Genomic DNA, 144,179 nt, shown 5'->3' with positions numbered 1-144,179 from the left:
CATCATCTGAATGGACCGACTGTGATTTCGGTCTGGTAGTTTACTGGCCGACACAGTCGTGGAGGGAAGAGTCCAGACAGGTGTCATCCGCTAGTCCAAGGGCTACAGGGTCCTTGATGACCCTCAGTCAGTTATAAACAAGGAGAAGAAGTGGTTGAGCAATCACACATGGGCGTACATCTTTCCCTCTGCCCTTGATCTAAAAAGGCCTTCACTGTTGGACCTAGATGTTAAATGCGTAGAGTAGTATATAATAGGGGCGACTGGCACTGGCGCTGGCGCGTGGATTGTGATTGTCGGTCCGCCATCTTGGATTGTGACGTCACGGCGGCCATCTTGGATGGATGTGACCTTGACCTTTGACCTTGAACTTTAATTTGACCTTCAAAAATCGCCAAAATCCTCCAAAATTGGGCAAAATTTGCCCAAAATTCCTCAAAATTTCCATTTCTGTGGAAAAAAGTTCCGCCAAAAATTCGCAAAAAATTCCTCAATTCGAAAATCAGGATTTAGAAAATCCTCAAAAGTCGTTTTGCCCTAGAAAGAACCCTAATTCCTAAAACTGGCTTAAAACTCCTAAGAGATAGCCGCTTATAAGCCATTTCTAGGAATAAGGATACCATGATCGCCATCTTGGATTATGTCGTCACCGATGCATTTTTCGTTACGGCCGCCATCTTTAACTTTTTTATTTATTATCCGATTTAAACGAATTTTTTTTTTAAATTTATAAAAAAATTCAAATAATAAAATTTTAATAAAATATTTATAAAAATCATACATTAACGACACGGAGTTCGGAGTCCTCGGTTCGAACCCGGTGAGGGCAAAAAAAAATAAAAATGGCGACAGGCTCCTTCCTTAATGGTGGCTGCAGGCAGACTGACTCCCACCACTTTTCTTAAAGCAGATATATCGTCACCTAGTATGACGTCATGTCCGCCATCTTGTCTTCGTTGCTGGAGACCACCATCTTGTTTTCGTCGGCGAGAGTGCGCTGACGCCATGTTAGTTTAGTTCTTATCCGCTAGAGTGCAGTAATCATTTATTACTAAGGTGCCCGCCATCTTGAAATTTGGACACCATATTGAAAATCCGTAATTATTTAGCTAGAAATTCGGGAAAAATTTCTAAATTCGTTAAATAAATCACTCATTAATTTACTTATTGATTCGATCCGCTCCTGTCCTTGGTTCGATACTTGATCGATGCAATAATGTTTAATTTTATGTAAAAAATAATAATTTCAATAAACCATGTTCAACATTCGTAAAGAGACTCTAAATCCTCTACGACCACCATCCTATCAGACATCAAGACCACCATATTGGAAATGCGTAATTTTAATGCTAGAGATCCGGGAAAAAGTTCAGAAATCATTAAATAAATTTCCGATCAATAAACTGATTAATTAGATCGACTAAGGTCCTTGGTACGATCCCAGGCCGATACAAAACAACTTTAATATTTTAAAAAAGCACCACTAAAGTGTAAGGTTCGAGGAATTAAACACCGCAAGTTCTTTTACAAACATAATATTTATTACATAATTTCTATTCTACTACAGGATCACTTACGAAAGCCAGCAATTTTATAATCATTTAGTTCCGCAGCGGTGTGAAATGACTAATTCTTAGCTCCAATCGGTTTATACTAGACAGAGTCCAGCCAGAACCTTTACAGACATAGTCCACCTCTTCTTGACAGAGTTTCTGGATACCGTTTTTAACAGTTTGCTTCACATCGTTAGAACTGTAAATTACTGCAGCCGATGTCTTGAATGCACACTTCTTCACTTTGTCATCGAACGGACATGGCTTTCCATATATACAGTCCAACCACAAGTTATATTTCAAAGGTCCGTTTGTTGCTACATCATCAGTAAGCTGATTGATTATCTTCTGTCTGATATCGTCAAGAAAATTACAAATGTCCTTCGACTCACCGAACGTATTTAGATAATAGTAGTCTTTCAAAGTTCCACGAAATGCAGACTGCGCCAAGTAGAAGCCATTATCGTTCACTTGTAATGCTCCGAACACAGTCTTAGGTTTAGTTCCATGTTCAGACGTCATAACAATCGGTTGCTGGGCATCTGTTTTTTTGGTTGTACGCTTTCGTGTCTCCAATCTAAAGCGAGGAGCCGAAATGTCGGCAGGTAGTTCAGCAGTAGGAGCACAGACTCCACCTTTACATTTTTTCGCATGATGTCGCAAACTGTCAATTCGAGTAAACCATTTAAGGCACTCATCACATCGAAACTTCATGCGAGAAGGATTCTTCGTGCATTTGCTCCGCTCATGTCTTCGTGCATCATGGGAAAATGCGAACGACGTATCACAGTAGCTGCAAGGATACCGTGGTGATGAAGACGATCCTTTCAGACCCGATCCAGATACAGACATTGCAACAGTAGTACCATTTCCAGGCATTCTCTTATGCACATCGATGCATCGTTGTTGCGCCGAAACCTTTACTTTCTGCCGCACAGCAGGACCTTTGCATGCCTTCATGTGCGTTTTCATATTATCTTTTCTGGCAAACTGCTTATGACATTTCTCACAAACAAACATTTTACGATATAGGTTCTTGGCACATTCGCTCCTCTCGTGTCGCCGGGCATTGCTGTTGTTTGAGAAAATCTTGTCGCAGTAACAGCACCGATGTTCGCTAGTTGTCAAATCAGCATCCATTGAAGTCTCCATCGAGGTCGTATCGTCGATCGTCGTGGTTTCCTGCACATCCAGCTCAGTAGTCATTAAGCTATCTTCTGCTGGTGGTATCACATCTGTTGAAATCTCCTCCAATGTCGACGTCGTCGTCGTTGCCAACGGGATCTGCTCCACCATTGTCGTCGCTGACGTCAAGGTTCCCGTAGACGATGGTACAACGTCCATCGAGTTCGGCGTTAAAGTCGGTAAAGATGCCATCGAGTTCTCAAGAACAGGTAATTACACGACTTATGCACCAGATGAAATAATCTAGGTGATCCTTACAACGTCGACGACAGTAACAAACTGAGCGACCTGCTGTCTAGGACTCGCTTATATACATGCACCGGATGGAATAATACGCAAGTCAAATCAAGAACCATTTACTATAATACTAGAGTCAAAACAACATTAAAAATAGAAGGACCATCAACGAAAAGGCAGCACATTTGGAAGCACCGACAACGAAAAGGCAGCACATTTGGAAGCACCGACTACGAAAAGGCAGCACATTTGGAAGCACCGACTACGAAAAGGCAGCACATTTGGAAGCACCGACTACGAAAAGGCAGCACATTTGGAAGCACCGACAACGAAAAGGCAGCACATTTGGAAGCACCGACAACGAAAAGGCAGCACATTTGGAAGCACCGACAACGAAAAGGCAGCACATTTGGAAGCACCGACAACGAAAAGGCAACACATTTGGAAGCACCGACAATGAAAAGGCAGCACATTTGGAAGCTCCATCAACAACAAAAAAAAAGGCAAAAAGGAAGCACAAGTTACGAGATCTATGTCTTAGTTAGAAATCAGAATACAAGAAATAAAAACATTAAATTCTTATAATTTAAATTATTTATTTTATTGCTTTACACTATACAAATGCAAGTAAAACAAGCCATTATTGTATGTAGCCAGCATTCCTCAGTTCCTTGAGTATGAAGAATATTTCTTTGATGCACGAATAGTTTCCTGCATGCATAAACAGTTTCTGCTAGCTTGTAAACTTATCATTGTTGAGCAAAGATAGAGTTCTTGTACAAGCCAGAAATTTATGTATTTTTTTATTAATTTATTTTTATTTTTAAATATTTTTTCCTGTAATTTTATGATATCAAAGAAAAGATGTGGTGGTTTTCTCCGAGTACTTCTGATTAATCTGGTCAATATTATGATGGTTTTCTCCGTGTGCTCCTGATTATTCTTGTTAATATTATGATGGTTTTCTCCGTGTGCTCCTGATTATTCTTGTCAGTATTTTGATGGTTTTTCCCGTGTGCTCCTGATTATTCTTGTCAGTATTTTGATGGTTTTTCCGTGTTCTTGCAATCATTCCTGTGGTTTCTTCAAGTGTTTCTGACTATTCTGAGAAACCGCTGTCTGCATGGATTTTTTTTTTGACTAATGAGACATGTCATTTTATTTGGAGTTACATTTAATTCGATAATTTCTGCTACTAAATCAAAACTTGCAATATTTTTATCAGGTGGAATTAAAAAATATCATTACTCAGTCAAATTAATATTACGCCATGAGACATCTGTGGAGCACCAACATGCAAGACGAACTTCCTTTTCCTTGGAGTCTAGCGAAGCCATCCTTCTTTTGCGATCGTTAGTGAGCATCCCGCATCCCGCATAAAAGAACTAAATATTATTTACCTGCAAGCAACATGTGGCGACATCTGTTGTTGAAAAGCAGAACTACATGCATAAAGTACTTTTGCATGAGATATATTAATTCTCGCTGATGAAATATGAAAATATTTCTATTTAAGTATTGGATCTAATTTAAAACACTCAATTGGTATCGGACGTTAGTTTCAGTAACTAATATGAATTCCGATTTGGGATCTGACGCTGTATCGAAAGAACATAGGTCTAAGTTTTGCAGTAAAGAGTTTATCTTGAGAAAGAATAAAAGACAACACGAGAAGAATGACTGTGTTAAAAATCCACTGCGCAATATGATAAGTTGTGTTAGATGTAGCAAGTCGTTTACGCGGAGAGAGAGCCTAAAAAAACATGGCAGAACTTGTAGCGCCAAGCCTGCGTACAGGCTAGAGGACAACGATGAATCTACTAGCCTAAGGAAGAGTGATCTGCATTACGCCAATAATTTTCTTGGCTCTTCCGATCTCGACAACGAACTTAAATTGAAGGAGGTTGATGATTTACGGAAGAATGAAGACAATGGAAGAATCCTTAACGTGAAAAGTGAGAATATATTCCAGCCGAATTCAAGTAGATCTTTCCTACTTTGTAAAAATGATGGACTTCTAAAAAGGAAGCATGAAGACGATGAAGACACTTCAACATCATCAACATCGAATTATTACGGTAAATTGGGTGAAGACGATTCCTTCTACGGTGATTGTTACAGTGACTCTGAGGCTGTTTACAAAGACATAGACTATGATGAAGCACCTAAAGCTGCCAAGATTGAAGAATGTGGCGGTGTCCTGAGACCGAAACGATGGAAACGACGTGATATATTAAATAAATCTGATCAAGCTTGTGATGATCACCGTCTCAAACATGAAAGTTACCCTGAGGTTGGTGGTAAAACGGAAGACACCAGAGATCATAATAATTATAAAGGTGCAAGGAAGATGGTGGTAGAAGAGAATGATTACACATCATGGAAAGATCCAAACATATTGGTTGACCGGCTAAGACTTCTACATGGTTCGCTTTGTGCAGGAAACTATTCGTGCATCAAAGAAATATCCTTCATACTCAAGGAACTGAGGAATGCTGGCTACATACAATAATGGCTTGTTTTACTTGCATTTGTATAGTGTAAAGCAATAAAATAAATAATTTAAATTATAAGAATTTAATGTTTTTATTTCTTGTATTCTGATTTCTAACTAAGACATAGATCTCGTAACTTGTGCTTCCTTTTTGCCTTTTTTTTTGTTGTTGATGGAGCTTCCAAATGTGCTGCCTTTTCGTTGTCGGTGCTTCCAAATGTGCTGCCTTTTCGTTGTCGGTGCTTCCAAATGTGCTGCCTTTTCGTTGTCGGTGCTTCCAAATGTGCTGCCTTTTCGTTGTCGGTGCTTCCAAATGTGCTGCCTTTTCGTAGTCGGTGCTTCCAAATGTGCTGCCTTTTCGTAGTCGGTGCTTCCAAATGTGCTGCCTTTTCGTAGTCGGTGCTTCCAAATGTGCTGCCTTTTCGTTGTCGGTGCTTCCAAATGTGCTGCCTTTTCGTTGATGGTCCTTCTATTTTTAATGTTGTTTTGACTCTAGTATTATAGTAAATGGTTCTTGATTTGACTTGCGTATTATTCCATCCGGTGCATGTATATAAGCGAGTCCTAGACAGCAGGTCGCTCAGTTTGTTACTGTCGTCGACGTTGTAAGGATCACCTAGATTATTTCATCTGGTGCATAAGTCGTGTAATTACCTGTTCTTGAGAACTCGATGGCATCTTTACCGACTTTAACGCCGAACTCGATGGACGTTGTACCATCGTCTACGGGAACCTTGACGTCAGCGACGACAATGGTGGAGCAGATCCCGTTGGCAACGACGACGACGTCGACATTGGAGGAGATTTCAACAGATGTGATACCACCAGCAGAAGATAGCTTAATGACTACTGAGCTGGATGTGCAGGAAACCACGACGATCGACGATACGACCTCGATGGAGACTTCAATGGATGCTGATTTGACAACTAGCGAACATCGGTGCTGTTACTGCGACAAGATTTTCTCAAACAACAGCAATGCCCGGCGACACGAAAGGAGCGAATGTGCCAAGAACCTATATCGTAAAATGTTTGTTTGTGAGAAATGTCATAAGCAGTTTGCCAGAAAAGATAATATGAAAACGCACATGAAGGCATGCAAAGGTCCTGCTGTGCGGCAGAAAGTAAAGGTTTCGGCGCAACAACGATGCATCGATGTGCATAAGAGAATGCCTGGAAATGGTACTACTGTTGCAATGTCTGTATCTGGATCGGGTCTGAAAGGATCGTCTTCATCACCACGGTATCCTTGCAGCTACTGTGATACGTCGTTCGCATTTTCCCATGATGCACGAAGACATAAGCGGAGCAAATGCACGAAGAATCCTTCTCGCATGAAGTTTCGATGTGATGAGTGCCTTAAATGGTTTACTCGAATTGACAGTTTGCGACATCATGCGAAAAAATGTAAAGGTGGAGTCTGTGCTCCTACTGCTGAACTACCTGCCGACATTTCGGCTCCTCGCTTTAGATTGGAGACACGAAAGCGTACAACCAAAAAAACAGATGCCCAGCAACCGATTGTTATGACGTCTGAACATGGAACTAAACCTAAGACTGTGTTCGGAGCATTACAAGTGAACGATAATGGCTTCTACTTGGCGCAGTCTGCATTTCGTGGAACTTTGAAAGACTACTATTATCTAAATACGTTCGGTGAGTCGAAGGACATTTGTAATTTTCTTGACGATATCAGACAGAAGATAATCAATCAGCTTACTGATGATGTAGCAACAAACGGACCTTTGAAATATAACTTGTGGTTGGACTGTATATATGGAAAGCCATGTCCGTTCGATGACAAAGTGAAGAAGTGTGCATTCAAGACATCGGCTGCAGTAATTTACAGTTCTAACGATGTGAAGCAAACTGTTAAAAACGGTATCCAGAAACTCTGTCAAGAAGAGGTGGACTATGTCTGTAAAGGTTCTGGCTGGACTCTGTCTAGTATAAACCGATTGGAGCTAAGAATTAGTCATTTCACACCGCTGCGGAACTAAATGATTATAAAATTGCTGGCTTTCGTAAGTGATCCTGTAGTAGAATAGAAATTATGTAATAAATATTATGTTTGTAAAAGAACTTGCGGTGTTTAATTCCTCGAACCTTACACTTTAGTGGTGCTTTTTTAAAATATTAAAGTTGTTTTGTATCGGCCTGGGATCGTACCAAGGACCTTAGTCGATCTAATTAATCAGTTTATTGATCGGAAATTTATTTAATGATTTCTGAACTTTTTCCCGGATCTCTAGCATTAAAATTACGCATTTCCAATATGGTGGTCTTGATGTCTGATAGGATGGTGGCCGTAGAGGATTTAGAGTCTCTTTACGAATGTTGAACATGGTTTATTGAAATTATTATTTTTTACATAAAATTAAACATTATTGCATCGATCAAGTATCGAACCAAGGACAGGAGCGGATCGAATCAATAAGTAAATTAATGAGTGATTTATTTAACGAATTTAGAAATTTTTCCCGAATTTCTAGCTAAATAATTACGGATTTTCAATATGGCGTCCAAATTTCAAGATGGCGGGCACCTTAGTAATAAATGATTACTGCACTCTAGCGGATAAGAACTAAACTAACATGGCGTCAGCGCACTCTCGCCGACGAAAACAAGATGGTGGTCTCCAGCAACGAAGACAAGATGGCGGACATGACGTCATACTAGGTGACGATATATCTGCTTTAAGAAAAGTGGTGGGAGTCAGTCTGCCTGCAGCCACCATTAAGGAAGGAGCCTGTCGCCATTTTTAATTTTTTTTGCCCTCACCGGGTTCGAACCGAGGACTCCGAACTCCGTGTCGTTAATGTATGATTTTTATAAATATTTTATTAAAATTTTATTATTTGAATTTTTTTATAAATTTAAAAAAAAAATTCGTTTAAATCGGATAATAAATAAAAAAGTTAAAGATGGCGGCCGTAACGAAAAATGCATCGGTGACGACATAATCCAAGATGGCGATCATGGTATCCTTATTCCTAGAAATGGCTTATAAGCGGCTATCTCTTAGGAGTTTTAAGCCAGTTTTAGGAATTAGGGTTCTTTCTAGGGCAAAACGACTTTTGAGGATTTTCTAAATCCTGATTTTCGAATTGAGGAATTTTTTGCGAATTTTTGGCGGAACTTTTTTCCACAGAAATGGAAATTTTGAGGAATTTTGGGCAAATTTTGCCCAATTTTGGAGGATTTTGGCGATTTTTGAAGGTCAAATTAAAGGTCAAGGTCACATCCATCCAAGATGGCCGCCGTGACGTCACAATCCAAGATGGCGGACCGACAATCACAATCCACGCGCCAGCGCCAGTGCCAGTCGCCCCTATTATATACTACTGCGTAGGGACCGGAAAAATTCACGGGTTCAATGCCCTGTAGGATGAACTCCATAGTTATACGTACACTCGGTCAAATGTCACCCACTCATTGGCTGCTGTCTTGTGAGACGTCCCAACGTAGCAGCCTGTGATTCGATAAAGCTTTGGTTTGGTGTTTCTAATTGGCCCAGAGTCATCCAGGTGAGTTGCGAGCCAATAGCAGAGGCAGCACTGAGGTATAACTATTTGTATTTTAGCCTATCGCAAAATGAATTCGTGAATTTTTCCGATCTCTATAAATGCGATAATGACGCCAAACCTATGTTTCATGGTAATCGTTTTAAATATTACAGACAGGCTAGTGAGTTGACTTGTGTCTATTTCCCCCAAGCAGGTACGTGTCAAGGAGGAAGGGGAAGGGCATGCGCGACTGCGTATCACCACAGAACGGAGAAGAGGAAAGAAGGGAAGGTATGCAAGATAACCAAACTAAATATCGAGATACATATCTAGTTAAAAGCAGGGACCGGAAAAATTTGCGGGTTCAATGACCTCCAGGATGAACTCCATAGTTCTGCGTACACTCGGTCAAATATCACCCACTCATTAGCTGCTGTCTTTTGAGACGTCCCAACGTAGCAGCCTGTGATTCGATAAAGCTTTGGTTGGGTGTTTCTTATTGGCCCAGAGTCGTCCAGGTGAGTTATGAGCGAATAGCAGAGGCAGCATTGAGGTATAACTATTTGAATTTTAGCCTGTCGCTAAATGAATTCGCGAATTTTTCCGGTCTCTAGTTCTAAGGAAATCCAATTAGGTTAGAAAATTGTGATAATATGTGATCAATAAGTTGTTTGTATTGTGCGAATGACCTCACAGAGTTTGCAGGAAAATTAAAGGATTCAGAAGAAATAATCGTCACAGTTAAGGCTGTACAAGGAGTATGCATTCTAACTGCTGACCAAATCATGCAACGAAATTTATCTCTTTATAAAATTGCGTATTCTGAAACGGCTTGATATATATGCACTGTATTTTTTTTAATGGAACAGAAATATTGATGTAAATTTACAGTTATTTGTAATTTTGTACATTTATATGCAAACAACCGTATCACTAAAAAATAGTGTTCGCAGTAGTACTGGGTTCAGATTCTAACCTGTGTATTTGTGCTTTGTGTTTTCCCAGTACCTCCAATATTTAAAGTTATTTGCAAACCGTTCTCTGACTAGTTTTCCAGTATTAGTTGTGCACATTAATAAGCATAAATAAACAAAATAAATTCATACTATTGAATATCAGATTAGGTATATTTACATTATATGAAAAAAATGCTTGAATGAAACACCAATTAAAATATAAAATAATGCCCCAGTGTTCGCAAGAAGTACTCAATATTTCATATGTGAAAAAATAACAATAGCAATGTGTTGCAGGAAGTTACAATATATTTCTTGTAGTCTTACAAACTATTTATTGGCAACTGGTTTCCCAGGGAATCTTTTCTTAATAGTACAGATGTTTAAAATACAATACAATAAATGTGAATTAATATTTTTTTTGGTTCTTTGAAATTTAAAATTTAAACTAGGATTAGATACCCTATTATTAGAGACCTGCAAAATTCGCGGATTCATTTCGCGATAGGATAGAGTCCAAATACTTTTGACATTATTTTGATCAGTGATTGGGCCACAGTTTATCTGAAGGACACTGGGCCAATGAAAAATCTTTAACAGAAGAATTAGCGCATCACGATCATTCCAGTCAACAGATTTTACGAGTCGGTAACCAATCAGCAGATGTAATTTGCACGAGTGCGTAGAGGATCATGGAGTCTATCCTTTAGGGATTTGAAATCGCGAATTTTACAGGTCTCTACCTATTATTTCATGTCTTAAATTTGACTAGGGTAGTAATATACAAACTATTACAAATGTACATGTTCTTTAAACCTAAAAAAGTTGGCGATGTTTTAGTCTATTTAGTCCACGTTTTATCTCACCTGATTTAGTCTAAAATCAGTATGTATACCGCCGTCATAATTTAATTTTTTAAATAATTTAATTAACTCAATATTTAATTTAATTATTATTCAGGTCAAGGTGCAGCTTATAATTAAGAAGTGATGAGTTACAATATTGTTTGAGTATGTGGATTTGAATATTAATATTTTCAATGAAGCGGGTGGGTCGCGCCTCGCCTGGGGGGGGGGGGGGGGGTTGTCCCACCAAAACAGCGTCGTGACCGGGGCGGGCGAACCCGGGGGAAGGCTGGTCATGGCCTGGGGTGCGGGGCGCTGGGTTTACAACCCTTTTCCCCTTTTCTCCCATTTCCTACTCTTTTCCCCTTTCCAACCCCTTTTCCCCTATCCCCTATCCACCCTATCCCCCTTAACGCCCTTTGGACCCTTTCCCTCTTTCCCCCTTTTCCCCTTTCCTCCTTTCCAACCCTTTTCCCCTTTCCACCTTTCCAACCCTTTTCCCCTATCCCCCTTTCCCCCTATCACCCTTTCCACCTATCCCCCTTTCCCCCTATAACCCTTTCCACCTATCCCCCTTTTTCCCCTTTTAACCCTTTCCCCCTTCCCCCCTTTTCCAACCCTTTTCCCCTTTCCACCTTTCCAACCCTTTCCCCCTTCCCCCCTTTCCAACCCTTTTCCCCTTTCCACCTTTCCAACCCTTTTCCCCTATCCCCCTGTCCCCCTAAAAACCCTTTCCACCTATCCCCCTTTCCCCCTATCCCCCTTTCCACTTATCACCCTTTCTCCCCTTTTAACCCTTTCCCCTTTCCCCCCTTTCCAACCCTTTTCCCCTATCCACTTTTCCTCTTTTATCTCTATTCCCCTTTCCCCTTTCCCCCCTTTCCCAACTTTCCTTCACACGACCCGAGCCCTCCCTGTGCCGGTGTTCTCGCGGCGGGATTCCTCCCTCGCGCCGTGTTTCCAAGATCGGGATCGTCGGTGGAAAGTATACGCTGTAAAAAAATTAAATAAAAAATTAATCTTCACCAAGGAAGTAGCGAAACTCAGATAGGTACTTTCTGACACGACTAGTTAAATTGAATTAATTATTGACATGGAATATGGTAATAAAATGTTCGGTCGCATTGTATCTCTAGGCGTAGTTCAAAAAATACTCAAATTTATCAACAACTAAATCATACTTTTGACACTGAATAAGTGTCAGTATTAAACAAAAAGATTTATATGCTTTACAACAAGGTCATTTTAGTTGTTTTATTATTTTTTTATTTTTTGTTCAAATAGCATGTTTTGAAACACAGACTTCCCTTTTTAACAATAAATTATAACTTACACTAATTGCTGTACTATTTCAATGAGAATGCAATATTCCATTTACTTCCCGTAATTTAAAAATTAAGATATTAAACATAAACATAGTTTTGCTGTGGTCTATATTCAACCTATTAAATTTTTTCTACAGAAAGAAAGCTTTCGTTCTTCTTTGTAGCGAAGAAGCATTTCCACAAGGACACTTAATGAATACATTTGGGACACTGGAAAGTTCCCATTTCGGAAACAGTTTTTAACAACCGTATTACACGGCAGTGATTGTTTAACGACAGTAATTCTAAATTATGCGTGTTAACCAGAGACCGGAAAAATTCGCGGGTTCATTGATCTTCAGAATAGACTCCAATATCCTCTGCACACTCGGGCAAATGCCAACTGTTCATTGGCTGCTGACTTCTGAGTCGCCTCGACTGGGTGGCCTGTGATTCGACACTTCTATGAGTGAGGGTCTCTAATTGGCCCCTCAGTCCTCCAGATTAACAGTGAACCAATGGCAGAAGCAGCACTTAGGTAAAATGATTTGAGTTTTAGCATAACACGAAATGAATCCGCGAATTTTTCAGGTCTCTAGTGTCAACCATCATACGGCGTGTCGCCGTGTGGCGACTGCAAGGCTGGAAGCGAGTTCAACCACGGCACAGCTTCAGCTCCGTGGTTTTTATGGTGTACAGGTCTGCGGAGGAGGTGGGAGGTAGTAAGGGGAAGCGTGTGCTTGATGGATGGGGATGGAAAAAAGAAAAGGAGGAGGAGGAAGGTTAGGGATGCCGATTACACGTTTAGTGGAGGAGCAACGGCAGTTTTCCGTGCGACCCCGACGCGTGATCGGCCGGGATTTATTCCTTATTCCACTCGCTCGTGTGTGTCAGTCACAGACCCGCAATATAGCTCTGGCTGACCTCTCCGCCGGTGCCTCGCTGCTTGTCGGAGGTCAAGGGCGTGCGTGTGCACACCCGGAAGAAACCCCCTCCAGACTTTGGTAACCCCCCTGCACGCGCACAATCGTAACTGTGTAAGGTAACGTTCATTACCTTAATGGTGTATGACCTGTTCCCGGTCATTACTTTATTTTTTTTTTTTTAGTTTAACAACGGTTTATCTTGTAGACTTTTTCAGTGACCGAACTTCAACAAAATTAAATACTTATATCTATAGTGCATACATAATACGTTTTGCACGTTGAATTTTTTGAAATTTTTTTTCGTAGTATGGATATTGATATCCAAATGTAATAAATAACTGAAACCATTATTTGTATGAAAGCAATGCTAGTGGCTACTGGGTGGTATGGTTTAAAATGATTTCAAAACTATTTATTTAAGTTTATTTAGCCTTTTAAAATCATAACAATTCTGATGATTTTAAATTAATCAATATCACATTTCGGCCAGTAAAATTTAATTTAAAACATAACAGTTCCAGTTATACATTAAATTTAATTCTCTTTATCCAACCTGCACAAAAACGTTAAAAATGCAACTTTGCCAGCTAATTATGCAAAAACTATGAGATGTAGGTATATATATCATTTTGTGAATCTTCAGCCACACAAAAAGTCGGCAAGTTAAATCGTGTGAAAGTTATTATGACCTGGAACAGGACATTTACCCTTAAATTGCGTGATTACGTGCACTCTTACTATAAAACACTAGGATGTCTTAAAATACATCAAAAAACCATCACTAAATGCTCTACTTATGCTACATAAAATACTTATAGCAGATACTCCTCAATATTTACCCGACAATTGACGTTTTCAGCTCGCGTCACAGCCTTGGAACCCGTTCAAAATCAAACATTTTCAATCAATCTTAAACTTTTAAAAGTACATAATAGCCGGTCCGGCACCTGGAGTCGTAGTAAGGATTGGGATTGTCAACCGCCATTTTGAGTAGTGACGTCCTGGTGGCCATCTTGGGTGACCATGACTTAACCTTGACCTTTAACCTTGACTCGGGCCGCCATTTTAGATTCCGCCATATTGGACTCTAGAACATTGCGCTTTTCATTACGCCCGCCATCTTGGTTGTGTATTACGTCATAGTTGCATTTTTCGTTAAGGTCGCCATCTCTTATTCTAGAATGCTGCAAATTTTGTTATGAAGTCATCTTTAATTTTGACTTCAAGTCCGCCATCTTTAATTCTGATGTCACATCCGCCATCTTTTATCTGATGTCACAACTACATTTTTCGATTCTGACATCATGTCCACCATCTTGCCTTTATCGCCGGAGGCCACCAACTTTGTTTTTATCTTTTGCTGCTTTTCGGTAGCAGACCCCACTCGGATATTTTGAGTAGTTTTTGAAATCGCGTTGTTTTTCCTGCAGCTCTGCACACTGTATGTGTGCCCGGGTAGGCGGAGCCCTTAACTGACGGCGAATCACAGAACGAGTTGAATTTTAGCATGTAGCGAAATGATAGCTCAAAACATCTCGCAATCTGGTCACAACAACATGCAGTGTAGGGGTGAATTTCTCCAAGTCAGGCCCCAGGAGATGTCTCCCTGCCTTCTGCGGGCGTGACGAGTGACCTCCCGGGTTTGACCTCCGACCCGGGCTCCCACGCTACGTCCGTGCTTTACGACGCCCCGCGCGGCAAGGGTCTAATGGAAGCACCAGCTCAGGGGCGGTGCCGACCCAAGCGTTCACCAGCCTTCTTTACTCAACAGCCCTCTTCGTCTTCCGTCTTGAAGATATTCATTTATTTTTAATGGCTACACTAGAATTTTTTGACGTGACAACATCTAATAAATCGATGAACGCCGGCTGCAGGCACGAAAGGTGTCCCGTTACGCACATCGTCCCGTTACGCACATTTTCCCGTTATGCATATTGTCCCGTTATGCACATTGTCCCGTTACGCATATTGTCCCGTTACGCATATTGTCCCGTTACGCATATTGTACGCTTGCGCCGCATCTATCTCTCTTCCACTCGATTGGAACAACCATCGATTTGACTTTTTCGAGGCACATGAAACTTGAAACACTCCCATTCGTTTCCTACTTTTCCTATCATCGTCCTATCCTTAACAGAATAACACAGATTGGAAGAAGTTAAATAGCAAAAATGTATAAAAGTTATAGTTAAAATAATCTCTTCGTTAAAGTAATAAACATATTTGAATTAATGAGTGCAAATAAAAGTAAATTTATAAATTAAATTGTAGATTTCATTTCACTCCTTCTTTGTATCCATATAAAATAGTGATAATTCAATTAAAATGATTCAATTTTATTCATAAAAGTTTGCAATCTTTTCATCAATATTTTGTTATGACGTCGTCACGTTAAACGATCGTCCGTAAACCGACTTCACAGAGAACCAATTTTTTTTGTGAACGGAACAGAAGTATCCATGTAAAAATACGATAACCTTTTTTTAAAAAAATTGTACATTTACATGAAAAAAAAAAACTGTATCGCAAAAATAGTGTTCGTAGTAATACTGAGTTCAGATTCTTAACCCGGCATTTATGCCGCACATGCAATAGTTAAAGATTTCGTAAACCATTCCCTGAATATCTTTCCAGTATTAAGCGCGCACTTGAATGAGCACAATGGAGGAAAACAAAGTTCAGGTTTTGAATATCCTATTAACTTTTAAATGGTTTAAAAATTCAAAGTAAATTTTTCTTGAATGGAGCATCAGTTAACTTATAAATTTATAGTCCAATTTACTCAGTTTTATATGGAAAAACGTATTTCATATACCTACGTAAAAATAACCATAGTCACGTGTTGTACAAAGTTACAATATATTTCTTTTGGTATCACAAACTATTTCTTGGCAACTGTTTTCCAAACGAATATTTTGTAAAAGTACAGAATTTTTTTCTGTGTAAAAACCTGCTTAAGAGCAAACTGGCACTGGGCAAAACTTTACACTCACTTGTACACAAACTAGTCAAATTTTTCGTTCAACTTACCTTCCGTCCGATTTTTTTTAAATGTCTCAATCACATGAAGTTATACTTGGCTTCTAGGTTCTAGCAACTTTGAAGGCGAATGTTGCAGCGACTGGTAGGTAACTGCCGCCCTGAAGATGGCGACTGCAATGCCAGCCGAAACGTCGCGTCGGTGGAATCTTCGCTTTCGACGCTTACAGAAACCAGAAGCCAAGCAACTTCATTTAATGCCCTGAGATCCTGCGATGCTTATGAAAAATAGGAGTTTTGTTAATTTATTTTATGCTTATTGTACTTCTTGGCATGCACGCTGTTGAAATGACAGTAAATGTGCGGACTTTTCAGCGAAGAATTAACCTTAAATAAACGGAGTGTTCGTAATTTCAAAAAAAAAAAATATTCTTCATAGAAATTTTCATTTCCAAGTTGTATGTTACGTTCTAATCAAAGATAAACATACGGGTGGACAAATGAAGAAGTTTTCTCAACACGTTTTTGAAAGTTCTGCCAATATACCAATAACATTCTTTTGATATTCTTTTGGATTCTTGTTCAAAGAATGTGGACACAGTGTTCCTAAATTTACGATGATGGCCGTATAAAATTACGATCACTGGATAATTTGTAACCAGCGTTTTTTATAAATTGAAGGTGACCATTTTTAACAAAGTAAAAAAAAACACCAAAATATAAAAATCCCATTCAAATTTCATTAGTAAGTTGACATGCGTGCTAACCTCTCAAAAAAAATATACGAAAATTCCAGTTCTCTATTAATAACACTGCAGAATACATATGTAAATACATACATTCAGTATTCAAAAAAGAATCGGAGGCGGCTCCTTTGATGTAGGTGCACGTGATGGTCTATTTTCTGAGACGGGCTTCTTGAACGTCGCGGTATCTGATTGGCCATTCATCAGCGTGGAGGATCTATTGGCGCGGCTCGACACCTGAGCAAAAGTTGACTAATTGTGACCCGCCATATTGCTGGCCACCTGGAGTTAGGGATTGTCAGGAAACAGCATGCTGTGACGTAGTTCCTCGCCATCGCTATACTGTACACGCCGAAAACATTGCGGGAATGATGGTCGTCTGATGATGGTGAATAAGTATGAATTAGAATTACCATGGTTAAAAACAGTCACTTTCAAAGAAATATAGTTATTTAAAACCGTTGTCACAATGGAGAGCTATATTATACCTATATTAGTCCAGTTCTTCCGTGTACTGTTACCTCTCCTTCTTTGCTGTATTAATTTTTTTATTAACACTAAAATTTGTAGTGAACAGCAAGAGTATGGTCAGTACGATACAAGCAGGTAGAAAGGTGTGTGCTGTGAGGAAAGGAAATTCTTAATGAATGGTAGGCTGAAAAACATACGTATAGGAAACAATCAATTTTATATGCTATTAGTAATGTAGAATTGCACTGAACTATAAACATTGCCTAGACATGAATCATACATATAACAACAAAAACTTATTATTGTGTTTCTTTCTTTACAACAATTTATTAAGTATTTCTCAATCTTGTAAAATATGGCGTTCGTTACTGCTAGCTTTAAAACAGTGGCAAGCAATGAGAATAACACAAACAGGACCACTGAGTCTGATCGTCTCTAATTAGAGGAATGTCAATTTACATTGATTACATATAGCTTGTTAATGCGGCAGTTTATTACACAAAAATCGTTTTAATTTACGTTAAATCAGTATATTTTTCTCAAATGAGATGTATGACACCTATTTCAATTAATGCTATAATGTCTGTATGTACATAGGTGAAGGTAACGTCGCTAGAAATGGTACTTACCTAAAAACACTTAAAACACCCATACTGTTAATACCTTTGTAGGTTTTATCCTGTACTCTAGATATATATACACTTAAAATCACTTAAATATGTTTCAATATTGTTGTGAAACTGCTGAATTACGTTAGCACTGTCAAATTCTGACGGTCTTCGCACAAGCCTCACTTAATTCAGAATCACAATTATAGAAACCTCAATGTGCTAAATTGTTCAAACAAAAATTTACTTAAAATTGTTTCCTGGTTTTCGACTAGCTGGAAAGCAGTGCAGATGAATGTTTTTAAGGGTAACAATCACACAACCAAAATGTCAACAAAAGTAATTTAGTGCGAAAAATCACAGTTTTAATATTAAAAACACAGAAAGTGTCATAGTACATAAAATAATAATATTTATGTTGTTAAATGTCATGAACAATAGACCTTAGTGGGGCAAGAGCATCGTGTCTGTGCTGGAACAAATAGGTGCCTAGAGTCAGAGGTTGTCATAGATACGACTAAAGATTTTATGCACAATATTGTTTAATGTTGCAAGTGTGATAAATGCAAAAAGAATAGAAACAAAAGTTATTAAAATCATCTGTCATAAACGCGTTTTAGTCCAACAACACAAACACTATACACTTCAGCGAATGTATTGGGCGTATAACCAAAATGGCGCAACAGATAGCTGTAGAAAATAAATCAGCTTCATACCCTTACAATGCAATTATACAGACGTGTTCACCCCCTGGCTGGCCACTTGAAACATTTAGGTGTCATTTTGAAGTGTATTTCGTGACAAACAGTGTAGTTTCCCATCTGATTATTAAGTATTGTGTGACAAGCTGTGAACTAGGATAGTTGTACGGTGAAGAAATAACTGTCAAGTCCAAAAAAAAAAAAGGTCACAGGCTTTCACGGCCATTGTATGAGGTTTCTAGGCTGCTGGGTTTTAGTGGCATCAAAAACGATATCACCAACCTTTCGGTTGACATTGCAGTCGCCATCATCAGGGTAAGTCACCTGATGAGAGTTTTGGCAGTCCCGTTGCTTTTAATTCGCCAATCGGAAATGAACATACCAACCAAACGACCTAAAGTAAATAAGCATCTTATTGGCCCACAGATTAAGCCCAGCCCATCAGGAAACGTTAAGCTCTCAGTGTGTGAGTGTGTATGTATATATATATATATTTATATATATATATATATATATATATAAACACGCACTTTTATTAGTACAAACATAAACAGAAAACACCCATATCAAGTGGGAAAAAAAATATTTTGGGCATTTGGAAATACATGTTTTATTTCAAATCCTAGATACATTTACTATGGAAATTTGAAAGATTTCATTCATTAAACAACATGACCAATCTAAAGTTATTTCAGATGAATGAAATGAACCCTTTCTCAGCATATTCGTACACTGAAATGGACAATTTACATCTCAACGATACATGGAGTTTATCAGACATTGGATTTGTAGTTCATTCTAGTCGACACAGTAGCCTACTCTGTGGGCAAGAAAAAAATTATATTTTAATTATAATTTCATATATAATTGACTAATATATCAATTATGTATTTATATTTTAATTAAAAATTAAGATCAATACTAGGCCTATACATAATATCAAAAACCAGTTTCGTTAAAATAGAAAAAATATATATATGTTAGTAACTGACAATGTGACTGAAAGGTTTAATGGAGTCAACATACCAGGCAACTTGAATAACGTACAGGTACTGCTAGCATTTCACGCAGTCTTTTCCCCCTAACCCCCCCCCCCCCCCCCATTTTTTTTTTTTTTTTTTTTTTTTTTTTTTAGCTACACATGTATTTGGTGGGGCTTGCAAGCAGTAGGACCCAAACAGTTCCATTGTAGAATGTTTCCTAGCAGTCGTTCAGGCGAAATGTAATCTCGTTTTTTTGCAGCCGGCCGCCCGGTGGCGCGCGAGAGCAAACGGCCTGAACGGAAAATATTTTAATGAGTGAGCTCTCCAGACGACAGTTGACGAGCGGTGAAGAACCCCCCTCCCTCCGCAGCGAGGCAGGAACAGTCATTCACTTCCGCCGCGAGCCAAGTGCTCTGCCTCGGTGCCCCAGCGGCGCGTCGAGAGATCTTTATTCCATCCCTTCCCGCCCGAGGGCGCTTTCCTTTTGTCGTCGTCGGCCCTGGGGTGCTTTCCGACCACCAGGGCGCTCCAGACGTCAGCTCGGGTCGTCACCACAACGCCGAAATAACACAACGCCGAACGTACAATAACGCCGAATGCCAAATTGACCGCAACGCCGACAGCTAGAAAACTGCTGTGTACCACACAGGGGCGTAGCCAGGGGGGGGAAGGGTTTAGGGGTTCAACCCCCCCCCCCCTTAGGACCCAATCTTTAATTAACTTCTTATTCATCACTCAAACAAATTTCATATTAAAATGAATACATTTTTTACCATTACAATATTTAAATTTAAGTACCGAAAACTGCTAAAATAGCACTACATTACACCTTAAAATCCAAATTTTCCCGGAGGAGGACCCCCGGATCCCCGGCTTTAATACGGGGGGCCATGCTTCTTAACACCCCCCATACAAAAATCCTGGCTACGCCACTGGTACCACAACGCCTAGATACAGTAACGCCGAAAAATGTTACATTTATCTTAACGCCGAAATACCACAACCTAACCTAACCTAGACTAGCCTAACCTAGCCTAACCTAACCTAAACTAACCTTTGTGGCAGTCCTGCAATGACATTTTTCGGCGTTAATGTATTTCGGCGTTGTGGTACAAAGCAGTTTTCTAGCTGTCGGCATTGTAGTCAAATTTGGCATTCGGCGTTATGGTTTTCGGCGTTATTGTACGTTCGGCGTTGTGGTATTTCGGCGTTGTGGTGCGTCCCCCGTCAGCTCCCGTCCACTTCGGCTGAGATCCGGAAAACCATCACTCGCACCAGCACACTGTCCTGTGGAAAAAGGCCAAGCATTCTTGGAAAACAGGGCACGTTTGAAAGTGTAATCTGCACAGGTAAAACACACATCTTGTCCATAAATTAATGTCCCAGCTTCAATGGTATATGATGAAGGTTTGATTTAGACTATTTACAACAAATAATACATAAAATTGAAGGTAAACTAACATATTTTTTCTTAGAAATGTTCAATATAAGCACCTTTAGCTAGTTATGCGGCACACATCCAACCTGAAGTCCAATTCTTCTCATGCTTTACTTCACATGTCCAGAGTAATGGAAGCAAAAGCCTCATTAAATCTGTGTCTCAACCCTGGAAAATCTTTAGGTAGCGGTGTAACGTAAACACGATATTTTATAAAGCTTCAAAGGAAGGAAGGGAAAAAAAAAGCATGGCGTTATGTCAGGTGAACGTGGGTACAAGCGAAAAATAGCCCTCTCATCGCGACCATAGGCGGATGTTTTTGGCGCTTGGGGATCACCATTAAATTTTTAACAAAACGCAAGTTGAACTGTAATTACAGATGCACTCTTAACAAATTTCAGAACACAAAACGCTTTACTTTCAGGAGTCGCAATTTTGCGTGGGGGGAGCTGCAAGCGAGGAAACAACAGAACAGAACTCGCGCTCGCGCTTATCTAAAACTGTTCGAGTTACTCTTCAACTGTGATGTTGAACCGAAGCTCTATAACGCTTACAGTTGATACTATTGAAATTCATACCTGGGACCTTCTTTGATGAAAATAATGTATTTTATTTTTATTTGGATTAACAAATAAGTGTTTGTTATGGAATAGAACAAGCAGTATTAAATGGTATTTCGATAGTTCAAGTTAGTTAAATAATTAAAAGTAATTTTTTTGTGCACTTCGAAATCTACCTATTTACTCCTGTAGGCTGTGCTGATTTTTTTTATCTTATGGGAGAGTTAGAGTGATTTTTTCTGGTTTTTCAAAAAAACCTTTCCTATTTTTACCCCTTTGGTCGGATATTGCTCATTAACGAACCCGACTGAGATTTTCCACTGCTTGATTTTACGTATCAGTTTGGAAGTGATTTGTGAAAAATTGCGACATATATAGGGTCCAAAAATTATATATAAGTATAAACGTTTGAGTGGATGACAGTTTCGTGGTCTATGGTCCATGAAACGAAAAACTATAACATTTTCCGAAAGTCTCACCATGGTAACGGCTAGAATAGATAGTACTTCTTGAAATCTACCTAAAAAAAAAGTTGGTTGATTTGACATTGATGAATAAAATATATCTCATGCAATAATTAAGTATTTATGAGGTTTCTAAGAAAATAGTAAAATTATTTAAACGTGGTAGTTAACTTGGGCGTAAACAGGTTTAACTATCTCATATATTGCATGTTTTTATGTTAACGATCCCACGAAATTGTTTGTGCTTGCTCCTAAACTTAAAAACCAGAATTTAGTCTTACCTGAAAGCTATAATTAAACCTACAAATTATATTACATTTTAATAAACAATCGTCGTTAACTTTTATTTTTGTCTAAGTAAACGGTGTGAATTTTTCTGCTCACACGAATTAAGACGCAGGGATGGATTTTTTAAAATTAAATTATAACAACTCATACAAATTAATCGACTGAAGAATAAAAAATAATTGCCTGCAACCTAAATGGAAACATGTCTTGTTTTACACTCACCTTGCGTTGAACGACATTCAGTGAGCTAGTGACGTCACGTTCACACGCGGAGAGATTTTTTTTTCTTTTTTTGTTCGTCGACGAGCAGCTAGTAAAACTCGTCAAGGGTAATTGACGCTTTTAACTTCTTCCGCACTCGCAATGGGCTGAATGGAGCACTACTTCCCTCCTCACGTCGCTTTCTTTTCTTCTTCTTCTATTAGTTCTTTCTGCCGCAAATGATTTCGAAAAGAAACCCTTTATCGTCCGCTGACAAATTTCTTTCTCCCGGGTCGAGTGGCGGCCGAATATCAGGGCCCGGTGTGCAGTGAAAGGGCGAGGAGGTGATATTCGCGCGCAAGTGAATCACCACCCGGCGAACCCAGCTGCTTTTTATTCGCCGTCAACTCTTTCCTCGCGGCTATCAAGGTGGTTTGGAGGGGGGGGGGGGGGGGGTGTTCGTTAATGGAAAAGAAAAAAAAAGAAATCTCCTGGGATTTTTTTTTTTTTAATTTTCTTTTTCGGCTCGGGCGAAAGTCATCTCTCGGCTGCACTGATCCCGCCGCGGAAGCTGAGGACCCCCAGGTCCTTCGTCCTTCGTCTTTTGTCCCTTCGTTCCTTCATTCGCACGTCGCGCGCACCGGGGGTCCTGTCCCCGTTATTGTGCGCCCCGCTCAGGTGAGTTGAAAGGTCACGGACCGACAATGGACAGGAAGCAAGGGCGAGTTCACCCCATCAGGGAAGTCCATCGACAAGTTGTTGTTCACACTTCAACCGCCATCCAATCTTTTTTTTTTTTCCCCTTCTTCTTTGCTACGCTGTTAAAAACTTTAACCTTCAATTAACGAAGAACGCTGGTTCCAAATTATCCCAGGGATCTTCGGAAATTTACTTTGAACATGAATCCAAACGAAATATTTTGGTATATTAACAAAAAATTCCAAACACTGGTTAAGACTACGGTAAGAACACTCTAATAAATTTGGCCACGTTTGTTTTATACGAAGTCATAATAGCTACGCCGTGGTTTCTATGAAGATTCAGTTGTTTGAAATTATGATGAATTCTTCGTTTCTTTCAGTTGAATTCTTCGTTCAAAAGTCCAATAGATGCCAAAACAGATTACTAAGACGACGAGCCCGACGATCTATTGCTTGGGGAAATGTGGATGAAGGGACAAATAGCAATGGAACACGACTTTACCAGGTCACTCCAAGCTATCAAAATCTAAACATTTTCATTTTTGTATCATTATTATTTCTATTTTTGTACTACTTTAATCCATTTTTCTCAATTAAAAACACACATATAATTATTATTTTTACATGGTCATATGGTATTTTATATTTCCATTTTCCACTACATTCATGGTAAGTGTTCAGATGTACATATTTCTCAAAAAAGTAATTTTCACATTTTTTGTTTTGTTTTGCAAATAATCAGATAATTATTTTTCTGTTCTTAAATTAAAGTTAAATATATTCAATAAATATTAATTCTGATGTTTTCTTCTTGTAGGATGAGCAAGTTGTCCGATATTTTGCTCGAAATTCGATAAAAAAAAAAAATTCTCTCTTTTTGGAAAAAAAAATTGCAAATGTTTGAAATTTTGCATCTAGAAAACAATTATATTTAGATTAAACTGCAACCAAGCTCAAATTTTTAAGCGTTTAATTTATTTCAGAACATTTTCATATAATATTTTCCTTAGAACACACACTTAAAGAGAGATAATGAAAAAACATTGAATAAAGTCTCAAAATCAGGCCGTTTTCATGCACTACCAGTTAGCACAAGTCTTTCGAAGCTGACAACTTGAAATTACACTACCGGTACAGGTTCTAACAATGTACCTAAAAAACTATTGGTATTTTAGCACTTGAAATGACGAGGGACTGGAAAAATTCGCGGTTTCAATGACCACTAGGATAGACTCCACGATTCTCTATGTACTCGGGCAACTATCACCTGGTCATTGGCTACCGACTCGGCACACCTGTTTACTGCGATTCTTATGATTCGATACTTCTTTTGTTGAGTGTTTGCCATTGGCTCAGAGTCCTTCAGGTAAATTGCGGTCCAATCACTGACGCATCATTAAGCTAAACGAGTTTGCATTCCAGCCTGTCTCGAAAGGAATCCGCAAATTTTTCCGATCTCTAGAAATGACTGGCTTGGTGGGAGTAGCTCTCGGCTGGAACCAAGACGTAGCCGGAGTTCGGGTTCCCACGGGATCGTCATGTTTGATCGGTGAGCGGGAAGGTGGGTGGGCAGGTGGGCAGGTGGGCAGGTGGGCAGGTGGGCGAACACCTCTGTCCCCGGGGCCAGACTCGCTCGTGTGTGGTCCTCCGGCAGAGGCGACACTCGCGCTATCGGCCACGCGCGGGCGGTTTATTACCTTACCTTGTCGCCTGACACCCGGGACCTGGGAACCTGGAACCCCCGCCTCTCGGCGCAAGCAAACCTCTTCGGAGACACGGGAGAGCTGTCCGCGGAAACGAGCTATTGAGTCTCGTTCCCACACGCCGAGTCGGCCATTGAAATTTTCTTGACTCAAATCCTCTTTTGACGTGACAACGTCTAACAAATCGATGAACGCCGGCTGCACGCACGAAAAAGTGTCCCGTTACGCTGTGTCCCGTTACGCTCACTGTACGCTTGCGCCGCATCTATCTCTCTTCCCTCGATTGGAACAACCATCGATTTGACTTTTTCGAGACACATTAAACTTGAAACACTCCCATTCGTTTCCTACTTTTCCTATCATCGTCCTATCCTGAACAGAATAACACAGATTGGAAGACGTTAAATAGCAAACGTGCATAAAAGTTATAGTTAAAATAATCTATTCGTTAAAGTAATAAACATATTTGAATTAATGAGTGCAAATAAAAGTAAATATATCAATTAAATTGTAGATTTCATTTCACTCCTTCTTTGTATTCATACAAAAAAATTATAATTCAATAAAAATAATTCAATTTTATTCATAAAAGTATGCAATCATTTCATCAATGTTTTGTTATGACGTTGTCACGTTAAACTATCGTCCGTAAACCAACTTTACAGACAACAAATTTTTGACCAAATACAGAAACTCGAGCACGTAACTTCACGTTGCCGCATTTCCATTTTTTTCAGGAGCGGCTAATCTGAGCTCATGCTTTTAAGACCAGATTGGTTTATTTAATTTCATATTTGAATGTAATATATATACTATATATTTCTGGAATGTACTGTTTCAGAACCTTCTACGTCTTTAAAGCATATGGTACTCTACATAATGTATTCTGTTTCGTCCAGTACATCGTCATTTGTTCTAACCCCGCTAGGAACTGTTATAAAGCTTATACACATTTAATACCAGTTATTATATAAGTTATTTTATGTTCCTATTCTGATTGTATTTTCAACACAATAATATTTCACAATTGTAAGTTATTGTTTAAGTTGTGTTGTCGTAACTAAGTTATAAAGTTTCTGTGGCAATCTGAACTACCGGCCAATCAGAAACCAGCTTTTGGTTTTAGGACCTACTGAATTAACGTAACACAACTGGTTCTTCTGTGATTAAGATTTTTTTTACTACAGATACAAAACAGGTGTTATGCTTATATAGATTGTTTTAACTTACATATATATAGGCACATCCTAACATTTAAGGGTCTTTAGTATTGTAATTATCGTTAACTACATTGTGTAGGGCAAATTCTAACAAATTCCGTTAAATAGGATTGAACTATATGTAAGTAATCAAATTTATCCTGCAAGTACACAAGCGTTTTTCCTCATTCTGAATCCATTATTGTCATGCAAATTACGTTGGTAAATTCTACTTAAATTTATGACAGTTTGCTTCTCTGTGATTTCACATTACGAACATTGGAATTGGTTAACAATACTTATGAGAGACGTTTTGCAAACAGCCAAAATTTACAAAGCAAATAGTAACGAATCCTAATTTTAAATATACCGTGTCTAAAAGACTGACTATAATTTTGTTCGTATTTAGAGTGTTTTACCGAGAAATATGATTGACTGCCTCAACTCTTGTGCATTTTCTCTTCTATGTCCACCTTACATCCTGCATTTTATTAAACATCTGGTAGCCAATGTCACAAGTCAGAATAGTGTAATATATTCTTATATTATAAATGTAATTGTGTTATTCTAGTATCTAAACTGTTTACAGTATGCAAATACTGTTTATTATAACTTGTTAGAATGGTTTAGTTACCAGATTAATAAATATATTTTAAAATATATTTTTTTATGTAAATTATTTTCAGAGTTTTCCTTTTGTCATCTATACACCAACACTTACACTTGAGAAGAGTCCTGTATTATTGGTTTTGAATAATAAAATATTATTATTATTATCATCATCCAGAGAAGCGGTACACTCTCTACACCAGCGCACGAACTGCATCATAACTTTTACAAAATTAACTGATTTGCATAAAATCACAGACTTTGAAAAAAAATTGTAGGAAATAAATTATAATTAGTTCTAACTACGTTAGGTTGGGATTTGTTGTGTTTGGTTCACACCAAAGCGTCAGAGCTGTTCCGAAACTACCTGCAGATCATCAAGTGCACTTACTTTACTTTTTGTTCTTTTAAGCCTCCCTGCTTACACCATATCGAACTGCATCATTAATGTTCCGAAACTAACCGAGGCGCATAAATTGCTCCAACTTTGAAAAGAATTATGGGAAACAAATACAAATTAGCCTAACATAACCTGGATTGGGTTCGGTTCGGTTCAGTAATATAATGTTGCGAACGTGACATTGGCCGGGACACGTGCAGGTGCAGAGCTGGCTGGCGACTGCCGCAACATGATATGCGCCGCGCGCGCCTGGAAGATAACGAGGATTGTCGCTTTCCCCCCTCCTTCCCACCACTCCCCGCGCGGCGCCCTGCCTTTGACACGTAACTGACACCTCACAGCTGGGAGTTACGCGAGCCGCCGACACGTGTTTTCGAGAGATTTCTGCCGTCGGGACAGCTCGGGATGACGCGACTGGCCACGGCCGCTCTCGTGAGTTCTGGATTTGCGCCGGGGCCTATATATATGCCCGAGGACGTCAGAGCCGGGAGTCAGTGGAGTTCAGAGAGAGAGAGTTCAGGCGGGAGCTTTCCCGCGGCGGAGCTTCCGGGGCGATAGTGCCGCGGGTGCGGCAGAGTGGCGAAGTTCTTGGACGAAGGTTCCAGGGCAGGGAGTGAGTGAGTTCAGTGGTGTCGGGAGTTTTCCCGCGGCGGAGTTTCGAGCTAAGTTGCGAGCGAGGCGTCGAGCGGATCTTCGGCGAAGGCAAGTGCGTCGGCGGCGGCGGAGTGCGACGACGGAGTCCCGCGGTGGAGACCCACGAGGGGTGCTGCGGCGAGAGTTGCGCCAGAGGTGCGGCCCAGCGAGGTGTGTGGAACGAGTGACTGGGGAATAGACATTTCTTTAAGTGTAATTAATTATTTGCCATTTTAGAAGATTATTTGTAAGTGACATAAGTAGTGGCCATCAATAAAACTGTGTGTGAGGAAAATCTTTAATTGGGCTATCCTTTACGAACCCGCGGTACATCGTAACAATATTATTAACTTGTTAAATAGAACAATAGCTAGGTTTTAAAAATGAGAGAAATCTTTACTATTTTTTTCTTAAAATTAATACTTGTTTATTCATCACGCTCCGCATCATTTAAAATAATTCTGCGTTAAATTTCGTGTCCAGGTTTCGTCTTATAAGTTTATTTGCAACATAAACAACACGAGAAAAAATTAATTTTCTCGTTACCGGGATTACTTGTTTACATTTCTCTGGCGACCACTGAACGACTCGCTTACATTTTTTTATTCTGTTCCTAGAAACGTGTGAAAATCGCATTTTTTCTGGCACCAGTCTCAACTCCTAACCCTTACAAAAAAAACTGTCTTCGGATAATTGGTTATTTAGCTGCTGTGTTCTTTTAAAAGAATCTTTTAACGCTGTGATTGGTTTATTGTGCTTTATGGTGTGTGAGACTACCCGTGATCTATCGAGAACGTCAATCAAACGTAACCTAGCGTTCTATAGAATGGCTACAAAATATATCGTTTCAAACGCCACGTGAAGAACGGGAATACATCCAGGTGTATCTTCATTTAGCCGCCTCAGCGACCACAGAAGGACGAACTCTGTCGACAACCATCATTAATCCACCCTTCAAGCTCGACTTATCGTCTTAAGGGAGACGAAGATATCCCTTCCACCTTCACCCAGCCCTCTGAAGGTTTTGTTGACAGATTTATGGAAACGCGGGTTTAATTTGAGTCTCCAGAGTCGACGAAGGCGATCGCGTGTCCTTGAACAGCATGTGTTCGTGAAGTTAAAATTAATGGATAAAAAACAAAAAAAAAACAGGATGTGTAGTGTTTTTTTTTAGCACGTCATTTTTCACACTCGTGAGACTTCATGAATTGCAATTTTTTGGATGACCAGGTATTTATTATGCCTTGGCCTCTAATAGTTTAATTCATAATATTGTTTATTTTATTTTGTGAATGGAAGAGAAATATTACTGTAAAATAAACATATTTAGCTAGTGGACTAGACTTGACGTAGTCTATATCAATTTGGTATGACTATAAAGATAATTTTTACTATTGAGTTAAAAATAGTTTATTATTTTACTATTTCTATTGAATTTGTATATTAATATTGAAAATTTGTCTGTTTGTTTGTTTGTTTGTTCAAGTATCGCGCATAAAATACTGTACCGATTTTGATGTAACGTTCGTGTTTAAAAGCTTATGATTAGACTTAAAAACTGGTATGTAATTGATCTAGTTGTGATTATCGGAGCCGGAGATATGTAACAATATAACCACAATTTGTTTTTTTCACAACCAAGTGTAACCTATATAAGGTGAGCTCCAATTTATACCAACACCCACTTCTACCAATACTATTACATGCCACATGCACAATCTAATGTATTTATTATATCACAATCAAAAACCATTTAACGATGGTTGATAACTTTGTTATTATATTATTGATAGTTAAAGAAAAAAATTACCTTGCGATTATTCGCACGGGGACACACAATGGTGTACAGTAATTCGATTAAAATTAATTTATTCCTCAAGTTCATGGTAACAATTTTCAGTGAAATTTAGAGTGGAACTCGTACGTGTAGGCCTGTAATGTCTAAAAATTTTAAATATTATAAATTTTCTTGGGGAGGGGAGGGGGGGGGGGGGGTGATTGGTTATAATTCTGCTGTGTTCAGACATTAAGCAAGTCAACGTACGCGTTGATTGTTAAAAGTTTAATTTAAAAAAAAAATCGGTCAGATTAGCGAAAGTGCGGTATTAGTCATTCACCTGCAAATACATTAAAGGAGGCAATGTTCAGTTTTTTTTTTTGCATCCCTACCGAATTTACATTCTCATTTGCCGTCCGGGCCCACATCCGCTTTAAAAGTCATTCTCTCTTCTCTTTTCATACACACAATCTCTCCCTCTCCTCCCCTAACACATACACTTTTCTAAACAGGCATGCAATGCAGGCGGAAACCTGTACCCGCTGGTTATGTCTGTTGGAGTAGAGAAAGGGACCTACCCCAGTCCGCCGCCCCGGGTTAGTAAAGACCAGGTATCACTTGGAGGGGAATGAAGCCAGGACGAGAGTTGGAAAAGAAAAGGGGGGGAGGCAGAGGGGCAGAGACTCAACCAACAATTCAATCTGGGCTATTAATGTCAAGGAGCGGAGCTCACGCCTGCCCGCTTATCGCTTCCCGGCGCCAATTACCGCGCCGACTGAGTAAACGTGAGCGACAGGGGTGCCAACGTATACTTAACGCGGTCCGCTCACGGGCGAAGTAGTGGAGGGAGGGGAGGAATATTGTAATTTCGCCGTTGGTCGGCCTGGCCGAGCATGCGTGATGCACTGCGCAATGCGCGCAGATCATGCTCAATGCATACGCCGTCAAAAAAAATTGCGTGAATTTAAAACGATCTAGAATCCCAGATTGGAAGGAATAACCTTCGATACTTTGAAAGCTATTGTATATTTGGCAACAGGGAAAGTTAAATAATAATAAAAAATTAAAATTAAACATACATTGTTCTTTGAATTATCGTCTAACCTTTTTATAGACGCGGTACTAAATACTTATATATATATATACACATATACATATATACATATATATACAGTGCTTGTTTACCAAGCGCATTAAAAGCGAATCTTCACAGATAGAGAAAAAATAACATTTTTAACGTACATATGTTTGTAACACTTGTACGAGTATGCAAGTATATTAGCGCGCACAGGCGAGTGTACAGGTATATAGAGTGTATACGAGTGCATAAGAATGCGAGTGAGTAAGTATGCGAGTGAGCAAGTATGCGAACATGCAAGTACATAAGTATTCTAGTGCAAAAATTACACCAATGTGAAAGTATACGAGCGTGCTATAATGCAAACTTACCTCGAGCTTTGCTGCTTACTTACTAACGTGTTTCCAGCAATTATTATTATGATAGCTAAAGTATTATTATAATTCGCCTTCGATGACGTATACATCGGAGGATCACATTGGAACTCGTACGTGTAGGCCTGTAAAGTCTAAAATTTTTAAATCTTTTTAATTTTTTTTAAGGGGAAGTGGTTTAAAATTCAGTTGTATTGAGATATTACGTAAGTCCACGTACGTGATGAATGTAAAAGTTTCATTAAAAAAAAATTGGTCATATTAGCGAATGTGAGTAACAGACTGGAGGTTTAAAATTGTTAGTAACATGGCAACGAAAAATTTGGCGGATTTTGGCGAATTTTGCGCAAATTGAGGGAATTTTCAGTGTCATTTTTGGCATATTTTGAAGTTCAAGTTCAAAGGTCAAGGTCAAGGTAATCCAAGATTGCCGCTGTGACAACATAATCCAAGATGGCGTCGTCAATTTTCAATCCTCACCCTGAGCCCTGGGCTTGTAGCCCCGTTTATATAATGTACTACTTGTATAAATTGTACAGGAATAATTTTAAAATAATAATGTAAATCCAGTTACCAATATGGCGTGTAACACTAACTAAAGAACTTGTGACAAAAAAAAAACGAAAAAAATTTCCTTTCATCATTTTATTTGCTGTATTTTTTTTTTAATTTCTTGAATGTTGTGCGAGACAAGTAGAAATATTTGTTGTGGCGAATATATTGTTAAAAAATTTCACCTTTATTTTACGAAGAAAGCTTGCTCTAAACTGTCCAGGGGTATTTGTAAATTTACTGCTTATCTTCGTGAATTGCAGACGCTGAGTTCACTTATTTTGAACATAAATACTTAAAAAAAAAGATTTGTTTTGTAAATAAATGTTCCAAAACTGTTGAATTCAATCTCCTTTCGTCCAAGTGTGTGTTCAACTTTGTTTAGAACGAAACATTCAACTCGGAAGTCAAGATGCGGCATTGTTTCTAACGAAGATTCAGTTATTAGAAATTACGAAGAACTCCTAAATTCTTAAATTCTTTATCGAAAAGTCCGTAAATTTATTGCAATTTATAATTGCAATTATAAGTATCTAAGCTAGCATAGAACTTTATTTGGCGATTACGTTAGCTCGCAGGAAATTTGACTCAAGCTAATTAGTGTACACGCGTCAAACCTGCAGCAAACAAGCCAAGGCAAGCACAGAATCTATGTAGTTGCAGAGAGCAAGCCGAATTACAGCTTTCGGCAAGATGCAAAAAAAAAAGTCTCAGCCTGAATGATCAAACCAAAATTTGAAATAAGCTTGAACGAAGCTTGACGAACCAAAGTATGCACGGGAAGCGAAGTTCAAGACGTCGAAAAGCTTGACAAGCTTACTGTACATTCTAAAGCCCGTATTCCAAGACAACAAAATAAGGGTTTAGGTGTTAAATATGCTGCACCTGTACCCAAAAGTATTACTAGTGCACTATAGGATACGTCAGACCCTTATTTTTAGGAAACGGATTTTGGTGTCTTTATCATTTGTCCATCTGGTGCCTGAATTCCGCGCATGGGTCCATATGGCGAACCCGCTTCAGGCGCCATTAACTCGTATATAATCACTTTTGTAATCATCGGGGGAACGTACTAGGCCTGATTGTGTGCCAAATGAAACTTTATGATAGCGAAACTATCCTGGAATACATTTTGGACACTTTATTGGTCATAACAATAAAAACAATCTCCACTTAAAAACTACGTGAGAAATTTCGACAAGTGATGATATTTTTGTGCGATGGTGTTGCAATCTCTCTCATTTTTGCCGTGACATTTGTATCGATGGTCTCTAAACGTCCGCTAGAATGCGTCGAAACCAGTTTCTAGCCTCGCGCATGGATCGTTTATTTAAACGGTCGCCGATTTGTTTTCCCTAATTGGGATTCGGTTTGAGTACGTTCTGGAAAACGGTGCGCGAGTGAGGTTACAGTTGCATACCAACAAGGCAGTGCTTGTTCTGTACGTTACCCGAGCGTCTTGGAAGGGTCGTTACCACAACGCCGAATGTCAAAATTGACCACAACGCCGACAGCTAGAAAACTGCTGTGTACCACAACGCCGAAATAACAACTGAATGAATTTGTGTGTGTTTCTTAAATGTACCTTAACGCCGAAATACCACAATCAAACCTAACCTAACCTAACCTAGCCTAACCTAACCTAGTCTAACCTAACCTAGTCTAACCTAACCTAGTCTGACCTAACCTAGTATAACCTAACCTAACCTTTGTGGCAGTCCTGCAATGACATTTTTCGGCGTTTGTGCATTTCGGCGTTGTGGTACACAGCAGTTTTCTAGCTGTCGGCGTTGTGGTCAATTTGGTATTTCGGCGTTGTGGTGCGTCCCCGTCTTGGAATACCACCCTAAGTGGGTTTGTAACGGATGCCGGGATTGGCCCTGACGGCCGTACGGGCGGTAACTGCTCCCAGCCACTCCCTCGCACGAGTGTGCATGCCCGCGCCTGTAGAAACACACAACCCACGCGTAAATCTTCATTCTGCCATTCCGAAGACAGCCGCGCTCTCAGTTATTAAGCAGCGCCGTTCAACCTAGAAGCGTCCGATATTTACCTGCGCCAAGCCAGTTTGCCTGAAGGAATGAGTGCATAGCATGCACTCCGTTAAAATAATTTTTTTGGAGGCGTTAAACCTTATATTTTAATTTATCTTTCTTAAATCGATTACTATTCTTACGGTGTTAACGTAAAAACACAGATTCTTTTTTTTAGTTAAAAAAAAAACAAAAAACAAAAAATTGTCATTTTTTGTTATATCGTTATGGCATAAAATTTACTTATCAACTTAAGCATACTATGCAGTAAAGTTATAGCTTCACTTTATCATGCTTTACGGAATTCCATATTTGGTAGGCTGTATGATTAAGCTATCAATATGTTTTAGGAACCGTTTGAGATTTATCGAAAAAATAATTAATCCTTGATTCAATATCTAAAACGTATTCCAATTAGAATGGTTTTTGCTTACTTATTTCGTACAAACAGACTGATAGTTGGACTGACAGCTAAAAATATTTTTAATGTTAGATAAGCTTTAGCTATGCAGTTTGCTAACTAGAAAAAATATTTTGTATATAATAATTCAAAAATCATAGACACTTCGCTACGACCGCGCGTTCTCTAGCTAATGGAGTAGTCCTCTCAGCCAATTGAGTAGTGCCCTGAAGACCGCCAAATTCAAATTTGCGCATTACTCTTTGCGCCAGTAACTTTGCATGGATTTGTTTCCGGATATATGTTCCTTAACGAAAATTGCTTGAGTTGGCCTTTTATATCACTCATTAAATGCCAACCCCAAAATTAGCGAACTCTCTGTATACTGATACTTACGTACTGGTGTACGGAAGTGACGTCACAGTGGCTGTCTTGTCCCAATTATGGAACTTAAGTACGCGGTCCACTCGAAGAAACGTGGTGATTTATAAAAAAAGGTTTTGTTGGCTACATTTTACTGAACCCTTTACTAAATACACTGCTCGTAAAATAATTTTCACTATTTTATTTGCCAATATTAACAAAACTAATATATATATATATAGCCTACACATACAGGGGAGGCTTGTAATGAAGTATCAATAACTACATGCAAATATAAAGATGGTAATTTACGAGAGAAAAAACGAAAATTAACTAGTGCCATAAATTCGCACATTTGTAAATGACTGTTAATATTTACTGTATTCATCTTAAAGTTTAAGAGAGAAATGAATTTTTCTTGGTGTATAAGTAATAGGTAACACCTTGTAAAGCTTGTAGCCTGGTCTAAACTGCTTTAATACAAGACAAATGAAAGTAAACAAAGCAGGTCACAAGTACATAATTTCTGTTGTGTTCTTTATTTGGTTTACGGCCTTAAATAAATGCGTAATGTGTGATGAATGTAGAAGACACAGTGCAACAACAGTGAGTACATTAATAGCTTTTCCTTATTATTTTGTTATTTACAAAGTGATATGTCAACTTTAAAATACTAAAAATTGCTGTTACCTTTTAAGTTACGTGGTTTAATTGGATTCTACCATAATACGCGACGCTACAATTTTACTGCGTAATAGCATTTTAAATTTTTTTTTCATTGCGTAAGACCAAAAATAAAATAAAATACTCTGTTATACAAAGAGTTCAATATTTAATTTGAATTTGGTCTACTTTTCATAGCACAATTTTGGTCGAGAACTATAGGAAAGAGCATCAAATAGAAACCGTAATGTTAAAGAGCGCTGTTTACAAACAACTACTTTTCACCGCTCAAGGCTTACGTAAGCTGATTTCTCCATTAAGTCAATGAAAAAACCTACTTTTTTTTACAGTTAACGGCGTACGCCTCAATCATGCCATTATGCGCGAAGTTAAGATTTTTAATAAGATACGCAAGTCACACGCGTATACTTACGGCCTATTATTTCATCAATCACATTTATGGATTCTTGTGTGCGCCTGGGCATGTTTTGAAGGGGATACAGCATTTTGAGTCGTTTACCAACGGCGTTATTTTTTTATCATCACTTCCGCCACAGGGCGAGTTTCCGAGGAAAGGTCCATTCTAGGTAATGCGCTCGTAAAGAGACAAATTACATTTTTTTTTGTACTTTGAGCGTCTTGAACTTTCTTGCGTCCGACGTACAGCGCGTGGGTAACGTATACTTAGCGCGGGTGTGTTTACTTTCTTGCGCCGAGCCTGTCTTGACGCCAGGATCCATTACGCACGAGGGCTTAAGACGCGAGTATCACATCTCTCTCTCTCTCTCTCTCTCCCCTTCCCCTGCCCCAAGGGTGTGTCTGGTGAGATAACAAGTCATCATGGTAGCGACATTATAATAATTATGTCGTTCGCCTTAGTGCGTGGGTAAACAACGTATGTGATGGGTTGGAATGAGGAATCTTCGAAAGGAATGGAATGAGCCAAGGGGTAAAGGAAAAGGAAGTAGGCAACGCAGGGTAAGTTAACCACCGCGGATGCTGCAAGTGGTGAAGGTATTAATAGCGCGTGCTTTAAGCCCTCCTCTCTTCTCTCTCTCTCTCTGTCTCTCTCTCTCTACCGTCAACCACGTGACGAATAAATTACCTTTCGGCCTGCGCAAGGCGCATAACGTCTGGCAATTGAGGGTTCCAGGGCCCCGATGCGGTTTGATGGATGCGGTAGACCGTACCGTTACGAGCAATATTACAATGTTGCTCCCCCACCCCCCACCACACCCCCTGACCATCCTCGGGCTCTGCTCAACGCTCCCTGCACCACGATAAAAATGGAAACATAATCCCAACGCCCAAAAAAAAAACATTAAGGGAGATGAGATGCTGATATCCCAGCAGCAGGATAGCATCCGTCCGTTGCGGTCAGCTCGTCGTGTTATCAGTCGTACGTGAGCTCAATACCCGACTGATTCACCGCGTCATTAGGACCTAATAACAAGGCGCGGTGCCCTGCCCCCTCCCTCCGCCACACACTTCCTTCTCCTTCCGTATCCTTCCACAGGACTCATCCTTCCCCGGGTCCGAACACTCCCGAGGGCCGGCGCAGAACTCGGGGCGGCCCCTGGAGAAGTCGTAGGAGCTACTTTCCCTCGAGGACCGCGTGAAGGTTGGCCCTTATGTCATCCACCACGGTTAGATTTATCGCGATAACTTTTCGCGGCAAGGCTGTTCTTCCCGCTCCTATTATCGGAAAAAATGTATTTATTTATTTATCTTTACTCAACGTGCTAACTTTAGGGTACATCTCACACTATCTTCTATTTTCGAATTTCCTCTCGTCAAATCACCAACCATAACCACGTTCTGTAAATGATTCATGCGATCGGGAAATTTTGTTCACCACAATTTCTTGGGCATACGCCATCAAGAGTTTTTCACTGTTTGTCATGGGAAAAAAAATAGAAGAACGCAAATTAAGAAATAAAAAAAAACACTCAGATCAAGCCTAAATCGGCTATTCAAACAAACCCAACGGTGTGTCTAAACAGGTACAGGACAACAAAATGACGACAACATAGACGAACACATTGAAATTTAAATTACGTGGAAGGAATTTGTCATTAATATATATATATGTATATATATATGTGTATATATATATATGTGTGTATATATATATTGACAGCACAGATGAACACAGTGAACTAACAACGACGAGACAGTTTCAACAATAACAGTTAATGCAGGCAGACAACAAAACCTGGACTAAGCAGTAAATATACGAACACAACGACGAAGATACGTAAACAGATATTTTCGACAGCACAAGGACCACGACACCGACGAAAAAAAAAAATTAGGTTTGCTGTGACAAAACAGTGGCAACTTTTCGGGAACTGGCATCTGTTCCCGTCATCAGGCCTGGGAACCTATATGTATGTATATATACACATATACACACACACACACACATACTAGATGGAAGTACCTGGTGTTCACCGGGATTTACGTATTCAGAAGAGGATTTTTTAATTTTATTTTAAAGTAGTATATTTGGAGTGTATATTTTATAAATCATAATATCAAATTATTTATTACTTTCTAAGTTTATTTAGAGCATATAAACATAAGTATTTAAAAACATTAAACCCACACAGAAAATAATTTTTCTGTACCTTTACAAAAAATTCCTTTGGAAACCATTTGGCAAGAAATAGTTTTTAATATTACAATACTGAAGATTTCTTACGAAAATAGGCACAAAATTTTATAATTTTAATTGCTATTTCAGTCAAGTATAATTTTTTTAATCAATGGAAAAGTTAATCGAATATTTATAGTTACACATTATTTTGTTTTATTAAGCCTATTAAAGTGCGCGCTTAATTTCGGAATGCTATTCAGCTTTACAAATAACTTCAACTACTGGAGGTACTCGAACACGAAACATAAATACGTATGTAAGAATCCGATCAATTTTTGAACAGTTATGTTAAATATTTTATATTTAAATGACGGAAACTCTCAAACTCGGAAAATTTTTAATCAGATGAAAAATAGCAATTAAAAAATCAAAACACAGCAAATTATTACGTATTTTTTCAACAATATGTACAAAATGAATTTTTTGTTAGGTTAAATTAAACTACTGGTGAGTTTAGCTTCAAATTGCACCCAACCAATGTGATATTTTTTTGGTTTCATGTTCAAACCTAAAGATATGGACATGCAAAATTAATATTAGCTAATACGCAAAAGTTTGCATTGGATTACAGTTAAAGTTTTATTTGACACGCCCTGAAGGCCTATAAGGCAATAAAATGGCCGAACCATGTGCGATCCCAAAAAAAATATTTAATGTTGCAACAGCCAATGAACAAACGATACTAACTTATTAATTTTGAGTTACTAACTAGCGAAATTAACGACACTAATTATTTTAGATTCTACCATGGCACCAGAAAATAACGGAAATTCTGCAGGTCTCTTAACTATAAGATACCAAGACGCGAAAAGATAACTAACGACGTTTACAAACAAACGTTTGTGAACTACAAATACTCAAATAACGCAATGCCAGCATCTGCCAACTTACATCGTCTTGCGTTTCCGCCTTCTATCATTCGGTTGACCTGTTCCGAAAACTTTTCAAAGTTGAAAACTTTATTTTAATCACACGTAACACGTTTTCACTTATTAAACTATTGGTCAGTAAAAGCAAATGTCACGTCTATATTTAATTACTAGGAATGGAATTTTACACGTTTACGTGAGAGAAAAAAAATATTTAGGAAATAAATTATCTCTAATTAAAATTACTCAGTCGTAAAATTTCAAGATGTGGGGTACCAGAAGTCTGGCGACTTATTTTATGAACTACCGATGTTGTCTGGTGTGTGTTGCGTGTTACGACCTAGCGTTCTCACGTTTCTTGCAACTTCTTGTTTTATAAATTGCCGTCGTTTTCTTGCTTTTGTTGCGGGTGTGTCCACGCTTTCTTGCGATTCTTGCGACTTGTAGGTTTATAAACTACCATCGTTTTATTGCGTTGGTTTTTTGCTGCGTCCTCGCACACTTACGTTTTACTGCGTTTTGTTGAATTATAAAGAACAATAATTTTCTTACGTTTTTTGCGTGTCGCGAACTTGCGCACATGTTTTTCCCTTGTACTTTTACAAAATATTTGTTTTGGAAATCAGTTGACATGAAACGGTTTGGTATACTTCGTACAAATCAAAACTATAATTATTTTTGTATGTATGAAATACGTTTCTGGAAAGAATACTGAATATTTTTTGTTGCGCTTACGAAAATCGGAACATCATTTAACATTTGAACGGTTGTTTTACACAAGGAATGGGGAAAAAAAAAATTATTATTATTATACAATTGGACCATATTTTATTATAATGTTGATAAATGTGCGAACTCAATACTTAAAAGCTGTTCAGGGAGCGGTTTTCAGATAACTTTAGTACAAGGACACCACAAAACGTAAATATACGGGCAAGAAGCCAGGAACTTTTTTTTTGTTGAATGATAAAGTTATCGTACACATTTAATATATATATATGTGTTATTTTACATGATTTATTTAATTTTCTTTTAAAACAATTTTCACAGTGCGCTCTTGCGTTTCATGCGAAGTGTGCTAAACCTCGACTTCACGGCGGCGCGGCGTAACGCTAGCTCGGAGCGAGCGGGAACCAAGCCACCGGCGACCGCAGTAAGTTCGCGGGAGTTACCGCCGACCGCAAGTAAGCACGCGCGAGTTACTGCAGTAAGTTGGAAGGAGTTACCGCCGACAAGCGCGTCCCGGCCCACGTGGGCGGACCCCCGCGGAATTCAGTTTCGCGAGCGAATAACCTGCCAACGTTTATGTTCTCCCCTCCCCCTTCCCCATCCACTCAACACCAGTCGACGCAGACACTTGCGTTATTGTTTTAACGCCGTGCCGTAAACTTATTTACGTATTGCTGTTTTCCCTGAAACTTTTTTTTTTAATTTTATTTTAAACCGGCGCATTCGTTGACGTAATGGCGAAGAGTTAACATCGGCTTGTGGTTTCCCTTAGCCACGAAACACGACAGCTTCAAGATAAACACCCCCCCCCCCCTAGCATCCAAAAGGGCGAAACATAACATAAGGTTTTTTATTTCAAGAGCAGCACATGTACTTTCTTTTGATTTACGCAGACATTTTTTTTTTTTTTCCACGTTCCCGACAGCAAATATTTTAGAATGAAACTTTAGTTTTTAAAATAAATTATTTATTCTTTTTATTTAAAAAATACACTGTTCAAAACGAAGTAGTATATGAAGTTAATACTAATCGTTGAGGGAAAGTTGCTTAATTTATTTTCGTTTAAATTTCAATAAAATAAAAAATATACAGTCGCTGCAACGGCACGGTTTGAAGGAAATACTTTTATTGAGATTTTTAGAAAATATGTCTTGAGAATTATTGTTATAATTAATCAAAATTGCAATGGTTATAATAACCAAGGACATGTTAAGAGAGACCCGAAGAGACTAACCTCACGACATCAATGCATACAAGGTTTGGTTAGTAACATCTTTGCACACTTTTCAATATTACGCGATTACTTTTAAATTAAATTACATTAAAGTTTATAGCAAGAATTTTCATTCCAACAAATCACAGGAGGGTTGCACATAGGATTCATATTATAGTAGTTGGTGCTTATTTTAAACCTAAACGACAGTTTTTAAACGTTTAAGCAGTAAGATTTTAAAATAAAATTTAGACATTGAAAAAACCAATACAATTTTAGTAGCGCGCTTTTCGCCTTTCGTGAGCTATCAGTAGAGACCTGCAAAATTCGCGGATTCATTCGGTGATTGGCTAGAATTCAAACACATATACCTCTTAGATAATTTTGCTATTGGCTTACTGTTTATCTGGACGAATCTCAACCAGTTATAAACCCTCAACCAAAGAAGGATCGAATCACAGACGAACCAGCTGAGACGACTTACAAGTCGGCAGCCAATGAACTTGCGTTATTTGCCCGAGTGTACAGGGGTATGTGCAGTCTATCCTGAAGGCCATCGAAACCGCGAATTTTGCAGGTCTCTAGCTATCAGGAACCAAACAATGTAATAAATTATGGTTTAAATTAGAAATATTTCAAAATCTGTCAGCGCTTTGAAAGTGTGGGTTCCCGCTAACTATTAATGTGAGTGAAGTTAAGCCGCGTCACCACATAAAAAAAAATCTACAGCTTAGCAACACGTGACGCCATCTGACGTTGAAAAGCAGAACTACTTGGCCATGTCAAATCAACTCTTGCTTATGAAATATTAAAAATTCTATTTCAGTAAATATTCCAATTTAAAACTCGCAGTCTGCATCTGGCATTAGCTGCAGAAGCTAACGTGGATCCTGGTTCGTTATCGAAAGGACACCGCTGTAGACACTGCAGCAAGGACTTTACCTTGAGAAAAATGCTAAATTTCATGAGAGGAGCGAGTGTATTTTTGGTCCTTTCCAAAAACCATTCAGTTACAGTCAGTGTCGTAAATCCTTTGGTCGAAGATATTTCTTGAATGAACATTGCAAAACCTGATGTACAACTTAGCTTTCTAAAGATAACCAGGATGGGTCTTTAACACCAAGGAAGTGAAATGAAGGCAAATTATTAGATCGACTGTTATAAAACTTTAAATAGTCAAATGTTATCTAAGAGAATGAATGGATCCGCACACACATCTCCTCCCCCACAACTACAGGCGTCGACAAGTGTGTCAATGCTGTTACAGTCTCTCTCATGTAAATTGTCTCAAATTTGACAGTACTTAAAAGTAGTAACGGTGGTTCTCATTTACCAACTGTCACTTTGCAAACCACATAATGACTGTTCATGACCATTGACAATCACATGGAGTTGTTTACTAACGTTATTGACAGAAACATCAGTGGAAAAAGGAAACGTGGATGTTATAAATGGTTATAAATACACGATAAGGAAAATTTTGCCGACTGTTTTATGATATACACCTACTATAGGGGTGTATTGAATAAATAGGAAAAGTAGATACCTAAAATTTACAAATTTTGTATATTTGTGTTTTAGGTTTTTGAAATATTAAGTATACACTGAAAAAAACTTCGTCGTAACGTTTAATAACGTTGTAAGAGATAGTAAACCCAAACGTTTATATCAATGTGTTGGTATAGCATAGTTGTCTGTTTGCTAAATCATTTTAAAATTTTTTGAAACGCATCTCTCACCTAATATGTATATTTTATGTGAAATAATGTAGCGCATTATAGTATTTCATACAGAATACAATGTGATCAATATTAGTTGTTCATTTGGAATTGTTTTCAAACTAAAAATTGTATTTTATAGTACTGAGGTCATTTATATTAAACAAAAAATCAGTTGTATGTGTCAATAAAAAACTTTAAGTTAAAACTTTTTTTTGTTAAAATTATAGTAATTTTCATCTCGCGGATTCACTGGTTAACAAAGTAGACTTGAAGAACATATTCATCAGCATCACGTTAATGATTGAATACCATTTATCAAAAAAAAAAAATATTAATCATAACCACCTTGGTAAGCATAGCATGTAGTTAGGCCTAAGTTTTTCAATGCTGAATGCATTGAATTTAACACATTCGAAACCTTTTCGCTGCAAAGAATGTGAGGAATGTTTTTTTTTATCAATCGGTTTAGAATATTGGGGAACATTCTTTCCCAGAATTTTAAAGAAGCCTTGGGAATGTTTCAGAAGAAATACGTTCTTCGAAATCTGTGTTCTTTGTCGAAAGTGATTTTATTTTTGAAGTGAAAACTTCTAGAGGAAGGTTTGGATAGGGAGTAAATTCATGTAAGTCGTCATCTACATGGTCACTGAATGACAAAGAAAACGGAGTCTTTGTGGCAATATAACCTAAAAATTGAGAACATAATTTTTTTAATACCTACAATTACTATGCAATGCGTATTTTATTGTAATTTATCAGTTATTTTACTAACGTGCTAAAACAAATTTGTTGTGTGATAATATGTTTTCGTAAAAATTGCGAAAAAGTCTCTGATTTTTATCAAAAAATATTTTCTTATGTTACACAATTATATTTTACAAAGTTAGTATTTCTTATTTCAAATTATATTTGTATTTTCTTAATTCTATTATTGATATTAATAATAGTTACTTTTATTATTATTATTAATTCTATCATTTGAAGTTTAGGAAAAAATGATGTGTACATCATATTGTTATTCTCTCTAAATATATATTTTTATTATTTTTTTAGATCCTCGATTCTGTGTGGAAAATGTTAAAGGTGTCTTCAGACGACAGAAAAAGAAAATTTAAAGAAGATTTTGAAGAATCGGTAGAAGCGGATTCTGCAAATGACACAAGTGAACAAAATAATGGTAAAGATAAAGAAAAACAAGAAAGAAGAAAATTTCAAAATAAAATTAGGTGTCAGCGATATAGAGATAAAAAATTGAACGCAGATATTAGGTACTGTATATAGATAAGAAAAATGTATATTCGTTATTATTATAATTAAGTTTTATTTCTATTTAAAACTGGGCTTGCGCAGCCCATGTGTCTTGATGATAAATAAACCATATGCAAATAAATATAATTGTTGCTCAGAGTGTCGATAGATGTCAAAACCCGATAAATGTAAACAGTTTTGATTTACAAGTTTTAATTTAAGATCAAACAATTAACTTGGATATTTAAAAATAACAACTGTTTATAGTTTTAAGTTTTCACTTCTGTCGGCAGTCCTCATGACTGCATTGATTTTTTTTTGGTATGATTTTTGAACTTTGTTTCTTAGCGAGTTATATTTTTATTGATAACTAGCTGATGTACCCGGCGTTGCCCGGGCTAAACACATGGAGCTTTATTAATTGTCTGCGAGTTAAAGCAAACTGGATAGCGGTATATGACAGTGTGTTGGACATAGAGAAATGTCACCCACTTACTGTTTGTATGTTTATGATCTATGAGTTTTTGTTTACCCATGGCGATCGGTTATTTATTATTTATTATTAATTACAAATTGTTAAGACCATTAATCGAAATAAAAACTATCCTATCTCTCAAGTTGGAAAAAAACTACACATAAATGCCAATTTTCATCGAAATCGGTTGACTTGGTGAATAGTTCACTGGAAACAAACATCAGGACACTGGATTTATATATATTAAGATTTGAGACCACTATCGGTCTGTATTTGAACCGGTTGGCGATGTCGAAGAAGTGGCCACCCACTGACCCGCCGAGTATCGACTGCAGCCAGGGGCGGTGAGGAGGGTTGGCAGGGGGAGCTGATGTCGGGCAGAGGGAGGCGCGAAAGACAGCGGCGCGAGTGTTGACCACGGCCACGGCAAACAACGGTCGCCTCCAATAGCGTTTCCCTCCCGGCCGCACGACTCGCACCGAGCCGGCAAAAAGGGGGAGGGGCCCCCCACGTTTTTGAACTTGTGACGGACCTCTCTTCCGTGTCTTTAACCCTCTTTCCCCCCCCCCTCCCTCCAAGGAAGCGTCAGAACCTTCGTGCGGTCGCGCTCACACTTCTCTCGGGTACACTCCGTTCCGCGCGGAACCACGGACTGGGTACCTGCCCGTTCATAAAGCCACGACTATCCCTCCAGGCTAGACCCAACTTAACATGTGCATAACCAAGCTTGTTTGGTTGGAAAACCAGGTGACGTACTTTGGCGGGTTAAACGTAATTGGATAATCCCTTCCTTCTCTTCGTTTATAACTGACTCAGGGTGTTCAAGGACGTGTCAAGACCACTGCAATGTACTTGTACAAAATATTCCTATGGAAAAACAGATTGCCAAGAAATAATTTGAAATATTACAAGGTAGATATTGTAACTTTGTATGTCACACTATCGTGAGTAGAACTCGCATATTTTTTACGGGCTATAAAAATTTATTTCGAACAAATTTTCTTTAAAATGTTATTTGTGTACCAGAATTTTTGAGAACCCGTTAATGTAATCATTTCTTTCACATCGTATATAAAAATTAAAATTTGTTTATTAAGTGGCCAAAATATTTACCTCTTAACCTAGATATGTATATTCAGTCCTGAAATATATTAACGTGCATCTAGTTCTTTAAGTAGGACTTTTAAACTTTAATATTGTTAAAAAACTTAATTGACAGTTCATTATCAAAACACAGTCGACATTTTTACTCCGTAAATGTTTTGTTATTTAATAAGCCTACAAATGTAACATATGTATAGGCATGTAATAATAAGCTATTCACTGAACATCACTATTAAGCATCGATTAAGCCCATATTGAGCGAACTAACTAGTCTCTCGTACGCGAATTCAGAACGGTGGCAACCAAACTTGACTAGAACGCGTGCTGGCTAATTTAAACATCTCGGAAAATACATTTGACGGTCGTTCAACCTAACAACTGCAAACAATCCAACTTAAGAGAAAGCTGGTTCAGTCAGACAACTTATTTCACTAATTTGTAAAAAAATTTTAACACTTTTTTTTGACTGAAATAAAATAGGAAGATTCCTAAAAGGCCACTCGCCCGAGATTTTCCATTACTTTATTTTCTGTATTTACTTGAAAGTGACGACAGTTATCGTATCCATAAAAATATGATACGTATGTAAATGTTTTGTTTGAGGTCTATGGAACATGAAACGAAAAATTATGATAAATTTTCCGGGAGTCGCCTTATGGTGTCTAAATCTACCTAAAATATAACACTTCACGAGACCACTTGCGATAAAGTGAGTCTTAAGAGTGTTCCAGATCATTATTTTGTATTTACGTCCAACACGGGTAAACTTCAACAAATCTTCAACAAAATTTAAAAAATATATATAGTGCATACGTTCTTGTATAATTAGCTGAAAAAGTTTATATTTAAACATTTTTTTTTGCAGTATGGATGATCAGAACCAAATTGAATAAATAAATAAATTAATTTTTTTTTTTAAGGCAATGCTGGTGGCTACTGCGTTAGCCTCTTAAAATTCATAAAAATTTTGAGTATTTAAAAAGGCCACGTAAAATATTTTTTTTCTGAAAGAAATTAAACCATATCAGCTAGTAAAATTTACTTTAAGCCCAAAAGAAAGTCATAGTTTTACATTCCATTTAATTCTCTTTGTCCAAATTGCCAAAAAAAATTTGTTGAAAATGCAACTTTGCCAGCTAATTGAGCAAAACGTAAACAGTAGGCAAGTGTACCTGTGTGGAACACGAATATAAAATAATGAGCAGGACAGGGAGAACACCCTTAAGATGACAACTTACCCCACAAGCACTCGGGTTTTCCCCTGTGCGTATGCAGTAGATGAGCTCATCCGTGTTCATTAATATTATCAAAATTTTATGGGAAAATTTTCGTAATCGGTTTTTAGATTAACTTCGGCAGGTTTTATAATGTACGATAAATCTTTTAAGAATAGTGGCAATTGGACTAGAGAAATTTCCGTGCTCCATTAATTGCTTGGATAGAAAATTAGAGAGTTTTATTTGTTTGCCCATACAGAAACTATAGGACACTTGGTTGTAGTGGTTTCTCTCATCATACGAAAGTTTGGTATTCTACCCGTACCAGCTTTCGACATGACTTAAATTTTCGAGCACCTTGAACGTAACGCGTGGTTCCAAACCCGCTATGATCTTACGGTTTGGGCATTTTAAGCCATTTGGCGTGAATGATTGACGTAAATATCTTAGAAACACATTTTTTTCTTTATTTGTCATTCTCTATTTTTCTAATAAGCTTGAGGTTGATAACCTTAAAGACAACGCTTCATAACATGTTTGACCACCACAATAGACTCCAAAGCGACTACACATATTTCATAAATTATGGAGAACTGTTCAATGGCTCACGCATTCGTAAGACCACTAGCGGCATAGCCATGATTGTCATTCAAATGTATAACGGTGGCTTAAAAAAATAACTTTAAATTCACTGTCCTCAACTCATTTCTCGTATTATTTGTTAGGTTAATGAGTACACAAAATTTTGGTTTTTAAATATTCAAAAAATCAATTCACCGTGGTGAAATTTCAATACAGTTGTACACAGGAAATGAGACCGTTTGTACCAAGTGACCGAGGCAATTTTATCCTCCAGAACGCGTGGACTAGGTACACATTTTAATAACAATTGAGAAGTACTCTCCGGAACCATTGTCGCCCGAACGGGGGAATTATCTCGCTCGCAGGCGCGCGGGAGGAATAATTTAGTTCTGAACCGTAAGAGGGAAAACGGTTCGGCTCCAGCCCGGCCCGGCGACGCCCGTGTTCGCTCGCGCCTGGTCCGTTACTGGTCCTCCCTCTTCCCCCCCCCCCCCCCCCCCTCCAAATCTTCCAGGGTCCAGGCGCCAGCAGTGCCGATAAGGTCATAGGACAAACGACACAGCCAACTGTCTGGTTGGGGGGATCAAGGTGGTGGCTATGCTGAGATGGGTAGACCCGACCTATGGGTAGGGACCGGAAAAATTCTTGGGTTCAATGACCTGTAGGATGAACTCCATAGTTCTACGTACACTCGGTCAAATGCCACCCACTCATTGGCTGCTGTCTTGCGAGACGTCCCAACGTAGCAGCCTGTGATTCGATAAAGCTTTGGTTGGGGTGTTTCTCATTGGCTAAGAGTAATCAAGGTGAATTGTGAGCCAATAGCAGAGGCATAACTGAGGTATAACTATTTGTGTTTTAGCCTATCGCGAAATGAATTCGCGAATTTTTCCGGTCTCTAACTATGGGACAAAGCTGGATCTCGTAACACCTCTCCTGTTTCGCGTATACGGCGTATTCCGTATCCAGTAAATAGTATCCAGACAATAGTAAAAGTCTTATTGCAACACACGATTAAGTGTGTTTAAAATTGGGGTCAAATTTAATGAGGTTGGTGTTAGGTAAATTATTTTTTTTAATTGACGGATCTCGGAAGAAGTACCTACCTCCTGGAACTGTCGTCTTGTGACACAGTGCTCATAAACGAGTTGATGTGGTGGTCGGTTCTCGTACACAAGCATAATTAGAGACTGGAAAATTCGCGGGTTAAGTGACCTCTGGGATATGCTCCACATTCCCCGGCATAAACTGTGAGCCAATAGCAGAAGCAGCACAAATATAGAAGTGTTTACATTTTTGCCCGTGGATAAAAACCAGCGTTTTTTTCCGGTCTCTTAGCATCATGCATGGTGACGGTCTTCGAAATTTTCACGGTTTCCAAGGGGGCGACGGAAGACTACCATATTGGAAGACTACCATAATGAAAGTATTCCGCCTGGCCTCTTAGAAAAATGAGGAAAAGTACCATAACGGAAATTTGCCATAGGTCCAAAGGACGAGACGGAATTCTGCCATATTTTCTTATACCCTCCACGGAATGAGTACAGCAACACTGTCCTCGAAGTAGTGTATAGAATACTCGGTAGGTAGCGCTGTCAACCCTCTAGCTGTTTCCCAGTTTAACTTTAAACATTACAGATAGCGCTTCAGACGGTGATAGTTGCAATAACAAATCATATCCAGATCGCGGACGAGAAGAAATAAATGTTTCCAAAAATGTTATATGGGTAGCACTGTATTCTTATTACGTTAAAAAAATACATGTGGTGCCTAGTATTCCATTCTGCCAAAATGTCTTATATAGTCTACGGAATGAGGAAAACGGCCTTACTCGTAAAATTGTAATGTAACTAGCATCATAGAATTTACATTTTTGCACACTGGAATAATTTAAGTAATTGTAGATCATTATTTAATTATTGCAAATCCAACGCAAATATTCAAGGATTTTCTTATGTAATGTTTTATGTGATTGAAAACAAAAAACCCATATGTTAAGGTTTTTAATGTCTATAATAAATTATTTAAAGACTACAAAATGTGTTTTTAAGATGCTGAAATTCGAGGGAAATATTTTTGTGTAGTGTAGTTTGTTGGCACAGGGTAAGCAGCACAGGGGAGCCATAGGCTCGTACATTTCGAAGGTTGATGGGCTTTGCACAGGCTTGCAGTCTTTCAAAAATCAAATCTGCTGAAATTTAAGTATTTTTATATTAGAAAATAAAAAAAATATTACTATGCGTAGCTTATTATCCTGCTTCATTAAATCAGTCAGATCTAATTGAAATTCAGTTTTTGTGCCTTACAGCACCTATAAACGAATTGACATAAAATAACAACAAAAAAACATTAACACAAGATATACACTGATACACATCAATACGACAAAACACGAAACAACACAACACACAGATATATAAAGATTGATAAAGTTCAGTTAACGAATTGGTTGCTTTGGTTTTCAAAAAAATTTAAACCGAAAATAAAATGGTGTATACAAATTAAAAATATGAAGATTACAAAAGTTTTACCAATGAATATTTGTAGATTATTCAAAATTTTATAGTTACTAATGGTTTTAAAAGTGTCACTAATTCTGTAATTGCAAGTTGGAATTCTTAATCCAAACCGAGTCATTATGTCTGAACAACAAAATCGTTTGTTAACTTGAAAATCAATTCCGAACAGCTGCAATATCTTGCTGAATAGTTTCACAAACATATTTCCCAATTATTTTTTTTCATCAGCATATTTTCTTGATAAATTCTGATAACAGTTGGAATATCATTTATTAAATATTAAAGAGTAGTTGAAATAAGCTACGACTTTGCGGAACACCTAATACCATGAAATTGCATTTGGAAATTTGACTGCAAAGCGTCTATTTGTAAGATAATTAAAACATTTATACCACGCATTGCTTGACGAGGCCTAAAATTGAAATTTTTTTAATCATAATATCATGTTGGAAAGTATCAAAGGCTTTGCTCATGTTGAAATAAATAGAATATTTTATTTACATCTGGATTTATAATGGTACACACACACATAAATATACAAAAAAGCGCGTGTTAAAGACGATATTCCTGATTGAAAACTACTTATGTGGTTTTACAGAAATAATATTTTTAGGAATAAAATTCATGTGCCTATAAATATTTTTTCGTCAAAAAATGCTAAAATACCACAAAACAAAGGTTTCTGACTAAAACATAACCATCAATAATAGTTCAAGAAAATGTATAGGATGAACACACAACCACTCACTGACTGATGCACACTTAATTAAAATATTTTTGTACAAAGGCAAAAAATTTTTTTAATGTTTTAAATGTTTGTTTGAGCTTTATTTATAACATGTTGGAAAGATAATTATACAGTTACTAAAAAACTAAAACGCTACAAAACTACAACAAATATTTTTGCAAAACTCCGTTCCCCCGGAGAAACCCCCGGAATGGCCACCGCATGGGGAGCCCAAGAAAAGAAACGGGCTCCCCATTTGGAAGCTACCGGGAAGGTTTTTTCTGTTCCACCCACCGTTTCTTTGGTAGCCTGACTTGTTGCAAAGGATTGTATTCCTACCAGAGTAAATGCCACCATTTTGTCTGGGCAATCCGCCTTGGAGGAGCCGGAACGCGAACCCGGGTCCTACAAGTCACAAGGCAGGCGCTCTCCCCCCAGAACCACAGTGGTAGAGCGGATACTTGCAGTCTTCTTAACAGTGACATGATGTTATTCCACGAGTTTACTGTAGTTTCGTGTGTCATCAACACGTGCAGTACGTGCAGTAACATCTAACCTCGGTAACGAACAAATTTATGTGTTCTTGTGTTGTTCGTTCAGCATGAATAATGCAATTTCATAACAGTGAAATATAATATGTATAACTAGTCTGGCCAATTTTTTAGTTAATTTCCTGCAAACAAACTTACAATCCCGCTGTACAATAATTATATAGAAATATAGACTCGTAAAAACATATGTATCTAAGAGCTTGCACTGTCGATGGTAAAGTTATTTTGAAATAAATGATAGATATTAAAATAGTGTGTTTAGTTAAAATATGTATGTGCTTAAAAGCATGAATGTATTGTATTAACATTTTATTTATTTGGTTTTAACAGAAAAGTTAACTTTTTTATATTACTTTTGGCTTTCTTTTGTTTTACCGTGCTTAACATGCACCCCTAATCCCTGGAAAGCTATTCGAACAACTGTTTGCAAATAACTAAATATTGGAGGTAATGGGGCCACACGAAGCATAATTTGTAACACTATTTTGTAGTGATACAGTTATTTTCATGTAAATGAACAAATTAACAAATAGTTAAGGTTAGATGAATATTTCTGTTCGATTTACAAAGAAAATTTACATCAACGATGAATCTTAACACATAAAAATTGAAAAAACAACGGCTATACAGAGACGCACAGGTGAACCCAGCGATGTGAAGAAACAGTGATGACAGCACAGACAAACACCGTAAGTAACAGTTGAGCTTAACTACATCTTGAATTAATTTACCTATTTTATAAAATGTTGTTTGTCAGTGGAAATTGTATTTAATGAACTATACTGAATTTGATGTTATTCACATAGATACTGACATTCATTAAACAGATATGTGTTTTGTTTGTTTTATGTGTATATTTGTTTACACTTCTGTTAACAAGGCACAGGTATTAGTGCAGAAAAGCTTATTCAAAAGAAGAACCTGTTTCTGTAACAATAAGTGTCAAGAGCGTAGTAAAAAAAGGGGGAAAGTAGGGTTGCCAGATTTATTTAGACAAAGAATTTTTTTTTATTAAAATTACAAAGGTTGGAATTTCAAAAAGTACTTAAGGGATGGTCAACCAACATAAACATGTATTTTTAAGCATTATCTTTGTAAAAGAGTTTCCGGAGGAGGGACTGGCTTCTGCCCTCCCCTTCCACAAATACTGTCTACACCCATGGTAAATGTGTAAACAAAATCACATGTAGCTACACGCACTAGTACAGGATAAACTCAAAAGACGTGAATTAAAATTTAGGAGACCGTAATATTTGATAGTTGTACTTATAATATTAGATGTCAATAATTTTTCAAGACATGTGATGATAGCCTACTTGAAGTACTATAGTCTGAAACTATGTGTTTGTACTGTTATGCAATAGCCATACACTCACGCCTGTAGCATAAGGAATCACTACAAGGTAATCTGATGATGAGAAAAGATGCACTATCGAAGTTTATAGACCGAGTCGTAAGACACTATATTCGTATTCCAGAGAAAATAGGTTCAAATCCCGACTGGTAATTGTCATATCATTATGACGTGAAACGTCTAAAAAATCACAGCGAAACATATAGGTACCAGAAAAAGTCCGACGAACAGGTGTGTATCATCTTGCTTTAACATTTTTCTAACTATATAGGCTTCAGCCTCAGACGCACTTAAGTCTTCCTTACCTAGAGCTCCCAAATACACTTAGTTTTACTTTGGGTTCGGAAAAAAATTATGTTCAGTGTAGCTTACGACTCTCTAGTTTTACGTTATTATGGGACTGTTACCTAGTCGTTGGAACTTAGAATGGCAACAAGAGCTTAAGGAAACACAGAGCAATGTATAACACATATTTAGTACGGCATGTACAGAGATTTATTCACACATTATACAAACACATATAATCCTCATACATTAATATAAATTTTCTTATTATGTTGGCTGTTACCCATTACTGCTACAATTCATGTTCCAGCGATTACCAACAAAACACCTGAAATAAATTTATACAAAATTACGTACCATTCACTACTTTTTAAACATTTTCTCATAACCACACGAATTATTCCTCACAAATAATTCTAACTGGACCCTTTTCTTTTAGTTATAATTACAAATTCTTTTTAATACAAAATACTTAAACCTTCACTTACAGATCAAAATTAGACATTGTTTTAACAGTACCAGAGACTTAGGAACGAGATATTTCTAACACAATTTAAATTTCAACACTTCTCCCCAAATAAAATTGGCTAAAATCTTCAGTGTCGTTTAAGTGATAGCGGCGAGTGTTTTTTTTTTATTTCCGTTGATCCTTGACCTGATCACCCCAGTCGGACCGGAAACATCGACGGAGCGAATTTCTTTATTCTACCTCTGCCGCCGTGCTGATTCCCTGATACTTGCACATTTTCGCCGGCTCTTAATTCACACTATTTGGTAATAAAACGAACACTATACTAGTGCAGAGAATTGGAGACAAATCACCTAACATGCTGTTGCTTGAAATTATTTTAAAACAGTTTTTCATTAAAAATTTACCTCCTTGTTTATGTTCATAGGTAGTCTTAAACGCCACGACTGATAGTCCCGCTAATGCCACTGCACTATGCCCTTAACGTTTTAATCAAGTAGTAGCACCTTTTATTTTCACCGTATTAATAGAACGAGAAAATATATATATATATTTTTTTTAAAGTATTGCTGAGCAGAACTCTGTTATGCTCCTAGTCGCAAACCACTTCATGACCCTCGGCGGAATTTTCTATGTTCCCCTTGGTCATTTTACTGCAAAGTCCGACACATACTTTTAACTTCCGAAGTCCCGTGCCAACTTGCAAATTGTTACTGGGCTACCACTGAATTATTACCAAGTCCGTAACTGACTTGTATAATTTGCGGCCTCTCTTACCGCCTTTTTCGGCATCCGTGCGCAGCTTGAAGACCTCAGCGGGCAGCCTTTCGGCGTCGATGATCGAAGGTGCGGGTCGTGGTCACCGCATTATTCACGCAGCCGGTTGAGAGAAGACTCTGTGGAACTCGTGCTAGCAGCCTGCTTATATACTCGCTGCGATTATTTTTTTTTTTTTTTTTTTTTTTTTCCTAACCTAACTAAAACTAAGTGTATTTTGGAGGGGTCCGGGTTAGGGAGGGACCTAGGTGCGTCTCAGGCCGAAGCCTATACGCCTAGTCATGCTGGGATTAGCCATGCAGGGAGAGGGTCGCATGCATCATGTGCTAGGAGGGGATTGGCCAGCCATGGCAGCGATTGGCGCCATGACTAACTCCCCTCACTCTTAAATCTAGACTATAACTAGAGATAGGTTGGGCCCAGGTAAAACCTGCATAGACACAGGGAAAACCCTGGGCACATTCATGCGGGATGCAAATTGGCATGCATTACGTGTAGGAATTTACAGGAGACAGAGGATGGTCAGGATGAAATGTTGGACAGAGTAGAAAAGAGTCTACCATGCGGGGGTTGGGCACTTGGACTCGTGGTCCGCTTTACTAATTTTCCAGCACTGGATTTAGTGACCAGGGACGCAAGCGCCCCTGGTGGTGAGTGGTTGCACTGACCACTCACTCCGCCGCCAGTCAGCACCTAAAAAACTAAGAAACTAAGACAGAAAACAGATAAATGACTTACAAACTAGGCATTTCGTTACGAAATATGCAAACACCCAACTCATGGATGGACGTGCAGTGCTTAAGATAAAACTACAATAATAACTATAAGTATTATTTTTTATTATTTTAATTTTATTATTTTTTTTATTTTTTTTTTAAATAATTATTTTCGAAATATATATTTTTTATGACTATTACTTAGTATCTAGGACTTATTACTAATTTACAAATCTCTAATATCTACTACTATACTACTAGTTAAATATAGAGGAACTGTCGGTGTATAAAGTTACAGGTGAATTAAGTCAAGACCTATTCGCATTTTGGTATTTGTTAGAAGCTTGCAATTCAAAATCCCATGCCTTTCAGAAACACAACCGGCACTGGAGGTGAAGCCTGCCAGGCGGGCCATGCCCATCGGACATAGGGAGTCAGCCCTAACAGCACAGGCAGTGAACTCCCGGGAGTCAAACCTACACCTGCGTGCTTCGGACCATTTTGAATTAGCTAATTATTTCATTAATGTCTATAATTAAAGTTTCAACTCGCGGGAGACTGATTGGCCGGTCGCTCAGCCAGCCACAGCACACTACGGAGGTCTGTGAGCCAAGATTGAATTTGGCATTTTATATTTTCCATGCAACTCTGGATCTTGTTCGCCCAGTGATGAAATATATGGGTTTCTGCTTATGGCACATTTATCATAGAATTTTTGCGCAGTTCGGAAATAATAATGTTTTAAAAGTTCGAGTTTGAGCTCTCTGTGCATAGCCCTTACGGGGCAATACACAGGCGCATCTGTCGCAATACGAATACTCTTATTCTGAATTCTCTGCAGCTTGATTAAGTGAGATTCCGCTGCTGTTGCCCACACCGGCGCTGCATACGTGATTATTGGTTTTATTAGTGCGTTATAAATTATTATTCCGTTTTTAACAGAGCTACCTAAACGTCTGCTCATGACGGGGTAGAGGGCCATGAGCCTAGTGAAAGCTGTTTTTCTTTTCGCCTCTATGTGATCGCGCCATAGTAGTTTCCTATCCATGTGCACGCCTAAATATTTAACAACATTTTTGTGGGGAATTTGCTCATTGAAAAGTGTTAGTCGTGGTCTATCTTCGAGTGGCGGGAGATGTTTACGCGTAAAAATTATAGCTTCTGATTTAGTAGGGTTTACCTTAATATACTCGCTGCGCTCCATACTAAAACAGCGAGGAATATTCTGGACATCCTGAATCGGAAACGCGGCTCGGAAACTTCCGACCACGTCCACGTGCTCCGATCAAAGGCGATTCGGCACGAGTGGACCCGAGGATCTGCTATCCAACGCGCATCAATTGAAATTCGCGCGCCGAGTCCGTGCAGTGTATGGCGGGTGGTATCCCACTAGCCCGCAGGGGCGAGTTTCCTCGTTACGCAGTACCAACCTGCGTAACAGGACTATATAATTTTATTATTGCTTTCAAATGAGGTATTGGTGACAATCAATTTTAAACCACATAAAAACATGGGACAATAATGGCAGTAGACAAATAAAAACACACTATGTAGCTGTGTTGTTTGGAAAACTGCAAAGATTTTTAATAACTTTATCCCTCACTGTTAGACAAATATCCCACATAAATAAATTCAACTTTAGTACAACAATCAGGCAGTTTGGGTTTCAGAATACAAAACTGTGGCAATGGTAGATTAGCTTAACAGATCATCCTTAAATTCGTAATTTCCAGAGGTATGTAGGGCACACACATAAACCAAAAGTTCGTTAGTCCTGATAGATTTTATGTCACCAAATATTTTCACCACTTGAAATTTTAATTTTAACTGGTTAGTCTATTTATAATGCGCCGGTTAGCTAGTTCAGGGTGAGCAGATAAATTTGAAAACAAGACACCTGGGATTAGACGAGATAATGAAGTTTGTAATAAATTTAAAAAAAAAAATATGTTTATAAAAATTATGTCACGAATTTCTATTAAGTTCTTTAGGCAATGAAAGTTCATTTGTCTATAGGGTCATAAAAATCAGATGTGTGTTTGGGGTAGCGGTGACAATTAGGGAAATTAACAAGCGCCACAATGGCGTGACTTACGGTATCGGCGACAATCGCAATTTCTATCCACAATAAAAAAAATTACATGTTTCCCTAAAAAATTTTCTACACACGTAGCTTTGCACATCTACTTGTGTCATAAATACACACAACCCTATTTACTTTCAATTTTTATATTTATTTAGCAAACTTTATTGGCTCTAACTTCGAGCGTCCTTCGGTCTTCAAAAGGTCCCGAACATTCTTTCGATCGTTGCCAGCCCGTTCAAAAACGTCCATATGGCGCATTCCTATTGGCCCATACGAATCGTAAGATTTAAACTTTAAGTCCAAAACAATTACACACAATTACAACAATAACCGAAATATTAAATGTTTTTCAAAATAAAACTTAACCAAGGAAAAATTCGTGTTATTAAATGTTGTAATAAAAAATACAATTTTAAATGTATTGTTGCAAACGACTCAGTCCACAGAGTCATAGAGCGCATTCACAAAGATAGATATTTTCTGTTTATCATCAAATAACTTTGACACTCGATACTGTTTTGTAATGATTCACAATATTAAATTATATGGTTGCAAACGTAAATATAAAAAAGAAAACAATCTGGGCCTATGTTTTGGCACAACTCAGATGTGATAGTGCGGTGATTCGTGTGATTGTGTTTAGAGAACTGACAACAGTGGGCAATACAATACAGATTGTACGTTCACCAAATAAATAATAGTTTTAAAAAACTAAAAAACACGCTTTGTATAGAAAGCCAAACTAAAAAATAGAAAATATATTTTTATTAATTTAAATTAAGAATAGTGTAAAAATTCGTTTTCAGTTGAACTCAAGATGAAAAAAATAATAATTTCGCCAAATTTAAAATCTGTAGGAGCTACATATAGATTTAAAGTTAATTTTTTGAACGCCCCCGCACGGTCCTTTGAGGGTGGAATTTCATAAAATTCATTCTTGGTAAATTTTAACATGCCAAAAAGAATATTCTGGCCAAGTTTTATATGCCTATAAGAGCTATATTTTGAAAAAGTGGATTTTTTAATTAACGCCCCCGACACTTTTTGGTAGAATTTCGTAAAATCCGTTCTTAGCTGACCTTTACTCGGCGAAAAGAATATTCCTACAGAATTTCAAGTCTCTAGGCCTTATGGTTCCAGAGATATCGTGATGAGTCAGTACATAGGTGGAAATCTCTTTAATATATATTATATATAATATATATTATATATATAATGAAATATTTTACTTACTTAACCGTCGGTTGTCAGGGAATTGTGATTTTCGGTCACTAGATTGCATTTCATTTCAACTAGTGACCTGGAGTTAAAACAATAACTATGTAGAATCACAAGACATTGTATGCTGCTTATTTATTCAAATTCTTTTGAAGATAATATACATAATTTACTCATGTCGTTTGAGTATTAGGACTGTATGGTCGCGTTTTAACTTATGGTAGTTTTTCGTCGCCCCCAGACGGAATTATTCGATTATGGTAGACTTCCAGTATGGCAGTCTTCCGGTATGGCAGTCTTCCAGTATGGCAGTCTTCCGTCACCCCACCTCTCCCGTCGAAACAGAAGAAAAAGTACCATATTTTTATTTTTACAGATCGCGGCTAAAAGTATACAGTGCTGCTTCCTATAACCCATTTTTGGAAACATTTGTTTCTATTAGTGCGCGATCTGTTGAGTTGATTTATGACTGGAACTACATAAAGTAACCGTCAGAAGCGCTATCTGTAGCCTTTAAAGTTAACCTAAGAAACAGCTAGGGGGTTAATAACAGTGCTACCTAGCGACGTATTCTATAGGCACTACTTCGAGAGCAAAGCAGCTGTACTCATTCCATGGAGTGTATAAGGAAATATGGTAGAATTCCGCCTCGTCCTTTGAACTTACATATGGCTAGGGACCGGAAAAATTCGCGGGTTCAATGCCCTATAGGATAAACTCCATAGTTATACGTACTGTTACGATCGCGCTTGGCTGCAGTGCTTGGCGTCGCCGCGCTCGTTCGGCCTGTCTGCGCCCCCTTCCACCCGCATCCTCACCCTGGTATCTCGTGTCATACTATCACGCGACATCCTGACTGTCGCAGCGCGCATCTGCCTCAGATCGAGTTACTTAAAGAGGCCGCACTGCGGAATAAAAGGACTCAGACATGTTTATCGGCGCGTTTTGTGGGAACCCGATGCTTGTTGCGTTTATCGGCGTTCTTTGAGCAGCCGCCGCGTCCTTCGAGGACTCACGACGCGTTTCTGGGCATTTCGACGGCGAAGGTCGCGCGATATCTCGGAGACATGCCCGATTGTTCTGGATGGGAACCCAAGGGCTATATAAGGAGGTTGGGCCGACCTTAGAGTCAGTCAGAGTCGGAGTGGGGAGTTCTCCCGCGGCGTAGATCCGGGCGATAGTGCCGCGGGTGCGGCAGAGTGGCGAAGTCCTTGGACGAAGGTTCCAGGGCAGGGAGTGAGTGAGATCAGTGGAGTCGGGAGTTTCCGGGCGATAGAGTCGTGGGTGCGGCGGAGTCCCGAGTGAAGTTGCGAGCGAGTCGTCGTGTGGGATCTCGGCGAAGGGTGTGACGGCGGCGGAGGAGTGCGGCGACGGAGTCCCGCGGCGGAGACCCACGAGGGGTGCTGCGGCGAGAGTTGCGCCGGAAGTGCGGCCCAGCAAGGTGTGTGAAACGAGTGACTGAGGAATTGACATTTCTTTACGTGTAATTAATTATCTGCCAATTTAGAAGATTATTTGTAAGTGACAAGTAGTGGTAATAAATAAAACTGTGTGTGTGAAATAAAATCTATTAATTGGGCTATCCTTTACGAACCCGCAGGGAAATCGTAACAGTACACTCGGTCAAATGTCACCCACTCATTTGGCTATTGTCTTGTGAGACGTCCCAACGTAGCAGCATGTGATTCGATAAAGCTTTGGTTTCGTGTTTCTAATTGGCCCACAGTCATCCAGGTGAGTTGCGAGCCAACAGCAAAGGCAGCACTGAGGTATAACTATTTGTATTTTAGCCTATCGCGAAATGAATTCGCGAAATTTTTCCGGTCTCTAGGTACTTATGGCATATTTCCGTTATGGTACTTTTCCCGCCTGTTTCGAAGAGGCCAGGCGGAATGCCGTCATTATGGTAGGTTTCCGATATGGCAGTGTTCCGCGCAATGCGCTGCGCAGCAGGGAAGCAGCTACGGTCGAGAAGCGTGGAATCCAGGACCGGTCACGTGTTGCAGGCGCGCGCCGGCGGACGACAAACACCGCCACGCCCGCTGATAGCATCTTCGGCGTCCCCCCGGGTTGTCGCCGCGAGCCTTGTAGGGGCCAGCAGAGGGCGGTGGCGACACACTTCTCCCGACTGTGCGGGTCGTGACAGGCCGCTCCGGTCGCCTGGTCCCGGCACTCTCCCGGCACCGCGTGACCCCTTCAACTGCAGCGCTACGGCCTAGCGTACACACACAGCACGTGACACCTGAAATATTGCGAACTCTGCTAAAACTCAAGGCCTGGTGTTTGCTCCACCAGCTCTTGCCTTTAAATTGGTAGACTTGGCGCTAATATGCTTCTGCTTCACGTTAATGATAGGTAGGGACCGGAAAAATGCTCGGGTTCATTTCGTGTTATGGTAAAGTTCAAATAATTATACCCAAGTGCTGCTTCTGCCATTGGTTCACTGTTAATCTGGAGGACTGAGGGTCAATCAGAGACCCTCACTCATAGAAGTGTCGAATCACAGGCCACCCAGTCGAGACGAATCACAAGTCAACAGTTGGCATTTGCCCGAGTGTGTAGAGGAAATTGGAGTCTATCCTGGAGGTCATTGAACCCGCGAATTTTTCCGGTCTCTAATGATAGGACGTTATTGCTCTTGTTACGCCCTTTTTGACTCTGAGTCAGTTATGTACAAGGAGAAGGAGAAGTTATCCAATCACGCGAAAATCGCTAAAGTTTATGCAGGGGGTATGTCATTTCCTCAAGAAAAAAAAAACTAGAATGTTCATTAGACTGCAATGAGTTATGCCTGCGCTATCTGTTGTTCCCTTGTGATTGGCGGCCGTCTGTAGGAGAAACCATTGCCCTATTTGTCCGGGTCACTTTGATAAGTGCATGCTTCCTCACGGAATGGCTGTGACTGGCGTGCTGACAGTAGAACATGTGCCTGAAATAAACCCAGCCACCCGCGAATCACAGGACAAAACTGCAAAGCTTTAACACACTTTGGTCTGGAAATATTTTCGCGAAAAATACGTGGGCCCTAAGCATTACCCAATCGTACACAATCCCGACATAAGGCAGCAGCTAATTAACAGTCCATACCGACTTGTTTACGTACAAGTGTGAACTGAATTCAAAGTTAATTTACAGGTCTCTGTAGACATGCCCCATGTTATTGCCTGTTTTATTGGCTATTCAAATTTGGTTGGAGCGTCGAGTATTTCACTGAGTAATTCGGTGTCAAAATAAACTTGAAACACGTAAGATCTGCTTCACATTGACGAATGGTCTTCAGGGCTCTCGACATGATCTGGACGACGCTGTGGCGGTTATAAACAAGAAGTGCATCCTGCCGCAGTATGTGACCAGTGCTGCACTCTGAAAATACCTGATCGCGCAGAGTCTATAGCACATCTTATCCTTAGGTTGCAGTATGCATTTAAATGGGCATTTGCGTGCTTTTCCCAATGCACGATTTACGCTACTAGCGCTGTTGTTAGATGTAAGCCATATAGCGCTAACGTTTCAGACACAACAACTTTGTAGTGTGATAAAATTTGTTTACTGTATCGGAAAAATTGTATTTTGTAAGGTAAAATTTGGAATAAGACATGTGTGGATACATTTTCTCGGTGTATTTCAACAAGAGTACCATATGATCATTTCCATTTCTTTTTATTTCCAAGGAGATGTAATTGAAAGACACCATTTTGTTATCTTTAAAAGATTTGTGCAATGGGAGTGCATGACTTGATGTAAGTTTTTGGACATACGCCATTGCTAAGAACTTTTTCTGTTGAAGAAAAACTAATAAATAAAATAAATAAATAAAAATAAAAATACTCAAAAAAAGATACAAAAAACACACAAAATTAAGCAAACAATTGCTGTTGTCAACAAGGATATGAACACCACAAAATATTCCGAAACAGGAATATGGTCAGCAAACAAAGAAAAAACAAAGAAAAATGTACTAAGAGAACGAAAAAATCCCCACAAATGATGACAACACAAAAATATTGAAACCCAAAATAATTCAGCACAACAGTTGAAGCGAGACAAAAAAACATGACAAAACGAAAAAACAAACAAATACAATAGTTTTACCTAAACAGAAACAAGCGACGTTTCGGGAACTGCTATCTGCTCCCGTCCTCAGGCAGAGACGCACATGGTACGGAAACACAGGTGCGACTGAGAAGGGGCTGGAAAATGAGGGTATTTATCAGAGAAAGGGCTACATCTTGCTCAGCCAATGACAGACGAGCTGTCTCCCCATTGGCTGTGCACCATGTAGTTAAAGCGGATTGGTTATGGTGGGTTGAGTATTGGCTATTGTTTTGTGCTGCAGGGATGTTTCTCTCTTTATCAAAGGGATCCACATATTTTTTAATTCAATGCTCTGCTGGCTGAAAATATTTTTATTGCTAATAATGAAGGCTGATTCTTTGATTTTCCTTTTTATTTTATCGGATTCCTGTATGAGTGGTGTGGAGTCTTCCCAGAGAATTTTGTGGCTATTTTCCCATGTATGTTCAGCAAGTCTGGATTTTAGGGTTTCACCCTTCTTGCAGTTGTTTTTGTGTTCTTTGATTCGGGTGGATAGAGCTCTGCCAGTTTCACCTATGTACATGTGGCCACATTCACGGGGGATTTGATACACACAGTTGTGAGTTTGTAATTTTTCTGTGGCTGGTTTCACCTTGGTAACAATACTTTTAATAGTAGATTTAGAACGGAATGCTGTTTGAAGTCCATATTTATTTCCTAGGCGTCTTATTTTTTTTTTTTTTCTGAAAGCCCTTGAACATATGGAATAACTAGGGTTCCTGCAGGTTTCTCAGTTCTGTGGATTTGAGTGTTTTGTTGGATTTCAAATGCTGTTTGATGGTGTTGACAGGGTAACCATTGGCTATGAGTTCTTTTTTTATATGATTGTGTTCAACCGCAATAGATTTCACATCAGAACAAATAATCTCAGCTCGGTTGGTTAGTGTGTGAATTATGCCAGTTTTTGTTGTTTTGGGATGGTTGGATGCAAAATTAAGGTATTGGCCTGTGTGCGTAGGTTTCCTGTATACTTTTGTTTCCAGGCTGTTGTTTTTTCTGCTGACTAGTACATCCAGGAAAGGAATGCTACCTTTGGTTTCTTTTTCATATGTTAATTTTATTGATGGCCTCAGAGAGTTGAGGTGGTTCACAAATTCCTCCAAAGTTTCAGGTCCATGTTGCCAGACAGTGAAGGTATCATCCACATAACGGAGCCAGATTTTTGGAGGGCTATTACTTTTGCTAAGTGCTTCTTGCTCAAAGTTTTCCATAAATATATTGGCCATAAATGGTGAAAGAGAAGAGCCCATTGCCATGCCATCGGTCTGTTTGTAGAAAATATCCTTGAACTGGAAATATGTTGTGGTGACACAGAGGGTAATCATTTCCATGATGGATGGGATTGGTATTATAGTTCTGTCCTTTAGGGTTGGATCAGCTTCCAATTTCGCCTTGACAATGCTGAGTGTTTCGGCTACTGGCACATTAGTGAAGAGGCTTTGGACATCAAAACTCACCAGGGTATCATTGTTTTCTATTTTCAGTGTTTTGACTATAGAAATAAAATGATTAGAATCTTTGACAAATGTATCTGTCTGTCCTGCTAGTGGCTCAACAATTTTCAGGAGATATTTTGATAGTTTCTGGCATGGGGAATTACAACAACTGATGATCGGGCGCAGAGGCATGTCGGGTTTATGAATCTTTGGAAGACCGTAAATGTGGGGTGCTTTACTGCTGTGTGGTGTCAGTTCTGATCTAGTTTTTTCTGGGATGTGATTCTGATGTTTTTTTAGAGTTTGGTACACTTTTCTTTCAATGCTGGCTGTGGGGTCTTTTACCAGTTTTGTATATTGATCTGTGGTGATCAAATCAGTAATTTTTTGCTCATAGTCTGGTTTGTCAAGTATGACTGTAGCACGACCCTTATCGGCTGGGAGGATTACAATGGTATGGTCGGATTTCAGAGTTTTGATGGCCTTTAGTTCATCAGGCGGCAGATTCGGTTTAGGTGGACCGGCTGAAGTGATTGCTGTACGCACATTCCAACGAAATTCATCTTGTTTGGCGGCAGGAAGTTTGTATATTGCACTCTCAACAGATTAAACTATGTCAAGTGCAGGAATGTGTCGTGGAGCAATGCTGAAATTGAGGCCTTTTTGTAAAACATTTTCCTCGCTATTGGACAGCTTTCTTGAAGATGAATTAACGACAGTGTTGATGCTCTGTGTTGTGGGATGTGTTTTTGTATTCATCTTACTCGTCAGTTTGGCTAATTTATCTTTTTGCTTCTCTTTGCACTGTAGAGACCTCTTTTGGACCAGATTCGTGATGGACTGATAGATGCGATTGAAATCTCGGCACTACAGCTTGAAATTCAGTCTACCCTCAATACTAAAGATTTCAATCGCATCTATCAGTCCATCACGAATCTGGTCCAAAAGAGGTCTCTACAGTGCAAAGAGAAGCAAAAAGATAAATTAGCCAAACTGACGAGTAAGATGAATACAAAAACACATCCCACAACACAGAGCATCAACACTGTCGTTAATTCATCTTCAAGAAAGCTGTCCAATAGCGAGGAAAATGTTTTACAAAAAGGCCTCAATTTCAGCATTGCTCCACGACACATTCCTGCACTTGACATAGTTTCATCTGTTGAGAGTGCAATATACAAACTTCCTGCCGCCAAACAAGATGAATTTCGTTGGAATGTGCGTACAGCAATCACTTCAGCCGGTCCACCTAAACCGAATCTGCCGCCTGATGAACTAAAGGCCATCAAAACTCTGAAATCCGACCATACCATTGTAATCCTCCCAGCCGATAAGGGTCGTGCTACAGTCATACTTGACAAACCAGACTATGAGCAAAAAATTACTGATTTGATCACCACAGATCAATATACAAAACTGGTAAAAGACCCCACAGCCAGCATTGAAAGAAAAGTGTACCAAACTCTAAAAAAACATCAGAATCACATCCCAGAAAAAACTAGATCAGAACTGACACCACACAGCAGTAAAGCACCCCACATTTACGGTCTTCCAAAGATTCATAAACCCGACATGCCTCTGCGCCCGATCATCAGTTGTTGTAATTCCCCATGCCAGAAACTATCAAAATATCTCCTGAAAATTGTTGAGCCACTAGCAGGACAGACAGATACATTTGTCAAAGATTCTAATCATTTTATTTCTATAGTCAAAACACTGAAAATAGAAAACAATGATACCCTGGTGAGTTTTGATGTCCAAAGCCTCTTCACTAATGTGCCAGTAGCCGAAACACTCAGCATTGTCAAGGCGAAATTGGAAGCTGATCCAACCCTAAAGGACAGAACTATAATACCAATCCCATCCATCATGGAAATGATTACCCTCTGTGTCACCACAACATATTTCCAGTTCAAGGATATTTTCTACAAACAGACCGATGGCATGGCAATGGGCTCTTCTCTTTCACCATTTATGGCCAATATATTTATGGAAAACTTTGAGCAAGAAGCACTTAGCAAAAGTAATAGCCCTCCAAAAATCTGGCTCCGTTATGTGGATGATACCTTCACTGTCTGGCAACATGGACCTGAAACTTTGGAGGAATTTGTGAACCACCTCAACTCTCTGAGGCCATCAATAAAATTAACATATGAAAAAGAAACCAAAGGTAGCATTCCTTTCCTGGATGTACTAGTCAGCAGAAAAAACAACAGCCTGGAAACAAAAGTATACAGGAAACCTACGCACACAGGCCAATACCTTAATTTTGCATCCAACCATCCCAAAACAACAAAAACTGGCATAATTCACACACTAACCAACCGAGCTGAGATTATTTGTTCTGATGTGAAATCTATTGCGGTTGAACACAATCATATAAAAAAAGAACTCATAGCCAATGGTTACCCTGTCAACACCATCAAACAGCATTTGAAATCCAACAAAACACTCAAATCCACAGAAACTGAGAAACCTGCAGGAACCCTAGTTATTCCATATGTTCAAGGGCTTTCAGAAAAAAAAAAAAAATAAGACGCCTAGGAAATAAATATGGACTTCAAACAGCATTCCGTTCTAAATCTACTATTAAAAGTATTGTTACCAAGGTGAAACCAGCCACAGAAAAATTACAAACTCACAACTGTGTGTATCAAATCCCCTGTGAATGTGGCCACATGTACATAGGTGAAACTGGCAGAGCTCTATCCACCCGAATCAAAGAACACAAAAACAACTGCAAGAAGGGTGAAACCCTAAAATCCAGACTTGCTGAACATACATGGGAAAATAGCCACAAAATTCTCTGGGAAGACTCCACACCACTCATACAGGAATCCGATAAAATAAAAAGGAAAATCAAAGAATCAGCCTTCATTATTAGCAATAAAAATATTTTCAGCCAGCAGAGCATTGAATTAAAAAATATGTGGATCCCTTTGATAAAGAGAGAAACATCCCTGCAGCACAAAACAATAGCCAATACTCAACCCACCATAACCAATCCGCTTTAACTACATGGTGCACAGCCAATGGGGAGACAGCTCGTCTGTCATTGGCTGAGCAAGATGTAGCCCTTTCTCTGATAAATACCCTCATTTTCCAGCCCCTTCTCAGTCGCACCTGTGTTTCCGTACCATGTGCGTCTCTGCCTGAGGACGGGAGCAGATAGCAGTTCCCGAAACGTCGCTTGTTTCTGTTTAGGTAAAACTATTGTATTTGTTTGTTTTTTCGTTTTGTCATGTTTTTTTGTCTCGCTTCAACTGTTGTGCTGAATTATTTTGGGTTTCAATATTTTTGTGTTGTCATCATTTGTGGGGATTTTTTCGTTCTCTTAGTACATTTTTCTTTGTTTTTTCTTTGTTTGCTGACCATATTCCTGTTTCGGAATATTTTGTGGTGTTCATATCCTTGTTGACAACAGCAATTGTTTGCTTAATTTTGTGTGTTTTTTGTATCTTTTTTTGAGTATTTTTATTTTTATTTATTTATTTTATTTATTAGTTTTTCTTCAACAGAAAAAGTTCTTAGCAATGGCGTATGTCCAAAAACTTACATCAAGACACCATTTTGGTTTCAACAGTTTTTTTAAACATTTCGTTTATATAATTTAATTTGAAGAAGTTATGCTCTTTTCAGCACTGCACTTACTTTCATGGAATGCCTTGTTATTAAATGTGACGGACTGTTAGAAATATTTTCTCCTGTGAAATAATAATAACTTGTGGGGAGAATTTATTTTATTTTATTTTTTTACGGTTGGAGTGAATACAACTGTAATAATAATGTCAGCAGACACTATTATAAGGTCTAAGGAAAATCAAGAACTATTATAAAGAAAAATATACTAAAACTTCTTAATGATAAAAAATAGTAGCCTATACAAATAAATGTGAGCGAGTCTTTCGGTACTCACCATTGATGGGTAAACATCTAACCTCGGTAACGAGTGAACTCATGTGTTCTCATGATTTAATACTGTAAATAAACTTATAATACGAAATTTAAATTATAATTCTTTAAATTAATACTAACCTTGATAGATAAACTAATCAATAAAATAATATAAGTAGTCGCTTTTCGAATATCAAAATATCTGGATCCAAATCATAAACATAATTTTTGGGCCCGCCGCTATAATTCGCAGCATGAATAGAAAACGTTGCTTGCTACCACAAAACGCAGACGGCAACCAGCAGCATTAAACTACAGGAAATTTTAAATTATTAGAAACGGCTCCGGTAAAACCCAGGGTTTGGATCTGATTTACGACAATTATATTAAAACACTGCATATCTTATTAAAATTAACTTAACAGTAAATACTATAAAGTTTCCGCACACGTTAGGTGTTATACTTATATGGCATTACTAAAATATTAATCTGAAACATTTTAAAACACATAGGCCTATAACACTAAGTAGGCTATACGTTTATATACTTGTTTTTTTCTTAAACGACTTAAATTAGTCTGTAAATACTTCCTACAATCAAATCTTGACCTTTTTATCTGATTAAACATTATTATTATGGTGTAGGATAATTTAATTATAATGTGATTAAGAAAGTAAAAACTTGCAGAAATGAGGTTTGAAACACGCCCCTTGTGTTAATCAAGTGCGCACTGTACTGATGTGCCATTAAGCCAATTGGGAATCAAGGAAGAGAATATGTAATACAATCACTGAAATGCCGGTTTCATTAGATATTTTAAAACTTGTGATTACATTTTACTATGACTATTTTAGTTTACCAAACATATTCCACATAGGTAGCAGTAGGTAACTGCTCCCTGATGATGGCGACTGCAATGTCGACCGAAACGTCGGTTAATTATTCGCCAAGGACGCGGCTACAACCCAGAAGCCAAGCTTCTTCAGTCACATTCGGTGAGTCCCCTAATGTTCAGGAGTGTGACTATATACGGGTTGGTGTTGCCACACGTGGGTCCGCCATTTTCCGTGACACATTTCCGTTCGTCGACATCCTTTTTGACTCACGCGAAATGCCGTGCACCGAGAGCTGGGACGTTGCCACGTCAGCAGACCGGGCGGCGCGGACGTGGCAACAGTGTAGCGGCGTGGGGCGCGCCGGACGGGTCACGACTCAGCCACCGGGCCGGCTCCCGGCCCGTGCGGACGCGGACGGATCCTCCGACGCGCGACCGAATCCGGATCACGCCGAGCGGGGGCCGCGGCCCCGAACAGGAGCCGCGCACGATCACGCGGCTCGGACGTTCACGTCCGCGGCGAAGGTCGCGTCCGCAGCGTTCGACGGATCAACACCACCGTAACACCGCTTCCACTACGAGAACACTACGGCCTTTGAATGAGGCGGGATAGCAGGCGCGATGTCGGCTCTGAGCTGGCGAGCAGTCTTCTCGTCGTGTCTAGGACGACGACATGTTAAATCACAGATATTTGTAGTAAATTTGTACATTAATACAAAAACAACTGTATCATTAGAAAATAGTGTTAGCAGTAATACTGGGCTCAAATTCTTACCCGGGAATTTATGCTTTGTTTTATCCCAGTACCTCCAATATTTAACGTTATTTGTAAACCGTTCCCTGAATAGTTTTCCCACGTTAACTGTGCACATGATAAGAATGATACAACACAATAAAGTCAAATCGTTGAATATCCTTTTATATATTTTACTGTTTAAAAAAAATTTATACGCTTAAATAAAAAAACATTAGAACATAAAATTATGGGGCAATTTCCGTAAGAAATAAATCGTATTTTCTTGAAGAAAACGCATTTCATACACGAAAAAAAAAAACCATAGCCATGTATGGTAAAAAGTTACTATTATATCTTTCTTGAAGTATTGTTACAAACTGTTTCTTGGCAACTGGTTTAAAAAGGGGAGTGGGGGGGAATTTGTGTGTATGAGTTTTAAGCGTTAACCATAACATTATATACCGGAGATATGAATATAAAGTTGTAATTCAAGTACTTTGAGTGCTTGAAAGATTATCTACCGGACGTTTAATGTCTAACAAATATTCTGAAAACATGCGTTTTCGCCATTTTCAATCTCAGATAATACAATTTAAAAATAAATTTAGAAACCGTGCTGCTCCATCCATCCACAGCTTATTCTTAAATGCTTTTCGTAAACAAGACTCCACTCGTTTATATATTGAGTAGTTTTTAATTCGCATCTTATTTATTGAAGCTCTACACATGTACGCTCAGGTAGGCGGGGCCCTTAAACTATAAAAACCATAACAATCGTCTTAATTTATGAGCTACTATGAGCTACATAACTCCAGCTATGAGAACTCTCAGCTAATTATAACAACCCAGTTAAGACATTTATCTGGTAAGCTGCTAATGTCCTGGTGACATTTACCTGACAATGTACATGAACTGGGAGTCCATTCTAGAGGTCATTCTACCCGTGGAAATTTCCAGTCCATTTTGATAAGTTATCAAGGGATTAAGTAAATGATCGAGCAAATATTTGGTTGTTACTAAATAATTCTTGAGTATTAAACCGGAGTTTTAACCAAACATTTATCTAATTATACGATATGTTAGGTAAGTCTACAGCAAAAACATTTCCTTTTTTTATTTCGCCATCATTTTTTTCCTGTGTGCAGAAGAATCCATCATACACTATTACAAATTTTCATCTTAAATTTAAGAAGTGCATTGGTTACAAATTATCCAGGTATCTTAGTAAACATACCGTTATCTTCGTGAACCTTGGTGAATCCACAAAAATAATCTTGGCATGCTAGCAAAATATTAAAAAAAAAATGGTTGTCTGTAAAGTCTGTTTACGGACGATAGTTTAACTTGACGTCATAACAAAACATTGATTAAATGATTGCATATTTTTATGAATAAAATTGAATCATTTTTATTGAATTATCACTATTTTGTATGGATACAAAGAACGAGTGAAATGAAATCTACACTTTAATTGATAAATTTACTTTTATTTGCACTCATTAATTCAAATATGATTATTACTTTAACGAAGAGATTATTTTAACTATAACTTTTATACATGTTTGCTATTTAACTTCTTCCAATCTGTGTTATTCTATTAAGGATAGGACGATGATAGGAAATGTAGGAAACGAATGGAAGTGTTTCAGGTTTAATGTGCCTCGAAAAAGTCAAATTATTGGTTGTTCCAATCGAGTGGAAGAGAGATAGATGCGGCGCAAGCGTACAATGAGCGTAACGGAACACAACGTAACGGGACACTTTTTCATGCGTGCAGCCGGCGTTAAACGATTTATTAGACGTTGTCACGTCAAAAACCTGTTGTAAGAGTCCGGTAAAAACAATCTTATTTATTCTACGAGTGTGTTTACACTAAAAACAGAATTCTGAAGTCGAAATTTGGCCTAGTTTCTGCGAAGATTCCAATACATGAAATTACGATGAATTCTTAGTTTGAGGTTAATTCTTTGTTGAAAAACCCGTCAATTTACTTCTAAGAGTGGAGTTTCTACCACGATCCAATCTTCTGTTACCACGAGTTCTTGTCGTTTATTAGACGTGAATTTTTGATGCATAGTCCTTAAATTGAATATAATATATAAAGGTGTTTGAACCTGCAAAATTCACGTTATGATTTAGAGGCGGGAGGTTAGGCATTACTTTACAGGTTCGAATGATTTTCTGATTGGGTGATGAATAGCCTTACGCGCCCTGGATGCTATAAATCAATAATAAAAAAATACCTTCTGCATGAGAATGAATAATGTCGTGCGCTACGTAGTAGGCAGGCTCACGCAAGCACAGCTACTCTCGTAAACTGGTTCCCTTCATTTCAGCTGAACGTGACTGGAATTGTAATTATCTATCATCTCAATTTAAAGGAAGTCTGTAATATATCATGTTACTTATCTTAAAAAAAAAAATTCTAACTTTCATTCCAGTCATTCTTGAGTATCGCCTATATTAAATTACCGGGAAATTCCGCGTTTTCATTGACCTCTGGGGTAAAGTCTAAAGTTTTCTGCATGCACGGGCAAATGCCACACGTTTGTGTGCTGCAGACTTGGAGACATCTCATCTGGGTAGCCTATGCTTGGTTTTTTTTTCTTTGCTTGAACGGTTATACTTGTCACAGCGACCTCCAGACGAACTGTTAGCAAACAGAATATGCAGGAAAATAGTATAATAATTTGAAGAGTAGCATATCGCGGAATAAAACCGCGAATTGTTCCGGATTCTACTTGTATTTTTTAAGTACTAGAGCAGTTGTAACAAAGTTGTAACGTTAAACAAATAAGTAGCAAGTTTCGCACTCACTTCATAACGGCTGATTTAACATTTATCTTCAATAAAAAATACTTTGTCAACATATAATTTTATTCAGCAAAAGAAGCATGTTAACTTTGAACTCCTGTATCAAAGAAAAATAAATTTGAAACCAAATAAATAACTTGGGATGTCACGTTAGAAACGTATATACATGAAATGTTGTACATTAACAAAACTTTTCAAGTGTAGAAACATAACTAAAATTAATTGAAATTAATTAATTGAATGACACGATCACTGAAAAATTGTTGTTTAGACCAACAATAAAAGTTTAAGCTAAAATTAATCCTGATTCAAAAGTAATAATTTTTTTAGATACAAATAATATGTTCTGTAATCATTTACTAGAGCCCCGATTAGATTGGTATCAAAGTAGGCTTGAATCACATCTAGTATACATATAGTATAGCTTTACGTTGATAGTTACACTCCAATAGGCTTGAAGCAAATACATATCTACTTTACGTTGTTGGTCATACTGTAGTAGGCTTGAAGCACATATATATCTGCTTCACGTTGATAGTTACAATGCAGTGGGCTTGACGCACATATATGGGAACTTGGGCCAGTTGTAAACAAAGAGAAGGAATGATTCCTAAATCACGCATAGCCCGCAAAAGTATGAAACTTTGTTGTGGACCAATGAGCATTCTAAAAATTGTTTTTAATATATAGAGGCAAGCTAAGTCAAACCTGGAGTGAAACGAATCCACGAAATAATCATGTTTTTTTTTTCCATTTCAAATGGTGAAAAGCCCTTGCTTGACCTTGGTGTCTAATAATGAAAATACTAAAGTTGTTTGACTAGGAACAGAACAGTTGAGTCAAACCCAAGGTGAATATTCATGGCTTTGAGTTTTAAACGTAGCCACTTTCTGGACTCCAGAGCCAAATGTTTGGAAACAAGTACTTTCCCTTTCCTAAAGAATAAAGATTTTTCTGTAATAGATAGTAGCCGTCTATAATAATAGAGAACAGATTCAATCGGAAAAGAGATAACTTGGAAAGTATGTACTAGGTGTAAAAGAGAAACGATTATTATTTTATATTTATTCGAAGTTAACTCAATATTTTTAATAAGCACTTACATAATGAAATAAATAAATTATTTTATTTTATATATATGAAGTGATGTCTTGTACAAACAACTTATAAGTCATGTGTATAATGTTTGGTAGCAAATACGGCATGCTAGTCAGTAATTCCTTTTTCAGTAATATCTTATATCTCCCTTATATTTAATCACATTGTTTTAATTGGTTAACAGTATAAAATAACATCCTACGCTATGTTTTTGCTGCAGATTTAGCATTATTTTTAATTCAAACATTTTAGTTACAGCATGCTGTGTTTATTTTTGTGTTCACAGATTTTGTATTCTATAGTATTTTGATTCTGAAAATATATAATTATTGTAATTTCGAGTAACGAAAAAAGTAAATAGCTTGTTGATTAATCACATATTCATGGCATTCGTATTTCTGTGATCTTCGTTTTTCAAATTCAACGTGCCGAAAATTCCAGCATGAAACTACACAAATTAAACAAAACATTTATTCAATTTTCCTTACAACCGTGCAATGTAATATCACCATTAAATGTAGGGACTATTAGCTAATAATAACCGGGATTTGAAAGAGTTTATTATAGTCTAATTAGCTATCTCTTGCATGTATTAATTAAAAAAAAAAGTAGGTGTAGTGAACCATAGACGCTATTGTTTGCAATAAATTGTTTTTTTTTTTAGGTGGAGTGGTAGAATAAATATTTTTTTTGGTGTGTTGGAAGGGGGAAGGGGTAGCTAATAGTTGATTGGACGAATGTTTACTGTGCTACGTCTAGGACTCCAGTGTGCAACACACAGCTGACCCCAGGGCAAGATTTGCAGCACAGTCGTCAACGGCTACCAAATTCTTACGGGACAAATGGAATTTATCGAACCCATTGAATACAGAGGTAGCCCTTTCAACAGTTCCGCTACACACGGTACTCGGGGTACCAGCCAGTACCTCCGGACGCTAGCTTACTTAACACTCCATTTGCGCTTGTTTCCCGTACCATCTCTTGCGCCGCGCCTGTAGCAACCTTCATCGGCATTCCACTGTCACTTAAAAAATACCCATCTGTTTCCCTTGATAAGCTGCTTAGTCAACACTCAGCACTCCGTTCATCATTAATTTAAATGTTCAATGCGTTCGTCGTCACCTAAGAGGGGGGAAAAAACGAAAAGAAGTGCGCCTCTTCCAAGAATTCGTGTGGAAAGCAAAGCGTAATAAATTGCCTTCATCCCCAGCAGATGCACCAGGAAGCGACACCAATGGTCTCGCTTATCTGATCTCTGAACTAGGTAGCATCGGGTAAGCAACGGAACTCAAAAGAAAATACTCACCATTACTTTGAGTTAAAAAAATTTGACTCTTAAGAAGATGAATCGATTACATAAATAATAAAAATATTTTACTTTAATGCTGAATGGTCTTAATGTATTTTCGACCATGATGTAATTAATGCCTTTCATAAAAATATTATTATAAAATGGTTAAATCTTTACTATAATTAATATTTAATAAAAACATAATATTATGTATGTAACATAGCCTTATTTTTTTAGTATAATAAATAAAAATAAGTAATAATAGTCTATCCTCTATGAACTTATAAGTATTAATTATACTATAAATAATAAAAACATATAATATTCTATATTAAATTTAATTAATAGTACATGTAATACAATTAAATATATTTTATTAAAATCTTAGGCCATGTCATAAAGTAAGGAATCATCGCAGCATTTTGCTGGAATTCTCTATAGGAACAATTGAAACCCAAAACCGAGATGGCTGAGCAGCAAGTCGAACCCAGTTCCTTATAAATGCGATTCCCGCGTCTTTATTTGACGTTATATCGTTCAATTTTAGGATTGCAAACACATAAAAAATATAAGTACTGATTTGTTTTATCAAAACAATGTTATAAGAATGTATTTGTTGCGTTCTGAAACTAAGTACATTCGTTTGTTTATCATATTACATTTTAACCTTAAATTTCACCTTATTTCAAGAAGAGATTATTTTTTAATATAATGTTTAGTGAACAGCATGTTACTGTTTTGCTGATGACTGTAATATATCAATGAACTCTTCACTTAGTACAAGTTGTAATTCCTGGAAAGTTCTCAGGAAATATCAAACATCACAGAATCAGGAGCCAATAGGGTGAAATTCAGCTCATAATAGGTTAGTTTTCTTGAAGCGAAGACAAAAAAAAAAGAAAGATATATTCTTAAAACTAAAACAAATAAAACATTTTTGCTAATTTAATTAAAATGTTTAACATTTTTCTAGCTTTAACAAACAAGGAAATTACATGTCAGACTTGGACACGTTCTTTTTCAATCTAGGAGCAACAACTACACTTAGCTTATGGATAGAGACCGGAAAAATTCGCGAATTAATTTCGCGATAGGCTAAAATACAAATAGTTATACCTCAGTTCTGCCTCTGCTATTGGCTCGCAACTCACCTGGATGACTCTGGGCCAATTAGAAACACCAAACCAAAGCTTTATCGAATCACAGGCTGCTACGTTGGGACGTCTCACAAGACAGCAGCCAATGAGTGGGTGTCATTTGACCGAGTGTACTTATAACTATGGAGTTCATCCTGCAGGTCATCGAACCCGCGAATTTTTCCGGTCCCTATACTTATGGAGACAGGCAACTAATTATATCTCAATTAACGCTCACTATACTGATTTGTGGATAGCCCACACCAGGTTTTTTTTCTTTGTAATTAGTGACTTTCTGCATGTGGACACAGCGCTGGGCTACGTCTTCTTCTCCTTGTTTATAACTGGCCCTGGTTCGTCAAGGGCGTGTCAAGACCACTGTAGTCCAATCATCAACGTGAACAGGTGCATATGTGCTTCAAGTCTATTTGTACACCCAACGAATCCGCCACATAATCTTGGCTCTAACCATTGCTGGAGAATATTATGGTAATTTATTGCGTAAATGTTTAGAACCAAGATAGAACATAATCTACGGTACTTTATTTTTATATTTATGATTTCAATTTTTTTTTCCATGGCGTAGTTGTTCTGGAGCCAAACGCGACCGTTCTGTCCTGCAGGTTATTTTTCCTCATTGGCTGACTGAAGTGGTAAAGTGAAAAAAATCTTCTTCCTCCTAGCACAGCCCCTCAAGATAATAAAAGTTAAGATGTGGCAAAGCGTATCAAAGTATATCAATCAGTGAAATTTACCCCCAGTATAACACCATTTCTAGTATTTGGGTTGAGTCCTTCAGCTCTCAATAGCACTGATCCGTCTGACAGTGGTAGACTTTTATCTAAAAGAAACTTAATCACTCAATAAGAGTTTGTGATTTTTCGTTGGAAAATTAAACTGTTTGAGGTGTTAGATAATATGATGATGATAAGGAATAATCATTGTTTATGATATTATACTGGTCAGCGCAATTTATCAAGACACAAAACATTTTACCAATAAAACATAATTTCTAATTAAAAAAACACACATACAGTTTTAAATTACAGCCGGATTCGAATTATACTGACAAAGAGCCATAAGTGCTGTTACAATGTACGCATATACTGTTAACAAAAATGTGTACATGAGTAAGGTGTGTCCACTAATGTCCTGGACATAATTGTATCTCTGGTTTGTTTTAAAGTTGGGCTGTCCATTAAAGTACGTCACATGAACGAGCGTAACGCTTTGACAGATCGTGTGGAGCATTAAGCTGTTTTCCAAACAAAATTCCATAAATGAGATACAGTAATGTTGTTAAATAAATAAAGTTCTTCTTTTGAGATAGGCTAGCCAATTTGTATCAGCATTTTTTTCTCAGAAACGGGAAAATATATTCCGATATGAAACCAAAAACTCTGAATAAGTGATGTTTTGGAAAAATGCACTCTGTTGAAGGATGTACTATGCAGGTAAACTTCACAGCATCCAAAGGTTACTACGAGCTCCTGACAGGTACGAAACCAATCATCCATTTAAGTTGGAGGGGTTGCTGGTTTCCAGGCAATGAGTGACAACTCTTCAACCGACGTGTTTATCACTAGAGATGGATAAAACTTATAATTCCCCCTAGAAACAGGTCTTTATATTCGCCGACTTTTACCTTAAATGATTTCATATTATTTTCAACGGGTTGTGTTCGGGAATCATATGGAATACCTACTTGGCGATTAGTTTCAAAGTAAAAACTTCATTTGTTGATGTTTGAGTATCATAAATGTATTGTTGAGTGAAAAATTAAACCTAAAACAACCTTTAATTTCTTTAGAGAATGGGCAGATACAATTTATAGCCTAATAAATTTATAATTATCAGTTTCAATAAAAATTTGTTTGTACTGTTTTTGGGACGGTAATTACAAGCGATATAATTGCTCATATTATTTCAATATTTTTCACTGGTTTTGGCCCATATATATGCGCTGGAGTTTGAGAAAATTAAGAGGGTGATACATTAATATCTATTTACAGGCTACCAGTTACAATACTCGTGTTACCAATACTAGGTAATAAATACAACATTATGTTCACTTACTTACACGAAGCTGTGATTAGGCAACAAAATACTGCTCGCGAAATACCTACACTTGCCATTCTACAACGTAGATAGTGGCCTAATGGGGAAAGGCAGCAACGTTGTGGATGGCGTTATTTCACAACTACTGTTATTTCCGATAATCTCTGCAACGCGTCGCTGTTGCTGCTGCTTTCACGTACGAGCTAAAATTAAAACTGGTTGCCGTACCACCGTCCGTCCCTAGCCTTGTCACGTATTCATTACCCCGGACCACGACTTTGGTTAGCACGACTTCGGTTAGCGCGATACGGCCGATCAACATCGCCAGCGCCGGTTCGCGGTCAATCGAGCACGATGTTAAGGCGATTGTGAATCATCCCGCCACACGTAAAAAAAAGGTAACACGCATTAATATTACCGTTGGCAAACAATGCTTGTGTTAATGAATGATCTGATCTCGCGATGCTGACGTGAATATAACCTTTGAATATATATACTGTATAGAAGTCGCGAGTGGATAGGATTTACTCTACGTTTTTCAGAAGCGTATGATGAGCAGCTTGGGAACTTCACCGCTGCAGTGCGCTGCCGTAACGCCCTGTATCGTCTTAGTTGTTATTTACACGTTAGAGCGCAGCTCTGTCGCCCGCTGTCATTCCCCGCACCCCTCATATATCATTCACTGCAGCTCAAGTTCGTTCAACGGGAGGGGGAAGGGGTGTTTGAAGAGTTCAACACTTGTCCGCTAGGGACCACCACAAGTCGATGCCCTAGAGATAGTGGCGATTGCGGCGGTGAATTAACCAACTACCTCAAAACCGTATTAGAAATTTTAACCTGGGCTGGCGACTTCTATACAGTATATATATTCAAAGATATAACTGCGTTTGCTAGTAGATGCCTTTTATTTATTTATTTTATTTGTTTATTGCCTTTCTTTAAGTGGCGAAGTTTAGGCGTACCGCCTTGTCTTACACTTAACCACATACATGTTTACTCAATAGGTACATGCAGAGTAAACCTGATAAATAAATATTATAGCCTAGACATAACCCAAAATTGTCACAAATACATTTAAATAAAATCTGAATTAACATATCAGTACAAATATGAAAATAACAAAAAACATTGGCGTATAAGATACGCATGAGCTACCTGAATATTATAGGCATATTATAAAAAGGTATTTTTTAAAATCTATCTAATGCTAAAGTTATAAAGATTTAAAGATATTTAATAACCTAAATATTTATGTAAAAAACTAACGAAGACACAAATAATTCAAATATTTACACCAACACATTTTCTAACAATAAATCATACATATACACGTACATTCACACATATTGCTATGGCGGAGGGAAATAAAAATTGATGTTTTGTACAAAAATGGTTTAATGACACTTTAAACTTCAAAAATCAACAGTGCTACGAAATTTTAAATCAGCCTGTCAATTCGGCGCCGATTCCTAAACAGTAGTATAGGAATGGGGCTACTGGCACATGGCTTCTGGCTGAGGATTGAAGATTGTCGGTCCGCCATCTTGGATTCTGACGTCACGGCGGCCATCTTGGATTGTGACGTCACGGCGGCCATCTTGGATAAGCGTAACGGGACACAGCGTAACGCGACATAACGTAACGGGACAAGTAGATCACGGCGGCCATTTTGGATCCGCCATCTTGGATCTGCCATTTTGGATGACGTCATTGTATGTGTTCTCGAACATTCCGACGTTGTGTTATCCGACATATTGGATCCTATTAATGCTGCAATTTTTGTTACAGTCGCCATCTTGAAATTTGGACGCCATCTTGAAAATCTTAAATTATTATCCGATTTTAATGAAAAAAATTCCAAAATTCATCAAAAATTAACTTATTCGAATTCTGATTGATTATATCGATCATCGTCCTCGGTTCGAACCCGGTGAGTGCAAAAAAAACTAAAAATGGCGACAGGCTCCTTCCTCAATGGTGGATGCAGGCAGACTGACTCCTACCACTTTTTTTTCAAAGCATATATATCATCACCTAATATGACGACATGTCCGCCATCTTTTCTTCGTCCGCTGGAGATCACCATCTTATTTTCGTCCGCTAGAGTGTGCTGATACCATGTTAGTATAATTATCTGGTCACCACACCTTACACCTTGACATTGAACATTGACCTTGACCTTGAACTTTGACCTTGACCTTAAAATTTGACCTTGACCTTGAACTTTGACCTTGTCATTGACCTTGAAATTTGACCTTGACCTTGAAATTTGACCTTGATCTTGAAATTTGACCTTGACCTTGAACTTTGACCTTGACCTGGAAATTTGACCTCGACCTTCAAATTTGACTTTGTCCTTGTCGACCATCATGGATCCGAAATTTTATGTTCAGTACAGGCTACCAGGAGCTACCACCTGCTGGAGTACGCCATCTTGTGTGTGTACTTGTATTATAGAGTACATTTCCATCTAGATAATTTTATTCTAACCCGCTACAGTGCAGTAATCATTTATTACGGAGGTGCCCCCCCCGCCATCTTGAAATTCGGCCGCCATCTTGAAATCATGTAATAATGTAGCTAGAAAAGCGGGAAAAATTCCAAAATTCATTAAATAAATCACTCATTAACTTACATATCGATTCGATCCGCTCCAGTCCTTGGTTCGATCCTTGATCGATGCAATAATGTTTAATTTTATGAAAAAAATAAAAATTCCAATAAACCATGTTCAACATTCTTAAAGAGACTTTAAATCATCTACTACCATCATCCTATCAGACATCAAGACCACCATATTGGAAATTCGTAATTGTAATGCTAGAGATTCGGGAAAAAGTTAAAAATTCATTAAATAAATTTGTAATCCATATAATGATTGATTGGATCGACTAATGTCCTTGGTTCGATCCCTGGCCGATACAAAACAACTTTAATATTTTAAAAAAAGTACCACTAAAGTGGCAGGTTTGAGAAAATAAAATACACCACAAGTTCCTTTAAAAAAACTTTTATTACATACATACTACACTACTACAAGTACAAAAAAATACACAGACAAATTACTAAAGCCTTTTGGATTCCTCGATTCAAACAGTCTTCTTATTGTACGGACTAAGCCTTTTACATGACTTTAAATGTCTATCCGATCCGATAATCACCGCAGCCAGAGACGGACTGAAGTTCATATCACTTATATAGTCTCATTAGCCGGTACAACACATGAGTCAAATCAATAACCATGTTCATTATAGGTCTCGGAGCATTTTTTATAATGACGATGTAAGCTATCGAGACGTGAAATAAGTTTATTGCACTTATTGCACTGAAATTGTATTCTTTGAACATTATTAGAACAACCGCTTCTTTCATGTCTGCGAGCATTTGAGGTGATAGTAAATGATGCACCACAGTATTTGCACTGATGCGAAGTACGCTCTTCATTAATTGAAGTATTCAATGCTGATGAAACATCAGCTGATGGTGGAACAGCACATATCGAAGTCTCCTTTAGTGTTGTCAGAGGCGTTGCCAACGGGATCTGCTCCAACATCGTCGGCGCTGACGTCATGGTTCCCGTAGTCGATTCTACATCCTCCATCGAGTTCGACGTTAAAGTCGGTAAAGATGCCATCGAAGTCTCAAGAACAGGCAATTACAAGACTTATGCACCAGAAGAAACAAACTAGGTGATCCGTACACCGTCGACGGCAGTAACAAACTGAGCGTCCTGCTGTCTAGGACTCGTTTATATACATTAACCGGTTTGAATAATACGCTAGTCAAATCAAGAACAATTTACTAAAATACTAGAGTCAAAACAACATTAAAAAAATAGAAGCACCATCAAAAAAGGAAGCACATTTGGAAGCATCATCAAAAAAGGAAAAACAATAGGAAGCACCGCCAACGAAAAGGCAGCACATTTGGAAGCACCGTCATCGAAAAGGCAGCACATTTGGAAGCACCGACTACGAAAAGCAGCACATTTGGAAGCACCGACAACGAAAAGGCAGCACATTTGACAGCACCGACAACGAAAAGGCAGCACATTTGGAAGCACCGACAACGAAAAGGCAGCACATTTGGAAGCACCGTCATCGAAAAGGCAGCACATTTGGAAGCACCGACTACGAAAAGCAGCACATTTGGAAGCACCGACTACGAAAAGGCAGCACATTTGGAAGCACCGTTATCGAAAAGGCAGCACATTTGGAAGCACAGACAACGAAAAGGCAGCACATTTGGAAGCACCGACAACGAAAAGGCAGCACATTTGGAAGCACCGACAACGAAAAGGCAGCACATTTGGAAGCACCGACAACGAAAAGGCAGCACATTTGGAAACACCGACAACGAAAAGTCAGCACATTTGGAAGCACCGACAACGAAAAGGCAGCAGATTTGGAAGCACCGACAACGAAAAGGCAGCACATTTGGAAGCACCGACTACGAAAAGGCAGCACATTTGGAAGCACCGACTACGAAAAGGCAGCACATTTGGAAGCACCGACAACGAAAAGGCAGCACATTTGGAAGCACCGACAACGTAAAGGCAGAACATTTGGAAGCACCGACAACGAAAAGGCAGCACATTTGGAAGCACCGACAACGAAAAGGCAGCACATTTGGAAGCACCGACAGCGAAAAGGCAGCACATTTGGAAGCACCGCTAACGAAAAGGCAGCACATTTTGGATGCATCATCGAATAAGGAAGCACATTTGGAAGCTCCATCAACTAAAAAAGGCAAAAAGGAAGCACAAGTTACGAGATCTAAGTCTTAGTAAGAAATCATAATACAAGAAATAAAAACATTACATTCTTATAATTTAAATTATTTATTTTATTGCTTTACATTATACAAATGCAAGTAAAACAAGTCAATATTGTATGTAGCCAGCATTCCTCAGTTCCTTGAGTATGAAGGATATTTCTTTGATGCACGAATAGTTTCCTGCACAAAGCGAACCATGTAGAAGTCTTAGCCGGTCAACCAATATGTTTGGATCTTTCCATGATGTGTAATCATTCTCTTCTACCACCATCTTCCTTGCACCTTTATAATAAATATTATGATCTCTGGTGTCTTCCGTTTTACCACCAACCTCAGGGTTACTTTCATGTTGGAGACGGTGATCATCACAAGCTTGATCAGATTTATTTAATATATCACGTCGTTTCCATCGTTTCGGTCTCAGGACACCGCCACATTCTTCGATCTTGGCAGCTTTAGGTGCTTCATCATAGTCTATGTCTTTGTCAACAGCCTCAGAGTCACTGTAACAATCACCGTAGAAGGAATCGTTTTCACCCAATTTACCGTAATAATTCGATGTTGATGATGTTGAAGTGTCTTCATCGTCTTCATGCTTCCTTTTTAGGAGTCCATCATTTTTACAAAGTAGGAAAGATCTACTTGAATTCGGCTGGAATGTATTCTCACTTTTCACGTTAAGGATTCTTCCACTGTCTTCATTCTTCCGTAAATCATCAACCTTCTTCAATTTAAGTTCTTTGTCGAGATCGGAAGAGCCAAGAAAATTATTGTCGTAATGCAGATCACTCTTCCTTAGGCTAGTAGATTCATCGTTGTCCTCTAGCTTGTACGCAGGCTTGGCGCTACAAGTTCTGCCATGTCTTTTTAGGCTCTCTCTCCGCGTAAACGACTTGCTACATCGAACACAACTTATCATATTGCGCAGTGGATTTTTAACACAGTCATTCTTCTCATGTTGTCTTTTATTCTTTCTCAAGATAAACTCTTTACTGCAAAACTTACACCTATGTTCTTTCGATACAGCGTCAGATCCCAAATCGGAATTCATATTAGTTACTGAGACTAATGCCAGATACCAATTGAGTGTTTTAAATTAGATTCAATACTTAAATAGAAATGTTTTCATATTTCATCAGCGAGAATTAATATATCTCATGCAAAAGTACTTTATGCATGTAGTTCTGCTTTTCAACAACAGATGTCGCCACATGTTGCTTGCAGGTAAATAATATTTAGTTATTTTATGCGGGATGCGGGATGCTCACTATCGATCGCAAAAGAAGGATGGCTTTTTTAGACTCCAAGGAAAAGGAAGTTCGTCTTGCATGTTGGTGCTCCACAGATGTCTCATGACGTAATATTAATTTGACTGAGTAATGATATTTGTTAATTCCACCTGATAAAAATATTGCAAGTTTTGATTTAGTAGCAGAAATTATCGAATTAAATGTAACTCCAAATAAAATGACATGTCTCATTAGAACAAAAAAAATCCATGCAGAGAGCGGTTTCTCAGAATAGTCAGAAACACTTGAAGAAACCACAGGAATGATTGCAAGAACACGGGAAAAACCATCAAAATATTGTCAAGAATAATCAGGAGCACACTGAGGAAACCACCATAATATTAACAATAATAATCGGAAGCACACGGAGAAAACCATCATAATATTGACCAGATTAATCGGAAGCACACAGAGAAAACCACCACATGTTTTCTTTGATATCATAAAATTACAAGAAAAAATATTTAAAAATAAAAATTAATTAATAAAAAATTAAAAAAAATTAAAAAATGCATAAACAGTTTCTGCTAGCTTGTAAACTTATCATTGTTGAGCAAAGATAGAGTTCTTGTACAAGCCAGAAATTTATGCATTTTTTAATTTTTTTAAATTTTTTATTAATTTATTTTTATTTTTAAATATTTTTTCTTGTAATTTTATGATATCAAAGAAAACATGTGGTGGTTTTTTCTGTGTGCTTCCGATTAATCTGGTCAATATTATGATGGTTTTCTCCGTGTGCTTCCGATTATTATTGTTAATATTATGGTGGTTTCCTCAGTGTGCTCCTGATTATTCTTGACAATATTTTGATGGTTTTTCCCGTGTTCTTGCAATCATTCCTGTGGTTTCTTCAAGTGTTTCTGACTATTCTGAGAAACCGCTCTCTGCATGGATTTTTTTTGTTCTAATGAGACATGTCATTTTATTTGGAGTTACATTTAATTCGATAATTTCTGCTACTAAATCAAAAATTGCAATATTTTTATCAGGTGGAATTAACAAATATCATTACTCAGTCAAATTAATATTACGTCATGAGACATCTGTGGAGCACCAACATGCAAGACGAACTTCCTTTTCCTTGGAGTCTAACGAAGCCATCCTTCTTTTGCGATCGATAGTGAGCATCCCGCATCCCGCATAAAATAACTAAATATTATTTACCTGCAAGCAACATGTGGCGACATCTGTTGTTGAAAAGCAGAACTACATGCATAAAGTGCTTTTTCATGAGATATATTAATTCTCGCTGATGAAATATGAAAAAATTTCTATTTAAGTATTGAATCTAATTTAAAACACTCAATTGGTATCTGGCATTAGTCTCAGTAACTAATATGAATTCCGATTTGGGATCTGACGCTGTATCGAAAGAACATAGGTGTAAGTTTTGCAGTAAAGAGTATATCTTGAGAAAGAATAAAAGACAACATGAGAAGAATGACTGTGTTAAAAATCCACTGCGCAATATGATAAGTTGTGATCGATGTAGCAAGTCGTTTACGCGGAGAGAGAGCCTAAAAAGACATGGCAGAACTTGTAGCGCCAAGCCTGCGTACAAGCTAGAGGACAACGATGAATCTACTAGCCTAAGGAAGAGTGATCTGCATTACGACAATAATTTTCTTGGCTCTTCCGATCTCGACAAAGAACTTAAATTGAAGAAGGTTGATGATTTACGGAAGAATGAAGACAGTGGAAGAATCCTTAACGTGAAAAGTGAGAATACATTCCAGCCGAATTCAAGTAGATCTTTCCTACTTTGTAAAAATGATGGACTCCTAAAAAGGAAGCATGAAGACGATGAAGACACTTCAACATCATCAACATCAAATTATTACGGTAAATTGGGTGAAAACGATTCCTTCTACGGTGATTGTTACAGTGACTCTGAGGCTGTTGACAAAGACATAGACTATGATGAAGCACCTAAAGCTGCCAAGATCGAAGAATGTGGCGGTGTCCTGGGACCGAAACGATGGAAACGACGTGATATATTAAATAAATCTGATCAAGATTGTGATGATCAGCGTCTCCAACATGAAAGTAACCCTGAGGTTGGTGGTAAAACGGAAGACACCAGAGATCATAATATTTATTATAAAGGTGCAAGGAAGATGGTGGTAGAAGAGAATGATTACACATCATGGAAAGATCCAAACATATTGGTTGACCGGCTAAGACTTCTACATGGTTCGCTTTGTGCAGGAAACTATTCGTGCATCAAAGAAATATCCTTCATACTCAAGGAACTGAGGAGTGCTGGCTACATACAATATTGACTTGTTTTACTTGCATTTGTATAATGTAAAGCAATAAAATAAATAATTTAAATTATAAGAATGTAATGTTTTTATTTCTTGTATTATGATTTCTTACTAAGACTTAGATCTCGTAACTTGTGCTTCCTTTTTGCCTTTTTTAGTTGATGGAGCTTCCAAATGTGCTTCCTTATTCGATGATGCATCCAAAATGTGCTGCCTTTTCGTTGGCGGTGCTTCCAAATGTGCTGTCTTTTCGTTGTCGGTGCTTCCAAATGTGCTGCCTTTTCGCTGTCGGTGCTTCCAAATGTGCTGCCTTTTCGTTGTCGGTGCTTCCAAATGTGCTGCCTTTTCGTTGTCGGTGCTTCCAAATGTGCTGCCTTTACGTTGTCGGTGCTTCCAAATGTGCTGCCTTTTCGTTGTCGGTGCTTCCAAATGTGCTGCCTTTTCGTTGTCGGTGCTTCCAAATGTGCTGCCTTTTCGTTGTCGGTGCTTCCAAATGTGCTGCCTTTTCGTTGTCGGTGCTTCCAAATGTGCTGCCTTTTCGTTGTCGGTGCTGTCAAATGTGCTGCCTTTTCGTTGTCGGTGCTTCCAAATGTGCTGCTTTTCGTAGTCGGTGCTTCCAAATGTGCTGCCTTTTCGATGACGGTGCTTCCAAATGTGCTGCCTTTTCGTTGGCGGTGCTTCCTATTGTTTTTCCTTTTTTGATGATGCTTCCAAATGTGCTTCCTTTTTTGATGGTGCTTCTATTTTTTTAATGTTGTTTTGACTCTAGTATTTTAGTAAATTGTTCTTGATTTGACTAGCGTATTATTCAAACCGGTTAATGTATATAAACGAGTCCTAGACAGCAGGACGCTCAGTTTGTTACTGCCGTCGACGGTGTACGGATCACCTAGTTTGTTTCTTCTGGTGCATAAGTCTTGTAATTGCCTGTTCTTGAGACTTCGATGGCATCTTTACCGACTTTAACGTCGAACTCGATGGAGGATGTAGAATCGACTACGGGAACCATGACGTCAGCGCCGACGATGTTGGAGCAGATCCCGTTGGCAACGCCTCTGACAACACTAAAGGAGACTTCGATATGTGCTGTTCCACCATCAGCTGAAGTTTCATCAGCATTGAATACTTCAATTAATGAAGAGCGTACTTCGCATCAGTGCAAATACTGTGGTGCATCATTTACTATCACCTCAAATGCTCGCAGACATGAAAGAAGCGGTTGTTCTAATAATGTTCAAAGAATACAATTTCAGTGCAATAAGTGCAATAAACTTATTTCACGTCTCGATAGCTTACATCGTCATTATAAAAAATGCTCCGAGACCTATAATGAACATGGTTATTGATTTGACTCATGTGTTGTACCGGCTAATGAGACTATATAAGTGATATGAACTTCAGTCCGTCTCTGGCTGCGGTGATTATCGGATCGGATAGACATTTAAAGTCATGTAAAAGGCTTAGTCCGTACAATAAGAAGACTGTTTGAATCGAGGAATCCAAAAGGCTTTAGTAATTTGTCTGTGTATTTTTTTGTACTTGTAGTAGTGTAGTATGTATGTAATAAAAGTTTTTTTAAAGGAACTTGTGGTGTATTTTATTTTCTCAAACCTGCCACTTTAGTGGTACTTTTTTTAAAATATTAAAGTTGTTTTGTATCGGCCAGGGATCGAACCAAGGACATTAGTCGATCCAATCAATCATTATATGGATTACAAATTTATTTAATGAATTTTTAACTTTTTCCCGAATCTCTAGCATTACAATTACGAATTTCCAATATGGTGGTCTTGATGTCTGATAGGATGATGGTAGTAGATGATTTAAAGTCTCTTTAAGAATGTTGAACATGGTTTATTGGAATTTTTATTTTTTTTCATAAAATTAAACATTATTGCATCGATCGAGGATCGAACCAAGGACTGGAGCGGATCGAATCGATATGTAAGTTAATGAGTGATTTATTTAATGAATTTTGGAATTTTTCCCGCTTTTCTAGCTACATTATTACATGATTTCAAGATGGCAGGCGAATGTCAAGATGGCGGGGGGGGGGGGCAACTCCGTAATAAATGATTACTGCACTGTATGCGGGTTAGAATAAAATTATCCAGATGGAAATGTACTCTATAATACAAGTACACACACAAGATGGCGTACTCCAGCAGGTGGTAGCTCCTGGTAGCCTGTACTGAACATAAAATTTCGGATCCATGATGGTCGACAAGGACAAAGTCAAATTTCAAGGTCAAGGTCAAATTTCAAGGTCAAGGTCAAGGTCAAATTTCAAGGTCAAGGTCAAAGTCAAATTTCAAGGTCAAGGTCAAATTTCAAGGTCAATGTCAAGGTCAAAGTTCAAGGTCAATGTCAAGGTCAAAGTTCAAGGTCAAGGTCAAATTTTAAGGTCAAGGTCAAAGTTCAAGGTCAAGGTCAATGTTCAATGTCAAGGTGTAAGGTGTGGTGACCAAATAATTATACTAACATGGTATCAGCACACTCTAGCGGACGAAAATAAGATGTGATCTCCAGCGGACGAAGAAAAGATGGCGGACATGTCGTCATATTAGGTGATGATATATATGCTTTGAAAAAAAAGTGGTAGGAGTCAGTCTGCCTGCATCCACCATTGAGGAAGGAGCCTGTCGCCATTTTTAGTTTTTTTTGCACTCACCGGGTTCGAACCGAGGACGATGATCGATATAATCAATCAGAATTCGAATAAGTTAATTTTTTGATGAATTTTGGAATTTTTTTCATTAAAATCGGATAATAATTAAAGATTTTCAAGATGGCGTCCAAATTTCAAGATGGCGACTGTAACAAAAATTGCAGCATTAATAGGATCCAATATGTCGGAAAACACAACGTCGGAATGTTCGAGAACACATACAATGACGTCATCCAAAATGGCAGATCCAAGATGGCGGATCCAAAATGGCCGCCGTGATCTACTTGTCCCGTTACGTTATGTCGCGTTATGCTGTGTCCCGTTACGCTTATCCAAGATGGCCGCCGTGACGTCACAATCCAAGATGGCCGCCGCGACGTCAGAATCCAAGATGGCGGACCGACAATCTTCAATCCTCAGCCAGAAGCCATGTGCCAGTAGCCCTATTCCTATACTACTTTGGTATCTGGCATTAGTCTCAGTAACTAATATGAATTCCGATTTGGGATCTGACGCTGTATCGAAAGAACATAGGTGTAAGTTTTGCAGTAAACAGTTTATCTTGAGAAAGAATAAAAGACAACATGAGAAGAATGACTGTGTTAAAAATCCACTGCGCAATATGATAAGTTGTGTTCGATGTAGCAAGTCGTTTACGCGGAGAGAGAGCCTAAAAAGACATGGCAGAACTTGTAGCGCCAAGCCTGCGTACAAGCTAGAGGACAACGATGAATCTACTAGCCTAAGGAAGAGTGATCTGCATTACGACAATAATTTTCTTGGCTCTTCCGATCTCGACAAAGAACTTAAATTGAAGAAGGTTGATGATTTACGGAAGAATGAAGACAGTGGAAGAATCCTTAACGTGAAAAGTGAGAATACATTCCAGCCGAATTCAAGTAGATCTTTCCTACATTGTAAAAATGATGGACTCCTAAAAAGGAAGCATGAAGACGATGAAGACACTTCAACATCATCTACATCGAATTATCACGGTATATTGGGTGAAAACGATTCCTTCTACGGTGATTGTTACAGTGACTCTGAGGCTGTTGACAAAGACATAGACTATGATGAAGCACCTAAAGCTGCCAAGATCGAAGAATGTGGCGGTGTCCTGAGACCGAAACGATGGAAACGACGTGATATATTAATTAAATCTGATCAAGCTTGTGATGATCACCGTCTCCAACATGAAAGTAACCCTGAGGTTGGTGGTAAAACGGAAGACACCAGAGATCATAATATTTATTATAAAGGTGCAAGGAAGATGGTGGTAGAAGAGAATGATTACACATCATGGAAAGATCCAAACATATTGGTTGACCGGCTAAGACTTCTACATGGTTCGCTTTGTGCAGGAAACTATTCGTGCATCAAAGAAATATCCTTCATACTCAAGGAACTGAGGAATGCTGGCTACATACAATATTGACTTGTTTTACTTGCATTTGTATAATGTAAAGCAATAAAATAAATAATTTAAATTATAAGAATGTAATGTTTTTATTTCTTGTATTATGATTTCTTACTAAGACTTAGATCTCGTAACTTGTGCTTCCTTTTTGCCTTTTTTAGTTGATGGAGCTTCCAAATGTGCTTCCTTATTCGATGATGCATCCAAAATGTGCTGCCTTTTCGTTGGCGGTGCTTCCAAATGTGCTGCCTTTTCGTTGTCGGTGCTTCCAAATGTGCTGCCTTTTCGCTGTCGGTGCTTCCAAATGTGCTGTCTTTTCGTTGTCGGTGCTTCCAAATGTGCTGCCTTTTCGTTGTCGGTGCTTCCAAATGTGCTGCCTTTACGTTGTCGGTGCTTCCAAATGTGCTGCCTTTTCGTTGTCGGTGCTTCCAAATGTGCTGCCTTTTCGTAGTCGGTGCTTCCAAATGTGCTGCCTTTTCGTAGTCGGTGCTTCCAAATGTGCTGCCTTTTCGTTGTCGGTGCTTCCAAATGTGCTGCCTTTTCGTTGTCGGTGCTTCCAAATGTGCTGCCTTTTCGTTGTCGGTGCTTCCAAATGTGCTGCCTTTTCGTTGTCGGTGCTTCCAAATGTGCTGCCTTTTCGTTGTCGGTGCTTCCAAATGTGCTGCCTTTTCGTTGTCGGTGCTTCCAAATGTGCTGCCTTTACGTTGTCGGTGCTTCCAAATGTGCTGCCTTTTCGTTGTCGGTGCTTCCAAATGTGCTGCCTTTTCGTAGTCGGTGCTTCCAAATGTGCTGCCTTTTCGTAGTCGGTGCTTCCAAATGTGCTGCCTTTTCGTTGTCGGTGCTTCCAAATGTGCTGCCTTTTCGTAGTCGGTGCTTCCAAATGTGCTGCCTTTTCGTTGTCGGTGCTTCCAAATGTGCTGCCTTTTCGTTGTCGGTGCTTCCAAATGTGCTGCCTTTTCGTTGTCGGTGCTTCCAAATGTGCTGCCTTTTCGTTGTCGGTGCTTCCAAATGTGCTGCCTTTTCGTTGTCGGTGCTTCCAAATGTGCTGCCTTTACGTTGTCGGTGCTTCCAAATGTGCTGCCTTTTCGTTGTCGGTGCTTCCAAATGTGCTGCCTTTTCGTAGTCGGTGCTTCCAAATGTGCTGCCTTTTCGTTGTCGGTGCTTCCAAATGTGCTGCCTTTTCGTTGTCGGTGCTTCCAAATGTGCTGCCTTTTCGTTGTCGGTGCTTCCAAATGTGCTGCCTTTTCGTTGTCGGTGCTTCCAAATGTGCTGCCTTTTTGTTGTCGGTGCTTCCAAATGTGCTGCCTTTTCGTTGTCGGTGCTTCCAAATGTGCTGCCTTTTCGTAGTCGGTGCTTCCAAATGTGCTGCCTTTACGTTGTCGGTGCTTCCAAATGTGCTGCCTTTACGTTGTCGGTGCTTCCAAATGTGCTGCCTTTTCGATGACGGTGCTTCCAAATGTGCTTCCTTTTTTGATGGTGCTTCTATTTTTTTAATGTTGTTTTGACTCTAGTATTTTAGTAAATTGTTCTTGATTTGACTAGCGTATTATTCAAACCGGTTAATGTATATAAACGAGTACTAGACAGCAGGACGCTCAGTTTGTTACTGCCGTCGACGGTGTACGGATCACCTAGTTTGTTTCTTCTGGTGCATAAGTCGTGTAATTGCCTGTTCTTGAGACTTCGATGGCATCTTTACCGACTTTAACGTCGAACTCGATGGAGGATGTAGAATCGACTACGGGAACCATGACGTCAGCGCCGACGATGTTGGAGCAGATCCCGTTGGCAACGCCTCTGACAACACTAAAGGAGACTTCGATATGTGCTGTTCCACCATCAGCTGAAGTTTCATCAGCATTGAATACTTCAATTAATGAAGAGCGTACTTCGCATCAGTGCAAATACTGTGGTGCATCATTTACTATCACCTCAAATGCTCGCAGACATGAAAGAAGCGGTTGTTCTAATAATGTTCAAAGAATACAATTTATATGATGGTGACTACAATACCTAAATTTAAATAGTTTAATACTCAAACATAAATAAACATGAAGTTAGACCTTTAACTAGTAAGCTATTTTTCGCCAAGCTAATTATTATCAGTAATTAAAATCCATTATTTTTACCTATTTATGAAGATTTATTTTTATTTTGTATAAATTTGTGTGAGCGGGAATGTTTTCTTAAAACAATGCTATCTTTGTGATTTTGTGTCTGCGTGTACATTGATCGTATGAAAATATACAAAAAATCTACCAATAATATTTGTGAACCAAAAGTCACAAGCAACTTTTTTGAGGACATATTTAAAAATTCCTTTTTTATTAATATAGGCTAATTTTGTTCGTATCAAACATAAATTTATCTGAAGATGGTTCTTGAATTTTTTCATAATTTTTTATTACATATAATAAACCAATTATTACTAGTTAGAGTCTATGATAATGTTTGGAGGTATTGCTGGGTATGCACTGGATGTCTGAGAAACTGACGGTAGTAGACAACAGTGTTTTAACCAATGAAATGAGTTTTCACTAAGAACATATAAAAAAGTTATTTCATATTAAAATTGCTAGGTAATATTTTTCTCATATTCTGGCAAATACATTAAATATTTAATATCGAACTTCTATTTGTAAACAGTAAGAAGATGATATATATTCGTTGAATGTAAGCAATTTATAGTGCAACTAACTTTTATAAATCATTTTATTGCGTTTTATGGGTCCAAGTGAAGTTTTTGTAATACACATTATGAAGGAAGAAAAATAAAATCAAACGAAGGAAGCTAACCGAAATTATTATTACATAAAAACCTTTAATTAACAATTTAAACAATAAATAAATCAAATAACTGACATAAAGATGATAACACGAACAATGTTAAGAATATTAATGTTATAAAATTTCTTCACAAATTTTTAAAGTGAAAGTGGTTCTTTACGTTATTTAAGAATTTGAGCATACGAAATTTTTTGTTGGTCACATATAATCAAACGATTATATAACGAATGTAAAATAAAATGTCAGTTTGGAATTTTTCGCTGATTATCAAAAGTAAGTGTGCTAAAAAGGCAATATTAAACAAGCTTGTTTAGCGAAATATGCAGTTTCACAAACGAAATTATTGGTTGAAAAAATTTGGTTTAACAATGAAATAACGTTTAAAATAATGAAAAAAAGCATTTTAAATGATTCTCAATATAAAGGTGGTAACTAAAAACCTTTTTAAAACATGAATACTTGGAACAGAATGACACTTGAACTTATACACTTTTTTAATTAACAAAAATTGACTAATAATTTACGTCAGTAAAATACCAGATTTCCATTACCTTAAACAACTTTCAAAATTTGGCCTGAAAAATTCACACATTTTAAAACATGATAATTAAAAAAGTGTGTAAATTAATCTAATGGAACGGGCCTGCAAAATACACCCATTTTTTAAAACGATTACTTGGCAAAATACGTTTGTTCTAACGAAACTTTTGGTTGATCAAAACTGATCTAACAATGATCTAACGATTGACATAAAGAAATTTCTAATTATTTTATTCTTTCGCCGATTTTGTCAAATGGGGGTGATAACTACGCACTTTTTTAAACACGATTATAGGGAAAAATACATTTGATCAAACAAAACTTTTAGTTGATCAAAACTGATCTACGAAGATCTAAGGATTGACATAAAGAAAGATCCCAAATTTTATTTATTCACCGATTTTGTAAAGTGACGGTGCTAATTTACATTTTTTAAACACGATTATTTGGCAAAATTCGTTTGATCAAACGAAACTTTTGGTTGATCAAAACTGATCTAACGATGATGTATCTATTGACATTAAGAAAACATTGTTTTTCAAAAGTGGGGGTGTTAACTACGCACTTTTTTGAACACGATTATTTGGAAAAATACATTTGATCAAACAAAACTTTTGGTTGATCAAAACTGATCTAATGGTGATCTAACGTTTGACATAAAGAAAGTTCCAATTTTTTTATTATTTAGCCGATTTTGTAACGTGGGTGTGCTAACTACGCACTTTTTTAAACACGATTATTTGGAAAAATACATTTGATCAAACAAAACTTTTGGTTGATCAAAACTGATCTAACGTTTGACATAAAGAAAGTTCCATTTTTTTATTATTTAGTCGATTTTGTAAAGTGGGGTTGCTAACTACGCACTTTTTAAAACATTATTAATTGGGAAAAAACCACACTTGATCAAACAAAACTTTTTGTTGATCAAAACTGATCTAACGATGATCTAACGATTGACATAAAGAAAGTTCCAATTTTTTTATTCTTTCGCCGATTTTGTAAAGTGGGTGTGCTAACTACGCACTTTTTTAAACATGAGTAATTGGGAAAATACCAGACTTGATTAAACGAAACTTTTTGTTGATCAAAACTGATCTAACGATGATCTAACGAGTGACGTAAAAAAAAACTTTGTTTTTCAAAAGTGGGGGTGCTAACTTCGCACCGTTTATTCTTGACACTCTGTGATGGGGGGGGGGGGGGGGGGTTACTTGCCGCGCACGCGAGCAGGCGCGTGCTACTGGCGTAAAATCAACTGTCAGCTGTTCACAGAGTGCCGCGGATGGTAGCGGAAGAGGGAGGGGTAGAGTGGGGGAAGGAGGGGGAAACAACTGCGCATGCGCATGCGCAGTTGCCTTTCCGTGCTTCCTGCAATTATCATCGCGTGCCACGCGCGCGCACGTCAAAAATACCGGGGGAGGGGGAAGCCGGTGTACAAAATGACCGTCAAACCCTTGTTACGAGATGTAGATTTGATATTTGAGTAGGGTGAGCATGAAAACTTGCGCAGTGAAGAAGAATAAAAAAATGTTGCTTTAAAATTAAACACTGTGTGTAGGTGACAGGAGATTGTCTCGCACGCACGTGTGTTTTACAAATGGATTTAATTTATTAGTTCTAATAAAAAAAATTAATATTTTTGTACAGTTGGCTTCAAAGTTTAATCATATTTCGATAAAAACATTAATATTTGTGTATCAAAGAAGACACGACACTTTGTTTTAATTTCTAAGAAAATTTAAGTTAGCATTTATTTGTAACTGCTGTTACGCTGTTTCTGTTTTCACAATAGTTTGGTTTTTTTTTTTCATTGTTTACTCGTCTTAGCATTGTGCATTTCACTAAAATAGAACGTCCAAATCATAATTGTAAATTTTCAAATTAGGGTCAGGTTTCCCTTTTAGCCACACAGCACATGAGATAAAAGGAATCAAATATGTAGAGAGAATGTAATTTTTCAATCAAAATTGTAATTTTATAAGTTTCTGAGTTAACAAGAACTCCTTGAAAGGAAAATTGAAACCTAACCTTTTAACGAAGGGAGCAGAAAGCAAATTTACCAGTAAAACTCTCAAGATTTTTTTTTTTATTTTTTTTTTTTAATATTTAAGCCATAAAATCCCTTAGCTATTAATGTGCACGAGTGGACATTACAAACATTAAAATAAAATTAACAAAAGCACAGGTGTGTGGGAAGAACCAAATGTAAACAAATGCAAGTGTCCGTGGTTGGATAATAGCTATATTGGTAAATGTTAACTTAATGACGGGTGCATTAGCAAAAGATGACAATCGTTTTGAGCCATTATGTATTTGTAGTCTACTGCCATAGTCACATTACACGACATGGCCGTTTATTTCCTAACTAGAGTGCTGTCCGCACGTAAGTGTAATTTTACAAATGGACTTTTTTTATTCTCTCCCTGTGCCAGTAAACCGGGTGGGCGCGCATATGCCACGGTAGCGTCACGGAAATGATCCATCTGTCTTGCGTTCAAACCCGGACTGATTGGTTGATTGAGATCCGGGAGCAAAAAGAGACAGAGACGAAAGTTATAGCAATTACTTTAAATGTTCGTTTGGCTACCAGCTAAGCTGTCCAAGTGCTTCATAGGCCTACTCATGCCAGTTTTTAAAATTAGATCCTCAACGAATGGTATTATGTACTTTTAAAAATCTTTAATAAATCAAACAAAAAACAACTATTTTCAGTTTTACACAATGAATTTCATTACACTGATTTTCAAAACTATCTACCATAGAATATAATTATTACCCCAAAATTTCCTCAAGATTTTTTAATTACGCAGTCAAACATTTTTAAAATTTTATTCAACAAATCATTGTCAGAGCTACACTAGCCGCCAAAGAATTCAGCGTTGTTTGTTTGGGTTGCAAGTACCTATTACACCTCCGTAGTCGAAGGATAAGTTAAATGTTTCTGAGAGAAAAATTAGTCGTGGTTGTAGGAAGTATAAAGATTGTTAATATTTACACTAACTCAAAAGTACTAGTAATAAATTCATTAAATATCTCTTTTATTACAGCTATTTATTACCTGGCAAAATGTTTTGTGAAAAAAAACATCAAATAACTATTTTGATTGATTTTTAATTTAAAAATTTGATTCCGAACGTGTATAAGTTACAATAAATAATTGAATGTGCAGCATTGTTTACTAGCTTTTTTCATTAAAATTTACTATGAGAATTATTTGAACTTAAATATAGTAACTTTTACATAATATTTGGCAAATTAACTAATGTAAAAATGATATATATAAAAAATATGATAATGAAAACTGCAATGCCCGTCCACACGGACATTTTGCAATTTTCACACTATTCTCTTAACGAATGTAGAAGGTGCAGCACCCAGGTGTAGAAGTTTAAGTTTCAACCAACAGTAAAATTTAATTAGTCGTTACGATTAAAGTAGGTCGGACTGTTTCGCCCCAATGAGAACAGCTGTGTTCTGGGTTGCGTGAGCTACGAGGTGAATGAAGTTTTAATGTCCGAGAGCTGGCGAGAAGATGAGAAATAGAGAGAAAGAGAGGGGAAAGGAGAGCGTGAGAAGGGAGGAGTGTGTTTCAAGTGTAACGCTGAATCTCGCGACGGAGTGTTCGTGGATGCGTGTTAGAACTTCTGCGAAAGACGTTGGCAAGTGTGAGGTACCTAACTGACCGGTGTGTTTTCCTGACCAGCTCAGTCCGTCAGGGAAGCCTACGATTCACTCATCCTTCTGGACATATCCGAATACTCACGTTGGCAAGCCTTCTTTCAACAGACGAGAGAGGCAAACGCCCGATCGTGCATCTTTTTTTGTTTTTTTTTGTTTATTGTAAATAAATATACAACTCATGATAACTAATGGTCAATTAGGTTATGTTAGCTACATTATAAATACTTTAAAACATTGTGGACGGTTTATTAGGTTAGAATAGCTACATTAAAAATACTGTGAAATCATGTACCTAAACGGTTTCCTAGCCCTGGATAGCTACATATTAAAAAGTTATTTGCAACCATAAAATGATTTTACAGTATTTTTAATGTAGCTATACTTACCTAATATAACCAACCATGCACAATGTTTTAAAGTATTTATAATTACTTCTTGTTAATTTTGAGAATGACATCTTATAAGTTAAACCCGCGCATTTGAAGAATAAATGCCCGCGAAATTTTTTTCCCCCAAATAAATACATCTGTTGTGGTACGGAAAAAAAAAAGCGAGCATGAACTTGGGGTCGGGTTTGGCTCTCTCGTCTGTGAAAAGAAGGCTTGCCAACGTAAGTATTCATGTATGTCCAGAAGGATGAGTGAATCGTAGGCTTCCCCTGTCCGTCATCCCGGAGGTAAAATTCCAGTAACGCCGAGTGTGTTTGCGGTAAGGCCTGCCACGCCTCACACTGACAGCAGAGACCGCCACTGCCGCTGGGCACAAGGCGCCGGCAGCGGAAAGCGCGAAGGAGGAAGAGGAGGAAGAGGAGGAAGAAGAGGAGTAGTTGGTGATTGACGGTTGGCGACACTGGCGGGGAATGCCGCCCGCAGCCCCGCTCAGGCCTGCCAACACCTGCGGCTCTCGTGACAGTTGCTGTGGTGCGCCGCCTCTGAGGCCGCGCTGACACCCTTCCTTTTTATTTCAAGCGAGGGCTGGACAACACTAAGATCTTAAAGTAAAGCATAAATTCATCCCACGAAATTAAAATTGATTTTTATTGGCCACTTAAAATCCCCATAGCTTCGCAGCAATATCTTCAGAAACACTGTAAACAAAAACGCCAAAACGAAACTTTCAGTAACCAAGTCAGGTGGTTAGGGCTCGAATCAGTCGATTCCATTTACAGCGTGTTTGCTGTATTTGGTTCGAATTTTTATGTTGACGAGAGACAACATTGATAATTCCAAAGAAAGCCATTTTTCTGAGAAAAAAAAAATTGAAATTCCAAAATGTTGGTAGTTTAATAGTAGTTTACTATTTTAATTTTTGATAAGATAAGGTGTATGTATTAAGATTTTGTGGTATCGTGAAAATGGTTGGTTAGGCTTGGTAGTAGATACAGTTGAAAATATATTTTTAAATGTTGGGGACAGTTGATTAGGTTAGCTACGTTTAAAACACTTTAAAGAGAAGACGGTTGGTTAAGTTAGCTACATAAAAAAAATTATTGGTTGTCTGTAAAGTCTGTTTACGGACGATAGTTTAACGTGACAACGTCATAACAAAACATTTATGAAATGATTGCATACTTTTATGAATAAAATTGAATCATTTTTATTTTAATAATAAAAGAATACATACTTGAAATTATACTAGCAATCAGATTATTGCCGAAATTGTTGTTGTAATAAGTAGGGATAGGAAAAATTCGCGGGTTCATTTCGCGACAGGCTAAAATACAAATAGTTACACCTCAGTGCTGCCTCTGCTCACCTCAGTGCTGCCTCTGCTATTGGCTCACAACTCACCTGGATGACTCTGGGCCAATGAAAAACGCCCGACCAAAGCTTTATCGAATCACAGGCTGCTACGTTGGGACGTCTCACAAGACGGCAGCCAATGGGTGGGTGGCATTTGACCGAGTGTACGTAGAACTATGGAGTTCATCCTGCAGGTCATTGAACCCGCGAATTTTTCCTATCCCTAGTAATAAGCAATGAAAACCACATTAACTTTTCAATTTAAAGCGAATATAATAGAAAGGAAAAAAATATATATGTTTTCTGTAGCTGTAAATATTTTTCGTGGGTCGTATAAATTCGATATATGTCCCACTTTATAACTCCCAAAAGATATTTATACTTTATAAACAGTCGACGAAACAGTTCACGTGTAGATGACTTGTAATTAATTTTAAAAACTGGCGTTTAGCTATAAAGTTTAAATATAATTATGAACAAGTGTTCATATAAATAACCTGTAATCAAATAACAATGTGCGTAACGGGACACTTTTTCGTGCGTGCAGCTGGCGTTCATCGATTTATTAGACGTCACGTCAAAAAATCTGTGAAATATTTTAATGGTTCCGAAGTTGCGAGAGTGAGCTGCGAAATTCGGTGATCTTCGGAACTGTTCTTACTCGGAATATATCTTAGGCTTCCCGAAAACATCCGTTTCGTGATTATTTTTTAAATATTTAATTTTTGTCAGTATGGGCAAAGTAAAAGAAGCATTTATATTTGGGTTGGGCCCTCAGCGAAGAAATACTTTTCTGGTCTGAATCTAGGCTACACTGCCTCCGCCTACATGAGCCCGGGTTGTATGGCCGTATATAATGAATGTCGTCGCGGAACGAAAAATGTTTCGAAATAGCGGCAGGTTTCTGATGAAATTCGCTTGCAGCGATTGTATTACAGGCTTGTGATTAAATCAGTTTGGAGGATTATAGAGAGGAGGAGGGAGGGGTTTGTTTCTAACCTACAGGTGGTGTAGGATATGCATTCTTCGATCGCATCTCCCCAAGGACCGTATTTTTTATTCTTATTTATTTTTTTCGATTTGCATAACGAGTGTAGCGTGCGGGAACGCGACGTTCTTTTGTTTTTAGTAAACATTTTTTTTACACCTGGCACAATCCAAATACGTCGTCGTCGCCGCCGCGCTAATTAATATTCTCGCCCGAGGATGAGTTATGCGCCGCTGGTAATGCGAGAACACCGAGGCGAGGCGCAGAACAAATAAAGATCTCTTCATCAGCTGTGGCGAGCGATCTAGGGGTGGGCAAACAGTGGAGTCTCGTCGATTCCTTACCTCAAGGCGTAAAAGGGAAAAATTCTTATTTGTTTGGTCATAAATAGAGACCCGAAAAATTTGCGGGTTCATTTCGTGTTATGCTACAATTCAAATAATTATACCTTAGCGCTGCTTCTACCACTGGTTCGCTGTTAATCTGGATAAATGAGGGCCAATCAGATACCCTCGCTCAAAGAAGTGTCGAATCACAGACAGTCGGTCGAGACGACTCACAAGTCAGCAGCCAATGAACAGGTGGCATTTGCCCGAGTGTGTAGAGTGTAGTATAGTCTATCCTGGAGGTCATTGAATCCGCGAATTTTGCAGGTCTCTACCAATTAGAGACCCTCACTCATAGAAATGTCGAATCAGAGGCCATCCAGTCGAGACGACTCACAAGTTAGCATCCAATGAACAGTTGGCATTTGCCCGAGTGTGTAGAGAATATTGGAGTCTATCCTGGAGGTCATTGAACCCGCGTATTTTCTGGGTCTCTAGTCATAACTATACTAGTTTTACAATAATTCGTACGTGCAATGATGGATTAAGTAACTGGTTGTAAAATAATAATAAATTAAAATTGGAATCAATTAAAAGGTGTAAAGCCTGGAGAAACCATAAATAGTAATAACATAATTTTAAGTTTTATGAGAATAAAACATTTTATTCTTTTAGTGTACATTTTAATATCCAAAAACATACATAAACACGACATTAAAAAATATATACCCAAGACATATGTATATGATTTTGGAGCCACAAGTTACTTTAATCTATTTAAATATCTTTTGGGAGTTATAAAGTGGGACATATATCGAATTTATACGACCCACGAAAAATATTTACAGCTACAGAAAACATATATATTTTTTTCCTTTCTATTATATTCGCTTTAAATTACAAAACTAAATTCTGTTTGATGTTGATACGACGCTGCTAGCGACGAGGCGAGGCAGGCCAGTCAGCCCGGCACGTTGGCAAGAGATAAGCGGAGACCCTACCTCCTGGTAGTTACCCGTCAATCTGCTACATGGTGATAAGATCAGAGCGGTGCCTCGCTACCTCTCTCTTGAGAGTTCGGCACGTTCCCTCTGTCTCCATAAGTTGCGTAACTAGAACGCCTTTAATCTTGGAGCTTCGACGGCTAGGGCCCACCACAGACGCACGCCGTTTGGAAGGATCGCCGCGTAAATAATGGCAGCATATGGGTATCTCCTAACACGCCACTCGGTCGCACCACGCCACTCGGTCGCACCACGCAATCCCCCTCCCCCACCTTCCCCACCCTCTTCCTTACAGAGTTTACTCCGGTGTTGTAAGAATCAACGGTCACATCCACTGAAGTTGCTTGTCTTCTGGGTTGCAGCCGGTGTACTTGGCGAATAATTCACCGACGGTTCGGTCTACATTGCAGGTCACCATCATCAGGGATCAGAAGATACCTACTGAGATGCTCCCTGATGATGGCGACTGCAATGTCGACCGAAACGTCGGTGAATTATTCGCTCGAGGACACGGCTACAACCCAGAAGCCAAGCAACTTCAGACGATGGCCGTTAAAAGCCTGCGAACATTATTAGGTTACATCCACTCTACAAAAATGTGACTGTTGCAGTTTTATCATTTGTGGTAACGTGAACTCAATGCTGCTTTAATAAGTTCTTTCTTTTACTTGACAGCTCTTCATTAATGTTACTTATAAAAAATTAAACATAACTGCGAAATACGTTGCTGATTATATATTACGAAAATGCATTAAAAAAACATTTCTGTTTTGTTTTGAAACACTTCTCATCATCGAAATACAGTGAGTCGTGTTTATTAGAAATGGCTTTATTTATGTCAGTAAGCGGTACATAAATTCACTTTGAAAACTGACCCTGTCGCAGCACGTGAGCGCGATGCTCACATACAAGGTCGCGCCTCGCTCGGAAGACTGTCGCAGCACGTGAGCGCGATGCTCGCATACAAGGTCGCGCCTCGCTCGGAAGACTGTCGCAGCACGTGAGCGCGATGCTCGCATACAAGGTCGCGCCTCGCTCGGAAGACTGTCGCAGCACGTGAGCGCGATGCTCGCATACAAGGTCGCGCCTCGCTCGGAAGACTGTCGCAGCACGTGAGCGCGATGCTCGCATACAAGGTCGCGCCTCGCTCGGAAGACTGTCGCAGCACGTGAGCGCGATGCTCGCATACAAGGTCGCGCCTCGCTCGGAAGACTGTATCTGGCGTCAGTTCGGGAAACAATTGAACACTGAAATCAGCATCGCCGGGCGAGCCCAGTGTTCCACAGGGGTGAGAGCTACACCCGAACAGTTGCGAAGTTCTCCGAAGTTTTCTGATCGCTCGTGACAAATCACCACGTCACATGGATTACATATGTTTATCGGTCATGTATTTATATTAAAATAACGCTAATCCAACATAACCAACCATTCTTTTTAGTTACGATAACCTAACTGAACGGACATAGTCTACAGTCCCAGGGAAAAAAATTAGGAACTATTATTTATTACACTGACCGAACATAACATAAAAGTTTTACCTTGGAGCTGTTCGGTTAGTGGTATAACCTAAACTTTTACTTTTGGAGCTGTTCGGGTTGTGGTTTTGGCATCACTTAAAATTTTACCCTGGAGCTGTTCGGGTTGTGGTTGTGGAATAACCTAAAATTTTACCTCAGTACTGTTCGGGTTGTGGTTGTGACATAACCTAAAATTTTACCCTGGAGCTGTTCGGGTTGTGGGTGTGGCTTAAACTAAAATTTTACTTCGGAGCTGTTCGGGTTGTGGCATAACCTAACATTTTACCTCGGATCTGTTCGGGTTGAGGTTGTGGCTCTCATCCCCGTGGACTGTAGACTATCCGAGTCCTACCCAGGCGCCACAGTTCTTGCGAGTGGCACGCGCGCAGAGGAAATAATAAAAAAAAAAAGGTTTGTCCGAATTTCATCGGGACACGTTCAACCTCTTCCATAATTCAGTCCTTAATGCCACGAGGCTTTCTTCTGTCTGGTTATTGTAGTTTATCACGGCGAGTTGCGGCTGCATCCGCGCGCCTCGGCTCGAGGAGAATAAAAGCGTTGACGTGGATTTCGGTCGGAGCTTAACCCCGTTTGCGCAACACTGGTTGGAGGGGAGGAGGGGGAGAGCGACCTCTGGGCGTGCTTCCACTTTGTCTCGGGGATTCGCGTCGCTTTGGCCGCGTAATCTTTGGAGTTACGGCGGCGGAGGTGGGCGGTCGAGGTGTGTGGCCGTGACATGTCCGACCAGCCTCTGAGCTCTGGAGCCCTGGAGCCCTGGAGAGAGCGGTAGCGACATTAGTCTGCTGGAGACCACGAATTCACTTCTTCACTGCAAAAAAAAAATTGGTTGTCTGTAAAGTCGGTTTACGGACGATAGTTTGACGTGACAAAGTCATAACAAAACATTGATGAAATGATTGCATACTTTTATGAATAAAATTGAATCATTTTTATTTTAATAATAAAAGAATAAATACTTGAAATTATACTGGTAATCAGATTTTTAAAATGCAAGAATAATTAACCTTTATTGCCGAAATTGTTGTTGTAATAAGCAATGAAAACCACATTAAATTTTCACTTCACCTTATAAACAGTCGAGTGGAAGAGAGATAGATGCGGCGCAGGCGTACAATGACCGTAACGGGACACATCGTAACGGGACAATGTGCGTTATGGGACACTTTTTCGTGCGTGCAGCCGGCGTTCATCGATTTATTAGACGTTGTCACGTCAAAAAATATAGTAATTTGGTTTTATTAAAGTGAAACTTTTTTCTACAGCTGGTGGGGCATTACGAGGTGACGTCATTATATTGTAGGAAATGTCTAACGCTCAGAGGGTAATGAAAAAAATGAAACACAAATTTACCTGTCATCACATTTTAGCTACAAAATTAACTTTTCCCGAAAAAAAAAACACAGATGGCAGCAGTATAGTCGCAAATTTGCTCGCTCGAATACTTTCGAAAACAAATACCTGCACATCTTTCTTAAGCGCTCGCATACGTGTCCACTCGTCTGTATGTTTGTAAATGTTGACACTTGTACAAATTGTCTTTAAAAATATTTATAAGCCCTACAAATTTTGTATCATAATATCTGCAAGGCTTCACTTAAGACATACGTGGAGGTAACGTGCCTTTTCATAGCAAATATGTTTGTTGGAATATTTTCTTCTAAATTTACTTATTCTAGTACCACTGGTGGTGCTTAATTTGAATCATTGTTATCTTGTATAACTTTTTAACTACGGAACGGTTCTGTTGACCTTCTTGAACTCGATTTTTCTCGGTATGTTTTTCTAAACCAAGCCAGCCACGTTTTTAGGATGTCTATTCACCGATTAAAATACATATCACATAGACATAGTAGTAATCTGACTGGTTTGTAATTTTTTAACATTACTGATTAGAATGAAAGTTATAGTTCTGAATGACTTTTTTTCAAGAAAATATAATACAAATGATACCCGCATTCAGAGAAAATAACACGTGTTATTTTAATGTTTGTTTGAAATTTGTATGAAATTATTATTTTTTTTGTATAACTGAGTGCAAGTATTGTCAATGCAATGAAAATGAAATAATAACGGACACCATTCAACAACGAAATCAAAGCTAATACACCAAAGAGCACCAAAATGCAACCACAATCCTAAACTTGATAAGTATTTTAATAAAACAAATTGTTTTCAAAAATAAAACAATTATAATATTTGGAATTCAATTAATTGTTGGTCTAAATAGATAGAAAAAAAATTAATTTATCATTTGTTGGTTCTTGCATCTCGTACTTACTTATTTTTAAATTAATTACATTTTTCTAAATGCAAAAGCTCTCCGATTCCTTTTTGTTTCGAGAAATTCTGCCAACATTTGTAATGTAGCTATACGTATACAAACACCGTACAACAAAAATATATTTGTTTAATTTGGCTATTAAAAAATGAGTTACCATTTTTTAAGACAAGTACAAAAACTATAAATATAAACATAATTTTTTAAATTAAAAAAATTATGATGTCATTTTTTTTTTATTTTAGAAAAATTACATCAAATTAAAACCGTAAATTCTTGTCGGTAATTTGTACGTATTCAAAATGTTTACGTAACTTAAATGTTGTGCCCTAGAGTGTATGATGAAATTTGTATTTTTTAATAGTTCATAATCTATATAAATAAAAATGTAAAAGTTCATTCGTTCAAAATCTTAAATCTTCGAAAGTTCTTCACTGACTGCTTTGAAATTTCGAAAAAACGTTGCACACGAAAACGCGCGTGTTTTTAATAAACCTGTGACAGGTAAAAATAAAGATAGGTAAAAATTCATATGAATGAGTGTGTGCGTGTTCGTCTTATGTTTTGTAAAGATTAAGATACAGATATTTAGATATAGGCATAGAGAGTTCGAAATATAGAGATTGGTTTATAGGGGTTTAGAGAGAGAAAGATAGAGGGAGATATACAGATATATAGATATATGGAGTGAGGGATTTATATTTAGACATAGAGAGATTTATGTATATAGAAGAATAGTGAGATTTATAATTTTTAAAGGCACGTGTGTAGAAAGATTGTAGTTATATGTGTACCTACTTTAAACAAATTACAAAAAATATATTGAAAGATGAATCGTAATGTATGCCTGGCATTAGCTAGTTTATTATTAGGGGCAGGCACTTTTCGCGAAAAGATCTGAACACTTATTAGACTGCAACAAGGTATACCCGCACCTGTGGTTTCCTACTTGTGATTGGCGGCAGTCTGTGAGAGAAGTCGTCGCCTTGTTTGACCGAGCCACTCAGGACGCGTTTGCTTCCGCACTGAATCACTGTGATTGGTGTTGTTAGAATCGACGTGTACCTGGGAGAAACTCACCCAATCACGAAACACAGACTGTGCTACAGTTATTTAACTTTCATCGAGTCTCGACATCTTTCCGCGAAATCTGCGTGCCCCTATTTATTATGTATTTTTTTGCAAATTAATGTCACTCCTTGCACCAGCGTTGGAAGCGAGTAGCTGCGACGCCAGCGCTGTTGGCGGAGGAGGAAGGATGCAGGCCTGGCTCGGTGTCGGTCTTCGAGGCTTGTTTACTGCCGCGGCGGTGATAGTTCTGCCGTAGGAGCGGAGCACACGGCACATTGCGTCATTCCCTCCGGATCAGAGATCCCGGCAGCCTGCCGGGCTTCTTCTTTTACCTTCTTCTCTTTATGGGGCGCCCGTTCGCCACGGTAGCGTCTGGGACGGCCAAGCGTCGGTCTTCGGAAGGGATATGGTTTGTTTTTTTTTATTGGGGCTATAACGCCGAGGACATAGAGGCAATTTCAGTTATTAACTCTCTCTCTCTCTCTCTCTCTCTCTCTTGCCATTTTCCATTTTGATCTTCGTTTCCTTTATTTCATTCGCCAGTTCAGCAGGAAGATCCTCCACACTTCCATGTTCTTCGCCGGCCATCGTTCTCTTCAACATGCTGTCAGATTCCAACAAATGTCAACTGATGTATTAAATCTAACCTTGCACTCTAAACTTACTGTTGTATATACCTCTAAATCTTGACTTGAATAACAATGTTATTTTTTTTTTGTTATAAGTAGAGACCGGAAAAATTCGCGGTTTCATTTCGCGATATGCTAGAATCCAAATGTGTTTAACCTTTTGCTGCTTCAGTGATTGGGCCACAGGTTGTCTGAAGGAATCAGAGCCAATGAATAATCCTCAACGAAAGACGTATAGAATCAATAGCATTCTAGTTAATAGTTGTCACGAGTCAGTAGCCAATGAGCAGATGTAATTTGTCCGAGTGTATAGAGTATCTTGGGGTCTATCCTGTTGGTCTTTGAATTCGCGATTTTTCCTGTCCCTAGTTATAAGTAATTAAGTTATATCTTTAATATTTAAAAAATAATTTTTAAATTATATATGAAGTCTCCAATATATATATATATAAATATATATATATGTATATATGTGTATATATATATATATATAAATCACAATTGGATATTACTACGTTTCACAACCAAGGTTACCTTTACGAATATCCATGTAGGATAGCCCAATCAATAAATTAAAGTTTACTTATTGACTCATACCTACAACAATATGAATGACCGTCCACAATAAGCCCACTGTTCCCTCCCCCCACTGGAGCGCGGCTTGACAGTGGCTCGCTCTACTCTTTGTCTCTTGCCACGGACCTCAGTCCCAACACAGTGCTTCGCTCTACTCACTCGTCGACCACGCCACGACACAGTCCCCGATGCTGCGACCTTCGCACAGGGACTCTCGCGCCCTCTTCACTTCCCTCTTGCATCGCCGCCAATGTCTCTCTCTCTCTCTCTCTCTCTCTCTCTCGGCCACGCCCTTTTATACTTGCCCGGTCCTTAACACGTAGAAGGTCTCGTAACCCTCCGAAGTGTCTTGACATCAGAGTTTCCAACTTAACACTAGAGGCTCCAGAACAATGGCGTCCTAGTTACGCCAATCGGGACCCTGGGAACCTGCAGAGACACTCCAGAGAGACGGCGGCGGAACCTGGAGGGCGTGGTTGTCAGAAAGTGGCCCGCTAATGGAGTGCATGCACAAGTAGTGGTAGTGGGAGGGAGGAGCGTTTCCTGTGTCGCGCCCGTTCCAGGAGGAGGCAGGGTTTTCACTAGGAATTCCAACAGGCTGGCGCTCCCGTCCGGCCGGCCGGCCCTCGTCTCTAGCAGTCTCGTAACAAACATTTTGTATAATTTTAATGAAGCAAGTAAGCACTCGGTGCTCAATCCAACGATATTTTGATTTAACTTTGTTAATCGTATTGAGGGGGGGGGGGGGAAGGGTGGAGAGAGAGAGAGAGAGAGAGAGAGAGAGAGAGAGAGAGAGAGAGAGAGAGCGATAGAGAGAGGTGGGAAAAAATATATGAGATTCGGGAGTGTGGGCTCGAATCGCTGTGAAGGCAGTTTCATCTGCTATTTTTACAGGTGTGCTTTTGTCATTGTTTTTTATGTGTGACATATTAGCTCTCGGCATACGGCATTTGGTTGGAGTAATTTAGTAAATGGAACGAAAGTCGCATGGAACGGAAATGTGTAAAGACGGTGCTGCTATCTATGGTGGATGGTGCAAACCAAAGTTTACATATTCACAAGGAAACATTAAACTATTAAATTTTTAATATATTTTAACCAGATAGACAATATTCGAGTAAAATTCTTTGACGAAGATCAGTTACAAAGGCGTGGTTTGTATTTTCCCAAGTATTTTCACATTTATCGGAGCCGTTTCACTGTACCTATAGGTTAAAATTTCGGTCCGCTAAGCAAATGATTCGATAGTCGATTTTGCTGCTCCGGCAATGAATTCTATCAGCAGGTGCGGAAACTACTTGCGATTCGCGTCCAGAAATTTATTTGAAAACACAATTAGCGTATATTTATCACGTTCGGGATTATTTTAAAGAATTTTACGTTAAATTTACTGTCCGAGTTTCATATTATAAGTGTATTTTCAACTTAAGAATACACGAATTTGTTCGTCACCGGGGTAGATGTTACACATCTCTGGCAAATACTGAAAGAATCGCTCACTTGTGTTTTGCCTTATGTTGTAAACAGGATAGACACACACCTGAAAGAAATGTCAGTTTATTTTTTGCTTTCGATGCAGTAATTTCTTGAAAGTGTTATTATAAATATTCTAATACGATTATTGTGAATGTAGCTTCAAATTAATCAAGTTTTATAACAGGTTCCTGAAAAGATAGTTTGATAATAAGTACCCAGTATTAATCTTGCACGTAAGGCTAGGTCTCAAACGCCATATTGTATTTGTTTTTGTTTTGTCACGCAATTCTTTCTACACTCATTACATTACACTAAATCTGTTGAAAATATTTACGGTAGAACAGCAACTGCAAGGGAGGCACCGAGTTAAAGTTTTAGACGTAGCTCTTATAAAATAAATGAAAGCCAAAACTAAACGAAGAATACGACGAGACGTGTGAGGCCTTGACTCGAGGTAAACAAATTGGGTGTGGCTGTGTCATGGACACGGCCGTGTTTTGTACGTGAACACATGTACTTAACAGGTAATATTTTCTATAACAAATATAAAATACGCTATTTTATGTATGTTATGTTTGAACACTAAGAAGTCGCGTATAGGCCAACATTATATATATTTTATTTTTTATTTTAACAACATATATATTCACTGTAACCATTTTACACTATTTTTTTTTTATATATATACAATCGATATATTATAACGTGAGCTGACGATTGAAACTCAAACGAACGTCTTAGCATCTTGGAAATCTCGAAACGCAGCAAAATGACCTCAAAATGGCGGCGCTTCCCCCTCCACCGCGCGCGATGCGTCAAAGTCCTCACTTAGCGTAACGAATTCTTTGATCCTTTAGCTGTCCAGTGGTGTAATTAAATTTTGGATGGAGCTGATAGATATGTAGTTGCAACAGTATCCCCCGATTTTGTTATCATTCGGTTTTTTTTAATTGCCTCCCACTATGGAAGCGATTTTGAAGAGGTGTTCACGTCAAAATGTATTTTTCAGCAGTGTATCACTCCGCAGAGACCTGCAAAATTCGCGGATTCATTGACCTCTAGGATAGACTCCACAGTCCTTTAAATACTCGCGGAAACGACACCTGTTCATTGGCTACTGACGCGTGAGACGTCTGAACTAGGCTGTCCGTAATTCGGCACTTTCTTGGTTTAGTGTTTCCCATTGGCTCACAGTTCCCCGGATAAAATGTGGGCCAATCGCAGAAGCGGCACGAAGGTATAGTTGTTTTGATGCTGGCCTATCGCGAAATGAATCCGCGAATTTTGCATGTCTCTGTGTATGAGTCCATTGTACGGGACCAGGTAGCGACTGGCGGTGGACAGTGGCCCGCATGTGCCTGTATGTGGGCAGGCCCACCTGTACGCGAGGCGAGACAGGCTCGAACCTGCCTCCAGGAGCGCGGCGAGGTAACAAGTGTCTCGCCAAGGCCGCTCGTAGCGCCTCGCCTGACCGCCTCCGGGGTTCGATACCACACAGTCCGAGACCTCTCTGGGTTTGGAGCGACAAAATGATTCCTTTTGGAAACTAGCTGTCAAGACAAATGTTGTAACTTCGTACAGCACATGGTTATGTTAATTTTCTCTATAATAGGAACATCGGCGCATAAGTTTATATTTTAATTGATGTTTCAATCAAGTATATATATATTTTTAAACTATGGAAAGAAAAAAAAATGACTTTAAACAATTTCACTTTTTTTGTTTTGTTTTATCTTGCTAATGAATGTGCGCAGTTAAGACTGGAGGGAAATGGTGGTTCTCGAAGGCCTCGGAAGCACGTTAAAAATCAACGTACTTCAATTTTCCCGAATTCATAAAATCGGGGGCAGATTTCCTAACCCCCCCCCCCCCCCCCCCTGAAGGAGGGGGTGAGGTTTAGGTTCCCGGAATGGAAAGGCTGAAATCCAGCATGATTAGGCGTAAAGTGCTTCGGCCTGGGACGCACCTAGAGCCCTCCCTGACCCAGACCCCTCCCAAAAAATACACATAGTTTCAGTTAGGTTGCTGAACAACAGATAGGGAAGCCTACGATTCACTCATCCTTCTGGACATACCCGAATACTCACGTTGTCAAGCCTTCTTTCAACAGACGAGAGGCAAACGCCCGATCGTGCATATTCGTTTTTTTATTTTTTTGTTTATTGTAAATAAATATGCAACTAATGAATACTAATGGTGGATTTGGTTAGGATAGCTACATTAAAAATACTGTGAAATAATGAAAACGGTTTCCTAGCGCTGGATAGCTACATATTAAAAAGTTATTTGCTAAGCAACCATAAAATGATTTTACAGTTTTTTTTAATGTAGCTATACTTACCTAATATAACCAACCATCCACAATGTTTTAAAGTATTTTTAATTACTTCTTGCTAATTTTAAGAAAAGAAGGCTTGCCAACGTGAGTATTCGGGTATGTCCAGAAGGATGTGTGAATCGTAGGCTTCCCCAACAGGTAATCTTCCTTCGAGCAAACGCGAGACTGTGGATCCCAGACACGCAGAGCGGTGATAAGGCACTCCGTGGTCCTGATTTGTCGCGCCGCTTCCACGCGCGTGTTTTTCCCTCGCAGTCTTTTGTCCCCGAGAACACCTGCGACCGCATCCAGCGGCCGTCACGAGCGAAGCCGCGACGTCTTTTGTTGTCCGGTCGAAGAGGGCGTGAGCCGCGAGGGAACACAGTCGTTTGTTTTTCCATCACGGCACCGCTACACCGTCAATTTATTTTTTAAATGGAACTGAAATATACAAATGAGTATCGTAGGGGCCGGAAAAAAATTATTCGCGGGTTCAATGCTCTGTAGGATGAACTCCATAGTTATACGTACACTCGGTCAAATGTCACCCACTCATTGGCTGCTGTCTTGTGAGACGTCCCAACATAGCAGCCCGATAAAGCTTTGGTGTGGTGTTTCTAATATTGGCCCAGAGCCATCCAGGTGAGTTGCGAGCCAATAGGAGAGGCAGCACTGAGGTATAACTATTTGTATTTTAGCCTATCGCGAAATGAATTCGCGAATTTTTCCGGTCTCTAAGTATGGGGCATGCGCCGCATGCATATTTCGCCTAAAGATTCTGAGACCTAATAAAAGTAAAAACACTGTACCATCGTCTGAGTTTCGTGATTGGGTGAGTTTCTTTCAGGTACATGATTGTTATACTTATAACACCAATCATAGTAGTTATGTGCGGAAGCAAACGCGTCCTGAGTGGCTCGGTCAAATAAGGCAACGACTTCTCTCGCAGACGGCCGCCAATCAGGGAAATATATTTATCACTGATTAAATCTCACCAACCTTATTTTCACTTCATTTTATTCGATTTGACACTATACAGAGATAAATTACATGAAACTTTACTTCTCACTTTATTTTAAATTTAATTTTTTTTTATTTGTGAAACTCTGTAATAAATATAGTGTTTTCATAGTCATGTTTATAATTTATGAAACCATAATCATGAAAATTTGGTGTAAAATGTATTTAAGATAATATAAATCACTTGGATTTGTGAATTCGATGGTAGCCAATCCATAATGAGGCCCAATCCATAACCAGTTTCTTAACGGTCAAAATCATGTATGGATTGCCTTGGGGAAGCACTTTATACATTAAGATGCTTTATGTTTTCAACTTACTTCTTCGTGTTGAACCTACAGCAGAAATATTTCGGTCAAATTCTGAATTTTTGCTGTATATAAAAGTAAACTTACGGAACTCAAAATTTTGAGGCCACATGCCTGCCGGTCATGCCTGCAAACCGATTTATGAATATTATCTTATTTGGCGAATCTTTTATGCGGAGCTACCTACATAATAAATTGTGTACTACACTTCAGCCTGGTAAAAATAAATAATAATAATTGATGTCCGTTCATACACAACCTTCGACCCAAAGCAAACAGTACGACCGTAAAACGCGTGACCGAAGATGATGGAATGATTAACATTGTCTATGAGTATCGCTGTTTGCGATGTTGCGATAGGTTCGAAGGTAAAGCCGCGCCCTGAAACCCGGTGAACTGATAGCTATTGCCCACTTGTAATTGACCGCCACCGCTGGACAGTCATGAAATTCCACGTCAAATAAAGATATGACGTAAAAAAAATAGTTGTAAAATCGAAGGCAGAAATAAGTCAATGAAAAATTATGTAAATTTTCCGCTTTTATCTTCGGACATCATTTACGCTCCTTTTAGGTAACCGTTACCATGTTGCGACTTCAGGAAATTTTTATATAGTTTTTCGTTTCATAGTTCATAGACCCTAAAATCATAAACTCAAAAGTTAATATATATTAAGTTATCAGGAACACGTTAACTGCCGTAGTTTCTAACTAATAACTTCCGAACGGCTACATAAATTAAAATATGGAAAATCTCGGTCGACTTCATTAATGGGCGATATCTGTCCAAAAGGGTAGAAATGGGGAAGGTTTTTTGAAAAACATAAAAATCGCTATATGTAACTCCCATAATATGATGAAGGTTTGAAAGTATAATATGAAATCCTATATAATGTATTGCATAAAACCTAAACTATATCTAAAACTTTAGCTAAAACAATTATTGATGAAACGAATTATTACCATAAATAAAGGTTGAAATAAAAAAATCTTAGTTTAAAATCAATGAAGGGTCAATATTATTGGCCGGGGACCTGCAGAATACGTATGCTCCACCCCTCTGATCGGCAGAGCCGATCATCAGGGCGAGAGCCGGATGATAGACTAGATGTAGTGGTCAATAGTATGTGTACGTATATATGTACATCCGCAAAGGAGTGTTTGGTGGTAAGGCATCCATGGCATCCCATCCGAGTAAAGTGGATGTATGTTTAGGATGTGTTAGCATACTCACGGGAACGTGGATGGATGTGATGTCCCACGACGTTTACGCGTTTCCAACTGACCAGAGCCCAGTAGGGGTGGTAGCGTAATCCAGTCATTACTCTTTTGTTAAGGCAGAGAGTTCCCCGAGAGACCTATGTATACTGCCATTTAAATTCAGTAGATATTTGTCATTTGATATCCAGGATAGAAGTCTTTAACTTGGGTAGTACCGATGTCTTGTGCTTGAGGTAGATTGATTATTTCTCTTTGATGCGGAGCGATGTTTTTGGGAGGCGAAGGCATTATGATTGTGTATTCGAAGGAGGTTTGAATTTTAAGTCTAAATTTGAATTTCATGCTGCCATTTTCACTTGGTATGATAGGAGGTCCAATTACTAGTAGTGGTCTGTTCATGAATTCACAAATTTCAGTTGGTTCGTAATAGGTAGATTGAGTTTCTTTGTAGAATTCCTTGTCGTTCTTGAGGAAGTTTGTTCCTGTTCGTCCCGGTATTAAGTATTTATGTACGTTGTCTTTTGTGAAGTCTGTTTGGTAGTATCTTCCGAATTTTGGTGTTGGTACAGAGAAGGTGAGATGTTTTGTGTGGCCGATTGCTAGTTCTTCGTATGTGAATAGATCTTGTTCGTCATAGTTTGTCATGAAATCGAGGGAGATGTGTTTGAACGGTGGTTTGAGGTCATCTTTGGTATATGTTTGCTCTGTATGAATGCGATCCCCTTTTGCGATGACGAGGTTTTGACTTGATTCGAAGTCCCATGTAGTTGTTGATGTTTGTCCTTGTGTTAGTAATCTTTGTCTTAAGGTTGCTTGGTTTGTGATGGATAATTTGAAGTTTCTAAATATTATGCCGTGAGAGTCTTTTGTTGCGCTGAAGAAGAACTTTTGGTAGTTTTGACAATTTTTTGCAGAGAAGGAATCATTTCCTGTCCAGAAGCCGAGATTTCTATATGGAATTAGTAGTGGGTCTTGTGAAGTATTAAAGTCTGCGTCGAACCAGTAAGTCATGGGGTAGGTTCCGTGGATGACTTGCATGGTTTTTGGCCACCAATTGGAGACTGTTGTTTGTGTGATGTATCCGAATCCGTCTTGGTTACCTTGATAGGTTTGTCCCATTCCGGAGCCTCCGGTGATTGCTTCGACGTCATCGTCTTGTTTAGGTCTCTTTTGGGGAGTAGCAGGTGGAGTATCGTCTCTCGGTCGTGGTGCTCTGTGTCCTCCTCTCGGCATACTGTAAGGGAATTAGTCAGAGTCAGTAAAAGTCAGTAGTTCTCGTAAAGCGTACATGGTGGAAATGCTGTTTGAGAAGTTACGTAGGTCTGTTATGGATTGAGGAGAAGGAATTTTGAATTCTTTAGCTATTATATTGGAAGGTGTTGTGCCAAGTAGGTTGTTAATGGATTCAAAGTGTAGGCAGATGTGGTTATATATGTCTTGTGATGTTAGTATGTTTGGAGGTTGTGGAAGCTGCGTTGATGTCTCGGAAATATTCTGGTGTGTTATTTGCTTTTATAATTTATGAATGAAAATCCGCATGAGTAGTGGGGGTTTCTCTACTGCTTCACACCAGTTCCATAGTGGAGAATTGGTAGTGATGAAAGTTGGCAGTCTGGCTATTATTTCTTTGTCCGAGTGTTTCATGTCGGTTGTTATTTCTGTGCCTTCCAATAGCAACTTCCATGTCCCTACATTGGTATTGTCAATTAGGGGCTCTTCGAACAAGACTGAAGTTGCACTTGGAAGTTGGTCGAAGTGGAAACCAGTCCTGTCTCTTTCGCAGCAGAGTAGTGTGGGTTCTAACATGTTGGTCAACAGTCTCGTGAACATGGACTTTCCAGTATTGGTTGGTCCTTCTATCACGAAGCCATTGACCTTTTTCAACATGCAAGATTTAATTTTGATGAAGTCAGAATAAAACCGTGCAGCTTCCAGGTTATTCTCCGTGAAAAACATCTCCAGCCACGCTAAATTCTCTAGATCAATTTGGACAGACCAGTTACTTTTCATTAAGTCATAATAATGTTTAGTTTTCATAATTGTTTTGAGTTGTGTGTTGCGTAATTTAATTACGAGTCTGATATAGCTTTGCATTGATGTTCCTGCTAGCTGTACTAGTGCAGTCGTGTTTGTGAGTGGTACTTGGTTGAGAAATTGTTCGTAGCTTTTGGTGTTATATTGGTCCAAGAGTCTGTTAACAGTGTCTACTATGTTTATTTTCTGTTGCGCATTTGTTTTTGTTCTATTGTTTTCATCCTTTTTGGCCTCTATGTAAGGTTCGCATATCGTCTCGTCAATGTTGTCTACGACGTCGGCGGATTGGGATTTGGTGAAGAATTCGGTAATTCTGGAAGGGAGAATTCCTGAGCGAAGGATGTAGGCGACACCTTTACGTGCAAGATAGGCCAGGAACCTTTCGAGGAAGCGTACTGGTTGTAGCGTACAATATTATTCTGTAGCGCTAGAACGAGTGGGTGTAAGGAATTTAGAGATTCGATGGAGGAGTCTTGATGAGTTTCCTTGGGTGGTATGGTAGAGGATGTGGAGGTGGTCGCTGTGGAATGTGGCGAGGAAGGCCGGTGTCGTTTTTGTTGAGTGGAGTCTTGCTCTGAGGTCCTGGTATTCTGTGTCTGTGTCTACGGCTTGCTGGACATTTTGAAGATGTAGCCTGAGCGGAATTCGGATTTTGTTTAGCATTGGGATTGTCATTTCCGACGGTGTGTACGGGGCTAGTTCTCTCGACAATTCGGTTATCAGGTTCCTTCGTGTTTCTCTGGCACTTACGTTTGTTATGATTAGGAAGAGATGATTTTTCTGTTGTCGTGGCCTCAATAGTTGTATGTGTGATGTTAATTCGTTGAGGGGATCGTTTTCGTTTTGTTGATGTTCCTCGGCTATTCGATTTAGATGCATTAGGTTTAGGGTCGTCATTTCGTTGGCGTAGTATTGGATTATGTAGCGTCTCGGTAGCGTTTGAAACGTTATCACTCTGCTGTTTGTTCTCTTGGGACAATCGGCTTGGTTCGTTTTTTGACCCATCCACGTGTATGGCATATTTGAAGCTTTCTTTTAAGGTAGTTTGTTTGACAGGTGTTGTTTCTACTACTTCTATTACCTCGTCCCAAGTGTCTCGGTTCTCCCAAAAGTTGTTGAACTCACCTTCACTGTCGTCGCTTCCAGGTGGTGTGTAGGTGATGTCGTCGAGTATAGGTAGTCGTTGCGGTTGAGTGTCGTAGTTTCCCCAGTCTTCTGCAGGTTCCTCGTATACGTGTGGACAATGGCTATGTTGATCCGTGCAGGTGGAGCAGCAGCAGATAGGCGTTCCGTGTAGACAGTCGTCGTGGCGCGAGCAGCGAAGTGGCAGCGACGGCGTTCCAGGGCGTACTGAGTCCATGGCTGCTGGTATGCTGCGTTATATCTATTTTATAATGCCTAAAGGTCACGGACAGTGTTATCTGTGTCAGGGGTGCAGAGTAAAGTTCAACAAGATAAGTGTGGTCTTCGCTAAGGCATCCATTCTTCCCCTCCGGTTGTAGGTTACGTAACTAGAGGTGGTGGTGGGATGTGTTAGCTATGGGCGGGTTGGAAGGAAGGATGTTATTTAGTTGTTATTCTTCCGGTTTGGTACTGTCGTGTAGTCTATCATCCTGTAAACAATTATATCCTACATCCAATCTGATACATCCGCCTATGGCGTCTAGGGTACCCGTCCAATAATATTGGTGAGTTGCGAGCCAATAGCAGAGGCAGCACTGAGGTATAACTATTTGTGTTTTAGCCTATCGCGAAATGAATTCGCGAATTTTTCCGGTCTCTAACTATGAGATTTGGACGGTACAGGTGCAATGTATGGTCCTTGAGTGCTTTCAAGAATCTCTACCAGACGTTTTATGTCTAGAAGTTAAAATTATTCATAAAACAGGCGTTTTGATCCCTTTTTCACTCTCCTAAAAATACAGCTTCAAAAAAAACTGAAACCAATTCACCTATCTGCCCTGAGTGGATTTTTAAATGCTTTTCGCAGACACCACTCGAATATCTTGAGCAGCTTCAAATTGCGCGTGCTCTTTTGAATGAAACTCTGCACACCGTATGTGTGTCCGGGTAGACGGGGGCCATCAAAGGAGAGAGAGAGGAATTTTGAAGTCTAGTTTCAGACAGTGCATTTCTACTTTCATAACCTCTCTTCTATTCATCTCCACAATGGAATGCCATATATCTCCTTTGGATGACTGCTGTGCCCTTTTTTTATTATTATTCCCGCTTGTAAAAATAACGACTCCGTTCAGCCGCGAGTGAAATAATAAAGCGAGTCGGTGGGAACGAACAATAATCTACCGTTTCGCTGCATAAATTGGTAATCTTACACAACAGACGTTTCAAAAAATACACGTCGAAAAAAAAAAATATATTTTTTTATGTGACCATGCTGCCGCTAGGAAATAAACAAAGCCAATGGACGCCCTCTGGAATATTAGGACGCCATTGTGAGGAAGGCGCATGAAATATTTAGGTGCCATTAAAAGAGCCGAAAACAGAACACAGGGAACGGTGGAAGAACGAGACAAGAGATCTCAGCCTCTCACGAAAGGATGCACAGGTGGATGTGCAGGTTGCGTCACAAGGAACTACCGCCACTCGTTATTAATACAGAGTAATTCGAAACTTTTGAAAAATAGCAACAAAAAAATTTACCCATACATAGGTTAACACATTCGTTATTATCAGACCACATCACATTAAAATTAAGCGTCCCGATTGCGTGTAACAGACTTACAAAAGATGTTCAAAAATGTTTCCGTTTACTTCCACATGCTTGGCTGCATGTTCATATAGCGCACGTGTTTCTCTACGTATATAGCTGCACCCTGCTGTCTTTGATTACCGTCGAGGCATGCTTTATACTTTATACCAATAAGTAGAGATCTGTAAAATTCGCGATTTCAAATCCCTAAAGGATAGACTCCATGATCCTCTATGCACTCGTGCAAATTACGTCTGCTGATTGGTTACCGACTCGTAACACCTGTTGACTGAATGATCGTGATTCGCTAATTCTTCTGTTAAAGATTTGTCATTGGCCCAGAGTTCTTCAGATAAACTGTGGCCCAATCACTGAAGCAAAATAATGTCAAAAGTATTTGGACTCTATCCTATCGCGAAATGACTCCGCGAATTTTACAGGTCTCTACCAATAAGTAGAGACCGGAAAAATTCGCAAATTCATTTCACGATAGGCTAAGATACAAATCGTTATACCTCAGTGCTGCCTCTGCTATTAGCTCACAACTCACCTGGATGACTCTGGACCAATGAGAAACACCCAACCAAAGCTTTATCGAATCACAGGGTGCTACGTTGGGACGTCACACAAGACAGCAGCCAATGAGTGGGTGGCATTTGACCGAGTGTACGTAGAACAATGGAGTTCATCCTACAGGTCATTGAACCCGCGAATTTTTCCGGTCCCTACCAATAAGCTATTCATTGCTAGGTATTTCCTATTTGACGAATCACTCCGTCAACATTAGGAGTAGGTGCTACATAACAACGACACATTTTGCTCAAATTTAAGTAAGGAATAAACTAAATATGTAGGTGGCAGTAACTCCTTTTGGATCATATCCAGAAACAAAAACAAAAGTTCTCCGGTTCAATGATCACTAGGAAGGAATCCACAACCCTCCGCTTACACGGGCAAATGTCATCTGCTCATTGGCTGCTGACTTGTGAACTGCCTCTATGGGATATCCTTTGATTAGACACTACTTCGGCTGAGGGTTTGTCACTGGCACAGAATCCTCCAGATTAGCTGTGAGCCAACAGCAGAAGCAGCACAAAGGTATAATTATTTAAATTCTAGCGTATCGTGAAGTGAAACCGAGAATTTTTCATGTCTAATCATAACACATTTAATGTAAATTCAAGGAGCTTATAACAGGGCTCGTGGCCAGATTTTATTTTTCGTACGGAGATGATCAGAATTTCAAATCGAGCAAATAATTTAAATTTTACTACTGATTATATTTTTAACATGGCTATTCAGGACTTATTTTCCAGTATTTTTACAATCCTACGAATGTTAAAATATTGCATTTAAATCTCATTAATATGTTATTAATTATGGAGGGGCAAGATCTGAATACAAACCACAGAATGGATACTCGAAGTTTCTTTAACATATTTATATTAGGGCAGAAGGAATGGGGGGATAGAATAGTAGCTCGGTTCGGACAAAATTGGCATATTTGTCAACTGGCTCGGATATTTCTCTCGATCCAAGCAAGGATAACTTTGAGGCTCTCTGCGTGAGAAGCCGCTTCGCTTCCAGCTACTTCTGTATGCACATATGTCAGTGTCAATAGCAATGCAATTTTTTTATACGCGTGTTCGAATTTTAATTATTTATTCTATTTGTTTCGAAATCCGAGCTCCCACTGACCCAAAATTTTTCCTTTATTTGCTGCTGTGGAAACTAGACTTTCAATACATTAAAAAAAAAAAAAAAAAGATCGCGTTTAACTCAGTACACGTGATTCAAACCTCGGATCGTAGGCATATAGTGTATCGCTCTCTGTCCTTTTTTTTTTTCGCGTTAGAAAGAAACGTTTCACGACAATGTTCTGTGAAAATTCGGCCTTGAAATTTTACTCTCATTTCACCCCTAAGAAGTTTCACTTTAAAAAAATAAATTCAGGAACAGATTTTTTTTTTAAAATATTTTAATGCCAAACGATTTCTCCGTTTGGAATCGATTGCAAACCGATTATTCAAATCGCGCGATCGCTTCGCCCGTATCGCCAGCGCGCACCGACGCGATGCACGCGCGCAGATAAGGGAGCGGCGGGGAAGGAGCCGAGGGAGTATTCCCTGCCTTCCAGGCGATTGTGATCTGGAAGGAAAAGCAAACGTTCATGACCCGCGGGCGCTGCTTTCCCCCGCGGAGGGGGGGGGGGAGAGGGGGAGGTGTTTCTGAGTATACGAGGGGGAAGGGAAAGGTCACAGCTCCGCAATGCGCTGTCTCCGTCGCGCACACGCTGTATACCTGTCGTCTCGCTCCTGACCTTTGACGAGCCGCGGCACTTGCTGTGACTCAACCGCCCGTCCGGGACTGTTTTAGCTCGCACGCGGACCCCGTATACAGGATGTCTTCAAACATACGCTTCAAAAAAATTGGTTGTCTGTAAAGTCGGTTTACGGACGATAGTTTAACGTGACGTCATAACAAAACATTGATGAAATGATTGCATACTTTTATGAATAATATTGAATAATTTTTATTGATTTATCACTATTTTGTATGGCTACAAAGAAGGAGTGACATGAAATTTACAATTTAATTGATAAATTTACTTTTATTTGCACTCATTAATTTTAAATTTGTTTATTACTTTAACGAAGAGATTATTTTAACTATAACTTTTATACATGTTTGCTATTTAACATCTTCCAATCTTTGTTATGCTGTTAAGGATAGGACGATGATAGGAAAAGTAGGAAACGAATGGGAGTGGTTTAAAATTAATGTGCCTCGAAAAAGTCAAATCGATGGTTTTTCCAATCGAGTGGAAGAGAGATAGATGCGGCGCAAGCGTACAATGAGCGCAACGGGACACCGCGTAACGGGACAATGTTCTTAACGGGACACACTTTTTCGTGCGTGCAGCCGGCGTTCATCGATTCATTAGACGTTGTCACGTCAAAAGCTCGTTTCTCAAATGGTACGAGCATGTTTATCCTACAAACAAAAATTCTACAAATGTTTTCATAAATATTCGTTGAACTAAAATCGACGTACCTACTCTGTTGAAGGAATTAGAATGGTTTATTTTGCTATTTTTAGTCTGTTCTGTAGTATGACAATCTGGCCTGTGGAGTTGTGAGCGAAACGTCAATTAAATCACTTAATACAATTTTAAAAACTTATTCTACTATTTATTTTAAATAAATCCACCCCTACCCATCCATGGAACGTATTAACATTCTAAGAGTATTATCAGTTAAAATATTGTACATTAGAGTTGCAAAAAATGAGTATGAATCGGAGGGAAAATCAGTTAAATTACTTAGATCATAATTATCCTAAACGGTACAAACAGAACATAAATATAACTGTTCCTCTATTTCATAAAACATTTTTACAGATATCTTTAGAATTTTCGCTACCAAAAATTGTGGTTATTCTTCCTGAAAATTTAAAAAAAAAAAAATTATTTTCAAATAAAAATTTCAATCTTTAGCTGGATAATTTAAATTATGAAGATAATTACTTAATATGTAATTAATGTTTTATATACTGTTTTAACTCATGTACTGTACGTTTTCGTTAAAATTTAAAGTTTTGACTTTTGTATGTATACATTTTTTCTAATACTATCTAATACTTTATCTTGTGTGTATTAAAATTTATAGCTCTTTTTAAATTTCAACTTTAAAACTAATGTATAACTTCTTAAGTTACATATTTTATTATTTTTTATTTTCAATTTTTTTAAATTATTTTACATTATTCAAAATATCCCACGTATATTAAGGTGTCTAGATGCACTCACACGCAAGCTTGCTTTCGAGAGTGCTCAATTTCCTGTTTTATTAAGTGAATTATTGTAAAAATTGAAAAAAGAAGGATTTAAATTTAATAAATAAAACATAGTTACATGTTTTGTCGTGTAACCAGATTTTTTATAATTGTCGCCTATTGTAACTCTTAGAGAACGGAAAGGGCGTGAATACAGTTTTATAGTAAAGAGCATGTACCTAACAGAAACTCACTAAACTGAAGACAAGCATTTTTAGTTTGGTTCATTAAGTTATTTCAATATATAATGTACATTGTCATAAAGTGCGAGTTTTGTACGATTGGCTATATTATTTTTTTATCAACGTGGAAAGTGAGAAATTTTTTAATATTTCAAAAAATACAATAAATTTGGCCCTGTGGAAATTCTATTTTTTTTTTTCATTTTTCATAAATTAGCTTTGAAATAACCTAGAAAGTAGGTAAATGTATTATTACATAGGCTATAACGGGGAAAAAATTGAAACTGATAATCTTCACAAAAATGCATGCACATAAATTTACACTTTAGAAATTCCTAACTTTTTAAATTGGGTGAAAACTCATAAAGACAGGAAATTTTACTCAGTATATTACTTAACTACACGATGTTACAAATTAGGTCGCACAATTTTCATACATGTAACAATATTAATACTGTAGTGGTTGTCTAGTTTTTTGTAGCACATCATTCAAATATTTCAAGGACAATTTTCTAAAAAAAAAAATTACTTTCAAAACAAATAAAAAAATTAAGCTAGTATGTATTTCAACACTCGCCAGAGATACCTATATGTAAAATCTAACCTCGGTAACGAGAAAATTCGTGAGTTATCATCCTGCAAATACACTTGAACTACGAAACTCGGACATAAAAAGTTGAATGTGTAATTGATTAAAATAATGCCGAGCTTGAAAAAAAAAACGATCGCTGTGTTTTCAACTACATTTCTTAACGCGAGTCACACGTAGTTTTCACATCCGCCGCTAGAATTCACTGCCGGGGCAGCTACGTGGACTATCGAATCATTTGATTAGCAGACCGAAATTTTAAACTATATAATGAAACTGCTCTAATAAAAGCGAAAATACTTGAAAAACTACTCAACCCCGGCTTGGGACTTGATTTTCGACAGTGATTTTTTTTTAAATACTGCCCAACTTGTTAAAATTCACTAAACTTTAATACTAGAAAGTTTCAATTTGTCTTTGTAAACTTTGGTTCGCGCTATCCACCACAGATGGCACCACTGTGGTTGTTACACATTTCCGTTCCATGCTACTTCCGTTTCATTCACGAAATTACTCCAACCAAATGCTGTATACCGATAGCTAATATGTAACACATAAAAATATTTAATTTTTTTCTTTTCATTGTAATAGACCGAAACTTATTGATTTTTTTAACGTCGTGGGTTTAAAATAAATAACACAAAAATGTAGATTCTCAAGAGACTTGCAAAATCCACCTGTTAACTGGCCCAGGCTGAAGTCCACACACTTTACATAATTAAGTCGGTGTCTTCGATCACTGGCTACTGCCTCATATCCGGACCGAAAATTATTGGGAAGTATGAATCTTATAGTTCTGTTTTGGCTACTCGTTCTTCAAGACGTGTCAAACTACCCGTCACCCAAAGAAAACTATTTTTAAAATCTCAATGTTAAACAGTAAAAAATTTCTGTTCCTGTATAAAAGATTCCTTTGGAAAACAGTTTCTAAGAAATAGTTTGTAATACTACAAGAAATGTATTGTAACTTGGTGCAACACACGCCTTTGGTTATTTTTGCATTTATGAAATACGTTTTCAGAGATTATACTGATTATGATTTTTACGAAAATTTATTACTCTAATTTATACAGTACTTATTAAAGATATTTTTTAAACCTTGGGAAAAAATAAATATATTTTTTTGACGCATTATGCTCATTAATGTGCGCAGTTAAAAAATAGAAAGCTGTTAAGGGATCAATTTAAAAATAACTTTAACTTTTTGGAGGTACTGGGTCAACAAAATCCATAAAGGGCCCGGGTAAGGATACCAACCCAGTATTACTGCGTACACCATTTTGTAGTGATGAATCAATTTAGTCATTTCACATGGATATTTCTGTTCCATTTACAAACAAAAGAAAAAAAAATCTCAGTGCATACGTTTCAGAGTGGTTTCAAATTATAGCCAGGGACCGGAAAAATTCGCCGGTTCAATGTCCTGTTGGATGAACTCCATAGTTACACGTATACTCGGTCAAATGTCACCCACTCATTGGCTGCTGTCTTGCGCGACGTCCCAACGTAGCAGCCTGTGATTCGATAAAGCTTTGGTTTGGTGTTTCTAATTGGCCCAGAGTCATCCAGGTGAGTTGCGAGCCAATGGCAGAGGCAGCACTGAGGTATAACTATTTGTATTTTAACCTATCGCGAAATGAATTCGCGAATTTTTCCGGTCTCTAATTGTAGCGCAAATTTGACATGGATCGAAGAATCGGCACGGAGAAGTAATAACACGGATCTCCCTGATGTCCCTAATCTCCCTGTGTGCTACAGACACCTGCTGTTGACGTCATCGGCTCCCGCCGACAGGAGCACGCGGGGGTCTGCTCGGGGGAAAGTTGAAGACTGCGCGCGCCCCACCCACGCGATTCGCGCCTCTGGCACCGGTGAAAGTCCCCAATAGGAAATCCAGCCTGACCCCCCCCCCCCCTCCCACTCAGCAAACACTCCCCCCTTCCCCCACACCTACCACCATTCGCGCATTTCTTCTCGCTCGTCTCTGCGGTGTTGCCAGCTTTTGTCGCAACCACATTTCCCCACGTCCTCAGCACCGCGCTGTCAAATCATCTATACCGTAGTTTTTTTTTTACCTTGAAAAAAAAAGAACATAAATGTTTACGTAAAAAACAAATGACTGCATCACTACAAAATATAGCGTACACAGAAAATATTGAGTTCGGATTCCCACCCGGGCATCTTTTCAGTATTAACTGAGCACACAATAAGCGTGATAAAACAATATTTTTTTTTTAAACATTTATTATATTTTCCATTAATTGAAAAATAAATACTCTTGAGACCAAAATCAATCAAAATATAAAATAACGCTTCAATTTTTGTAATAAGTATTTAAAACGTTTATTTTCATTACAGTGTACAGTTAACAGGGAGCAAAAAAAGAGGGAAGGGGGGAACAAATTTTAAATCGGTTTCAACGTAGCATCGACGGTAATGGAGGTAAACATCATTGTAAACTCCTAACAGCCACGACATGGCGAGGCATCTGTTTCGACAGTTTTCCTCGATAACGAGGGAGTGGTGATTATTTAAATCTTCCCGCGGCAGCAGCGCGAGGAAGAATGCAGGGGTCGCAACTCTCCCTAACGTGGGCGTCTGTAGCGACTTTGTGGACTAAAGGTTATTCGCAGTCGCGCGAATGTTTATGTGTTTGTCGCAACACGCGAATATTCTCACGCCGGGTTCGCTCGCGACCCGCCAACATCGCAGAGAGGGGGGTTACGCCCGGCTAATAATCAACTCGCTTGCCCTCTGCGCGCCGTTTTCGGACTTTCTTGCAAGAGGGAATCTCTAGCGACGAGTTACTTCGCAATGGCTTTCATCGAAGACGGCTCTGATTGTCTCGTTTACCTAGAGCTCTCGCACAACGTAGAACCTTGCTGATCAGGGATTAAATACTGCCTGCAGTAAACCTCAACAAGGCCATTTTGTTGTTCGCCACTGAAAACCCAGGGAACACACCTTCTGCGAAAATGTAGTTTTGTTGATACTTTTCGTGGATTCTTACACTTCCAATAGACAGAAAACTAATTGCAAATATTAACTTGCAAAAATACTTTTATTCAGAACAAATAGTTTTATGTCCACTGCGAAAAATTTGCAGGTCAATGGCAACAAAAAAAATGTGAACATGCATAATTACGAGAACTTTAAATTGTTCTTCAAGTGAATTGTTACATTGCAACTAGGTGAGATGTAATCGTATTCTGCGAATGAAAACCATGAAAAAATTAAAAACTCGAGTCCTATTCAGAATTCTTCATCCAGATACTCACCAGTTGTTGCAGTAATACAGAGTTCAACCGACACTCGTTCCAGTAGACTCTACGATATCGAGTGGTCTGAACATCAAGACTAGTAGGGTTAAGATCTGGGCAAACTAGCGCCCATGTACTTCACAAGTGGGAAACGTGGCGGGCGTTGCCGTGGGACTTTGATTTGGTGTCGATGTCCACCAATTATGATTGTGAAGTTATGGCGGAAATATTGAATTACCTGGACCTAAACCAAAAGTTACTTAAAATTGGCCAAAAATGACCAAAAACTCTCCAAAAAGACTCCAAAATTCCCGTTTTTAAACAAACGATTTTATAATAAAATATTTTAGAAATCTGGAAAAAAAACCTTTAAATATTTTAGAAAATATCCCATCAAAAAATCAGATATGTTATATTCTTCAATGTGTTTTTCCCTTAAAAAGAACCTAAAAACATAAAATAAGCTTCAATTTCTTAAAATGGCCAAAACTCAAGCATTTGAAGACATGACCTTAACCATTTGAAGAATGTCATGGCCACCATTCGGAATTCCGCCATCTTGGATTCCGCCATCTTGGATTCCGCCATCTTGGATTCTATAACATTCCATCATTTGGTTTTCTATAACAGACCGCCATTTTGAACTATGTCATCACATCCGCTTAGTTTAAAATCCGTATTATTATTCGAAAAATTACGAAAAAATTACAATTGATAGCAAAATTATTTAATTACAATTTTAATTAAATTTAAACGAAAACCTTACGTCGTGGCCCTTGGAATACTCGGTTGGAACCCGATAATGGCACAAATAAATAACATATCCTTCCCTCATGGTGGCTACTAGCAGACTGACACCTGCCACTATGCCCAGGAATAAATATTACGTCAACTAGTATGGCGTCATGACAACCATCTCGAATCAGCGATTTTGTGTCCATTGGTTAATTTTTTTACCCGCTAGCGTGCAGTAGTGCCAATTACTGGATTACTGGATCGTTGGCCATTTCGGCTTCTATATTAAAAATCTGTAATTACTATTATCCTAAAAATTTGTATAAAATTAAAAAAAAATTATCTATTAATACACTGACTTGATGAATATCCGTAATTAGGCTCAAAAATAATTATTTAATAATTTTCGTCATTATTTTTTGACGAGTGTATTATTCTTCATTACTAAGTAAAAGGACTTTATACGATACTAGTTAATAACCTGCGACTTCACTCGCACAATATCGGAGTATTGCTAGTCATATTACCATTATATATTAGTTATGTGATTAATTCCAAAAAAATTTTTTCTAAATAAATAGACAAAATAAATTATCAGATGCATAAAATATTTATTTTATAACATAACTGTTTAAGAATGATATTTTGGGAGTAGTTTTGCGTAGGCCCTTTTTTTAGTATAGTTGAAGTATTTGATTTTAAAATTCTGTTTCAGAGTGTTTGAAAATATTTCACTATCACTTACCTTCTTTACATTTCATGAAGTAAAAAATTTAAAAAAAATTCTAACACTGAAACTTTTATTTACTATGGTTAGAAAATATTCATAGAATTATTAAATAAATTCACCTTATTACAAAACCTCCCATTATTCAAAAAAATATTTGATTCAATCACATTTTTATTTGAATAATAAAATACAGATATCAAATTTATTGTACAACATATTAATTGACTTTTAGTTTACTTAGTATTACTTAAAAAAATCCCCAAATTTTTTATCTCTCACCTCCTTTCCCAAAGGTATGCCAATGTGAAAATTATCTATTATCTATTAACCAAACAAAAAAACACTATACACTCTTTTAAACGCAGATGTGGACTCCAAAACAATTCTAACTAATTTATATTTATATTGAGTTAAAAATTATTTTGCCAAGAGTGATTTAATATACTCCATTACTTGGTTATTTTTTTAAATAATATTAACCACTGTTTAAACTTAGGTGATATTTCGGAAAATGTTGACTAAGGGAAGTAGGTTAAAGTATGTTTATGAAACATTTCCTAGTCATAAATTAAGTTTTATTTAATGAGAATAGATTATTTTCTAATATTAAAACACTATTTTCAAAATTTCACCTTTTAAAAGTTAGCATATCAAGCATATTGTAAGAAAGAGTTTGTAGACGTTGCATGTCTGTACATGATACCACTTGATAAGCTTCTAATGTACGACTTTTTCAATAAAAAAAATCAACTACCTTTACGAACCCTTTTACTTCAAATATAGAAAAAAATGGTGAAGGTTAAAACTAATACTAAATAATAATTTTTATCTTAATCTAGCTCAGTTAATTTGCTTGGATATATATCGTATCCAAAATGATGTGAGATCAAGTCGGTATAAGCTGTAAAGGCTTGCTGTTACTCTAGTTAAAAGGGTGGACTGTTGATTTGCTCTCAGCTTTTTTTTTTACCTCGATGCTCCGCGCGGCAGGCCTGCCAACCCTCGAGCCCGTGAGCCGGGCGGGCGGCTCGCGCCACTCCGGCTGAAGTGCTGCCGTCGCCACTCTTCCTGGCTCGCGCCTTTGAATATATATATACTGTATAGAAGTCGCCAGCCCAGGTTAACATTTCTAATACGGTTTTGAGGTAGTTGGTTAATTCACCGCCGCAATCGCCACCATCTCTAGGGCATCGACTTGTGGTGGTCCCTAGCGGACAAGTGTCGAACTCTTCAAACACCCCTTCCCCCTCCCGTTGAACGACCTTGAGCTGCAGTGAATGATGGATGAGGGGTGTGGGGAATGACGGCGGGCGACAGTGCTGCACTCTAACGTGTAAATAACAACTAAGACGATACAGGGCGTTACGGCAGCGCACTGCAGCGGTGAAGTTCCCAAGCTGCTCATCATACGCTCCTGAAAAACGTAGAGTAAATCCTATCCACTCGCGACTTCTATACAGTATATATATTCAAATCTCGCGCCGACCGCTGAGTGGCCGAGGCCAGTGCTGGCATTTATGGCCATTGCGGTATCTGGATAAATACAAGACCCAGTCAACATTTAGAAGTGATGAAATAGCGGAAAAAAATATTACTTCATTAATTTTATTACTAATAAAAACCCCGTGTTTTGATACGTATCGATATTTATTTAAACTGTATGTTCTAAATGCATGCCATACAATCTACATAGCAAAGTATTTTTACGCTCTTCGTGGTAACTCTTGCTAGTCAAATGATTGTAAATGAACTGTCTCTGCGTCGTATTCCCGTAAGAGCGCTGCGCGTGGACCGGGCAGTGCGACCAATGTGACGTAGTGCGCAGTGGAGAACGAGTTTGGGCGGCCGGAAGGGTTTCACCTCCCTTTCCTTACACCATGGCCAAGACCACGGAGTTGCCCGTCGCGTGACGCGCGCGACGCCGCAGCGAGCAGGCGACAAGCTGCGCAGGGTTCCACGTTGGTGATTGAACTGTACAGCTCTTGAAATCCTGTCAAGAACCCTAAGCCAGTTAAAAACCGGGAAAAGAAGAGGTTACCCGGGCAAGTGCTACCTGCCAAAAGATTTGACATTGCTAGAGACCTGCAAAATTCGCGGTTTCGATGGCCTTCAGGATAGACTGCACCCACCCCTGTACACTCGGGCAAATAACGCAAGTTCATTGGCTGCCGACTTGTAAGTCGTCTCAGCTGGTTTGTCTGTGATCCGATCCTTCTTTGGTTGAGGGTTTATAACTGGTTGAGATTCGTCCAGATGAACAGTAAGCCAATAGCAAAATTATCTAAGAGGTATATGTGTTTGAATTCTAGCCTATCACCGAATGAATCAGCGAATTTGGCAGGTCTCTAGACATTGCTATCGACAAATGAGAATTATGTAAACTCTTGATTATAGATCAGGCGAGTGGAATCCATCAAGGGGTGAAGTGAATCCGCGAAATTATCGTAGTTATAGTTTCAGAGCTTCAATCGAAACGTATTTCTGGCTTCGACACCGATAAAAAATAAGCCAAAAAAACAGAAGATTTTCAGTTAATTGTGAGGCAGAGCCTAGTCAACGAAAATGAACAAGTTTCTGCTTAATATTTCCCATCTCTAATATATATCTGCTGACTTGGTGAAGCGAGACTTGACCTTAAGCTCATTTCCTGCTTCTGAAATCTCACGACGTAAACGCCTCAGTGAACTGTAACAGCCAATTACTAAGCGCGCTATCGATGCCTGCTATCACATACGGGCTTACGGGGCGCATCGAGCGATACCAGCATAATTGGAACACGACTGTCCTAAGTCCTTTCACGACGATGGGATTCCTAATCGCTTGGCAGCCATCGTGTCTAAAGAGTGGTACACATGTTTACAGAATATTAGTGTAAAGCAACATTAAATTTATGAAAGAAAAATACCGTTCATACGGATGTTCTCCTCAAAAACCTGTGTGAACGATAATCTTTCAATAGTTTTGTTTTTGTTAATTCTTTTAAATTTTTCTGAAAACTGTGGAGACCTAAAATAAAAATAAAAAACTTTGAGTTTACGACACTCAATGAAATTTAAAAAAAATTCTTCGCTAATTCTGGAATGTTTTGAGCACTGAATGACATAATATTCTAGATGTTCCAAAATGATAATTTAAGTTTCTGACATTGCTGCCCACAGCGAAAATGTTTCTAGTGATTTTAGCTCAATTCATCAGCATTGAATAACTTAGAACGAATTTCGTACTATGCATACTAAAGTAGTTATGCTTAGTTTTTTACTATTAAATACTATATTTCATCCATGGAACTAATAAGTGCTCGTATATAAATTTGTTTTGAACAAAAGTTTAAGATAATCTTTGGAAGTTGTACAAAAGATTTGAATGAATCTGTTAGTGTACATAGTAAAGAAGGTTTGAATTTTTTTATTTCATGACGTGTTTTTTTAACCCCTTTGCAGTAATAGTTCAGCCAAATTTTTTAAATAAAGTTTAGGATTATTTTAATAAATAATAACAGATTTTATAATATACATTTTAAAGAAGTTTTGTTTTTGATTTTGTTACTAAACTTTTGTTTTTCTTCGCAGTAATGGTTATTTGTAAAAAAAAAAATATTTTCGATAATTATTTCGGATAATATTTAGAGTATTTAAAATAATAACAAACTCGGAAGTGTAGATGGCACAGAACTTGTGACTCTTGCAGCAATCGAAAATTGTTTAAAAATGTTTTAGGAAACATTTATAGGGTTTAAATCATTTTAATGGATTTAATTGTGTGCCTTCTAAGAGATATGTGATTTTTATTTTGTCCTCCAAGCCCTGATTTTCCAACCCTTGCAGTTATGGTTGATTGTATGAAAATTTTATTTTTGCGAAAGATGTTTGGGTATTTTTTGATGAGGTATAATTTTTCCATACAGATGCAAGATTTGTCATACTAAGGAAGTTATAGTGATTATTTTTTTTCAAATAAATTTCCCCATTTATACTCCTTTTGTTGGATTTTACCAATTACGAACTCAGCCAAGATTTTCCATTGATATATTTATATATTAATATGGAAGAGATTCGTGCATAAAAATGTTATACATAATATATTTATAGATATAGATATAGCCTATAAATATACTTTTGAGTTGACAATATATAACGAAACAAAAAACTTTCTAAAAGATTTTCTGGAAGTCGCACCATTGCAACGGTTACAGACATGAACGGTCAGCATGAAGAAAAATAATCAAGAGCCCAATAGCTAATACATTTTTCTGTTGAGCATAGAAGCAAATTTTTAATCGTAAGTAATTAAAACAAGTGTATTCATTCCTGTGATTTTTCTCGTTTCCGGGCTCGACCATATATGTGTGAATTATGCCATCTAAAAAAAATCTAATTTAAAGCAGTATCTGTATAAGTGGTAGGGATATCTCAACAGTCACAAAAACAAACATATCTGGATTCAACGGTGTGAAAAATTTTCGGAACGCCTTGAAAAAAACTTTATTGAGTTTCAAACCAACATAATATAAGAAAATGTTCGTACTTATAAAAAATATTGTTACGAACGTGACATTGGCCGGGACACGTGCAGGTGCAGAGCTGGCTGGAAACTGCCGCAACATGATATGCGCCGCGCGCGCCTGGAAAATAACGATTGTCGCTTTCCCTCCTCCTTCCCACCACTCCCCGCACGGCACGCTGCCTTTGACATGTAACTGAAACCTGACAGCTGGGAGATACGCGAGCCACCGACACGTGTTTTCGAGAGATTTCTACCGTCGTGTAGATGCGGAATGGCACGACGGGCCCCGGCCGCTCTCGTGTGTTCTGGAATTGCGCCGGGGCCTATATATATGCCCGAGGACGCCGATAGAGAGTCAGTTCGGAGTGTTCAGTCGGGAGTTCTGCCGCGGCGGAGTTTCCGGGTGATAGTGCCGCGGGTGCGGCAGAGTGGCGAAGTCCTTCGACGAAGGTTCCAGGGCAGGGAGTGAGTAAGTTCAGTGGAGTCGGGATTTTCCCCGAGGCGGAGTTTCCGGGCGATAGAGTCGCGGGCGCGGCGGAGTCCCGAGCGAAGTTGCAAGCGAGGCGTCGAGCGGATTCTCGGCGAAAGGGAAGTGCGTCGGCGGCGGCGGAGTGCGGCGACGGAGTCCTGCGACGGAGGACCACGAAGGGTGCTGCGGCGAGAGTTGCGCCAGAGGTGCGGCCCAGCGAGGTGTGTGGAACAAGTGACTGGGGAATAGACCTTTCTTTAAGTGTAATTAATTATTTGCCATTGTAGAAGATTTTTGTAAGTGACATAAGTAGTGGCAATAAATAAAACTGTGAAGTGTAAAAAAAAATTTTAATTGGGCTATCCTATACGAACCCGTAGTAAATCGTAACAATATATATCATACTCACCTGGTGGCTGCTACTCGACTTACTAATAACGAGTTTGGTGTGTTTTTTTTTTTAACCAAACTGCCATTTACATTAAAATTTTAGTCCTAACGTTAAAATGAAACATTATAAACAGTATCAAGAAGTTAAATTTTTTTATTTCTTCCTGTGACCGGATACTGCTTCATCCTAACTTACTCACTAAGACTCTGCCGTCAAGAAACTGGCTTAAAAATATTTCCTTAGTCATTTGGCGATCGAAACACCTTCCTTCCTGTTCACTGAGTATGGTTCTCTGATTCGATTATTTCGTGGCTGAGGGCTGCCCGTTGACTCGTAGCTCCCTAAAACATTGCAGAAGTAACGCACACAGATAAACGTTTTAGGTACTTTTACAAAAGATTCCTCTGGAAACCAGTTGCCAAGTAAAATACTACAAGAAAGATATTGTAACTTAATACAACACTGGCTATGGTAATTTTTGCATTTATTGAATAAGTTTTTCGAGATTATACTGCGTATATTCATACGAAAATTGGCGCGTAATTTTATATTTCAATTGATGTTTCATTCAAGGATAATTTTTTAACCATGAAAATTATAATAGAAAAATCAATTTTTTTTTGTTATATTATACAAGCTGGAAAGCTATTCAGGGAAAGGTTTACAAATAACTTTATTGGAGATACGGTGACAACACAAAGCAAAATTTACCGGGTAAGAATACGAACACAGTGTTACTAAGAACACTATTTTGTAGTGATACAGTTGTTTACATGTGAATGTACAAATTTGCAGTGCAGGAAAAAATGTCATACTTCAAACCTGTCTCAAAACTAATCGGAGAATTTTTGAGTCACTAGTTGAAACACGATTACTTCGAGTATCCACTAAACTCAACTCACCTGTATGTCCATCCAAGCCGATATAGAATTTCACTAGTCAATTACAAGGTCACATCATTGGGCAGGTTACATTTATTTGGGTAACAACTTCTCCTTGTTTATAACTAGATAAGAATCGTCAGATGAGTCGAAGAACACTGCATTCTAATCCTGCTTCAAAGCTAATTTGTTACCCGATGAATCTGCGGAATAATAGTGACTGAGACACTTGTCATTTGAATACTGCTGCATCTGAACTCATTTTCCGTCTAAAAAAAATTGAACTCTTGAGCGGTTTACAAGTGACCATTTTTCTACACCTTAATTTTTTAACATAATATTGTTACCTCAGGAAGTACCTTGGAATTGAGTAATGAATTAGTTTGTACCGTCTCATTGTCACTGAGGCCACGAAAAACAGACGAGGACTGAAAAACGCTGTGAAGCATCCGCGGACTGCATTAGTGAGGTAGACAGGAGAACCTCGAGAAAACCCACCTAGTTATTTTTCCCGCAAGCGAACATAGATATCCATGCCACGCGACCACACCAGGAATCGAACTCGTATCGCCGGATGGCAGGCAAGTTATCTGACCGCTTATTTAATAACTAATAAAGGTTTTTGGCGAGGTAGACATACAATTAACATTTGACAATTTAGTGACCACGTGTCAGAGTTGAGGCTGATCGGAACATATGCAAATTCACACCCCACCAAGAACTCTTCTCACAGAAAGCCGGCCTGCATCCGACTGCTCGTGAGTTTACCCCCCCCCCCCCCCCCAAAAAAAAAGCCTCAAAGGCATTTTACCAACAAATGTCTCCACGCTATAGTTCAGGTTACTGTGCATTATCTTACATGCGAGAAAGAAGAGTCGCTGTTGTCAGTCACCTTTACTTTCCTAGCATTGTTCTGACAATTTGATTTGTTACCTCCAATTGTTAACAATAAATCATTTTATTATAGCAAAGGTTTTCAATGTATATGCAATTTTTTTAAATTAAACACTTTTTAGAAGCTCAGTGTTTCATCTTATTAATTATCTGTTATTTGGAAAAGAAAAACATTTTTCAAAGCTTAATTTAAAACATTATTTTGGACTTAAAGCTACTCTGGTTCATGCTGTGTCATAGAAAAAATCTCAAGAACGGACAGAGATGAATAAGCAAACAAACAGAAACCAAGCCATAATCAGCCGATGTTAAATATTCAATACATGGCCAGCCCAGAGAACTCCGTGCAAGGAATCAGAACAACGTCACAGCAGAGACGAACACGTGTGCTGACAAAGACGGGGCGGTTGCGACAAGAACAGTGAATTCAGACACAACAACCCTGGGCAACCCAGCGCCAGACAGAGGAACCCAACATCTTGTCCATGTCAGTCCTCTGTGTCGGTCTGTGCTGAGATATTTCTGTTCTGTCTGCGAATTTAACATTTTGGCATCGGCTGATTATGGCTGGTTGTTTGTGTGTTTGGCCGTTCTTCAGGTTTTCTCCGTGACATTCAGTGTAAACCAGGAATGGAGTGAGTCCAAAATAAATGTTTTTAAACTACCCTTCCCCATTGTGAGTTTCATTAAAATGATGTTCCAGCTTCTAAGGCATGTACTCTGTAATACATATTTTTTAATGGAACAGAAACATTCACGTAACATTACAGATAATTGTAAACTTGTACACTTACATGAAAATAACTTTATCACAACAAAATTGTGTTTGCAGTAGAACAGCTTTTTTTCCCCAGTACCTCAAATAGTTACATTATTTTTATAAACTGTTAAAATTGTTAAACATTCTATTTACTTTTCCATAATTTGAAAATTTTTATGCTTGAATGAAACATCAAATAAAATATAAAATTATGCTCTAATTTTCTCAAAAAATACTTAATATTGTCTCGAAACATGTCCTATTATTAACATGTAAATTTCATTCTTAAAGTATTACAAACTATATATTGGCAACCGGTTTCCAGAAGAATCTTTTGTGAATGCACAGATTTTTTTTTGTCTGTGTACCATCGTTAAAAAGCACTTCAAACCTTAAGTTGCATAAATGATGTTAATATATATTTTTTTCCCGTGATGAATCTTGACTAACCACGTGTAGGCAGATGACAAGACGCATATTTCTTCTCTGTTTCCCCTTAGTCCTGCTGCAGTGTCTGCGTGCCCGGTAGGAATAACCTCGCTGTCGACGAAGGACGCGAAGGAAGTCGAAACGAACGGAATGAATAACGAAATGGATCGCTGCTGCAGCATGATCTCCTGGCGGCCTCTGGGACCACTGCACGAGCAGCAGCGGATTAATTGCGGCAGATAACCGCCGGCAGATTAGCGGGACGCCATCTCCCGCGCCGGCCGTATCTGATGGCGCGGCCAAAGTACACACAAATCAGCCGAGACCCCACCTACCTCCCCGCCCGCGATCCGCCCAGCGCGCTCGCGAGCAGTGCTGCCAACCCGGCCTTCGTCCCACTGTGGCCGCTCAACAGTTGTAAATGGGGAATTTCGGTACTGCGCAGACAAAATGATTTCTAAGGAAACCAATTACCAAGATCCAGTTTTATAGTACTACAACTTTGTACAGAACATGGCTATTATTTTTTTGCATATATGAAATACGTTTTTAGTTTTTTTAGATCTCTTACGAAATTTGGCGCGTAATTTTATATTCTATCAGATGTTTCTTTTAAACGTAATTTTTTTTTAACACGGAAAAGAAAATCGATTATTTAACAATAATAATTAATTTTGTTATACATCATATTTATTATGTGCGCAGTTTATACTGGAACGCTATTTAGGTAACGGTTTACAAATAACTTTAACTATTGGAGATACTGGGACAATGCATAGATATCATACATTTTTGGGTAATAATCCTAACCCAATATTAATACGAACACTATTTTGTAGAGGTACAGTTGTTTTCATGTAAATGACAAATTTACAAATACGTGTAAGTTTACATGAATATTTCTGTTCCATTAAAAAAAAATAAGGGATATAATTTAAATATTCGAAACTTCCTTAGATGGTTCACTATGAAATCCGTTAAAATTTTTCGTAAATCTTATAAATCTTTTAAAAATCTTTTGTCTAAAACAATTGTTGTTAAGACGATTTATTGTTACAAGGGGTTGTAAAAATAAAGAGTTATAATTTTAAAAAAATTGATAATTTACATACCATGTTCACTGTTCAATCTGTTGTAAAAACTTAAAATAATATCTACAACTTTCGTCTGAAATAATGTTTTATACGACAAACCATTACTCGCTTCGTAGGCGCAACATCGAATTCGTTAGGATATTTTTTAAATCTATAATTTTATCTAAATATTTTGTCTGAAACTATTTTTGATAAAACAAACAAACCATTGCAGCAAGCTATTTTTAAAAATAGGTGGAAATTATAAAAAAATCATAAAATCCACTCCAATCACACTTATGAATCCATTACTTTTAATCGTAAAACCTAAACTGTAAGGGGTGGAAAATAACAGGAGTTTAAAGACAATAGAATTTATAACTCCCTTAATATGCACACTATTAAATCCGTTTGAATTGTTTGTAACCCGTATAAATAATATCAAAAACTTTCTTCTGAAATAATCCATAACTGAAAGGTTATTTGTAAAGAGTTACCTTAACAGCTTTCCAGTATTAACTGCGCACCACATCATAAAACAAAAAAAAACAAAAATCCAATTATTGAATAATTGGTATATCTTTTCCTTGGTTTAAAAAAAAAAAAAAATCTTGAATGAAACATTACTTAAAATTAAAAATTCCAGTCCCAATTTTCTTAGGAAATACTCAGTAAAATCTCGAAAATAGTATACTATATGCAAAAAATAAATAACAGTAACCTTGTGTTGTACAAAGTTACAATGTCTTTCTTGTAGCATTATAAACCATTTCTTGGCTACTGGTTTCCAAAGGCATCTTTGCGTGTGCTATGAAAACTGGCCTGAGTCGGCTGTGGTGCGCAGTGGCCGGCACTAATTACCCCGCGGCAGTTGGCAACACTGTGGAGCGTGCACCCCGCCCCCCTCGCTTGCGATCAACGGGTCGCGATCCCGGTGAGGGTGGAGGGGGTGGAGGAGAAGGGTGGGGAGCGTCGTCACTCGGACAAGTGGTCCTTCGGACAAAAGGAGCTCGGACAAGTGGTCATTCGGAGAAGTGGGCACTCAGACAAATGGTATACACCCCCCTCGTCCGGCACTGACCTCCCGCGGAGACCACGTGACTTCTGTGGGAGCGTTAGGCCTGTACTGGCCTTCTTGCAGTTTCACACACCACGGCGTATCAATTAGCAACGCACATAACGTAACAAAACAAAAAAAAAATCAACTGTTAAGACTGTTGAATTGAAGTAGCTTGGCTTCTGGGTTGTAGCCGCGTCCAACGCTGTCGCCATCATCAGGGTAGAGTCACCTACTGAAAGGTTATTGCAAGTTCTTCTGCTTTTAACACTCTCGCCAATAGGGAAACACTCCTCACAGGTATAATTATTTTCCTTTTTATACTATAAAGTTTTTTTTTCTTTCCGTAAACTTTATATTTATGTTTATTATTATCATCCGTGAGGTTACACACTTGTCAACTCCCGAAGAAAGGTAGCGCAGGCTTGCAAGTGTGGGGTTCCTTCCACTCCCTGGCGACACAGCCGACAGCCAACACCCCCCCCCCCTCTCCTTGTGCAGTTACGCCCTTGGGAGACGCGGCGGCGTCCCCACGACCCTGGCGGTGCGCGCTTCCGGGCTGGCGCGGGGGCGGAGGTTATGGTGCTTCCGGTGTGCGCGCGCATTCGCGGTTCCCCCACACGTGGGGAATAAACCCCCGCCAACCTCGCACCTGTCAGTCCACCGAGCGGCTTCACAGGCAGACAGCTGTCTGGAAACTGCAACAGCGTTATATATATATGTGTATATATATGTATATATATGTATATATATATATATGTGTGTGTTTTGAATATTTACGATTTTCATTTTTTTTATAAAATATAAAAAAAAAACATAAAATTTGCCTCGAAAATATAAAATTCTTATTTTTTTAACAATTATTAGGTTGTAATAAAATCAAAAAAATTAGGTAAACTAAGAAAATTTAATGAATTTACTCTCGCAATTTTCTATTAACTTGAAACATTAAAAACCAAAATACGAATTTTGATTTTACCCCCTTTTTAATTTTAAATTTTCATGAGGCTTTCAGCATTTTCACCTAATTACATGCATGCAAAACAAGGGTCACATACATACATTTTTTCAATAACAATCCTGTAGTCTAAAGAAGTAGTTTTGCAAGTTCATACTTCTTTAATAGTAAAAAATAGATACATATTTAAGTAAATATTTACTATATTGTGAGACAAGATATGAAGTAAAATCTTCATTTTTTCCCCCTTAAGGAATCACAAGAAAAATACATACTATGTAGTGTCCTTAACTGGCACGGTTGAAACTTTTAACTATTTGTCGTCTTCTGTGTCAACGCAATTATTTGATATATTTAGCGTTGGTGAAACCATCTTGTGGTGTAGAATTGAAGGTTTGCGGCAGGCCAGAAAGTTGTTTTCATAAGTGCCTTTGTCATTCTTGAATGTGATGACGAAAATAATTGTTTTAACACCTTTTCAGCCTATCTAACAGACATTTGCACTGAAGAGACAAGCCAATTATTCACCACATTATCTTAAATGCTAGAAGTAACGCACAGATCTTAAGACTTTCACTGAACCTATAGTGCATTTAACATTCTTGACTATCTTAAGCTATGCTACTCACATAATAACATTATGCCAAAATTTTTTACGTACATAAATTAATTTTACATTGTAAATTTACACACTTGCGTACAAATACCTGAACAATGCCATCGTTTCTTTAAAACGTTAACCCCGTATTCAGTTAGGAACATAACAGCACAGCTGCACCGGCTAAACTGGCCTGTGTAAGTACCCCAGCCTGATTGAATGAAACGAATAATATTGCAGCGGTTTCTTAGATTTGGCTTTATGTTCAAAAAAGGCCTTAAACAATTTGAGGGTCAAGTCTTTGACCAGAGAGACGCTTTATTACCCAGTGCGTCATTGATTATGTTTTGGTTTCCAAGCTAATTCGTGTGTCAAGCCAAAATCTACTTGAATTTATTAAAATATATTTTCAGAGCTTATTGAGGTTACATGACACACCTTGAAGCCACAGAATATATATTTTCGTTACTTTGAACGATCCGTCTTTAATTACAATGTTAAAACATATAGTTGAAAATCATTTTCGCTTTGCTATATTGAGGTTAAACTGCACACTCATTTTTTTTAACTTACGGAAATATATTATGTAAAATTTGTTTTGCATAAAATTGAAATATTTAATACTATACTTTGCCGTCACATTCCCTTTTATAGCTTAAAAATCGTGGTATATTGGTGTTATACTACACAGACAACAGTAATAAACAAAAATATAATACAATTCTGCAATTATATATTACGTTCGCTCTTTAATAACAATTTTCATGAATATTGTTCACATAGATATTCACTTTAATTCACATTTATTTTTTACGACGGATTAAAACATATAAAATAAGACTGCGACCACTATTTTCTTACACTTTTATATTTTCACCTCCCTAAAAGCATATAGGTTTTGATGCATCGTTGGCACAGTATTACGTCAAAACCTGTTTGAATTAAACGCCATTGGTGTCATTTTGTTTGTCAGTGCAGGCGGTTTAGTTAAATAAAAATTTTAGCGCAAAACTAAAAGAATAGATAACACGTCGTCAATAACGTCTGGATGTAACATCGCTGAAGCAAAGCATATTCTGATATTTAATTGGTGGCTTTTGAGTTGTCATCGCAACATAATTGTTTCAGCATTATCATTTGGTTAACAAGGATGGAATTAAAGACTAGAAAAGACAAGAACAATCCAAATTAATCTATGGACCAATCCACATTTGGCCTTAAATGAAAATTAGCCGATGTACTTCAATGCCAGGTTCTGTGCAACGCGACGCTACCTCACTCGACACATGCAAAGGAACCATGGAAGGAGGTGGAGGGAGTAAAACCAGGTTGGAGTTAGTTTGAAACACAGACATCCCTTAGGGACCCCGCCCAGACAGGGGTGTGTTTATGTCAGTGATGCGGGATGTTTAAGTGCGACGCTCGCTGGTGCTTCTAGCGCAGTATCGCCTCTAGGCACCAGGTTCTGAACTGGCTCGCAATCTTCTCGTCATGTATGTCACAACTATGAGATTTGAGCAGTAAGGCAAGTCCCTTGAGTGTTTTCAAGCGTCTGTGACGGGAGTTTCATGCCTACAAAGTATTTAACACACGCTCCAGCCATTTTCACTCTCACTATAAAATTTTTTTTAAAAATGAAATACAGAAACAGAAATAGTCATATGCTCTCAGCGTATTCTAAAATGCTTTAAGCGAACAGAATCCTCTCCGATATCTCGAGCAGGTATTAAAACCACGTGGTTTTTATCTGAAGCTTTGCACACCGCATGTGTGCTCAGGCAGGAAATTACATTAAACACTTAGTAAATACCTGTTGAATATATTTGTGATATAACAGAAAACAGAAGAGTTGTGAAGTTTTAATTTTAAAAGAAATAGTCTTTAACTATATAGTGATAACAAGGAAATTAAAAAAAAATGGTTGTCTGTAAAGTCGGTTTACGGACGACAGTTTAACGTGACGACATTGATGAAATGATTTCATACTTTTATGAATAAAATTGAATCATATTTATTGAATTATCACTTTTTTGTATGGATACAAAGAAGGAGTGAAATGAAATCTACAATTTAATTGATAAATTTACTTTTATTTGCACTCATTAATTCAAATATGTTTAATACTTTAAAGAAGAGATTATTTTAAATGTAACTTTAATACATGTTTACTATTTAACTTCTTCCAATCTGTGTTATTATGTTAAGGATAGGACGATGATAGGAAAAGTAGGAAACGAATGGGAGTGTTTCAAGATTAATGTGCCTCGTAAAAGTCAAATCGATGGTTGTTCCAATCGAGTGGAAGAGAGATAGATGCGGCGCAAGCATACAATGAGCGTAACGGGACACAGCGTAACGGGAAAATGTGCTTTACGGGACACTTTTCCGTGCGTGCAGCCGGCGTTAATCGATTTATTAGACGTTGTCACGTCAAAAAAAAAATACATGTCAACATGGCGTGTGAGATCCCACCTTGAGCTACAGTAAAAAACAGATGCTCATTCGTTTCCGTCGTCAGAGGGGAAGGGTTGGAAGTATACGCGAGGGGAAGAGGGATGCGGGAGATCAAATACCGTCATTAATTAGTCTGTGACTCAGCGTGACGAGCTCATTTATCCGCGGCAGTTGAAGCTTTCTGTGCGATCCCGAGGTGACTGTTTCCGGTGCGCCGCCATCTTGGGTTAGGCAATTTTTTTGCTGTAATTTAGAGCTAAGATTATTTTGCTGATTCTTTGGGTAGCAACGCAGACTTAAGGTACCTACATATACATAATTAAATGTGCTTCACGTTTATGACTATACTTAGCGCTCCCGACCTTTCCTTCACGACTCTGATCCAGTTATAACCAAGGAGATGACATAGGTTTATAATCACGTGTTACTAGTCAATCACGTGTGTACCCTGTTATCGATCAATGACCACTCTAAAACGGCTTGATAATGTTTGAAGAATTTGAGTCTAATCTGAAGTGAAATAAATCCGTGAGATAATTGTGGCTTAAGTTATAATTATTTTTTGAATAATTTTTTTTTTAATTGTTGGCATGATAAGGTACATGTAGTATATTTTCAAGCTTTTTTAAAACTCTATTATTGTAAATGAGCTCAAGAATTTAGCCGCCGGGAATAAATTACGCATCATTTCTTTGCGTGTCTGCATTCGACGAAAAAAAAAGTCGCATTAAGCCACGAATGTTGAGTTCAACAAGTGTCCAAAACTAGGTCCTGCAGTTTGGCGAGCCATAATGTCAACAAATGCATATATACTGCATACTGTGGCCATTCTTTCAACAATGCGAGATAACGGGATACAACTACATTTAAGGCTCGGTTTAACAAAACACAGAATATTTTTTTACTATAAAATTATTGCGTATAATGTTCTGCTAAAAACTTTCTACCCAAGTGTTAGCAAACCTCGATCATTTTTTCATTAACAGTCAGACATGTTTTTTTTATTCTATTAAAACCTTTGTGCTACTAAGCTGCATCATGGCCAATCACTACAGGTTCATTTTCTGTGTTACTACCGATTGATAGGAATTAGGTACAGCTAAAATTTCTTAACAGCACTTATCGTTATATTTCTTCATAAACCGTTCGAGATATACTGAAGGTGACCTCTTAACGAATAGCATTTAAGAGTTATTACACTCGCATATTCAAATGAGGTTTTATTGTTTCCTTTGTAATAGTGCATTGTTTGGATAACGGAAAGGTTTAAAACGTTAAGTACGTGCAAGAAGCCACACCAAAAGTGTTACTGAGTCACCGATGAAAGTCCCATAGAAGTGCGTATCCGACACGAAGACTGCTCGCTAGTTCGGTGTCTTGTGGCGTAGAGGCGAAAAAGCTTGTGATGCGCTAGCCAGTGTCGCCCTTAAGACCTGTCACACTGTCGAATGTTCGCTTCCAACAACTTCCATTATGTTGTGAGAAATAATGTTGGAGATTTGTGACTTCACCGAAAACGTCACTAACGCAGTCACATTTGTTTGACAAATTGGATGACTTGAGTGTCCATAAAATATTTTGCACATACGTAGATCGGGTTTTAAAATCGTGCCTAGCGAAAAATGAAATGGAATCGGTTACCGTTTCAGCGATTCTTTAAAATGGCTAATAGAACATGGCCAATTAAAGCGGTTTGAAAACAAAACTAAAATAATGTTCATATGTTATATGCAAAACATTTTATGCTTAAAAAATTGTTTTTATAACTTTTAAAAACCTTTTAAAATTATTTTATTTTGTTACTAGTAGTATTGTGATTAAAATTTATTTCAAAAATTTAAAAATTCATAAATATAAAAATAAGTTAAAATAATCCATCCAGTACTGTGACGCATTAATTAATTTCATAAAGAAGAAAATAAATGGAAAATTTTGTAAATGGATCAGACCAAAAATAAACTTTGACAGTGTGACACATTTAAAACATATTTGAGGTTATGTGTTCCAAATATGTATATCTGATGGAGGAAATTGGTAGCCGCGTTCCCATCCGATGGAGACAAATGTTTGACAGGTTGCCACGGCCTTCGGCGACCCTGCGCTCCAAGTGGTTGTGTTCCATCGTCTCCTCTGGGTCTGAGATCTCGACTTCCAACTCCGTACTCCCTCACTCCCCCCGCAGGAGTCGCGAGACGCAGACGATTGTGTTGCGGCGGCGGGGAGGGTTGGCGAACGAGGGGTTGAAGAGGAGACACGCCAGATGAAGGAGTCCCCGCGCGCGACTTCCGTTTCCGCGATCGACCACATGTGCGCCGCCTCCCGCGTCTGGGCGGGGAACCACCTTCCAACCTGAGGACACCTTCCCTTTCCCCCCCCCCCCCCTTTTCTCCACTCTCGTTTCACCTCTGTCAGACCTCCTCTTTGCTCTTGGGTGTCTCGTCTCGTGGCGTCAGACATCCCCTCCCCATCCCCCTCCACCCCCCCCCCCCAAGGCCCGAGAGGTCGCGAACTTTCCCGAAACCCCTCGCGACGGCGCAGGGCAACCAACCTCGCGGAAGCGAACTGACGAGGATACGTCAGGAGCTGAGACGAAGTTGAAGTCACTTTTCAACCTCACCATCGCCACGTGTTTCCACCCAGAACATTGCGGAAATAACGTCAGATGATGGTTGGTGAGTATAAATTAGAATAAAAAAAAGCAATTTAAAACGGTTTCTACAATGCAACAATTAGCTGAACAAAAAAAAAAAAAAAGAACGGCTTCACACACTTGCTATGTAATCATTTAGACGTGGCTACCCCCTGTTTGCAATGCAGACGTATTTCCTGTGTAATTTAAGTTGTGTCAAATCTGACGGTTCGCAAACGTAGA

The sequence above is a fragment of the Bacillus rossius genome, chromosome 12 (assembly GCF_032445375.1).
Source record: "Bacillus rossius redtenbacheri isolate Brsri chromosome 12, Brsri_v3, whole genome shotgun sequence".
NCBI lineage: Eukaryota > Metazoa > Arthropoda > Insecta > Phasmatodea > Bacillidae > Bacillus > Bacillus rossius.
Note: the sequence above shows the minus strand (reverse complement) of the source record.